The sequence below is a fragment of the Amblyomma mixtum genome, chromosome 3, assembly GCF_055824585.1.
Source record: "Amblyomma mixtum isolate Tamu chromosome 3, ASM5582458v1, whole genome shotgun sequence".
NCBI lineage: Eukaryota > Metazoa > Arthropoda > Arachnida > Ixodida > Ixodidae > Amblyomma > Amblyomma mixtum.
The window spans coordinates 343,446,482-343,590,660 of NC_143014.1; the positions used below are offsets into that span (position 1 = coordinate 343,446,482).

The 144,179-nt window shown below is 47.5% G+C and overlaps 2 protein-coding genes and 1 pseudogene across 2 annotated transcripts; 1 reads left to right on the forward strand and 2 right to left on the reverse strand.

The window, feature by feature from the left end:
• The first annotated feature begins 6,790 nt into the window (after positions 1-6,790).
• Positions 6,791-99,025, forward strand: LOC149356185 (uncharacterized). The gene is made up of 9 exons (XM_089576275.1): positions 6,791-6,898; positions 17,061-17,184; positions 26,316-26,455; positions 27,055-27,164; positions 64,298-64,415; positions 74,774-74,816; positions 84,644-84,745; positions 98,351-98,470; positions 98,943-99,025. Exons 1-9 carry the CDS (start codon positions 6,791-6,793, stop codon positions 99,023-99,025), a joined length of 948 nt encoding a protein of 315 aa, XP_089432401.1.
• LOC149356186 (uncharacterized) lies at positions 39,835-44,474 on the reverse strand. The gene is made up of 4 exons (XM_089577755.1): positions 43,377-44,474; positions 43,065-43,154; positions 41,866-41,977; positions 39,835-39,928 (listed from the first exon to the last, which is right to left on the reverse strand). Exons 1-4 carry the CDS (start codon positions 43,491-43,493, stop codon positions 39,855-39,857), a joined length of 393 nt encoding a protein of 130 aa, XP_089433881.1. The 5' UTR covers positions 43,494-44,474; the 3' UTR covers positions 39,835-39,854.
• Positions 99,026-109,670: 10,645 nt separating the features above from the next.
• LOC149356187 (uncharacterized) lies at positions 109,671-110,270 on the reverse strand (annotated as a pseudogene).
• Between the last annotated feature and the right edge of the window lie 33,909 nt (positions 110,271-144,179).

A 144,179-nucleotide genomic window follows, 5' to 3' on the forward strand; every position in this document is an offset into this window, starting at 1 on the left:
AGCCGACTTTCCAGTCGATGGCGGACTTCAAAGATCGTTTCCGCGCCGAGTTCTTGCCGCCTGATTATGAGCGCCGGATGCTGGATGAGCTCGCGTTGCGCACCCAACACCCAGAGGAAAGCCTCCTCGAATACGTACGCGCAATGCAGGAGCTGTACAAGAGGGCAGATCCGATGGCAACCGACCGAGATCAGGTTGCGCGTGTGATCAGGCAGTGCCATCCACGCTTCAAGCCGTATCTGCGGGGCCGCAGTTTTACAAACCTCGAGGCCCTAACGCAGGAGGCCAAGACCGTGCAGGCGGATTTACTCGCCGAACTGCGCTACCGGCCGCCCCCCAGGCCGGCCGAATCGCTAGAACCGGGATGCGCATGGGATGGAGGCCGAGAATGCGCGATGAGGGCTCGGCGCGCCGAGGTAATGGCCGTGGAAAATCAGGCGGAACCCCCTGTTGTCCCTCGTGCGCTTGACCCGTACGCATTCGAGCAGCGGCGTCGTGCCGGTCTCACAGGCCACGCGCGGAGCGAGCGTCAGGAATGCGCGGAGAAAGGGGAGAGCCGTCCCCAACCGCTTCGTGGAACGAGGGGTCCTCCGTCTACGCGGCGGGTGAATGACCGGCTTTGCTGGAATTGCAACCAGCCCGGCCACGTGGCACGCGAATGCCAAGCTAGGCGTATGCAGGGAAACGCCAGGCGCTGGCGGTGATGTCTGGTGGCACCGACCTTTCACCGTCAGCGGGAGAATTTCATGGTTGTCAAGGCGCTAGTCAGGAAAAGAACTCCCGCGCAGGCGACGGGGAGGCCTTTGTCCCGCTCGCCTGTAGAACTCAGGGAGTCGTTCCGCGCTCAAGCCCTTTTATGCTAGTGCAGTTAGCGGGTCGATGCTACTCTGCACTCGTAGACACGGGCTCAACGCTGTCACTGGTCGGTGACGAGGTGTACGAGGCCTGCCGGATAGGTAACATCCGTGTCAGACCGGCCGAAACCCCGTTAAGCTTAGCAGCTGGGGCGGCAAGGGCAAAGGGAGCAGTGCGTCTTACGATGCGTTTTGACGGCAGAAAGCGGAGACATCGCTTCGTCTATCTGCCTGGCTTGTCAATACCAGTAATTCTGGGAAGGGATTTTCTCTCGAGCGAAGGCATTGTGCTCGACATGGGGGAGAATGGCTATCGTTACAGCCAGCTCGCCCCCTTCATTCCCTTCGAAAGCGCATCCTTGCCCGGCTGTCCTGCACAAAAGGTGGTTGTCCACACCTGTGCGACAGAAAGGCAGGTGAGCTCCCTCGAGACGCTGAGAGACGGTGGCCCGTTAGAAGCGATTATTGCGTCTTTCTCAGGACCCAGTAGTCAGCGCCGAAGGCTCGCGGAAACTTTACTCCCGTTTTCGGATTGCTTCACGGAGAAACCGGGCAGAACCGACCTGCTTCAGCACGAGATTCAGACGGGTGATACGCGCCCTTTCAGGTGTAACCCGAGGCCGTTAAGTGCGCATAAGAGGCAGCTTCTCGACTGTGCCCTTGACGAGATGATTGACACCGGTGCGGTGAGACCCTCACAAAGTCCCTGGGCGTCCCCAGTGGTTCTAGCGCCGAAGAAAGATGGATCGGTCAGGCTGTGTGTTGATTATCGTAAGCTCAACTCACTGACGCCTACGGTTGCGTACCCTTTTCAGTCGATCGAGGCTGTGATGTACGCGTTAGGGAACGCGAGGTTCTTCACAGTCCTAGATGCAAGCAGAGGGTACCTGCAGATTGAGGTGGCCGAAGGTGACATTGAGAAAACCGCATTCACCTGCCACCGCGGGCTCTTCGAATTTACTCGACTCCCGTTTGGTTTGTCTAACGCCCCGAGCACGTTCATGCGACTGATGGACATCGTGCTGGGCGATGCAAGGTTCAACTACGCCATGGCGTACCTCGACGACGTTGTGATATTCTCACAGTCGTTCGAGGAGCACCTCATTCACCTGAATTCCGTTCTCGATAGAATGAGACGTGCCGGTCTAACCATTAATCCAAAGAAAGTGCAGTTGGCATCGAAGAGAGTGAACCTCTTGGGCTTTGTCGTGGATGATGGCACACTGAGACCGAATGATGACAAACTGCAGGCAATTCTGAACTACCCCTGCCCCATGGATGTGAAAAGCTTGCAGAGGTTTTTGGGGATGGTTGCGTTCTACAGGCAATTCATCCCGCGCTGTTCGGAGCTTGCAAGGCCGCTGAACCTGCTGTTGCGTAAAGGCTCGAAGTGGGTCTGGGGCAAGGAACAGAGTGACGCATTTGTTGCCTTGGCTCGCGCGATAGCGAATACCCCTAGTCTGCGCCTCCCCGACCTGAACAAGCAGTTTGTCTTGCAGACAGACGCTAGTGACTACGGTGTTGGAGCTGTTTTGTTGCAGGAACACGAGGGCAAACTGCGCCCTGTCGCGTTCGCTAGTCGCACGCTCACATCGGCGGAGCGGAATTACTCCGTGACCGAAAAAGAATGCCTGGCGATCATGTTCGCATTGTCGAAGTTCGACATGTACCTAGACGGAGCGGTCTTCACTGTGCAGACAGATCATCAGGCATTGTCTTGGTTAAAGAGGCTAAAGAACCCCGCAGGCAGACTCGCGAGATGGGCGCTGACGTTGCAACGTTACGCGTACGCCATCGAGTACCGCCGGGGCAGCTTGAACAAGGTGGCCGATGCTTTATCGCGCGCTCCATGGAATGCTGGCGGAAGCGCTTCAGAGGCGCAGCCCAGCTTTGTAAAAAGCGGCGTCACCGCTGTTGGAGAGGAAGAGAGGGCGGACGGGAGTGTCGCGCCCTGTTTGGAGAGAGAGGAGACGGACAAAGGTCCCGCACGGTGCTGTGACGGAAGGGAAACACAGCAGCTCGTGGCGGCGACCGCTCGCCTGCCTAGGAGCGAGGCAGAAAGAAATCTGTCTTGGGGAGTAGCGGTCAGTAGAGAAGAGCTGATCGAGGCCCAGAAAGCAGACGGTCTTTGCCAGCGGGTGCTGAAAGAGCTTGCGAGCAGCGCAGCTTGCACCGGGAACGCTGAGGGCAAGTACGACGCGTATCTGCTGGGCGATGATGGCTTGCTGCTCCGCTACATCCCCCAACTTGACGAGGAAGCGGCGATAGCATCCCCTTTCCGAGTCGTGGTCCCGAGAAGGTTGCGGAAACGGTTCCTGCAGTACTTCCATGACTCAGCGCTGGCAGGCCATGGCAGCGGCAGTAAGACTTACGACAAGTTATGCCGTGTCGCGACCTGGCCAGGCATGAGAAAGGATGTGCTGGGATACGCCCGTACCTGCCCGGTATGCCAGGTTGCCAAGCCTCGGGCGGGCAAGCCCGCTGGCATGATGAAGGCGGTAGTTAGCAACTACCCGTGGCAAGTGGTCGCGTGCGATATCATGGGACCCCTCCCTCGGTCCGCGCGCGGAAACCAATTCATCCTGGTAATAACGGACCACTATTCCAAGTGGGTTGAGGTTTTCCCCCTTAGGAAGCTTGTGTCGGAACGAATTTGGGAAAAACTGTTGGAGACTTTCACTCGTTTCGGTTTCCCTTCCGACCTGATTACAGACAATGCTTCGTATTTCACAAGCAAAGTCTTTGTAGACTCTTGTCGGGCGCTTCAAATCCGCCACAGGAGAACGAGTCCCTACCACGCTCAGAGCAACATAACCGAGCGGGTGAATCGAAATCTGAAGAGCATGCTGGTCGCGACGACCGAGCAGCACCGAGATTGGGACGCGCGGCTGTCCGAACTGGCGTTCGCTACAAGGACAACCGTGAACAGGTCAGTGGGTATTACACCCGCTTACTTGAATTTTGGGAGAGAGATCGCTTTTCCGCTAGAGAATGCCCTACTCGACGCGGCGGGGCCTGCGCCCCCTCCGCTTTCGCAGTACGCGGCAAGGCTCCGGGAGCGCCTGGAGGCAGCGCAGCGAGCAGCCCGCGAAAACCTCGATGTGGCGCGCATGGAGCAGGCGGATCAGTACAACAAAGGTCGCCGTCACGTCGTTTTCAACACGGGCGACTTAGTACTCAAGAGAACGCACCCACTTAGTAACGCAGCGCGCGGTTTCGCCGCGTCGCTAGCGCACAAGTGGGCTGGGCCGTACGAAGTTACGGCACGGACTACGCCGCTCACCTACCAGTTGCGGTTGTTGACAAACGGCGAAACCGCCGGTCCGGTGCATGTCGCTGATTTGAAGGCTTTCCACCTTCGCAAGGACGATGGCTGCGAAGCGGTGGAAAATCAGCGCGATGCGGCGATCTCACCCCCGGGAGGACGAGCAGGTAGCGGTGCGGTTCGCAACCGACGCTACAACCTGAGGACCAGGTAGCACCCGTGTCTCTCGATCAATTATCACTCGCAGTGCTCTCGCCCTCTCAGTATGTCTTCTAGGAAGCTCCAGCGGACCGACGCCCGTGGCTCGGACTCCAGAAGGCAAGGCAGACCACCGTCGAACGGTGGCCGCCATCAAGGCGCGCCACCCGGCTGGCGGCAGGAGCCGCGCGAGTGGCGCAGGTTCCACGGCCGCGGTGGCCCCCACCGCCCGCCAAACCACATGCCTAACCACTGGAGAGCACCTCCCAGTGGTGCAGGCCAACGCAGGAGGGCCAGTGACGACCAGGCGCAGGGCCCCCCTCAGCACCCAGCCGGCGCTTCGGCCGCCGAGCAGCCGCAACCCAAGCGGCCCAGGGTCCTGCGGCACGTGGCCACCTGGACCACGGTCGCCAACGGAGCAGCCATCTCGTACTGCGCGCGGTCCAGGTGGCGGGACCAGGCGCAGCCCCTTCGCGGCGGAAAGGCGCTTGGCGGCTGCAGCGCCTTCCCCCGCTGCGCCACTGCAGAGGGGCAGCCCGGAGGAGGCGGCCCTTAGCAATCCTCCAGTCCAGCCGCCCAGACCGGCTGTCCCCGGCGGCCGAGGAGCTTTGGAGGGCGCTGCCGGCAGGGCCCCCAGCGGTGCCAGGCGCCTCGCCCCCCCCAGGCGGCTCGTGAGGAGCCCGTCCAGCCAGCGGTGAGCGGCCCCCCGGCGAGCACCCCTCCCCCCTGCGACGACTCTATGGACCCGGACCCGGAGGTCGTCGAACGCCTACTGGCGGACCCCGGGACGGACGTTTGAGGGGGGGGAGATGTAGGGTCTGCTCGCGGGCAAGTCAAATCCCGCGCCGCTCACCGCGGGTAGTCTGGAACCCTTCTTCCCGAGTGGTGGGGCGGGGGGAGAGAGGCGAGGAGAAAGCCTTTATAAGGCGAGACCGGGCAGGCTCGCGGTCTCTTGCTCTTGGACCAGCCCTGCCGAAAGGACCACCTGACCCAGCTGCCACGACGACGACCGGCCTCCCTGATGTGAGAATAAACCCTTTGTACAAAGTCCTGCCTCGAGTGACTGCCTGTGCGTCCCCGCGCAGAGGAATTGCCCACAAGTGTGACGGCATACCAGGGTGAGAGATGGGCTACCAAGTCGAGTCATCGCGCAGCGGCGGCCGGTAGCCACGCGTGACCTGTAGACGCGGCGCACTGCGTTCCTTGTTTATACGCGGCGCGCCGCGTTCCTTCCGTTAGAGGCGCTGCGCTCGCTTTTGCAACCTACCAGGCTTAACAAAGTTAGGCCCCCGCCAATTTTTTTAATTTTTTCTCTCTACACAAATTTAAAAAACCGCGCTAGCACAACACAGAATGAACCTAGCAACATTAGCGAAAACAGTTTCTACCCATTTTCTTGTTAGATATTACTAGCTTGTTGTTTGTGACTCTAGTGCACTTCACTAGCTTTCTGAGGTGGCAACTTTCTCTTTCTCTCTTTTACTACCTCCAATAACTAAGAGGATAGTGGTCTGTGTGAGAAGGAATTGTTTGGTGGCTAGTTATTGAATTCTCTTACATTTTTGCCGTTAAGTGCTTTCCTGTACAAAGAGACTGTGTTTGTTACTGAAGTAGCATATATTAGTTGCTTGAAGTGTTTTTTCCTGATATGGCATGCCGAGGGGGTAGTGTCCTCAATAGTTACTTACTTACAGTTCGGGCTGTTTAGTTTACTGATTTGAATGCTAGTATTTTTGTGCGGAATAAACAACCCTTTCTCCCGTTCGGTGCGGTATCTATAGTGTTTGGAGGTTTAACGTCCCTGAAATAGCATGCGAGTAGCGAGAACCGCTACGATGAATGGCTGCAGGTTAACTTCGACAATCTGCACTTTTAACATCCTCTGACATGTCAGAGCACACGTGTGTATTTTGTTTGCAGTTCATCTCTATTGAAATACGACCGCTGTGCTTCAAAGCTTTGATTTTGCTGCGGAATTCCGTAGGCACTGAGTGATTGCGGCTGTTTCTTCGTTTAACGCACAATAGTCATATGTTTAGAAAATTAGCCCAAATCTATGCGTTCGCTGTGTGACTAAAACAGAATTTTTCTGGGGTTGTGTGCGGCTTCAGCGTCAATGCTGAGGTTGAAAAGAACGCAGCGAAATACCTAGACGCGAGAGGGAATAAATATGGGAGAGTTTTAACAGAAATATTTCCACGGGAGCGTTCATGAAAACAGAAAAATTATACCTTGATGCAGCTTGCGAGGTCTTCGATCTGCACTCATATGTAACAAGATATGAATGTTCATAAGCACATTTTGGAACGAATTTTTCGCTCATGTCTAACCTCTTACAGCTTGTTGCCCAGTATCCACTTCTCCGTCTCGACAATGCTTATCGTATGTGTTCATTTTAAACAAAGTGTTTTGGCTTTAATTCCGCACCAATGAAACCAGTGACGCCCTTTATGCGCTGTTGCAGGTGTCAGCAATGGCCACTTACGCATCGCAACATGAGCCTCTTGTTACCTGCCCCTTTAACCCGGCTCACCGAATGAGGCGTGGAAGGTACCAGATTCACATCTCAAAATGCAAGAAGGTAAGCAGAAGCCTCCAGGGATCGCTGGGGGAGAAGGCGACGGTGTTGGTTTGAGATGCCTTTTGTTCAGCTTAGCGAGATTGAAGACTGAATTAGCCCTAGAATTTGTCTACGCTCCCCCATGTCTGGATCTGCCCGCTGAGGTGAACGTGCAGCAACATGCTGAAGCTAACAGGTGGCACCTCCAGCTTCTTGCTGGATCTTCAGCTTAGATCCCGTGTGGACACTGATGCAGTTTGAACTCCACACGTCTACCTGCCGTAGTCTTGTTGGTTCGTTTATCCAGTATCTTTTCGAATGAAACGGAATATGAGCTTTGACACAACATACGACCAAACAAGCATGCTGCAGTGTATAGTTAAGCAATTGGTTCTTTTCTGCGTTAAAAAAAATTCCTAAGTACGCTTGCCACCATCTGTGGAATTCGAAGTGAAATGATGTGAGACAGTCATATTCTCCTCTTGTCGGGGATTTGGTGAACCCTGCAGTCTTGTCATCTTGCAGCTCAACGTTCGCATCGCCTCCACACGTACAGAATTATCACCGCAAATTTCCTATACGCATGGATTTCAGCCATGCGACAACTGAGGAAAGCAATTATGTTCTTGGAGAGTTTGCTTCGTTAGCAGAGAAAAATGTACCCTTGTTTAGAGCCCGAAGAGGCCGCCATTTGTCTTGTCCACTTACTTTGTCACTTCGATGTACAGGGGCAAGCTGTTCGCAATGTCATTAGTGTGCAGATAAAGGGAGATTGTGCAAGGGAAGACTACGAACGCACAGAAATCACGAACAAAGCTCTTTTCATTCTAACATGGGGATACTCAGGTGCAGCCGCGAGCATATGCAAACAGAGCAAGCTGTTCCATTCTTAGCGCAATCACGCCTTTTGTATCAGAAATGAAGAAACACTGTTGGCCTATCAGAAACCGCCATATATGTACTACTAGCACGCTCACGGCAAAGTTGCCAACTGAAATTAGGCGACAATTCAAAAACGTTAGAAAAGAATTGCATACTGTGTTGTCTTTTGTCCGCACCTGTGCATATTTTCGCGACTGAATTCCAACGGGACGTTAGCAGCTTTGTAGGACGAGAAAGAAGGCTTTACGGCGGCAGCAAAACACAATAAAATTTATTCAGACAAGTTTGAAGTGTTAGTGTCTGGGAGATTGGTGAAATGGCACTAAAATGCCTGACATAGCGCCACCTCCTTGCCTTGCACCAAAAATTGAAACTTGCTCAAAATGGACGGCAAAGCAGCAGGAGTATCAATACAGCACACAGAGCGCAGCTAAACACCTTCAACATGCCACTTCAAAAAGCACTTAATGCAAGCTCGATACACTGCGAATAAAAGAAAAACAAATATGCACCATGAATTTTAACCGTTTTTATAACACTGTGTCAATCTTTACATTTGCAACGACAGTAAATAATAAAAACTTTATTTTACTTTTTATCTATTATCTAAAATATTATCTAAAAAAATTATTTTAGATATTACACTCCCGAAGAAGGGGTTCCACGACGCCCGACAAGAAGTCGTGACCACGATCTCTGTAGAGATTTGTGGGGCGCACCGTGACGCATAATGCTGTTCTGACGTATGAAACTGGCGACGTCAGATGCCGTCGCCGCTGTTAACGGGACAGTTCTCGCATAGCGCGTGAGATGATCAATGGTGGCCGTGATTCAGTGATTTCCTGCGGAAGTGCTGGGAATAGGGCCATAAAGTGGGCCCTCAACATGGTCGAATGGCCGGGCTGTACAGGGTAAAGGCCTCAGAGGGGCACGTTAGTGCGGTGGTGGGATGTTGCTACACAGACATTCCAGACAAGAGTGCCAGTGCTGGCGCAAAAAGCGATACGTGCCAGTATCACTGAAACCACAGGCGGGAGAAAGTTTTCAGCTGGCCGACATGGGCGCAATGGGGTTCGTCGTCATAACTGGTGCCAATGACGGAGCGGAGATGTTGTGGAATTACGAGCAGCCACCATGTCCGACCATCTGGTAGGCAGTTCCGACGGTACGTCTGCTGATCACGTACGACAAGGTTTGGTTTAGTTTATGGGGTTTAACGTCCCAAAGCGACTCAGACTATGAGAGACGCCGTAGTGAAGGGCTCCGGAAATTTCGACCACCTGGGGTTCTTTGACGTGCACTGACATCGCACAGTACACGGGCCTCTAGAATTTATCCTCCAAAGAAATTCCAGCCGCTGCGGCCGGGATCGAACCCGCGTCTTTTGGGTCAGCAGCCGAGCACCATAACCACTGAGCCACCGCGGCGGCAATCACGTACGACAAAGTGCTGCGCTTGACGACGGAGAGCTCTAGAAAGCATATATTCCCGCAGGAATTTGGTTTGAGCTAATTGGTGAAGAGGTACTATCGAGGACAAAAGTGGTATACTCCACGAGGCGGGAGCCGGAGCAACGGAAAATTGCGTTGCAACGCCATCTACAGGGGGCATCTGGGATCGAGACAGCCAATGCGTGACCTTTATTATCAGCAGGTATGTCGCTTGGCTGGTTTCAATGTACCGAGCTTTAGCTAGCCAAAATGGCGCAGTTTTACGTTGTTCCGGCTCCCGCCGCGTGGAGTATACCACTTTTGTCCCCGACAGTATATCTAAAACCATCGTTGTAGCGCAACACACGACAAGGACAAAGAACGAGAGATATGTGGACGGATTTCTGATATTTACTGGCAGTGATCAGGGTTCTTTCGAATCCAGAGTGGTTAGCATACTATGTTGAAACAAATGTTCAACCCGCTAGTGTGGACGTATGGGCTACAATCTGAGAATAAGCTTAGTTTCCTGGACGTTGGCTTGGTTTCTGAACCAGGTAATACCTGCTGGACATATGAACAGCGTAGCAATAAGCCTTTGCTACCCTTCAATTCTGCACATTCCAAACTGGTGAAAAGTGCGATTGCCAACCTCAAAATGCCATTCGTAAGTCTTGTCCTCATGTTATGTACAGTAGTTTCCAGCAGCAGTACAATAGGCTGCCGGTCGCTGGCTACCATGGCTATCTGCAGATAGCTGTTGGAGAATCACTGTTGAGAAAGGTAAGCGTGAATAAGCAAGCTGCTGCTCATGCTGTCGGAGAAGAACGGAAAAAACTTGCTGTTGTATCGTATAGACAAGTTGAAGCGTACTGCTAAGTGCATTGAGGCACGCGTCGTTTTTTCGCCCGTAATAACTTCGATAGGCCATGCAGGGTTAACAAACCAGAAAGTCATGTGCCCAGGATGTGCAAAAAGAAGCACAGAGCTTCCTTTGTTGAATGTAAAGAGAGTGCGGTGTATAGATTCCTCTGTCGTGTGAGAAACAATATGTAATACAGACTAGTTGGTGTTTAAAGTATGGACTCTGAGAGCACCATCGCAATGTAGAGAAAAAAAATGGCCTATGGTAAGACAGTTCTAATTGGTAGAAACAAAGATAAGAGCACGCAGGAATTAATAGAAGCAGACAAGAGAGATCAATTGGGAAGTGCCTGCGTTAGCACCCTCTCTGTTAATCTGTCTAAAAAAATTGGCGGTGGTTTAGCTCTGGTTAAACCTGGAGGATTGCGAAAGCAACATCTGCGCGTAGCCATATATTGTTGCGTGAGCTACATTGCCCACAGTCTCGCCGTTTCGCGTGCTCTTGCACCACCATACTCCGCATACTGCCCGTGTGAAGCACCATCGGGCCACACGGCCAGCGACACCGGGGGCATAGCCAATGGCCGGTTTGTAGCGTGCGCCATCGATTCGCGAGGTGCGGATCGGTGCGAGGCAGAGAATGGTGAACGAGTGGAATTCCGTATATGTCAGCGGAGCATTGACCTTCCACACGACATCGCCGCAATCACCTGCCCATCAACATTTGCGAACTGTTTAGCTGCAACCTTTAACAGCGAATAATATTTGTATCTTACGTTTTTTCTTTGTTTATTCAATCAGATTTTTCAATGTAACCCACCCCTTATGTAATACCCCCAATCCTGGGGGCCTTTAAGGTAATAAAGTGAAGTGAAGTGAAGTGAAGACCAGACGGGCGGATTGCAGTGGCGGGACATCAGCATTCTGCGCCTAGAGGACACGCTGAAGTGAGGGCAATAGGTATGGCGTTGGGCGGGTTGGCATGTAGCCAATGATAACTGGCGGGCGTCCTACTCCTGAGCAAACTGTCGAGTTGCTATAGAAGGGTCGGCTGATCAGGATCAGTGTTGCCTAGAGCTGAGCTCGAAAGTACACATTCCGGTCACTGGTATGAAGGGTGACAAGACGCAGTTTTCAGAGCTCGTCATAGCTCTGTCAAAAAGCGACGACGTCAGAGACGGTTTAGGGATTTTTGAGACTAACATTTTAAACGCGCCATCCTCAATCCTTTTCAGAATGTGCTTGATTTTGTCAGCCTCGATCAAAGATGGATTTAGACGTGTACATAAGTCGACGGCATCTTCGATATAACTTGTCAAGTTTTGGCCTGCCTGCTGTGCCCGACTGCGCAACTTTTGTTAGGCACGAAGTTTCTGGGTAGTGGGGCTGCAGAAGATGTCGGTCAGGCTGATTGTGAGCGCCGCTTTGGTAGAAAAATTTTCTTCGTGGTTTTGGAACGGTAAGTGTTCGCGGCGTCTGTCAAGTAAAAGATGACGTTAGTGAGCTTAACGGCATCATCCCGTTCGTTGAAGGGGCTCACAAGTTTGCAGGAGGCAACCCAGTCTTATATGTCGGTGTCCTCCGTGGAGCTGAAGAGTGCAGGGTCGCGGTGACGCATGGTACAGGAAGAAATCACAGCGGCGGAAACAGGCTGGCCAGGTTGGATCAGGTTGTCGGTCATCGCGTCAAGTAAGGGGCCAGAGCATAGCCCGAGCTCCGTCAGCTTCGTCTTCGCTGTGCGGTTCCTCTTTCGGCTGCACTGTGTGCTGGCGCTTATGCGGAAACTTCCTTAGTTACATAGCAGGTGTCACAGGAAAGTCGACTGGTAACTTTTAAAATAGATGCTGTTGGGTTAAAGGGAAGCTATTGCGGCATATTAGTACCAGTGTTGGCGGACGTCAAAAAATTGGCGAATTACACAAGATACTAATGCGCCGAACTAACTTCTCATAGTGAAGTTTTAGCTATTACACGAATAAGAGATTTGCTGCCAGCCCTTAATAATAGCCATATCAGCTTGCAAAATTTCGAAAACGCGATCACCGTCACCGAAGGGTCTCAACTAACATGTGGCTTTTAACGCTACAGCGTTAAGGCCCCCGTGTCGCAGAAAGCCGGTGACGTCGTTGGCGGTGAGCGAAAAATATCTTCGATGATGATGATGATGATGATCTAGCCTTCCCTCTGTAACGGGCCGGCGCCTACCAAAGGTGCCCTGGTTGGATAAACACACACATAAAAACCCCACTATCAAACGCGAAGCGGCAAACACCCACGCAAATACCGACGAAACAGTGCTGGTCCAATGCCGCACCAGCGTCCACAACTCTGTCAATCGGCGCTTTGTCGCTGCAACTGCCGCATGGTTTGCCGCACCCGTTGTGCAGCCCTCGTTCGAAGAACGGAAACCCAGCGCCTGCGGAAGCGTAGCGCTCTCGTGCGGTGGCGTTGGCAGCTCTCGCAAAGTAGGACAATGTGCTCCGTTGTTTCGTCGTGCTCTCCGCAGGCTCTGCACTGGGTGTATTCGACTCGAAGCGCTTGCGATACACAAGCGTTGGCATGGTACCCGCGCGGGCCTCAAACAACAGGCGGCTGCCTACACTGTTGTCGTAGAAGCTCTCAACGCAGATTTCCTGCTTGTCTGCCCGGTACACTTCCAGCGTCGACTTCCCCTCCATGGCAGCCATCCACGCCTCTCGCTCCTGCGCACGCACTTGGGCATCAACTGCCTTGGCCCATTTCCTCGCGTTGTCGGCTTTTACTTCATTTCTGAAGAAGCCGAACTTGCGACGAAGGTGTTGTAGCCGCTTCTCCCATGTAGTCCGCAGGCAGTTTTGACTTACATAGTCAAAGACTGCGCGCGCGCACGTAGCGCCATCAGACGGCGCCCCCTAAAACCTCCTCCTCGCAATGTACGCCACTGCCCCAACAAATAGCGCGCGACGGCAGCGCCTCCCGCTCGTCTCGTTCGGGCGTAATGGGGCCGTGCGGGCACGCAAAAATCACGCGGCGAGCGGCGAACAACGCAGCGCACATTCAAGGCGTGTTCACCACGCGGCTTGCTGCCCGTTCGTTCGGCGCGGAAGCTATGCTGGCATTCGTGGCATCGGGTTTTTTTGTGAGGCCTGCTAGAGACTCCGAGCAATTTGTCCAACGGGCTAGGCGTCGCGCCGAACGGGCGATGGCGTTCGGCGGGCTCCCTGGCAGGCTGCGACACTCTGTCGCGTTCCACTCCTAAAGGCGAGGCTTAAGCGTCCTTTAACTTTTTGCCGCACTATTCGGAAAAATTCAAGGAGGCACTTAAGACAACTTACGGGAGATAATCGGAAAACATTTGGGCTTGCACTGTGGCGCCATCTGCTGAGCCAGCATTGTACTTTGCGTGAGGGATTTTCCGTGGATGCCGCATGATGGCGCTACAGCACGCCAAGCACGAAGTAAATTTGCTGGAAACGAACTCTTGTACTCCGTAAATTGCGGCATCTGCAACTTATACGCGCATGTACGCTTCTAGGACAACTCTGCATTCAGTAGGCACGCTTTCATTCTTTTGCTAACGTCGAACCACCGTGGCGCAGAACAATCGTCCCCGTCTCGCACCTGGTCGAGTCGCACGCCGCAGGCCCGTGTTCGATTCCTACCTAGACGGAAATTTTCTAATAGGTTTCTTCATTGACAGCTCGTGCCTTTGTGGATTATGGATTGGATTGTGGATTATAGTTTCGCTTCTTGCATTATGAATTACAATAAGGATTGGCTTGTTGGATGGCTATGAATTGATTGTGGAGTCGGTATGGATCGGGTATCTCGCAATGCCACGCTTTACACGCCTCACGGAGTGTGACGTTTTGATAGACGTCGCTCTGCACCCTCCCGCAAGTGCGCGGTTTTCGAATGACGCGAGAAATGGCAGAAATTTGTCTAGCCACAGCGGTGAGAGTAATTGCGTTTTCGAAATTCAAAACTCTGATATGACTATCACTAGTGGCTGGCTACAGATCTCTGATTGCAATTGGGTGTCTATCAGTGATAGTTAACTATTAGGATCTATTTATTCACTTCACTACATAACATGATTCACTTATTTTTTGACGGCCGCCAACACGGGTGTTACTATGCCGAAAAAAAGCTGCTTTTTACCTCAAAAGCCTTGTTTTAAAAACAGTTTAAACTTTATTGGGCATACTACTCAATGACGCAGAAAGGTTTAGAACGTTTAGAGGTTTAGAAACGCGTTTAGAAAGCGTTTGGAATTTTGGTTTCCCGGTGGCTCTGCTTCCTAGGAACCGATGTGGAGTTGCTAACGGACATAATTTTGCCTGCGTAATTTTCTGCTCTCTCAGTGTCTATTGCCTCAATGATTGTAGTGACAGGGTCAGTGGTGACAGAATCCAAGAAGGCGGCTGGAAGCAGTCCATAGCACGCATAACCCATCAGATGGCAGCCGCTCATCTTCAGATGCCATGTGAATTAGACACGCCATTGGAGTGCTTCCTGTCCCCAAAGGGTTCCTTGCCATGGCAACTAAGGGTAGTAAAGCGATGCTAATGCACAACATGATTTTGTTGCCTCTTCGTCTGAGAACGGCGTTCATTTGCATGCAAAGCAAGCAAAAGTCACACGTCAGCTAAAAATGTGGCTTTATTTAGCAATCTCAATCTCAATTTAGCACTGTTCTGGAGTTATGCATGGCTTGAACTAGTGACATAACACACTTGTGTTGGAACGGTGCTTGTAACATGTGTGCTCTTTCCGCAAGTTATGGCATTCTTCAACTGTAAAGGGAAATGGGACAAAAATGCGATGAAACATTACGGTGCGTGTAGCAAGTGCTATGCTCAGGCCGAGAAACCTACAAATGAAACCGAAAACAGCAGTCGTGAACAGCTAACCTGTGGAGAGAGCGCTGCTCTGCCGTATCTGTTCCCACGCGCTGAAATCGAGTCGTTTGTTGTCATACACACAGTGGTGTCGTTTTATGGCTTCGATGAACCTCTCCACCAAGCTATCCGACGCATGTGCAACGTTCGAGCCGCCGGCGCCACTCATGTTCGCACAGGCATCAGCCATTTTTCTCTGTGCGATGTATTGTGGGTCGACGCAGTCAGCTGTTCTGGCACGCGAATGGAGCAAGAGCTAGATCTGCGCCGGGTACTTTGGGGCGCGCTGGCAGCCGCCGGTTACGTTGGCGCTGCAGAGCGTCGGACGATAGGAGCAGTTGTTTTCGCAAACGTAAAGCAGCGTGGGCGAGCGCGTTACGTCGGACTATATTCACTTTTTAAGTTGTCAGTGAACGTCTAGACTATGTTCTCCTACTTACTGAGGAGCTGGTCTAGTCTCTGTTCGGTGCTACTCGCGTTTCTGTCCCTCGGACAACACGGGATGCTTGCCCGAAGTTTCTCAATTCAAACAATCTGAGCAAACTCCCTCGGCCAGTCCAAATTGTTCACCGCCCTCTTCTTCAGGTAGAGTTTGATCTGATAGTTTTGGTCGCGAACAAATACCATTTCAGCAGGCTTAATCGTGTTATGTTGACCTCTCCACGCACTACTTATGAATATGTGCATCAGTGCATGTAACCACAGAATATGTCATTTTAAAACGACAGCAAGCTATTAATATCTTATAAGAGACGGAAAATGGCCGCAGTTGGAAGTTGCCATGAAAGGACAAAGATGAAAAACGAACTGAACGCAAACAGTAGCGCTCCCAACAATTCCTAGCGGAAGAACACTGTGTTTTTGCCTCCAAATATACTCAGAAATACTTAATTGATCATTTTTATCGGTGATATTTTAATTTTTACGAAAAATAAAATATATCTTTTTCTGCCCTAATCTATCTCGGACAAACTGGATGGTGCTGAAATGTACTATGGGGGACAAAATTCTTCAGGACGCGCGCCAAGTGATTTTGGCTAATAGCGGTCATCTTAGTTAGCGAGCACCTGCTATCCATGCCTGCTATCACTATCACACATGACAGCATGCGAGTCCCACTTTCACCTCGACAAGTATGATCTGCAGGCAGCGGCTAATCATAGAGCTATCAGCTTCTGTTCCCGATGACGCGTCCTGACGACATTAGTCCCCGACAGTACGCTTGCATGAGCGCAACTTATCTTTCGGAAGGACGTCTTAAAATTTAGGAAAGCCTGTATTGAAGGCCGTGGGTGGGATTCTTTTATTGGTCAAACCACAAATTCCCTTTGCCATCCTAATAAACTGACTAGAACGGTGTCAGAGGTTTCTCTTATCTATAAGAACGTGTTCGCGGGCTGTCAGTTGTTCTGCGTGAAAGCCAGTTGTCATATCTAGCCACGCCTCATTTCTTTCTTCTGTGTCAATGTTGTTTTGTGCACACATTTTTTTAGTATGTTCTGAAACTTGGATCAGTTAGTTTTGTCACCATATTGAGTGTTTTACAAATAATGAACGCTACTCTGCGAGTCACCACTTGTTGTGTCTGTCCTTTGTGCGTCCGTCGTATTTCTGCGCAGTATGTTTGCAAGATGCTGTACCAACTAGGTCGCATGGTAGTTTTTTCTTCCGAGTCAAGCGAAAAGGGGAGGAGCAGCACACGGTCGACGGGGCATCGCGCTAGCTTGACGCCGAGCTTGCAGTGTGAAGACGGTGGTGGATTGGAAAAGCTGTGAACAGCATAGGCACCAGCGTTATGATCGTCGATGGTCATGCTTACAGGTCCCTACGTCATACCGATGACTTACCTTTAGACAGAAGGCGTGAATGGATTTACATAGGCACGTTACTGGCGCTTGTGTACGATGTATGAACTTTGCGGTGTGGAGATAAGAGCAGTGACAGCGGTGACATCCTGATACGGATACAATTAGCGGTCTAAAGCATCGTCGGCATCAGGGGTAACTGCGTGCTAGCGCTCTCTGTACCGAGCTTTAGCTAACTTTAACTATCTGAGCACGGGTAGCGTAAGCATTGCATTTTTTTTCTTTTGAGGCATGTGTTCCGGCTACCTTTTCTCCTTTGCAGTCGTGCCGTGGGGAAGGCTTGAAGCAATGCCCCTTCTCTCCTGACCACGAGGTGGAGCCGTACATGCTGATGCACCATATTTACACGTGCCCTCTGAACAAAGCCATCAATTACACCGAGCCACGTACGTCGACCAGCTGGTCATTTTGTGTCATTCTTGGGGTTATCCGGAGCTGATGCTTAAAAAAGAGGCTTGAATTCCAGCGTACGAGAAGTGCATTATGACCAAATCGCCATACTGGAGCTTTGAAGCTTCACTCAGGCTGACTAAGTGCCGCTTTAAAAACGGTGCAGCTGAAACACGTAGAATTGCTGAATCTTTGTCATAAGCACACATTTATGTACAGCTCCAGGTGCCTGTATCGCGCATTCTTTTCTTTTCTTTGGGACTAAAGTCTTAAAACTTTTTTTCTGTTTGCCATGTGGTGTCATCGAATAAGGTGTGATAGGAATAATTTACAATGGCTTTCGGTTGCAAATGGTATGCCTGCTTTCATCTGGGAGTGCATCAGATTGGTTTCCACGTGCATGCTTTATCATCCGAACATCAATAACTGTTCCAAGTTTGACTTCCCATGTTTGAGGGAAGCGGCTGTTTTGAACTTAATGTCCCGAATTCTTGTTTACATTCTGGTGCTTCAACTAAGAAAATTGTGGTACCAGAGACCTGTCATTTACGGCAGTGGTCTGCTGCAATAAGCACGAAAAAGTGTGAAATCTGTTTAAGAGTGGGCGAGTAGTGTGAGGTTTGGCACTTCTCCTTTAAACCGTCGAATTACTGAACTACGCTACTATCAATTATCAAACAAACAATTCAGTGCGTTTTTACCTTACGCTAATAAGACTACTTGGTCTTTTGCATGATTTCACTAGAGTGCTGCAGAGGTCGACGAGACCCACTTCAGTGAAAAAAATCCATTTTGAAGAATATTTCAGCTGTTATCTTTTCTCATCAGTCAACTGACTCATAAGAGTTCATTAAGCAGTTTCTAATTGTAAGCCAAGTTGTCTTATACGTAGAAAAGACTCTGGTACAGATAGGTGCCGATGTTGAAATATTTTTTCGAAGGCATGGGTGCAACTGTGCACCGATTTGTGGTCGAATCGGCTTGAAGGTAATGTTCTTCATTTCTTAGAAACGCCCTGATTACAAGTCTTCCATCTGTATGCTTGATAGGCATGAATGCCGGTAAGCAAGATGCAGACAGTGGGCGAGTATCGTCAGTGGTGTAGGAATTGCAAGGTGGAGTAATTCGTAGAGTTCACGGAGAGAAATAATTTATCGATCTTCAAGACCTTCTTCCGGAAACAGAGCACAGGGAAAGTTCTTGAAGCGCCCCAATGGAGAGACTAAACATGAAGTAGACTTTATGCTATGCTTTCACCCTGGCATAATCCAGGATGTCGAGGTACTCGTAACGGGACGTTATGGCGACCACATAATGCGAAAGTTTCGAATCAGGCATGGACAGTATCGAAGATGCATACATCTACATGTTCATCGTCTTCGCGCGTATAGACATAATCAAGATACACGTATCTTCAATACTGTATTTCGATACCTTTTGTTTCTCGATATTAGGCACCTCTTGCCAAAAATGAAAGTATCGGCGTGTCGGTATCGAAAATACATTTTTAGTGCAACGTGTATTTTAATGACAGTCGATACTGGGGTCAAAAGGTCCAAGTGGGCGAGGACAGGTTAGTTAGCGAGGACAACAATGAGGCTGGAGAAAGCGTCCGATGAAATTGCTCACATCACTGGGCAAAAAGGGAGTGGGAACGCCAATTACAGCGCGAGCTAGCTTTGTGGGGATCGGGCTGAACGCTAGTAGTATCAGCCAGGTGGCCTAGAACTTTTAGTTTCTGGTGACAAAAACTGCATTTCTTTAAGTTAATCATAAGCCCAGCGCAGCGGAAGCACGCAAAAAGAGACGAAAATCCAGAAGGGGGCTTTCAAATCTTGGCGAGAAAAAAATGACGCCGTCCAAGTAGTAAATACAAGTTGTCCACTTAAAGGCGCAGAGAAAGAAGTCCATCATGAGTGAAAAGGTGAGGGAACGCTACAAAGCCCAAAAAGCATTCCTTTAAATTGATAGAGAGTGTCTGGGGTAACAAAAGTAGTATTCTGACTGTCCCTTTCGTTGACAGAGATTTGCCAGTAGCCGCTACGAAGGTCAGCGGAGGAAAAGTGGCGAGCTCTACGTAAACAATCCAGGGCATCATCAATTCGTGGAAGAGGAATGACAACTTTCTTGGTGACTTGTTAAGATGGCAATAGTGGGCACAAGCGCCAATTCTGAGCTGTGTTATTAACGATACCAAAGGGGTTTCTGGGGGCTATTGGAAGGTTCAGTAATGACGTTCGCCAGCACACGGAGAGCTCCACAAGGTGGAGCTCTCCGTGTATGATGCAGCTTTCAGAAAGAGATACACATTACTGCCTCCGTGTATAGGACTGGCATCGCCGGTGTAAATTCGGTGAGGCACAGCAGACGTTTCACACAGGTCGAGTTACAAAGTCGAAAATGGTACTGTAGGACATCAATAGGTGGTAAAGATGTTCAGCGTACTCGGAGCTCAGCTGTTGTGCTCTTATGCAGCTCTTGTGCAGATATAAGAGGGTGATCGGAGGTGGATAACGGACGAATGAGAGAAGGCGGAGCAGGTGTTTGAGCTAAAACGATTCAGGCGCCCAATGGCGACAAATAAGCGAGCGAAATGCCTTCGGCACGAACTTGGGACGTCCGGCTGAAGAAAGGACAGGAAGTCAAGCGCTGTTCTGGGTGACTCGAGGACGAAGTGCGGGAGAACGACGTTATGGTGCAAACAGCATCGGCAAGGGGCAATCGACGTAGTCGCCACCAGGAACAGGCGGAAAAGTATGCATAGAGAGGTAGACAGCTGCCAAGAGGCAGGTGAGCGAACTTCGTGGATCGAAGGCGGGTAGAGCTGGAGGGGGAGTTAGAGCATAGGGGCAAGTCCAGTCGAAGAAGGCCGCTTGAGCAGTCGATAAGGGCTCAGTGAGCTGTTAAGAAGTCCACCCTGAGGATCACGTCGTGAGCTCAGTGGTTAAGGACGGTGAGCAGAACCGGGATATAATGTCCGCCAACAGTGCAGGGGCAGTACTCATTCCAGTAACAGCAACAGTACTGCAATCGGCGAGGCGAAGTGTGGGTGAAGCGGCAGGGGTCGTTACTTCCTTAAGGTCGCGGCGAAAAGATTAGCTGCGTACGGATTTTTCGGCACCAGTATCAATGAGGGCATGGACAGGAGCATCATCCACAAGGACGTATAGGAGATGGCAAGGAAAAGTAGTCGCCAGCAGAAGATTTGCACTCCTGGGCATTAATGCTGCGTCACCTCCTGGAGCGGCATCTCCTGGTTTCCCGAGAAGCGGCCGGCGGCAGATGGGGAGGAGCTGCGGCGAGGAAGAGGGGAACGAGAACGGCGGGTTTGCGGGAAAAGTGAGAAGCTCGGCCCAGGAGCAGGTGAAGCGGTCTCGGAGCTGGGTGGCTGACAGCCAGGCAAGAAACGGCGGCGTCCGTAGTCGGCACGACAATCACCGTAAGAGAAGGGCGTGGAGGCGTGCAGCAATAGCTGCCGCAGTGATCAGGGGTGTGACCAACCCGTAAGCACGCGAAACAGATTGGCCGATCGTCAGGGGCATGCCATCCAACAGGATTGCGCGGTACCGGGAGTCTTTCGTGAAGGCATTTGCAGGCGTAGCGGCAGCGGCCACAGAAGGAACGGGTCTTGATACAGGTTGTCCAGTGTGCGGCTAGAGGACATGCTCATGTTTGCAACCTCCTGGCGAATAACGGCCTGAATGAGGGATACAGTAGCCAGCGTGTTGTCCGGCGAAGGCGGTGTGGAGGCAATGGGAGTGAGGGCCTTTATTTCACGGCGCACGACCCGAGTCAAGTTTTCAGAGTTCGAAGGTGCCGCAAGGTCGATAGATCCTCACGCGAAGAGCTGGCAGCTGGTTTGGTAGATAGTCAAAATGGTGCTAAATTTTACGGTGTTTGCCTGCTCAAGGCATCGGCACACCTGTAGAATGGAATAATCTGTGGAGCAGTCTTTATACAGGAGAAGCATGAAGGCGTCGTCAGAAACGCATTTTGCATGTGTCCCACCTTATCTGCCTTCGAATGTTCCTTATCAGCTTTCTGCGCAAGAGCAGGACTTCCTAAATACAGGAAATGCAGGATTCGATAGAAGATTGGACACCAGCAACAAATTCCTCATTAGCGGTGAGCTAATGAGGGTCCCAAATAAGTCTCCGAGAGGCTTCCCAAATAAGTCTCAGAGCTTCTGTTTGCATACATTCCACGATTAAAGATCGTCCTTGGTTTCGAACTATATGCTTGCGGTTCCGGCAAGGTAAATTATAATGTTCGCAAGCATGAGCGTACTGTCCCACCTCTTGTGCTTGCTGAAACGGTCATGAAGCCAGAGGTCCTCGATATCCACGTCGTCAGTGCCGCAGAAGGTGCCCGGATCACGGGGGTCGGCCAGGACGACAGTCGGTGCTGTTGGCATGGACGGAGCCGTTTGGTAGTCGTCGCCACCGTACCAAGGCGACGGCCATTGCGTAGATTAAGCTTGTGGGTGCGCGCGCGGTGGTTGATGGCGTCACCGAGCACCTCCTCTAAATGTTACGGGCAGGTATACTAACAGCTGTGCAGCGCTGACAGGTACTCTACGACCTGAGGCTCAGAAACGCTTACACGCACTCTCTCAGGGATGTCGTCTTCAAGAGCCCCGAAGGTGTCTTTGTTCTCGGCTGATACAAAAATGTTAAGCTTGTGCGCACTCCGTGACAGAAAGATCAAAGAGACAGGCTGACTGTTATGGTAGAAATGATACTCTTCCACAGTGTATTTCAAGTTGTGGTAGTTGCTAACAGAAACGGAACACTTTTGTTATGCTGTGTAACTTACAGAACATTTGTTGATTACACCGCAAGCACGACAACGATCACACACTCATCCACACGTGGTTGATTGGCGCCATCCTTGCCGGCGGCGTCAATTGGATCTGCTGAAGCATTCCTTTCATTAACAGGACTGCAACACTACAACTTGCTGTAGTTTTCATGATACTGTAGTGAAACTTGAGTTTCTTAACTATGCCTCGAGCATCCTCGAGTCGACGTGGCTATGCTTCATCTTTGTCGGCTGATAACAATTTGGGGGGCATTTAAGATCCGCCTGTAGAGTATGACGTCATAGTGTAAACGGGTCCCTTTGACAGCCTGGGGACCTCTTTGCTTATCACTTGGCAGACACGGACACGTTTCTTTATTTTGCTTCATTTTTTGTATTATGCTTACATTATAGTGTTTATTGCTCACAAGACTTCTCTTTAACCAAGTCTAGCGAACGATGAAAAATCCATGACGTAATGAAGGACACAGACTGGGATAATGAAAGTCGATTGTTGTTTCGGTATCTAGCCCCACTAAAAAATCCGATCGTTCATCACTAGCTAAGAGTGCCGCACTTTTGTAACGAATCACCTGAGTTGTACAGTATTTTATTCCCACTTCTTTCGACGCGTTAAGGAAAAAATGGTTCTTCGGTGATTAAGGACCAAGGGGCTACGGTTCGAGTACCGGCTCGACAGTTTTTCTTTTTAGCCCATTTCTGTTTCTTTCTTCAGATGCACTATATAATGGTGGTGAATGACGGCACGACCAGTGAGGAATCCTGTAGTGACGCCATCACTGTTGTACTGTGTGATTGTTACCGGGGTTCTTTACTAGAGCAATTTAATGCGCTTGTGACGCCCCCACGTTCTCCACCAGTCAAGAATTTACTCTAAACGTACATGAACTGAACGGGACCCTTAACGTTATGGCGGTAAAAGCCACCTTCATAAAATAAAGCATGGAAACGTGCTCGTGCGCTGCTGTGTACCTAGGCTTTTTTCATTTGCTTCGCTTAAAGCACGGCTGCATGGCGGGGCTCTTTTAGGAAAAACGGTTTTAGCGAAAGAACTTAGTACCATGAAGTAAAAAAACGTATAAACTAGGGAGATTAGCAAGGTAGGCTTTTCTAATAACAACTTTTACTTTTATCCTTTACCTTTGTACTTTTCGTTCTAGCCTTAAACAAAGAATGTTAACCCTCAAACGTCTGTTGAACACAGTTAAAGGGAAATAACTGTCCAGCTTCGCCAAACCCATGGAGCTTTCATCTTTTAGCACAGGGCAAAAGTAGAGGGAACCGTTAAATATGCGGTATGAAACGAAGAGCATTAGAAATATTTTAGGTTATTGGTGTGTAATAAAACGCTCAGTGACCGATCAGCATGAAGAACGTTAGCCTTAACAAGTTTTGCTGTGCACCTTATGGCAGTGATTGTTTCAATGCACCATGGCTTCATTTGCAATGCTCAAGTGGTGACGCAGTCACATGCTCTGACAGTGGAGCTAAAAAAAAACTGGAGAAATCTTCCCGGCCAGATTCTTTTGCACCCTTTCAAGTGCTCCATACAATGCTCCATGTCGGATACAATAAGAATTCATGAATTTAGCAGATAATAGTGCCAGATTTAAAATAGCTATTTCAGTGCTGCATCGGTGTATTGACGATGCAGTATCGAACATCTGTATTGGAAATCAATTTTCATTCGGTATCTTGTATCGGTATCTGATATACAAGTTTTGAGGGTATCTGTATAGAAGATCTAATTTCAGGTATCGCGCCCATACGTGGCGTTAGCTTTGCTGCTTTTATCTAGTTGCTGTCCTGGTGCAAAGTACCTTTGGACAACGACGAAAATAGCGTTCCTCAGTAGGCGCAAAAATCAAGAAAACGACTGCTAGTCTGCCCTCTTAGGGCCGTTTCACATGCATGCGATTCTCGCCTGCGACGCTGCGAATTCTGCCGGTCTGCGACTGGGGAGGGCCGTCGGTCTAGCCGCAGACGGCCTGCGACCAAGTTCCGTCCGGTTGGAATTCAGTCGCAGCGTCGGTGTGTTCGCTCTGCGACTGACCAATGGGGAGCGCCGAGACGGCTTGCGACGTGGGGTCACGCGGGAGCTGTTGCCGCGGCCACGCGGGTCTCGAGGCGAGCGCGTCGAGACCGGCCGCGACAACAGCTCCCACGTGACGTCACGTCAAGCGCCGTCTCGGCGCGGGGTCACGTGGCAGCTGTTCCCGCGGCGTAAGCAAAACTGTTTATTCTAATGAAAACATACCAAATATTGCCTTCCATCTAAAAACACGCTGGTCATAACGTCAGCAACACATTCCGTGCAGCGTTTCTGTCGCGTTTAATCGTGGGTTGCCCATGCGAACATCAAACAACCTTGCGTGTCTCTTCGACCGTATTCGCTGGGTACGCGTTGCATGTGAAAGCACTGTGCGAAAATCGCACTGCGGCGTCACCGACTAGGCCGACTATTTTCGTTCTAGTCGCAGCATGTGAAACGGCCCTTAGTCTAATTCCGCCCATAGCGCGCGGCCGTTGACGCGGGATTCAAGGACAAATTTAAGACGCCTCTGAGCAGTTCATGTGGGCGGTGCGTAGCCTAAGCGGTCTTTTTTTTTTTTCGGCAGTGAAATGTCTGCGCGGCCGATAGTCCAAGCGGGCACTTAATTAAGCGTGACATTTTTATGCGGTATAAAACGTAAAAAAAGGGAACAAAGTTCACGATTGGTAGCGAGGAGCTGGAACTGGTAAGAGGTATATTGACTGCAGGTCGGGACAACGGCAGCGAAATAACTACAAGGGTAAGAATTGGGTGGAATGCATTTCGCATGTTCGCTCAGATCATGAATGTCAGTTTACCAGTATCCTCAAGATAAAGTGTATAACAGCTGTAGCATACCGGTAATGGCCTATAGTGCAGAAGTGTGGAGGCTAACGAAAAGGATTCGTCTAAATTGAGGTGAACGCGGCGCGCTATCGAAATGAATAGGCGTACGGTTAAGAATTTCGGTACAGATAAGCTTGTTCATTGGAAAAGAAAATTAATCCAGATTATTCCACTCAACACAGCGCCCGTCCTATGTTAAGTATTTTCTCGTGTCCATGTGCAGTCACGCTGGAATAACCCTTTTTTGCAATTAACCAGCTAGCCCAGACCAAAACAGTGCAAATTTGCTCAGTGTTTTCTCGTGTCCTTGTTCTGTCGCACAGGATTACTCTTTTGTTACAATCAACTGCACTAAATTAGACCAGATAGTGCCAGTCCTCTGTTGAGCGTTTTTCGAGTTCTTCTGCGCCGCTAGATTAATTGTTTGGAACGATAAGCGAAATGAAGTGGGCAGACTGGATCACTGAACAAAGAAGAATTGGGCTTAGGAAGGGCATGTAATACGAAGGCAAGGAATCGATGGTCATTAAGGGAACAGAATGAAAAGCAAGAGAAGCCAAGTGTAACAAGGGTGGCAGAAAGGTGGGCGCTAGAGGTTAAGAAGTTTTCGGGGATATAGTGGCTGCAGCTGGCACAGGACAGTGTGATTTGTAGAGATACGGAGGAGGCCTTTGTCATGTGCTGGGCGTAGTGAGGCTGATGGTGATGACTGAGAGACATGCACAGAACTCGTGCTTTAAAAAATGTTTAAGAGGCTCTGTGTGGTTTTTCTGCCCCAAACGGCCGGCGGCCCTCCTCCGCCACCTTTCGCTGCTACTCCTGAGCAGCGGTATTGCGTCTAATTAACTGTTTCAAAGAACTCATTTGAAATGTTCGGTATATCTTATGCAAATAAAATTCAGCCTCCTGCTTCGTGTACTAACGGTTTTTGATGAGTAGTTTTGAAAATAAAGGCCATGTGAGGTCTATTTTAAAGAGCGCGGCTTCCATGCATCCAGGCCTCCTCCGCGTTTCTTCTAGCTATCTCTTGATCTCAATGAAAAGACATGGAATGCTCTTCAGAATGATACATAGTCGCACTAGCGGTTAGTGCGATTACAAACATGTACCGTCTTTGCCAAAAATAACCAAGCAAGCGGATTCGCTTTTCCGCCCTATAGTAGACCTCCCAAATCACTGCTGACAACCAAAATGTCTCTAAAGGTAGGGACAAGGATTCTCCTTACCTCAGATTTAGAGCTTAAGGGGTGCTGCAAGTGCCTCACTACACGCGTCAGCAACAAACAACTTTTCTTGGTTACTTTCGGTGAAAATGGAACATAATGATGATCAAGTGCAGACAAAGTTGATAGTATTGCTCGAAAGAGTGCACGCTCTGCCGCTGGTGAAGTGTGTCCGCCTCACACATTGGATATCTACTCTGCGCAGCCTCCGATGCAGATGTGCCAGTGATGAAGCGGATCGTGACATATGACGGCAGCAAGGATATAGTGACCACAGAGAACTGGGAGAGCGGTACGTACTTTTCCTCGATTGCTGGCAATGTGGCTACCGCTTGGAGGAGAGAGTGTTAGCGCTATGACCTATTAACAGGGGTCAGCACACCTGAGTTCCTGCAGTGGGGTAGTCGACGCGTAGCGTGGGCTAGATCGCTACTTATTTTGCCTCTTTTCAGAAGAGAAGCAGTGCTGTATAGGCACTTGGGCCCTAAAAGACACTCACTACTTCTAACAGGCACTCTGTGTTTAGAGCGCACAAAGAGAATGAAGCGTTTGAAAGGCGGGTTGCGTTTGCGGTCAGTTTCTTTTGTATGCATATTGCACCCATCCCTTCATACTGTTAATGATGTCTCATAAAATCACAAAGAAACTGAAGCATCCATAACAATTTCTCGGCAACATGTTCTTAGTGGCGTATTTTGATAATATCATCATTGTCTAAACTGAATACGTGCCAGTGGTGCGCAGCGGAAGGGTTCATGTATGGTTACCTTTCCTACATTTATTATGCTGTAATGTGTGTCATGTTCCCTTCATTTATATGCGTATCAGTGATATTTTGAAGTTCCACATTCAAAATTACCTCGTAGCCTAACAAGATCTCTTCTTACCCTTCTTTCTCTTTTAAGGTGTTCCTCGTGAAGTAGCATTGGTTGCTATCGTACGTCTTGTCTTCGCATGCAGAGGCCAGCGAGCCAGAACTGCAGTTTCCTGGCACCTCCAACATGCAGTCTGCGACTCGATCGAGGCATCCAGAGGCTTCGCTGTACCACAATGGGTAAGAGCTGTTTTCTTTTGCCTTGGCAGCAACACCCTGTTTTCAAGCTGGATCCGTGATGCCGACAGCGCTCATTTTGTTGAACTTCAACAGGGGTGGCTTGCACAAGGCAAATAAGAACGTCTTATTTCCAGTCTAATCTTAAACCAGGTCTAAGACCTCTCTCGATTTTGGAGAAAAGAAAATCCGCATAGATGGTTCACTTTGTCGGTGAGTGCCTCAAGTGCGCACGAACGCCGACTAAAACATTGAGTTACCGGACTTTCAGTCGGAGCTCGTGGTGCATTTGAGGTGTCCACTGACAAAATGAAACAGCTATGCGCCTTTCCTTTCTTCAAAACCGAGAGAGCTTTTAGACCACGAATAAGATTAGACTGGAAATAAGCCGGTGTTATTTGTTTCGTGCAAGCCGGCCCTGGAAGGTATTCGCAGCGTTGGGATAACTTGAACAGGTTTTTGCGATCAGCTAACATTGGGGTGAGGTGCACTGACCTGAACGGAACTCTTCTCCTAGCGGCGGGGCAAAGTTTACTGCTCAGTGTGGTCCGCCCTGAAAACTTTCTTGTATATGTTCCTTGTGGGACACAGGCAACGTTTCTACGAGCACTGTTGCTCTCCGGTCGCAGCCAAGCCACTCTGGCTCGACAGTTCTCACAGCTGCACATTTGCAGGCGGCTTCCTTGAGACAAGAACTTCTGTTCCTTAATTTGGAACCCACTTTCTTACATATATTAGATGTTACCCATCTTACACCTCACTATTCCTACCTGAGTCAACATGCTTGTCATAAACACAGCATCGATATCAGTTTCGGTCCAATGTAAAATCCACGCTGCTCGCCACTTCGTGAAACAACTGCTAAATGGCTCTTTTTTGTGGTCAGTGGTTGCTGTCTATAACCTTGCAGAAAAGAGCTTACACAAAGTACCTAACTTGAAGCGAAACTGTTTGCCAATAATTTAGTGATTTGGGGAATGTTACATGAATATCCACCCTAGAAACGCTGATAGGTAATAGTGTCATGAATCGCATGTTGGAAAGCGCAAATAGCCGAAATCGAATGTGACCTAGAGGTTTGAAATGATCTCAAATATCTGACACTTTTAGACGGTAGTCCCGAGAAGGCTTCGCATAGTCAAAGCTGGAAAGCAAGGCAGGCATCTCACTCCTTCTTCCTTCATCTCATGAAGCGGCAGGCGCAAGTGTTCAACCCGCTCCGGGCTCTGAGCTGAGTGGCGTTGAAGTGGTTAAAGCAACTGTAATCCTCGCTCTAGTTCTCATCCTTGCTCTTACTGTCCTCGCTAATAGCACTATATTTCCAAAACAGGTTTTGCACACTCTCTTTTCAGTGCTGTGCTTGAAGCCTTGAAACTGGCCTTTTCTCTCTTAAACTCGTCTCCGAGCTCCTTCAAGTTGTTTACCGCTAACGTGGGCGCGCCATCGCATCTCGCTCCTTCTGGAGCGCCTTACTTTCCGTGACTAGCCGAAATAATCGACAGCCTTGGAGCTGCACTTGACTTGCCTATACTCTGCGGCCTGACAAGCGAGTTTCGCGGAGGCACTTTCATCTCACTTTTGACCAAATGTTTAGGGGAATCCCCCAAGGTGGAGTAAATTTGTAATAAGGGAGCAATTACTCATTGGCATCCACCCGAGCGCAGCCATACGGCTACAATTACTCCCTTATTACTCCCTTATTACAAATTTACTCCACCTTGGGGGATTCAAGTAAAACTCTAGTTTGGGCGAGTTGGTTCATGATGAAATAAAAACTGGTATGGCGCAAGAAACGGGGACACAGATGGCGTCAGTCCTGTGTTTGTGTGCCTTCTGTGTCCCCGTTTCTTGTGCCATACCAGTTTTTATTTGGGGGATTCCCCTAAACATTTGGTCAACACTGTTCCCACTTCGAGTTACTGATCAATTCGCTCTCGCCCTACCATAAGGTTGCCGTCCCAGTTAGCGCAGTGGGTAGAGCGACTGCTCCGGTGAAGCGGTGGTCCCGGGTTCGAACCCCGGACCGGGAAGAATTTTTCTTTAACTGCGAGGTTTCTGGGAAAGCTGTATAGCTTTCTTTTGTAGCCGTATGGCTGCGCTTGGGTGGATGCCAATGAGTAATTACTCCCTTATCATAACACTTTTGTCGCGTGAGAACTCCAGCTGTGCTGCTTGTATTCTAAAGTGTACACTCTTCTCTCTTTCAATCTGCTCCATGTGGGAGCTGTGGTGTCTTCCCAGACGCGGCCTAGTTTGAGCAAGAAGCGCTCTTGTTTGCTTTGGAAGAACGTGCTGAGTGTCCCAGATGCGGAAAAGCCGCTTGTACTCAGACGGCAGCGTAGTTATGTCAAGTTGAAGCAGTGGTTTGTCTTTGCCGAAAAATTTTATTCCTGTCACTGAGGCCTGACATCGCGAGCATGCAGTCATCGCTGTGCCAGTGGTGGTTGTGTAATTGCTCGCGAAGTACAGTAGTGAACAATAACGTGCAGCAACTTGCGGTCATTTTGAGCTGACATATTCTGCGGTTCCATATATTACTGGACATTTTTACTAACCGCAGGCTTAGTGTGAGGTTAGCATTACGTCATCTAGACTGTTGAAATGGCAATGATCCGCGGCCACAACTTTGCTATGGAACGCCATCAGCTCTCGCTGAACCTAAGAGTAGGGCATTCCATTCTTCTCAGGTTTTCTTGCAGTATAGGTTTAGAGGAGGTTTGATTTTGCGATCGTCGCAGGAGACACTCCAGAACGACCAACGAAGCTGTCGAGAAAAACATGTTTCGCGCGAGGCTTACGTTATTCGGTTCCATGAACTGAGACGTCCTGTTTCAATGTGCTGAACTAAACAATAGGAGATCCGCTCGAACCCCGCACATCTTTGAAAATAATAGGTTTCAGGGTGATGGAGGTGAAGGAGCACCTGGCTTTGATAGATTAATAAAAAGAGTGATTTCTTTAGACGAACGAAGTGACTGTTGCATAGAAATGATAGGAATCATCGTATATGTTGCCTGAAACTCCACTTCTATGAATATCATTTTTAAAATTCGCACTTTAAACCACACACAAGAGAACCTAACGGCAAGGAGCTGATCCTTTACTCGTGGAGTTTGTCTCCTTCACTGAATTCAAGGTGCCATGAGCGAAAAGGTTGATCAGGCATTCTTGAAAATGTTTCCTTCCATAAGCTGGCGAGAATCTGCGATTTGGATATGTGTTTCAACAGAATTACGACACGAAGTACTCCGCTACGCTTAAAAATTGGATGAGGAAATGAACGGGGAAATTTATGCCGTGCCCAAGCTGGTCTACTTGCTTATTTAAGTTCAATTTCTTTGGAAAACAATTTAACATCGTTCGAAGGATAAAAAAAGCCATGGGCGCCTAGCAGAATGTCGAGAAACTGCTTTAAAAGTCGGCGAACATGAACTACACGCTCACTGACAGATTTCCTGGACGCCGTGATTCTGCGGTGTCAAGCATTGATCGATGGAAACGGGTTGTGCGCGAAAAACTGGCGCATGGAGGTATTGTTAAAAGGCATTATGTAAATTGTTGCTGAATTTAGTATTAAAAACATAATAGCTGCCACCTTCACGCAGCGTAGAAAGCAGCCCTTCGATAAACTGGATGAGGGAACAAATTGTCTTTAATATGATGATGAACACTGGTTGTGGCTGTTTAAAAAGTTCAGTTTTGTCGTCTCACCAACCCCATGTGCACATTTTAGTCCGCAAACGAAAAGTTAAGTTTAAGAAAGTGATATATCTATTTGTTGACCACTGTAAATACTGGTCTCTTGAGGAATACCATTTCTGTGTCAAAAGCGTAAGCAGTTGCCCGATGTCGGAAGCACATAATACGGCAGGCTAACAAGGCTTCCGCAATCTGCCGTTACTCGCACAAGGTCTCGAAGACTTCCTTCGGCACTTGCCCAGAGAGAATATTTGCATATCACTTGTTGCGGTGCAGCTTTGGTTGAGGGTGTAGGTATGGTTGCACGTGGTTTCACTCAGCAAACACCATTCATTACGGTGGGAGTCTTTCGGTCCTTGACGTTTAAATGTGCACTTGAAACATCTGCCGGATTTCGCCAGCCAGCGTTTCTTTTTAAGCACGTCGACGTCAGAGGGGTAGCTTTCTGTGGCGTGCCTAGGTGACCGGCAGATGAAACACTCATGCCTTGTTTGGACGCATTGCTGCGCAAAACAACGCGAGGAGCCTCGAGCTGCAGGGTTTACTTCTATACTTTAATGAGACGTCTTAGAAGCGTGACATTTTGGATGAGTTGGCTATTCTTACTAGAAATGTTGTACTGGATACGCTGCTTAGGGGCACTTATGCATTTCGGGCTGGCGCCTCGTGCTGCGTCTGTGCTGCTCTGGACGAGGTACCATTAAGCTTCGGCACTGACGTGCATCGGCATCTCAGAAGAGCCAATCTTTTTACCCTATCCTGATCATCGACATAAAGGTAGCTGTACTTATCATTAGCAGCTTTCTTTAAACTTTAAAATTAAAACGTAAGCGCCACGCCGAAAGTAACTAGTATTTTTTAAGAAAAAACATGACTCATTTCATTTATCCCAAGAAACTAATTCATTTTTGCAATTCCAGTGATAATCTGATTTTAATTGCCCGTCACACATTATTGCGCTCAATCCTATCAAATAAAATCATGTTTATTTCGGTCACCAATTTTGTTAATGGTCTTCTTGTACTCATGGCCGTTCGTCTGTATTTTGTGCGACAATAATTTTGTTGATTTTCGTTTTGCTATTAGGCAACTTATGTCATGTTTGATAAAAAAATAGAAGAAATGACATATAAAATAAAATATTTCAAGGGTGCCGCAGCAATCTATCAGACTAGGAAACCTCTTGGCATCCGCGGTAGATTTACAGAAGCTAAACTACAAATAAATCCTACCGTGCCGGCTGCCTCATTGTGGTAGCATTGGAACACTATTTCGAAACGGAGTTCGTAGTACCAATGAACATGATTGGTAGCGAAAGATCCCAGGTACTCTTGAATATTTTTCTCCTCCACCCAAATACATATCCTGGAACTAACATCCAAGCGCACACCAGGTGCTGGCCCACACTCACGGCGCTGCCACATGGACACTATAGATCCTTTTTCCCTCATTTTTGAGAGCTTCTCGTAGGGAAAAGTCGAAACAAACCAGCGAAGAAAAGGTCAATTTAGAATATTCTCCTATCTTCATAAACTTTTGAAATGGCTTAATTTAGGCTTCTCTTATTTAAATAAGGTCATGGAGAAAGATTGCAAGTTGCAGGTTCGAATAAAATAATTGATTTCTGCGTTTCCTCACTAGCCAGCCAGCTGATGTTTGTTCCAGAGAACCGAGCATCCAAGTCCTATCATGCTTGTATGCTCTTGATTGACCTCCTTTGCTTCAGGAGGAATGCAAAGTGGAAATGCAGCTCTTTAGGATCAGGTATAAGCAAATCTGTTGAAAGATGACAGAAAGATTGTGCTAGAAAATGTAGCCACCCTCTATGGACAATATCTTATGACCTCGATCATACCGTATTCTCCGAAGAGCGCTAACATCATCGTAATCTGTAAGAAAGGAAACGTCAAGTACCTGGAAAATTATTGACTGATTGGCTTACTGTCCATTGCCTTCAAACTATTTACTGAGGTAACGGCTTTCAATCGACCGAATGATCAGGCAGGCTTTCATAAAGGATACTCGACAATCCTTCGCTTTTAAATTTTCGCGATATTATGATTTACCTCGACCAGACGAGTTTTCGTCCATCTCTCTACTTCGTTGACCGTGTTCAAAATATCATTCAGCTGATAGGAAAATGTAAAGAATATAATCAAACACTACATATAGCCTTCACTGATTAGGAGAAAACATATTACTCAGTGGAACCCTCAGCAGTCATGAAGGTATTTCGCAATTTCTTCGAATAATGGGGTCGCTTAATGATGTAACCATTGTCCAAGCGGACAGCATACTGATTACACTTGACGCCGTCACTTTGCACACAAATACACCCATAATTAAAGGGATCGACGTGCTCTCGATCGCTCTAACTCAAAATCCACAGCCGCATAAATCTGTAGTACTTACCGTGCTACTTCAGTTGGTACGCACGCTTCACTATTTTGAGTTCGAATCATTTTATTACCTCCAAGTATATGAAACACGTATGGACACTCCCTTCGCAACGACTTATGCAGATTTTTATGAGGTTACTGGAGTCTAAACTTCTAAATTCATTTTTCGAAAAACCGCTCATGTAAATGTATTATATAGACGACGTTTATATGATATGGTAAAAAGGGTCTGAGTCTGTAAAAGCCTTCTTGTCATAACTTAATTGAGTCCGCTTTAGCATTAACTTTACCTTCCTGTACCCTTAAACGCAAGTCAAGTTTCCCGACACTGCCGTCCGGTTAGAAGATAGCCTGTTTGAAACCATACACTAAAAGAAGCCTACAGACCAACAGCAACCCAGATGGCCAAGATTGTCGTACGGACGTCCGGCGCCGAATCCAGACATCCGAAGGAAGGACGAATCAGATCCGAAAACTGACATCCGAATCCAGATTTTCAGTGGGCTTACGAGGGGTGTATTTCTTCGCACTAATTTTGAAATACGGGCAGAATAGAAAAATCCCTTTTCCAGTCGGCAGTAAACCAGTATATTTTGTGTCTGGTTGCTGGCGGAGGCGGGGAGGATTAGACAACTTCCCAATGCGGACTCCTATTATTAGAACCTCGAATTATCTCGGCGGCATCTAGTCTATTACTTGTGCTTTGCACCTCTAATTTGCAGTCGAAAAACTTATCTAACTGTAAGCTGCAGGAGCAGTACATGGAATGGTGTCTGCATTGCATTCTTTAGCGCAGTCGCTTGAACACAAACGCCGCGCTCTGTTTGCATTCGGCAGGTCCCCTGTCGTTGCGTCCTCCAATATGTCAGCCAATACCTTACAAGTACTCCTCTTCCCCTTCTATAAACACCCCCGTTTCCAGCAGCTCACCCCCTTTGTCTTGGCCACTCCCCCGTAGTGGGTATGTGCCATCTTTATTTCAGGCCAACCAACCAATCAACGTCCCGGGTGGCGCTGCTTGTTAAGCAGAAGACTTGTTTTCGTGTAAGCAAGCCACCTTTTATATGGAGACACAGACCTTCTAAAAGAGAATCTCTGCGCCGCTACACGCGTTCAATAAATCCACCACGTGGACGTAACCTTCCCGGTGGTCTAACTCACTGGGTGGAGGCTGCACTCAGAATTCAAGTGGGCGCTGTGCTGCATCCTAAACATCATACACCCCTCCACTGACATGCCCTTTCTGCCCCACTCCAGCCATGGAAGCATGGTTAGCTTTTTGACAGCTTACTCCAGACTTCGTGTTGCGCGCGACTGGCATCTACTCAGACACAGATGCCACACAAACCACCCGCAAGATGTGCGCATGTGGACATATGCGTCTCAGCATCGAGCCTTAATGTATACCAATGGGTGAATTCACGCAATAAACAAAAAACGAGCCTCGAACAACGCGAACGATTGATTTTGGTGCAGTGCCCCAGTACTCTAAAGCGCTTTAATTCTGGTCCATCATGTTTTTGTTTTTTTTTTGTGACGGAACAGCGCAAAACACCGGGACAAGAGACAGCGCTTGTCTCTTGTCCCGGTGTTTTGCGCTGTTCCGTCAAAAATGAATAACCAACATACCCAAGCTGCTGCCCTGGCCATCATGTTTGTTTGCTTTTATTGGATTTTCGCTACACTTGACTTGAACCTTGTATCCTGTATTGCTTTTAACTTAACATACATTGCCTTCCAGTGGTTACCAACGTTAAACTATAATAGTAAACGCTTTAAAAGCACTCTTTTAAACTTTATTTGTACTTTTATTCCTAATAGCAGAATGCCCGCGTAAAAGAATAAGACGGCAACGGTGGCGTCACCAATTAGCCAAAACTAGCCAAAGCTGATAGCGAGCTGCGTTGAAGTAAATAACAAATATGGCTGGCGTTCTTTGTGGATGTGTGCTCGTGCGCTCGATTAGCAGGTTTTTTTTTCGTCGCCAAGCGCTGTTCGCCGATTATGTGGCTCTTGAGGTCGACGAATGAGTACCTCGCGCATTTAGAGGTGACATTTAATTTCGGCAAAGAACGTTTGACAGCACGAGGAAGAAGCAATTTGCCATTATGCCTCGCTGTACTCATAAGCAGGGCAGTGGAACATTTCTTGCGAGAGTGGTTACTTAAGGGAAGCAAATGTGTGAAAATGCAGCATGGTGCCGTGAAGTGGTACTTGTAGTTGAAAAAAAAAAACTAAGTTAGAAAAAGTTTGCCTGCGTCGTGTCGTCTGACGTCCGTACACCTAGCCTCCACATCGTAACTCATCTGGAATGCGCGAAGGGTGAGCACAGTTCTCTGGAGCCCTCCGACGGTGCTCTGTGGAGAAAATACAGTGAATTGTCAGAAAAGGTACTGAATTTGGGAAATAATATACACGCTGGACTCCAGACTCATAGCAATTCAACCCAGCGCAGAAACAATCACTACACCCTTATGCTGCATAAATTTCACATTATTAACTCTGCATGCCACCGCTCGAGAATTCTAGAAAAACGTGCTCAACTCTGTACGTGGACAGACCACCGTTGCTGTGTTTGCTGTGGTTATGTAATTTGCCGTAAGTCTATATTGTTTGTACTGTTTGTCGCTTCGGAAGCAGGTTTCTCGTGCAATACATGAATTTTCATTCCACCTCTTGCTAGTTATTTTTGTTCTTACAGTCGCCTGCCGACGTCCTGCGGCAAAAACCGTGCGTAATCGCTTGACCAGCCTGGATATGCACGCTACCCTGCAATGTTCCGAGAAGTGTCCATACGTCCGCGTTCGGACGTCCGTCCTATAAACTGCACATAATCCGCAGTTTTTCATCGGATGGTCCGACGGACGTCCGGGGGTTGACTTTGGGCAAAAAATTGGATTTCCGACGGACATCCGAAAGTCCGAATTGGGATAACCGCCGTACTTCTGTCAGATATTAGTGGTCTTGTGGGAATACTCAGATCTCCCTAGCCATCATCCTAGACACTGTAAGGAAGTCATATTTATAGTACAGGCAAAGCGCCGAAGAAGAATGTGTACCCATGGCGGCGACTATTTGAGACACGTCTACTCAATAAAAACACCCGGGAACTCCCCTAATAATGCTTTTCAACAAGCAACCGCTCTAAAACGATACGATGTACTTAAGAAACAGACAGAAGTTTACAGTCGGTGGCCTGCCGCACTTATAACGAAATACTCGAACGCCCTTCCGAACAAAAACATTATTCTGCGGAAATACCCCACTAACAACGGTCGTCTAGAGAAAGTATTACCTGACGCACCAAGGGTAGCATTCAGGTGGAACAAAAACCTGAAATATAGACTAGGACATGCTAGGTTCGATAAGAAACCCTCGTCGATAGTATGCTCATGCTCTCGACATAGAATCAAGACACGCATGCATTTAAAGAGCGACACTACTATTAAAAGAACGGCAAGCGACTTCAGCTTCGATATTAATACTCGCTTTAACTGCGCGTCGTTTGTTGTGTGCATGCTTCTATGCTCCACTTGTCAGAAACAAGACATCGGAGAAACCGGGCAATCAGTGAGCCACAGAATAATTTACAACCGAGCGGACGCAGCAAAGAATGTAGAGAAGACAGCTTCGGAGCATTTTAATCAACGGGTGATAACTTGGACATACATAAACTGTTCATTCCTAATCCACAGATTTAAACCCTTACAACCATCACGGATCAACATATTCAGAGGAAACCTCGTAGCCCTCAAGCACATTCCTGTACTGGTGACATTCTTCAAGGCGGTCTCGCACGTGGTCAGAGCATTGCTCAGTACTTTATAGCATCACTTTATCATGTCTATTACCCTAACCCTCCACCCCGTCCGATCGTTTCCTTCCTCAGTTCCTCTTTTCCTCCTCTTTTCCTTTTTCCACTTCGTTTATTTGTCGTTCTACTTTTAACTTCTGCCCTGCACCTCCTATCATTTCCCAGGAACCATTAGCTTCAAAATTCCTTCCCACCTTCCTTTCGCACTTTCTCAGAACTCGTATCCATTTTCTGTTTTTTGTTCAATTTATTTTCTTGCTTGGCGTTTGAAGTCGGCGTTTGAAGAGAAAGAAACAGAAACCTGTGCGGCACGAAAAAATCAACTTCGCTGGCCGCTGTATTACATCAGTACACTATCGCCGAAACCTACCATCCTGCATGTTAAACTGCCGGTCCCTCGCGTTATGGTTTCGTAGTCGTCTTCATCATCTTTCATCTGCGCGCAAGTCAGTACAAAAGCAGCAGACGAGCACTTACACTTGCAGGCCAAAATTTGAATGCGTCGCCTCTTTACTGACATGAAGGAACACCATCTTGGAGGCGTGCAGCAAATCTATAATAAGGCTTGTTGTTGGCCTAGTTGGTGCATCCCTTTAAAGGGGTGGAGACACCAAATTTGTGGTTCGCGCGTTCTTAGTTTCAAACGTTTCTTATGGCTCCAGGAAGCATGATACACACTCAAAGATTCATATATTCACAGTGAATAATTTATTGTAGCATTTTTAGGTGAACGATTTTCGGTTTCGGTTTCGGAACGCCGAGTTGTACAGTGACGTCACAGAGGGGGAAGATCAACTGCTTCGCTTGGTCACGTGGGCCCACAAAAGTTGTGGCGCACCTACTGCTGCATCGTCTGCTTTCTCACACGCGGGCTGATCAGCGCATGAAAACAAACTGCATATCTAGTCCCAGCAGCTCTGATTCTGACAGATCTGATTCCAATGAGTGAGGACATCGACTTTTTTTTTGTTCGCACGCTAATATCGCCTTCGCGGGTTCGCGTGAGGATGCGAAACATTTTTCAAAATGCCAGTAAGCATCGCTGCGCCGCTCTACACAAGCTGCGCCCACAACCGGTGTCAGACTTCGCTGCCGTGCAGCAGTACCTGAGCGCTGTTTGGGATGGTGTACAAATATCACAAGAGAAGACAAGATCGCCTTGCTGTCAGAACTGCCAGCTATACTCGATCAGCGACAAAGCATGTCTGCTTATGTTGGGAGCTTTCGGCAACGGCACCGCTCGCGGGCGCTCCGGGCGACGAGCTCTGCTGCTGCCTGGCTGCCGTGGTCGTTGCTAGGCTTATAGCCTGTTTAGCAAGTGGCCGGCACTTCCGAAGTCACCTGCGCTATAATAAACGGCCTACTTTTCACAAACAGCTGTAGTGTTAACAGAATCATCTCACAATAAAATAATAGTATGGTCAATCTCCTCGACTCTTTCGGCAGCGGAGCTAGCGGGCGCCAGGCGAGTCGGACCCCAACGTCGCGCCAACGGCAGCTGCTAGGCGCGGTTGTGGCAAGAAATTTGCTCATATCACAGTTGTTACCTCTACCAGCAGCTCAGTATTGGTCAGCGATCCTCAAAAATGACACTTTTTTCACATTTCTTGTCCCATGGTTTATTATTTACGTCAAGAACACTCTTTAGTTCGCTTTTATGACGTCGGCAGACAGTATCCAGGCTGACCGACCGGCCGGCAGACTCGGCGTACTTCACGTCCGCACAAGAAAATACAAAACAGCCATGCTACCAGAAAGGATGCTTTCTAGATTCGAGATACGACAGCATGACTGTGCTAAAAGTGGATCTTTCGGCAACGACACTGCCTGCGGCAACGCCGGTCGACGACCTGCGCGCTGGTCCCAGACTGCACTAGTCGTCGCTAGGCCTAGCTGCTTTCGTATCGAATCCGCAGCTGAGGGCGCTTCGCGACTGGCCAGCGCTCAGAAACGTGCTCCGCTCGGCACCCCTTTACTGTGAACTCGTCCCATAATAAAAGATATGTTCGATTTCCACGACGTCTTCAGCAACAGAGCTACACTCTAAGAAAAAAAGGTGTGATCTTAGTCTTTTTGGGGGGTAAAACACTTGTCGCTGAGCTGACACCTTTTTGGGGGTAAGGTTACGCTGTTTCTTGGAGACTAAGTATTTATGCTCTCGCACATAGAGTAATGTTACGCTCTAATAGCCTAAACTTGCACTCACATAGGAAGAGTAACTTTAAACTAGTTAGGTATAACATTACGCCTTTCTAAAAGGGGTAAATGTTAGCCTGAGGAAAGCATAAACATATCCTAGCATGCAAGGTGCAAGTTTGCACCTTTAGCAGGTAAATTTATGCTATGTATAGAAGTGCAAAATTACTTTGTCAAAGACTAAACTTATACCGTCATAAACAGAGCAAAGTTTGCACCCCTGTGGTGCATGCTTATACCCTTACATGATGGATAAAGTTACCCTTCTAGTGGTACAAAGTAATGCCCTACTGCAAAGGGTATCTATGCACTACTCGGTGGTGTATTTATACTGTCCACACGAGAGCATTATTACCCTTCTGTAGCGTAAACCTGCCCATTGAATGCAGAACTAAAGTTGACCCATATGGTAGAAGCCCGAGTCTTTCTGGAAGTGCAGGCAGTGTCAAAATGTTGCGACGAATCTTTCATGTGAGATGGTCTGTGTCATTGTGTTCAGGTGCAGGTACTACTGCACAATGTACACAAAGAATTCATAAACGAATCGGAGAAAGAAACATACCGGCATATTTATTTTGTCACATGCTACACCATATTACAGCAATGACCCTGGCAGTCTTCTTCATACAGGTGGAGGCAGTATGTACCATGTATTTGACCTGCACAGAGAAGAAAACATATAATGAATTTTGCAACCACAAAGCTCAGACGACGTGACCATGGGCTTAATTAATTCAGGTCTAAAAGTGTAAACCACACAAAAGGCAGGGATAAAGGGCGATGCATGAAAACAATGCCACAAGTGCAGGCTTCTGTTTATTAATGAGAACCAAAATCAGAAAAGATATGCAGGAAAAACAAAACATGTCCTAAATGGCAGCTACTTAATCACTCACATATGCTGACATTATCACAAGCACACTGGCTTCTCAGGAAAAATCCAGAATATTGTGCCCAGCTGCACGGTTAGGCTCCCGGATGCCAGACTGGCATCCGGGAGTCTTTCGACGGGCCGGGCAAGTCTTAGTATGGCATCCCGGATGCCAGACTAAGAAGAGGGTCATATCAAGAAACAGAAAAACATGTGCATGAAATGGAAGCTACTAAAAGGTGATAAAATGAAATGCCGTTTAACAAACCCTTCCCACCATTCTCGTGTTTTTATTTCTCTGTATCTAGAGTGGTTAAGGTTTCATGCAGCCCTTGCTAACAATATGTCTCTGGTCTCTGATGCCATTATATGTTTTGTTGCCCATACAGTGAATTTTCTTCCTAAAAGGGAAGTGTAGGTGATTATCTGAGCATCAGTGAGTGATACTTCCAACTGTAATTTTCCCTGCACATATTACCTGTGAATTCATTTCCGATTAGCAAACAGCAGGAAGCTTGTGCCTGTGATGGCATTTCTGGGTGCATTCCATTGTCACAGCCTTTCGATACAGTTTAAATACCTGGTGAAAGGCCTATGCACAAAGGCTATGCACTATAAATCTTAGTCTACCACTCCTGGAAAACAAGGAAAAGCTTTTGGCTAAACGTGAAATAATAGCAAGGGCAACTTACACATTTAAAGAGTTGTCTCCATGCATGAGGTAACGTCATACCAAAAAAATTATTTGGACCACATTATAATAAAGATACTTTTTATTCACGTTCATAGCCTGTTTCATACTACACCTCTACATTATGCCTGTGCAAAAAGCTTTGGTTATGGACTGGCCTTCACTGACAGACTACATTAACTACACAAGCAGCATAGAACAGTCTCCCTCTAAAGCACTATTTTTTCTTGAGGAAATTACAAATCTCGTCTTTTTATTTAGACAGTGCTGCTTCATCCAATGCTTGCAGCATATGCAGCAGCAGTAATTCTCATGAATTACATTTTGCTGGCACAACAGAATGTTGTGTTACCTTTACACATCTTTTCAGATGCTTAGCATAATGAAATTGTAAACACTGACCGACAGCATGCAAGAATGGCTATCAAACCAGTTGCCTTCCATATCTGCTGTCACATGCAGGGCACGTGAGCTTAGTTAAATTTTAAGTTCACTCCAATGTGAAATAGAACAAATATGGCTTCACGTGAGTTATTGGAAATTATTCACATCAGTGAATAGCACCTTCCTACTCAAAAAGAAAGTGTGAACAGTGCAAAGAAGATGAACAGCCTCACATACCTTCATATCACATTAAGCTCTACATGCATAAACGATGCTAGTCATATTAGCTTGGTAGCATGCCACCCTGCCAAGCATTACCATAACTCTGCATCATTTTTTTCTGACTTCTCCAGCAACATGAATTGTAGGCAGCGCCTCTCAAACTAATTCAATATGAAATCTTTGCTGAAGTCCAGCCTACTTTTGCAGAAAAAAAACTGCATTTATACTTCATGCCATAAAAAGTGGTCACAATTATTCAAACCATTATTCAGAAATTCTTTCAGAACTAAGTCCTCGAAAACATTGAAAAGCTCTAAAATCTCTGTAATAGAATGGCTGCAGCTGCGCAACATAGCATACTATGTTCACGGATGGACATCAAGTGATGAACTCGCAACAATGTCCCAATTACATAAAAACATACATACCACACACATCTAGTCCCGGCCACTCGTACGGTTTTGAAGAATCCAGGCTGAACTTCGGTGCTAGGAGTGACAATGGTTGTGCACTTTTGCATCCCTCCTTCTCCCAGGTGCACTGCAATAGAGGTGTCATTTATAGCGTTAGTGTAATGGTTAGTGATAACTTATATGTTCATTAAACCACGTAATGGCAGCACACATGCTCAAAAAACGACAGGAATAGTTTGAAAACGAGAAAAAACTTTTTATTCCAAATTTTATCCATTACAGCACTTGCCACATATTTATAACAGGCATAATTGATGCAGTGCACTGGCATAATAAGCGTAGACAAACTTCTACAGCACAATGGCCTATTACCAGTGAATTGTCACTAAGTGCCTAACATAATTAACATATCTTCTAACAGCCACTGCAGAAAAAAGAAAGAACTATACTGTTACTGCTTACGAGATTGACAGCATTCATTACAGAATTTTTTTTTGTTGACAGATTACTGCAGTGCAACCAAAATCCTTATTGTTCTAAACAGAAAAGCTTAGATACTAGCGTATTCTTCTATTCGACCTCTTAGAGCGACATCAAACCTAGAGTCTCACTCTTTCATAAGAGAATACAACAGCACAAAAAGAGGTGACATAGACTGTACGCTTTTGTGAGCTAATGTTTGGCCACCAACTAGCCCCGACCTTTTCACTAGTAAAAAGAACTAAACAAGTTCACTTTTCTCTATTAGTTCTCAGCCTGAGTGAAGAACCAGTTACATATCAACTTAACACCATTAGCAAGCGCATCTTGCCATTCGAAAGCAGTAAAACTGCTGGCATGATAAGTCACATTCTGGGTTAGCAAGAACATTGCAAGGTGTAAGCGAAAACGGCCGCATGCCTGGAAGAGCAGAGCACAAATGAGCTGCTAATTTCTTGCCTATGAATAAATAAATTTCACGTTTACTGTTTTATCGTTTGCTTGCTACTCCGTGGTAAAGAAAAAAAAATTGACGCCGTCCATTCGCAAAAAAAAAAAAGCGGCCTGGCAGAAGGAGTTGCCTTGCAGCGCTAAAATTATAAAGGGATTATTGTCCAATAAAAATCACATACAGCGCTGCAGTAGATGTGAGCACTGCGCGCAGTACGTGCCACAGAAGCGCGCACACTAATTTACTCGCCCATTTCTGAACGGAGACTACGGTTTGGACTTACCTTACTAAATGGTCGTGAGCAGGGACAAATACTTGGCGTTGAACAGACGACCGGCAATGTTCTTTCGCACGGCAGACGAAGGATCAGAGCCTGCAGCGAAAGAAAGCATGAGAAAGACGCCTGCAGATTGCGCCGCTGCGATCGCGTGTTGTACACGATAGGCTCCCTCCGGCCGCACGCGACCGGCTCAAAACAAGAAATAGCAACAAGCAGCGGCTCGCGCACACAATCCATGATAAAAAATCTGTATTGAACACACCATAACTTGATGGCAGGAAACAACCCGTATGACAAAACGAAAATGTCACTTACTTGTACGGTTGAAATTGGGCGCAAAGAATCCGTACGATGAGGGCGCCGCGACGATCTGGCGTGCGCTGTTTCTTTCAGACGTTGACTCTTTCGCGAAGATGTCGCCCACTGCAGCATCACACATCGATGAAGCTTGCACGATGTAGTAATCGCTGAACAGAACCTAAACGCACACAGGCCCGTACTACAAGATGAAAAGAGGAATGCGCGTCGCGACTTGCACGCACGGCACCCAGGCGCGGTAAACAGCGGCTTCGTCTTCGACTCTATGCGAGCGGCCAATCCAAATAGACAGTCACGTGACCTGAAGAGGGAGAAGGGAGAAAACTACAACCCATCGCCAGCCATCGCTTCCAAAGCTTGCTTAGAGGAATTACAGAGGAGGTTTTCCTTCCTCCATGCTTCGTGCCTTTCTTTCGTTCCGCCGGACCCCGCGCTTCCCCTCTTTTCCTTTTCTCCGCTGACTGAAAGAATGTCTGCGTTCCCAGTAGTGTCCCAAGGTCAAGCCGCCCGCGTGCGGGGCAACGACCTTTGGTCCTTGCAATGTGCTGGTAGCTTATTATTTTTGCATGCGCCTCTCTGCCCTTGTGCACGTATTTTTCCGCGCTTTCGGCGTGCGCACAACTCTTCGTTTATCGGAGACAACGAGCGCGGCGAGACTCGTCTTGTCAGTTCTTGCAGTATCCCTTTGAAGCTTTTAATGCAGCCAGCTATTACGCAGTATGAATTACGCAGATGCTGCCGTAAATGTGTGGTGTATGCAACATAATAGTTTTCAGAGCAGCTGCAGCTTAAAGTTACGAGCATCATTCGGAAGTTCTCGTACTACCGCGTACAGGAGGCACTGCGAAATATATATCAATAAACTGCCCTTCCTGTACTTCTAAATCATTCACAGAACCGGCTAAAAAAGCGATGTAAATGCTGCAGCATTATTGATTCAATGTCAGGTACAGTAACAGTTTTAAATACTGATATTGCCGCGTGATATTGCTGCGAGAAATTTCAACTTTCTTTTGTGCTTATGGGGCCGCACGTGTGAGGAGAATCCGAAGAAAGCAAAAAAACCGCTCTGTTCAAAAATAGTTTACCTCAATCGAAATAGATACAGCTGTAGAGATATGGATTTAATAAAGCCGCATCGAGTGATCAGAAGCGTCAGGCAAAAAAAGGGGATTCACAAAATTTGAACATTTGAGGAAGATGGCGCAGAAGAGGGCTTCAAAAGACAGTCGACCACTGCTGATGCAGCAGTTCTCACCTCGCATCGTTCCAGTGTTCGCGAAGTTCTCAAAATATTTTCAAAATGGGTCAACAGAGCAGAAATGGAGCACTGCCAGCGCTATGCCAGCAAGCATCCGTTAAGACGCTTCAACCGACTGGTTATTCGGGCGATTCCGTCTATTTACGCGCTTTCGCCGCCGCGGTGGCTCAGTGGCTATGGTGCTCGGCTGCTGACCCAAAAGACGCGGGTTCGATCCCGGCGGCGGCGGCTGGAATTTCTTTGGAGGAGAAATTCTAGAGGCCCGTGTACTGTGCGATGTCAGTGCACGTTAAAGAACCCCAGGTGGTCGAAATTTCCGGAGCCCTCCACTACGGCGTCTCTCATAGCCTTAGTTGCTTTGGGACGTTAAACCCCATAAACCAAACCTATTTACGCGCTTTCATTTTATTCTATATAGGCAGTTGCCACCGCTGAATTTATGCTTTTGTTAAAGATTGGTTCGTCAGTGCGATACAATGTGTCCTTTAGCTCAGTTTTATTTGTGCGTACAAGACAAAAGTCTCAGTCATCCGAAGCAACTTACGATGATGAAGGAAAACCTGCCGGTTTATACGCCGTAGTTTCATTTATTTTCCAGCTTGGGTCTTCGGGCTGCGTCTATCTAGTGCAATGTACTGTTTAGTGCTTATCATTAGCCTCTAAAAGAAAGAGTTATTTCCTGACGCATGAACCATTCCATAAGAATTCACAATGCACTGCCGCAATATAAGCGCCTTGATTACTGTTTCCTCTGGCTCCCGGTTTGTTGCGGAATTCGATGCTTCCATAGCGCTACAGTTCGAAAAAAAAAAAAAATGGAGGTAGTCAACTTCATTTCTGACTATCAGTACTACTTGACTGCATTAAAGCTGCGCGGAACAACCTAAAAGCTAAAAGTTACGTACACGTACACTGAGTTTAAGCTAATTTCTGCTCTTGTAGGCGTGCAGCACAATTTCATACGCAAGAGAAGTTCGAATAGACTTAAATCGCTTTGGTCCCCTCGCTCCCTGTTTATCAATTTAAAATAAGCTGAAATTGAATTGCTTCTATGTGAAACACTTGTATGCGCCAAAACATGATCAGGAAATGCAGCTATCTCGAAAACTTCTTACTATGGGCTTCGCTATCTTGTGCCGAGAGAAAGGATCCGTACACTTGTTGGAAAGGAAACGTAGAAATGTCTTTTACGCTGCGTTGAGGAGTTTCCGAGCAGATGTACAAATGCTGGTGATCTCATAGTAGACCAACAAAAGTGCTCTATGAAAAGTGCGACTCTGAGGACGGGCTCGTGTCTTGGTAAAAGTGCTCTAAACAAAAAAGTACCTATATATATGGAATGGTCAGGCCACGTTCACAACTCAGTTCAGATGCAGAATTATTCCTTCCCTAGTTTCTTGCATTTTTGTTTTTCAGCGTTGTCAGTATTAGTGGTGAAGATCACGCGGTTATCAGCGAGTAGGGCTCTTTTTTGTTGTTGAAATGGAGCAGAAATATGAGAGTGCAATTTATTCGGGATTTGCGTTACATTGCATCTTCAGCTAACATAAAATTACTGCGTCAACAATCTCGCTCGTTGGTCTGATTTTGATTTATTAACTTGTATGCATGTTAACCTGAACCCTTTCTGCTATTCGTCTGTTATTTGCTCAGGAACATGTGCCACAACGAGGGGTTATTCGAAAACCGGTGCACGTTATTCGAAATTGTACGGAGGGAATTAACCGCCCTGGTATTTATCGTACGCTATTAGAAAATGAAGAACAGCGCTGACTAATAGAGCTTACGCTGGCTGTGAATCAAAACTGTTCCTTTTAAAGCTTTTATTACCGCTTTAATAAAAGCGTAACCACAAGCCGAAATTATAAGCGCAATAATTTTCGTGCCTCTGGTGTGTTGAAGCGCTAAACTGTTGATTTCGTTCAGAGCTGCGATTGGTCAGAAGAGTAACACAGCACCGATCATGCCGTCTGTCTTTGCTGACTTACTTCTTTTTAAAATGATATCCAATCATGAGTATGAAATCACATGCACCGAATATTAATGATTATTTTGGTCGTTAGCAACCAAGAGCATGTTTACATTCGTGATGGTTGTCGTGACTGATCGCGGCCAATGCACCTTTTTTCAGTAACGTTCTGTGCATCCACAAGCCGCCTCCAGGCGGAGATGGGCAGAAGATCGCTGTACGTGTTCTTCCAAGAAATAGCTTCTGGTCCCTTGCAGAAGCGAGGAGGCGCGGTCAGTATCGCCAGCGCGGATGAAAGGATCAATGCAGTGGGGGAGCGTGAGCCAGCGTAGCTTTTAACTATTGTCCTCAAAATAACCCCGCCACCCCGCTTTCGGGAGAGGGCCATCTACGAGAGGGAGGGGAGGCGGTGAGGGCTGCATACTTTGCTGTACAGCGTCTTCGCGCAGAGGGAACACAGCTGGTTTGAAGAGTAAAAAAGGGGGTAAGTTTTCTGAAAGAGACTAACGGCCTCCGCCACCTCCACACGGGTGTAATGATGCACTCTGCAAAGTGCATCGTTAGTCCATGCGCCTTCAGATAGCATAAGTCGTGAAGATACACCCTTCTTACACCCTTTTTTCTTAGAGTGTAGCAGACGGCAGGCGAACCGCACCAGGTAGCAGCAGCACAAAACCGGCTATGGGATGACATTTGCTTGCATCGCAGTCATCACTACTACCAGGAACTCGGTATTTGCCAACGATCGTCAGAAACGATGCATTTTTGATATTATTATATCTCAGTGTTTGCTATGAACGTGAACAAACAATACTATCGCGTTCTTCAGATGCCGGCGTTCGGCACGAAGACAGGCGCAAGCCGCCCGGCTCCAAGGAGTGCGCCCTATGTAATCATGACACTGCCGCTCTCCGCGCTCGCATTGGCTGCCGCTTCCCGTCGTTGTTGTTGCCGCGAGCGGCCCGCCGTTGACATCTAGCAGGCCGGACGCAGGCAACGAGCTGCAATCGGACGCTGCGACGCTGTTCACAACGGCGCGCCGCAAACTGAGCGAGTCGTAGTTAGCAGCAAACGCAGCTCGCTGGTGCGTCGACTGCGCTCACGCGGCTGTGCCCAAAGCCACCTAGACTTTGCTGTGCCCCGCTCATCGTACGTCACTGTATTTTGGCATGACGTCACTAAAACTTTATTTTTCTACTCCCCTTGTGACGTCATGGTTGATGGCGCTAGCGATGGGTCTAGATCGTGATAGTGAGCATTTAGGTAATCTTTGTAACCGAATTAAAATATTTTTTAAACGTTTGTTGCGTCCAACACCGCTGTGATTGCCCTTGCATACAGAGGAATCCCATAGCAGGCTTTTTATAGCTTCAAAATTTGGTGTCTCCACCCCTTTAAAGGGTCCCTGAAAGGGGTGTCTGAGGTTGGCAAAAAATACTTGCATTATGTAGAGCATAGGCTACTGAACGTTCATGCCGCGTACAATACATCAAAAGCGAGTAGATAATTTATAATACATTTTCAAAAACTGCTGCTCCCGAGCCTTGCGGCGACCAGCGGCGGTGAACTTCCGCCCGAATTGGTACTCATTACGTCATTTTAGTACTCTTTACGTCACCAGCGCAGGGCTATCATTGGTTCGCGGTGCCAACGTGAAATCACATATTTAACAAACTAAAAGCTCTAGATACTTCACATTCTTACTCTTTACGGAACCATTTCGCATTTCAGCGAGGAGAGTGGTCGTTTATATGCATGTTTACGCGGTTATTGTGTGTTGGGTGTCAGAAATTAGTACTGCACTTCCGGTTTACAATGTTTTCGTCTGCTCGTGCCGCTTGTGTCACTCCGCCGGCGCCGCCGTCGAACCGAATCGAGAATCGAGGTGCGATTTGGAGTCACCGCACTACTGATTTCTGTCGCGACCTCCGTCGCATTTGCAATCAAAATGGACCGGCCGTGCTGTGTCGTTGGTTGCAAAGCCAGGGTTCGGCAAGATGTTGCCCTTCGGCACTGTCTGCCGAAAGATGGAAGTGAGCGAGCTGTCGTCGTCGTCAGGATTCAGCGCCCGATTTCTGAACGGCGTGTCCTTAAAAACTTGGCCGACGTGCCGCACCGATCGTCGCCTGCGAACTGCCGCCCCACTGCAAGCAGGGACACACGGAGCGGTGAGCATCGCTGCGCCGCTCTACCCCAAGCTCCGCTCACAACCGGTGTCGCACTTCGCCGCCGTGCAGCAATGCGTGAGCGCTGCTTGGGATGGTCTACAAATATCACAAGGCAAGATCGCCTTGTTATCAGAAATACTTCTCGAGCACGCGACAAAGCATGCCTGCTTATGTTGCGAGCTTTCGGCAGCGGCACCGCTCGCGGGCGCTCCGGGCGACGAGCTCTGCTGCTGCCTGGCTGCCGTGGTCGTCGCTAGGCCTGTTGCCTCTTTGGCATCGAAGCTGCAGCGGCCGGCGCTTCGGAAGTCGCCTGAGCTATAATAAAAGGCTTACTCTACACATCGCTTTGCAGTCAACAGCATCATCTCACAATAAAATAATAGTATGGTCACTTTTCGCGACTCCTTCAGCAGCGAAGCGAGCGGGCGCCAGGCGAGCCGGACCCCACGTCGGGCCAGCGGCAGCTGCGAGACGGTTGTGGCAAGAAATTTGCTCGTATCACAGTCGTTACCTTTACCAGCAGCTCAGTATTGGTCAGCGGTTTATTATTTACGTCAAGGACACACTTTAGCTCGTTTTTATGACGCCGGCAGACGGGATCCAGGATGGCCGGCCGGCCGGCCGGCATGCTCGGCGTACATCACGTTCGCAGAAGAAAATGCAAAACAGCCGTGATACCAGACAGGATGCTTCCTAGATTCGAGCAACGCAAATATGTCTGTGCAAAAGTGGATCTTTCGGCAACGACACCGCCTGCGGCAACGCCGCGCGACGAACTGCGCGCTTGTCCCAGGCTGCCCTATAGTCGTCGCTATAGGCCTATCTGGTTTCGCATTGAAACCGCAGCTGACGGCGCTTCGGAAGTCGCCTGGGCTATAATAAAAGGCCTACAATTCACATCGCTTTACTGCGAACTCGTCCCATAATAAAAGATATGTTCGATTTCCACGATGCCTTCAGCAATGGAGCTAGCAGACGGTAGGCGAACCGCACCAAGTAGCAGCAGCACCAAAGCGGCTGTGGGATGAAATTTGCTTGTATCGCAGTCATCACTTTTACCAGCAACTCGGTATTGGCCAACGATCGTCAGAAATTGTGCATTTTTGACATGCATCCATCCAAGGGCTTGATATGGACGAGAACAAAGAATACTAGCGCGTCTTTCAGTCGCCGGCGGCCGGCATCAAGGCTGGCCGGCCGGTCCGGCGTGGCTCGGCCCCGAGCGCCCTGAGCAGCGCGCTGTACGGCATCATGACGCTGCCGCTCCCCGCGCTCGTATTGGCTCCCGCTTCCCGTCGTTGCGTTTTCCGCGCGCGGCTCGTCGTTGACATCCAGCAGGTTGGACGCAGGCGACGAGCTGCGATCGGTCGTTACGACGTCGTTCACAACGGCGCGCCGCAGCGAATCGCACGCACTTTTCGCATATATGTCCCCGCCTTAAGGCTGAAATCTCATTTCGGCATTCATCCGCAAACGTCGTTCCTTCAGCTCGGGGTCCATAGTACGAGAGAAGCCGCAGCGACGGTTGCGAGACACGGGTGAACACAGCAGACAGCGGGAAAGCGAGCGAGCGAGCGAGCGAGCGAGCGAGCGAAAGAGCGCGTCAACCGGAAGTAAACAAACCGATCTCGTCGATGACGTATTTGTGGGCGCAGCATGGTCCCGGCCTTTACGGCCTTTATTTTTTTATGGTTCGCTCCGGTGTACGAGTTGAGAGAGAAAAGGCTGGTGGTCATTTTTAATAGCCATTATCTCTGGTTCCACACAAGGTAGTTCAAAAATTGTTGCGGTAGGATGATGCATCGTTCAATGTCTATCAATACTGCGACTTCTCTTTGCCTACATGGACACCGTTTCAGGGACCCTTTAAGGTGGCGATTCCACTGCCGCCATCTTGCGAGTAGTTTCTGCCACCAGGCTACGACACTGATCCATCACTGAGAGAGTGTCTACCCGCCTTGCCCCCGAGTGACCCGAGACTGGTTTTGGTTGAGATGTTGAGACATGTGTCCGGTCCTTTCTTGACCCGCGCTGTGTGAAGGCTTTTCTTTTGTTGCTGCGCCTGCCTTCAGAGGATTACAAACGAACCATGGCAAACCCGACTTCTAGTCCTCCCCGTCGTGCGTGGGGGGAGGTGCTGGCTTGGGTGGTTTCGCATGCTTCTTCCTCTGCCTGTCCCTTGCCAAAGCCAAAGCGAGTGGGGCTTCCTTTATTCGGTCTATGGTTCCAAAAGGGTGAAGGGACAAATTTGGAGAGCCGGGACAAAGAAGGTACCGTCTTTGTCCAAACGGCGTCAGAGGTGGGGTGATCCTTGTTCGGGATAAGGATTGCCAGTACGGGAACAAAGGACCGTTTCCTTCCCTCTCTCGTTTAGCCTTGGCTGAGTAGCCACAGAAAGCTGTACCGTCGACGTTACTATCTGGAGAGCCTCTTTTGAGAGTATGTGCCGTTTCATTCTTAAGTTTTACCCGACTACAGACTTCCCTGTTTTCAATGCCGTGACATATATTAGTGGGAGCAAAGAAAAAGAAAAAAAATAATGCTGCCCAGCCCGCACCGCAAAAGGCACAACGTCGATACAGTGGAAACTTGGGAGAGCTAGTGATAATTGTCGACAAAATTGCACAGCGCAAATTACTAAGTAAGCGAAAAGAGAAAGCGGACGCCAAACATAAGAAAGGTGCGATATTATGCAAATTATTTATGTGTATGTCCATGTATATATTTCTAGCGTTTTTTTTTTCATTGAACCTTATAGTTGAAATCGGTGCCTTTATTGTGTCCTTCCTTCTGCCCTCGTCTTTTGCGCGTGCAATCACTGCGTCACTGTTTATGCATAGTAATATTAGTAGTAGTCAGAACACTCCTGGTCTATAGTGTAACCTGCCAACTCTAGCGCCCAAAATATATATATATATATATATATATATATATATATATATATATATATATATATATATATATATATTTATCAAATGATATTACATCTATGATTTGAAAACTATAACGAAGACAGCTATACAATTTAGTCAACGCTCGGCGGATGCCTGTGCAACCTTATAAACTATGGTTGGTAAAGAAAATGGTAGAAAGTAGTGGGCAATTATCAATTTCTGTTTACCCTTGAAATGAATCGACATTCCTCAAGAGACTTGAAATTGCTATCTAGAGGGTTAGCACCACACGTTGTCGGAATGTGTTCACCTCAGAAGAAAATATTCGTCGTACATGCGGCGGCACCTTGCAACCAATTCCGATCAGCTTAGACAGAATTTTGCCACGGTTCACAAAAATGCAGTACAGATGCATACCATTCACGAGGCGGACTCAGACTAAACATTGTACGAAGAAAGGGGGGGGGGGAGGTGTGCAGAAACGCTGCCAAAAAAAAGGGGTCGTCTACAAAGCGATAGTTCTGTAGGCACTTAGGGCGACCCCCTCCCCTCTCTCGTTTGGACCCTCAACTGCGCGCTCTTATTTATGTTAGACGTATCTCTTTCTTGCATCCAGTTTGCATCATTATGTCGCTTATTCACTCCAGAACTTTCCATCGCGTGCTGAAATGTATATCTTACTCGCCTTGCGTTGATTTTCCCCGATTTGGGTTGGATCAAAGATGGAAAAAGCGCGCGCGCGTGTGTGTTTATGCGTGCGTGTCCGCGTGCGCGTACCTGGAAACTGAAAGAACAGCAGCTATTTTCACACCGTCTATTGTCAGGCAACTATAGCCTCGTTTACATGATCCCGACTTCGGCGGGTCGAGCCAGGAGATCGAGTTGAGCAAGGTCAGCCCAACTTGACGACTGCGTGTTTACATGAACTCGATTTTTACATGAACCGGTTCAACAGCAGCGGCACCAAGCGTCGAGCGGCGCAGCGGGAAAGGGCAGTGGCAGCCGGGAAGATAGCGGCATGCACGGCTGTCTCGGAGGCGCTACGGTGCAAGCGAATAACAGGTTCGCATTTATCAACTCCCCTTCCACTAGGCCGACTCCTACTCCATCCGGTTTACATGCTATCTGTTGTTGGGGTCGAGTGAGTTAACCCACCACGTGCAGCGGAGTTGACTGGACTCGCTCCCTCGACTCCCGGACTCGTTTGCATGAACCCAGTAACCGGTTTTCTGCTCAAATCCTCAACTCAACACCGTCATGTAAACGTCGCTTATAACATGCTTGTAATCATTTTCCGAGAATTCCGTTTCCTGCGGCGCTGGTCTACCCCGCCTGCAGGAGGGGCGCGCACCTCTTTGCTCAGCTGGAAAGGAAAGGGGACGGTCCTTTGTGCCGGTTCCAGAAGAGGGGACTTCTCAGCAATACAGTCGGTTACAACTAAAGAACGAAGCTGCACATGCAACTCAAAGGGAGCTCTCCAGCCAGTCACGTCGATTTTGTGGCTGTGCATGCAGCCAAGTCTGCGAAAGAGAGGGAAGGAGACGGCGTTTTATCCCCGTGTCGCCGAGAGTAGATGTCCTTTGTTCTGGATAAGGGTAAAAGAATAATAACGCAAAAAGAAAGGAAAAGATATTGCTGGCCCCGCATCTGCCATCGTCTCTAGGAGCACCTGAGCTGGGGCAGCGGAAAGGAAAGGGATAACGATCTGACAGGTAGGAGAGAAATAAAAGTATGAAAAGACAGGGAGAAAGGAGAAGGTACTAGTAGGTGTGGTGCCCCCGTTTATTGTCTCAGCTGCACTGGCCACTACAGGGTGGGGGGGGGGGGGTGCTCACCTTTCTCATATGTCCACGAGAGAGCGTCTTTTGCGCAAAAGCGCTGAATGTTACAGGTGGGGTCATGTTCGGCATCAGACGGTCGTGGCGGCTTCAGTGTCCATCGGTGCTGTCGCGGCGCACCGGTGGGGACCGAACAGAAAACGGTTCGGTCGACGCGCTTGGCTGCGCGGTCTCCTTTGATGGGCATGTGCTGCTTTGTTCTCGAGTTGTACCCGACTTGTATACCACATGGATTCATTTCAGCGGTGGAACATGGCACGCTCTGAACCACTGCATTCGTTTGAAAGAAGTGCGAGTCTAGTTCAGGAAAACTGCACCTTCTCGATGGTTAGTGCTGAAATAGTTCAGCTGCAGCCGCCATGGAAGCAGATGATGGTTTGCGGGTTGTGATAAACGGCGGAGACTCAAGTAACTTTCACTCGTCGACAAGCTAGAACGCTGCTCGAGTTCTCCAAAGAAACGGATCGAGGCTAGTTCATGACAACATGTTAATGTGATGTGCTGTTTGGCATCGCAAAGGCTAGCGACGACCAGGCCTGCACTCGACCAACCGTTTTGGAAGCAGACAGTGCCAAACTGCGCTCAAAGTGCCGGAACTAGCGGTACACACCTGCGGCACCGCCGCTGCCGCATAACTTTGCCGAACTGGTGCAGTGAGTGCAGGCGAATCAAGCGCTCTCCAACTTCCTCTCCACAGCACTAGCCGGAACAACGAACAACCGGCAGCACGAAGCAAAAGCTTGTCTCTTTCCCTTTCCTGTCGTTTTAACAATGTCAAAGCTGTCATCGAGAAATAATACGACGCCCAGAATGCGTTTCGTTGCGTCAGGTGAAAAAAATTGCTTACATGTCGAGCGCGACCGTCTTTTCTCCGCGCACCCTCGTCGCGCATGCGAAGTAGCGCGCGGCGCAACTGTCGTAAACACGGCTCCGGCTAAAGGTCACGCGTCAGAGAGGAGCGCACGCCGGCGGCGCTGGCAGCGACGAGCTCGCACCGGCTGTGGCGAGGAGGCGACGCACCTGCGCCTCTCGTGACGTCACGCGGTTCTCACGTATGCGCATAACACCCTCGCAAAACTCGGCTCTGACCAGCGTAGTGTAGCTTTACGCGACAAAACAACCCAGCAAAGCAATATGGGGGAAATCTGCTGGTATGTTCGACTAGTTCGACACACACTACAGAGGGCAAAATGAAGGGAAACGTGCAAACATCGTAGAGATATCGTTCCCTGTCGTGAACACCTCCTGATTTTAAATGTTTAGCAGCGCCACACTCGTTATTTTTTTGAACTGTGATTATTTAGTGCACGTGCATTGGTATAGATGGCGCTGCTTACTCAATTTATCTAGAGTTACTGTATATGCTACCAAAGGTAGCATATACAGGAACTCTAAATTTATCTACATTTATCGCATGTCGCTGCGTTATTGCTGTTATTTTTTGTGTTATGTGGACTTTGTTGTTGGTAATTGTTACAAAGAAGCCGCGGAACGTTTCAAGAGCATGTGCCCTTCATAAGGAGAACAAAAAAGGTAGCTAAAATCAACTAGACATTGCACATTCCCCAGAAGCCGTAGAATAAAGGCGATGCTTCGCCGAGCAGAGTGAAGTATGAAGTTTCTTCACGCAAAATCTCAGAACTGCCGCGTGCTGGTTACGTGAACAGTATAGCATTCTGTTTTTAACTATTTAGAAAAAACGCTAGCTTTGATCAGGAATAACTTTTAAACTAAACAAGGCAGATTAATGGTAGAGAGAGGGTGTGGTAGGTGGTCCTTGGCGATCACAAAATGAACAAGAGAGGGGAAAACCTCAGGTTGCTTGAGCCAACGTTTCGACAAGGGGACTTGTCTTCGTCGGGGCAAAGCGTTCATAATTGGCAGGGATTAAATAGGGCCTTCGCTCCGAGGAGGAAGGCCCCGGGGGTGGGGAAGGAAAGTGGTGTGAGAGGGGATGCGTGTCAGGAAGGGGAGGGAGGTGAATCTTGATTCGTTAAGCTGCAATAGTGGAAAAACTTATATCCCGGGGGCGTGTAATGAACAAAGGCTTTGAAGGGGCTGCGACGGGAGTGTAGGCGCTGGGTGGACCTGTACAACTCAGATAAGAGGATTAGTCAGCGTGGTACAGGGAAATGAGAACAAGGCAAACAAAATAGGCTGGCACTGGAAGGAGAAAGAAAGGGGGGGGGGCATTTCCAAGGAAGGACAAGGCAGGGGGGGGGGGGGGAATGGCTCGAGTTCAGAGAAAGCCAACAGGTGGGGGCGGAGGGGGTAAAGGAATGTGATGGTTTCCGAGAACTGATAGTAGGAGATTAGGAGAAGAAAAAAAAAGGTGAACAAAGGGAGAGGGTGAGAAGGCCGGAAATGTGGAGGAAGATATGATATGGGAAGGGTGCAAAGAGCGATAATGTACTTATGGGAGGTTCTAGGAAATGGTCTGACCACGTGCAAGACATTTGTTAATTTAAAATTATGCTAATCCTGGAATGTACCTGAGGGATTCCAGGTTTCCTCTGGACATGTTAATCCCTGTTGGTTGCAGTGTTTTAAATTTGTAGATTAGGAATGCTTCTCTGTATTTTCTGTCCCTAGTCGATTTGAAGCCTTACTGAAGAATGAACAATTTGAGTTCGTCGAATTTGTGATGGCGTTGATTAAAATGGGTCGACACTACCTTATGTTTATTCCCTGTTGTGTCAGCCCGGTGCCCGTTTAATCTGGCACTCATTGTTGGCCCGGTTCCTCCGATATATTGTTTCTGGCAGAAGGAGCACTGGAGCATGTTGATAATATTGGACGATGTGCAGTCAAAACTGGTCTTTATATCGAAACTGAAATCGCTTGCCGTACTTTTAACCGTAGTGTCCCTTTGTAAATGTTTGCATGTCTTGCATCTAGGTCGAGAGCATGAAGTTACTGTCAGTGGTGGTTTCTTACCGAGCCTAGCATGCACCAGGATGTCCTTCAAGTTTGTGTTGCGTCTTTATGTTACCCTTGGTGCGTCGGGAAATATTTTCTTGAAACGGTCATTACCAGTTAAAATGGGGTGGCATTTCCGCAAGATATTGTTTATGTTTGGAAGCGCGTTTGAATATTTCGTTATAAGTGGAGGAGGTCGTTGACTGTTAGCTTTTGTTCGTTTTTCAAGAACTACATCTCGTTTCAAAGTGGTTGCTCGTTGCAACGCATTATTAAGGGTTGTCTGTGGATGATTTCTGGTGATTAGTGTGTTTTTTAGCGAGTGGAGGTGTTTCAGGTAGTCGTCGTCGTCGCTACATATTCTTCTTAGTCTCATTGCCTGTCCTACGAATATACCTTGTTTGCAGTGTCTTGGATGATGGCTAGTGAAATGTAAGTATTGTTGTCGGTCAGTAGGCTTCCTGTATACTGTGGTTTTGAGCTTGCTATTTTCTAAATGAACAGTGGTGTCAAGGAAATTGACTTGCGTTTTCGAGGAGTTGAAGGTGAGTTTAATGCTGGAGTGGTATGAATTGAAATGTGTGACGAATGCCTTCAGGGTCTCAGCCCCATGCTCCCATATCATGAAAATGTCGTCTATGTAACGCAGGTATATAAGTTGATTTTTTAGAAATGAATTTAGAAGTTTAGATTCTAGTAGCCCCATAAAAATGTTCGCGTAGGTGGGTGCGAAGGGAGTGCCCATGCTTGTTCCAAATACTTGAAGGTAGTAAGAAGAATCGAATTCAAAGTAGTTGAGTGTTAGTACCAATTCAAGTAGCGTGAGGTACACTTCAGTTTCGTGCGGGTGAGGACTTTGAGTTAGAATTTTGGAGAGTGCGTCGATACCTTCATTTATGGGAATATTTGTGTACAAAGCGGCGACGTCAAGTGTGACAAGTATGCTATCTGCTGGGATAATGGAAGCGTCATTAAGAGACTCTATTATGCGCAGAAAGTGCGGTGTATCCTCGACAAAGGAAGGGAGGTGGGTGGGAATATCTCCAAGATAGTTGTTCAGGAAAATTGATAAGTTCTCTGTGGGTGTGTTATTGTTTGAAACGATAGGCCTGCCGGGGATATCTGCGGTAAACAAGTCTTCTGCGGAAACCTTATGGATTTTGGGAAGTAGGTAAAAGCGTCCTGCCTGTTTGTTTAGCGGCTTTAAGAAGTGGTAGTCGGACTGCGTGATTAGTTCCCTTGATAATAAGTTTTCCAGTTTGTTCAGAACTAATCCTCTTATCTGAGTCTTACAGGTCCACCCAGCGCCTCCCCCCCGTCGCAGCCCCTTCAAAGCCTTTGTTCATTACACACCCCCGGGATATAAGTTTTTCCACTATTGCAGCCTAACGAATCAAGGTTCACCTCCCTCTCCTTCCTGACACGCATCCCCTCTCACACCACTTTCCTTCCCCACCCCCGGGGCCTTCCTCCTCGGAGCGAAGGCCCTATTTAATCCCTACCAATGACGAACGCTTTGTCCAGACGAAGACAAGTCCCCTTGTCGAAACGTTGGCTCAAGCAACCTGAGGTTTTCCCCTCCCTTGTTCAAGGCAGATGAATGATATTTTTGAAAGGAAGAGCAATTAGACGATCTCAAACTGTGCAAAAATTCTCCGCTGTACAATGCATATCCCAAAAGTTATTGCTGATTACATTGTTCTGTTTTCTATGCTTTTCAAACATGCGTGGCTAATAAACTAACCTATACACGTACTTATAAATGCTTACGAACGCTCACTAGCATCAGATCTCAAAGTATCTCTAAAGATTTTTCTCTAGGTGCAAGAGGTTTTTCACAATTTTGCATTTGCTGAGACGAGTTGAGCTCAACTGCCAGTTTTCATATTTGCGTTTTCTTTTACAGTTGAAACAAATTTGCAGCTATCGTTAAACCAAATGCATCTTTTGAAAGCAGAGAAAACTAGCTTTTCGGAGATATCTGAACCATATTTATGAAGTGAACGAGCAAGGTACAGTCGACGTACAAATATCACCAAAAATGGTTCCCGCTCATAGTCAGAGTGGGACCGCCACCTTAAAAGGTGGGAAACAGAGGAAGGAAACGTGGACAACACATGTCTGTATTTTTCATCTTCCCAGTCTTGTATGCTTGCGCTGCTTTCCACCTTTTAAAAAGATGCAGCCAATCACACAAAACAGCGGGACACTTGAACCAAAAAATGTAATTGTCATCGGTGTGGATTAACCGTTTGCTATCGCATTTTGTCCTGCTCCGGGTCCTGAGCATCTGCGAATTTTCATATTTTCTCACGCCTCAGTCCTTTTTGTGTTCGCTCTCATTTCGGTCCGTAATTGTGCACTGGCATTGTATAGTGATTTTTACAACAGATTTCGCTAAAAAGGTAGTAAGCCTGAAGTCATTCTGTAGTGCGCGCCAAATGCACACTAACGCATCCTCATTTCCTACTGATGTCACTCATACACCAATTTTACTAATATCTTTGTACTTATATACCACCCCTCAATATTTGTTTACCTCACGAAGTTTTCTGAAGTATTGAAAGGGGGTTCGCGTACTAGTGACCTCAGCTATACAGTTCACCAAACAGCTGAGCGGACGGCAGCAAAATCACAGTCAGTCTACACAGCCAGAGAGCTGGAGCCGCGCGCCGGCACACTTCGTCGTCAACTTCTTCGTCTGCCATCGAGGCAACCTGAGGCGCATTCATAATAGTTCAGGCGCGTTCATTGTAATTCACTACAATGGCCCCGGGATGGAAGAGGAGCCATCCTGGCGACCTATGGTGCTGGCAAGAGGAGCGGGTCGTAATAAGTCTTGAGGCGACTGACATGGACAAGCTCACGGCCGCGACGACGCAAGTCCGAAGAGGGTGTAAGCGGCTCTACAATATAATTAACAGGGGATGTTGATTCGACGACGCGGTAAGGGCCATGATGTTCTCTGCGAAATTTCGAAGACTGTCCTGGTGTAGTCGAGGGGACCCAAAGCCAAACTAATGAACCTGGAGAGAAAGCGTGCGCGGTTTGATGGGCATCGTGTTCATGCTTTCGGCGACCTTGGGAGTCCGAGGTGAAAGAACGGGCCAGTTGGCGACATTCCTCGGCGTGCTTGGCGAGTTCGGAAAGGGGCGTGCATTCGGAGGCGTCCGGAGTGCACGGCAAAACCGTGTCCATTGTGGAGGACGGCTCACGGCCATACAATAGGTAGAAAGGGGAAAATCCGGTGGTTGGCTGGGTGGCGGTATTGTATGCGTACGTCACAAAAGGCAGCACAGAGTCCCAGTTAGACTGATCTGACGAGACGTACATGGTGAGCATATCGCCGAGAGTGCGATTAAAGCGCTCAGTCAGCCCGTTAGTTTGAGGGTGGTAGGCAGTGGTGGTCCGATGAATGATGCGACACTCTCTAAGGAGGGCTTCCACCACGTCCGAAAGAAAGACACGGCCTCGATCACTGAGCAACTCGCGCGGCGCACCATGGCGGAGAACAAAATTGTGCAGCAGGAAGTGGGCAACATCACGAGCAGTGGCAGCGGGTAGTGCGGCGGTCTCTGCATATCGGGTTAGGTGGTCGACGCCAACAATTATCCAGCGGTTCCCAGATAACGTGTAGGGCAGCGGGCCGTAGAGGTCGACGCCAACACGATCGAATGGGCGAGCCGGGCACGGCAATGGCTGCAAGGGGCCGCTCGTACGGGGCGCGGGAGACTTGCGTCGCTGACAGGCGATGCAGGAGCGGACGTATTGGCGAATGTACCCGTACATGCCCCGCCAATAATAACGCTGAGATATTCTTTGAAACGTCTTCAACACACCGGCGTGGGCACATTGTGGGTCAGCGTGAAACGAGGCACAGATCTCAGAACGTAAATGGCGAGGTATCGCGAGGAGCCACCGTCGACCATCTTGCGTGTAGTTACGGCGGTAGAGCAGGCCATCACGGAACGCAAAATGTGGTGCCTGGCGGCGTAGAGTGCGCGAAGGCACAGCAGTGTGAGCGTTGGTCACGACGTCGATGATCGACGCAAGCCACGGGTCTTTGCGCTGTTCCGCAAGCATATCAGAGGCGGTAAGAGGCGAGAGGACGGGTTCAGGCACGGATGAGCAGGCAGCGGCGGTGGGCAGAGGAGATCGAGATAGAGCGTCGGCGTCCATGTGCCTACGGCCAGAGCGATATACAATGCGGATGTCGAACTCCTGAAGGCGGAGAGCCCACCTGGCGAGGCGGCCGGCCGGGTCTTTTAAGAGACGACAACCAGCAAAGCGCGTGATGGTCCGTGACGACATCAAACTGGCGGCCGTACAGATAGGGTCGAAATTTCATGAGTGCCCAGACGATCGCTAAACATTCCTTCTCCGTAACGGAATAGTTGCATTCAGCCTTGCTGAGCACCCGACTCGCATACGCCACGACGTATTCCTCATAACCATCTTTCCGCTGAGTCAGGACAGCTCCGAGGCCGACGCCACTTGCATCGGTATGCACCTCGGTAGGGGCTCTCGGATCGTAGTGGCGAAGTATGGGCGGCGAGGTAAGAAGACGGCGCAGTGTGGTGAACGCGTCTTCGCATTCGGGGGACCAAGCGGACAGGTGGTTGTCTGTTCCAAGCAGTTTCGTGAGTGGCGCAATGATCGACGCAAAATTGCGGACGAAGCGCCGAAAATAGGAGCACAGACCGATAAAGCTCCGAAGCTGCTTCATTGTTGTCGGCTTGGGAAACTCCGCAACAGCGCGAAGTTTGGCCGGGTCGGGGAGAACGCCTTCCTTAGATACAATGTGACCCAAGATGGTTAGCTGCCGGGCGCCGAAGTGGCACTTTTTCAGATTAAGCTGTAGGCCGGCGTCGGTGAGGCAAGTCAGAACCTGCTGCAGGCGCGTGAGGTGAGTGGAAAAATCTACCGAAAAGACAACGATATCGTCCAAGTAACAGAGGCACGTATGCCACTTCAGCTTCCGTAAGACGTTATCCATCATTCTTTCGAATGTAGCTGGCGCGTTGCACAGGCCGAATGGCATAACGGTGAACTCGTACAGGCCGTCGGGGGTAACGAATGCGGTCTTCTCACGGTCAGCAGCAGCCATCGGGACCTGCCAGTAGCCCGAACGCAAGTCAAGAGAGGAGAAGTATTCGGCGCCTTGGAGACAGTCAAGAGCGTCATCGATGCGGGGAAGCGGATAATTGTCTTTGTGGGTAATTTTGTTCAGTCGCCGGTAATCGACACAAAATCTGATAGAACCGTCTTTCTTCTTGACCAGCACCACCGGAGAAGACCAAGGGCTGTGAGAGGGACGGATGACGCCACGGTGCAGCATGTCTTCAACGTGCTCACTTATCACTTGACGCTCAGCCGCAGACACGCGATAGGGGCGCTGCCGAAAAGGCGGGTGGGAGCCGGTCTCAATGCGATGAGCCACGGTTGATGTACGGCCTAAAGGCTGATGGGCTGCATCGAAAGCGAAGCGGAAAGTGTGGAGAAGGGCTGAAAGCTGCTGACGGTAGGTGGACGGAAGAGTATCGTCGATGGCGGCGCGGAAAAGTTCGTCAGGCCCAGGTTCAGTAGCGAGCTCGGAATGCATGGCGTTTAGGGAGGGACCGCTGGCTGCCTCGTGGACATTAAGGGCAGAGAGAAGGCAGACAGGTTGAATGCAGCCAGGGGACTCACCAGGTAGCAGGGTAAGGGCACAGGAGGATGGATTGTAGAGCAGCATCTTCGTGACACCCCGCCGAACATCGAGGACAGCAGAAGGTAGCGGCAGGTTCTTCCGGCGTACAAAGGAAGCAGACGGCGTAAATAAAACGGTGTCATCCGACGCGGCACGGCACGACAGGGAAACAAGGGCAGATGCTCCCGGCGCTACTTCAACATCTTCAGCGATGGTGACCTTGAGTGGCAAGGGGGCAGAGGTTTCAGGAGTAAGCTCGTCAAACAAAGGAGAAAATTCAACTTCAGCGCGGGCGCAATCGATGACGGCGTTGTTGTGTGACAGAAAGTCCCACCCGAGAATTATGTCATGCGAGCATGAGGACAGCACCAACAATTCGACTGGATACAATATATCGTCAATGATGACTCGCGCTGTGCATGAGGCGAGAGGGGCAATGCACTGTTCACTAGCGGTGCGGAGCGAGATACCCGTAAATGGCGTCGTGACTTTGCGCAAGCGGCGGCAGAGTTTTTCGTGAATCACTGATACTGAGGCACCCGTGTCGATAAGCGCATGTACCGGCAGTCCGTCTACGATGACCTGAAGAACGTTGCGTGGGGAAAACGGAGGCCTTGAGCTTTTCGAACAGCGCGCAGTTCTTGCCTCCGGAACTGCGGATCTTAGTTTCCCTCTTCAGCAGAGGGAGGGCGACGGCGCATTGGTGACAGTGAGCGACGGCGCGGTGATGGAGAACGTCGGGTCTCGTAAGCACGACGGTCGGGGGCGTACGCGTCTAGCGGCGAGGATGGAGAAGCCGAATAAAACATCTGGGATGGATGCACAGGGGTTGAGATGGTTGGCGATGCCACCATGCGACGGCGACAGTGGCGGGCGACATGTCCCGCGTACCCACAGGAGTAACAGATGGGTCGGTTATCCGATGTGCGCCAAGGGTTGTAAAGCCGCTGCGGAGACGGCGAAGAAACCGGGGCTGGTCGTAGAGACGGGGCGGGGCGCGGGACGGGCTGACGAGGTGGAACAGTCAGGGGCACGGAGCGCGCCGCTGCTTCTGCGTAGGTCATCCGGGCGGGTATAGGAGATGGTTGGGGATACTGAGCCTCGGCGTAGGTTAAAGGTTACCCCGCGGGGTAGGTTACCCCGCACCTCCACCAAATGAAAGGGGGTTCGCGTACTAGTGACCTCAGCTATACAGTTCACCAAACAGCTGAGCGGACGGCAGCAAAATCACAGTCAGTCTACACAGCCAGAGAGCTGGAGCCGAGCGCCGGCACACTTCGTCGTCAACTTCGTCTGCCATCGAGGCAACCTGAGGCGCATTCATAATAGTTCAGGCGCGTTCATTGTAATTCACTACAGTATCTGTTTTTCCTGCTGACTGTCATGTTTTTCCCATTTAAGAAGTACTGATGTGTTCTGGGTGTACAAGCTCCGATTCATAGGCCTCGCGTAATCTCTAATGTACTCGGCACAAGGCCATGATGTAAAACTCGGAAGCATTTGTGGTATTTTCGGTAAACTTTCATGCCTGGTTGTTCCTAATATAAGGCTCTGGATACTTCTAAACACGCAGGGAATAAGAATAGTGAGACTCCTCCAAATTACTCCTCCAAGACTTCTCCAAGATGTTCAAAATTATTCTAGGCATGTAGGAAGCTACTCACTTTGCTACATGAAGCGGCAGCTCTGGACATTTCAAAGGTATAACGCAAAACATATTTAAATGGACGTGGAAATGATCATAGTACAAGAAACGATAGCCAACTTGTGCTGCAATTATTTGAAAGTGCCGGAAACTACTCATTTAAAAGGGTATGTGCACCACAGGCGTGCTTTCTATTTCCAGTTTTCAATATCAGTGTGATAATGGATGTTTTTGGCAGAGAATCTAGCCTCGATATTCGCGACATGCTTCCACGAATACCAAAATTGCCATCTCCATAGGCTCATGATCGGGCGGTTATGTCACCGCACTGGCACGGCCGCGGTGCGCGCTGTAGAAGGGGTAGTTAACGAAGGAGCGACCTTTCTTCTGGCACAAGGGTTCAAAAAAGGGCGAGAGGAGCAAGGAAGGAGAGGAGGGTGGTAGGGTAGGTGATGCTGCCTATTTATCGGAAGGAAGGGCAGCTATACTCGCGGCCTGGTTCTCAAAGCCGCTGAACGTCTTCACACCATTGCAGGGATAGTGCCTCGCATGGTGGAGCCCGGCCCAAGACAACACTGCACCAGCACGCTGCTCGGAGGCTATTCAAGCAGGACGGATCTGAAGCGCCACCCCAGCCAACGTCTGAGCCGAAGGTGTGTAGTCTACCTTCAATCGCACAAGATTTATCTATTCAGCTTCACCTTGCCAGAGAGGAAGTGCGCTTTCTGGTCTTGGCTTTTTGCTTTTTTTTATCTGGCACTGTGATGTAGGAATAGTACACAGGAGTGCACGCAAAGAAGGCAGACCTAATGCAAATGTTCCTTCATGCTAGCCGATTTTTGGCAGTGTATTACCTCTTTCATTAATCCTTTCTCTTACTTCAGTCCCTGCACGTTCTGTGCTGGGATGTACGGGGCTTTTCTGAACGAAGAGAGGGCCTCACAGGCGCACCGTGAAGTCAGAAAACTACGTTAAGGATTTCTTAGACACAATTTTATGTGCCGCACAATAACCTGTTAAACCCAGTGGGCGGCAGCAGAGACAAGGCATCTTGCTTCCGCCACAGGTAAGTACTGGCCTGTATAGTGGGTCAGCCAAAGCTTGTAATGCAGGAAGACACTTTACATAATACGTAAGGGCTTCCAGCAACGAACGAAGTTGTTTCTTATTGGCTAGCAATAACATAAGCAAGGTTGTCTGGCAAGGAGACAACCTAGCAAATGCTCTTTACCGACTGTTTACAGGAGGTGTTCAGAGAACTGAATTAGGAAGAGTATGGGATAATAGTAAATGGAGAATAATCTAGTATTCTTCGATTCGCAGACGACCCTGCCTTGCTAAGTCAACCAGGAGATGAACTGCAAAGCATGATCAATTAGTTAGATAGGGAGAGCATAACAGTGGGTCTGAAAATTAATATGCGAAAACCCAAATTAATGTTTAACTTCTCGGAAACTAACAGCAGTTTACGTTCGGTAGTGAGGGGCTGGAAGTAGAAAAGGAATACGTCTAGATAGGGAAGATAGTGACCGCAGATCTGGTTCATGAGAGCGAAATAACTAGCAGAATAAGAATGGGGTGGGAGGCATTTGGCAGGTTCTCTCAGACCATGAATGGCAGTTTACCAACATCCCTCAAGACAAATGCATATGCCAGCTATATCTTGTGGTACTCACCTGTGGGGACGAAACGTGGAGGGTAACGGAAAGGGTTTAACTTAAACAGAGGACCACTCGGCGAGCTACGGAAAGGAAAATGATGAGTGTAACGTTACGAGACAGGAAGAGGGCAGAGTGGGTCAGGGAATATCCTAGTTCAAATCAGGAGATAGAAATGGAGTGGGTACGTCTTGTGGTGCGAAGGCAAGGTAACCGATGGCCCTTAAGACTGCGAAGTGGATTCCAAGAGATGGCAAGCGTAGCAGGAGGCGGCCGAAATTTAGTTGGGTGCATGACATTAGAAGTTTGTAGGGGTAGGATGGCCGCAGCTAGCATAGGACAGGGTTAATTGAAGAGATATGGGAGAGTCCTTGTTTTTGCAGTGTGCGTAGCCAGGATGACGATGACGATGATGATGGCTAGTACTAATGCCGCTTTTGGTGTCTTCGGCTGACGGCACTCGTGGAGTTTTCTACGCACTCGTGCGGTGCCCCAGGTTCGGCTGGATGCCACCCGTGCAGTGCCGTACATTCGGGTGGGACGAGCACGACACGCGTGCGCGCCACCGCGCCGCCGTGGAGACCGACGGTGGAGCGCGGTGCAATCCCGTCGTGCAGCGCGCGCTAGCAGACGACGGTGTTCACGCTCGTTGGTTGACGCAGCATCGACGAAGGCGGAAAGCGTACGAAGCATTGCAAGTGGGCACATTTTAAAGAAATGTTGAATATCATAGCAGCTGCAATGCATTTATTCGCGCTGCAAACACGCAGCCACCACCCGGCGAGCCATGCGCCTTCCGTTATGAGGAAACTAAAGGTTTCTGAATATTGTCAGTCTTCCAAGTTCTGCCTTAGCTCTTGCAGCGAACGGCATATGCTGTTCATCCGGCATGCCTGCACTTTATAACATCGTACTTTTTGCCAATGTATGCACAGGTTAAAGGATATAAAAAAAGCGACAATGTGGGGCGCTTAGTGGATTGAGAATCACCTGCTGATATTTTCGGAAGTTACTCTATCTGAATCTTGAAGGGCGTATGCATCAAAACCGGCAAGCATAACGCCTTGGTGTGGTATCTTACAAACCTGCGCCCCCATAATTAATCGCAGTATCTCACGGGCAGGCTCGTGGGTCCCGCGTGTCCCGCCGATTCTATCAACGCCTGTTACAAGCGCGGTACTGCACTGTTCTGAAGAGGCTGTTGCTAGCTATACAAACTGTTGACTGCGTTCGTTGGCGTCGGCCGCTCGTATGAATAGCCTCTCAGATCATCGAAGGTCTCGGAGGCCTCGGTTAACAGACGGCAGAAAGAGCAACGGCAATCTTCGAGTGTTTCGCGCGTTCAGCTGATGTGCAAGGAGACGTGCCACTCGTGCAGTATTTCACGCCACTTCGTGCACACCGGCACGGAGGCAGTGCGTATTAGCCGAAGACACCTTAAGATAGCCTCTGTGATCATTACTGTAGATTACACTACCTGCGGCCATCCTATCGCCGCAAACTTTTAATGTTATCCGCCCACTTAAATTTTTGTCGCCTCCTGCTACGCTTGCCATCGGGTACCTTGCCTTTGCACTACAAGACCTGCCCACGCCCATTTCTTCCTTTTGATTTCAACTAAGGTGTTCCCTGACCCACTCTGCCCTCTTCCTGTCTCTTAACAGTACACCTGTCATTTTACTTTCCGTAGCTCACAAAGGGCTGCACTGAGTTTGTGCTCTAAGTAGTTCAACACAAGACCAGCTTGCTTGGACACCACTTTTATTTATGAGGCAACTGTGGAGTATTGTTAGGTGCTGTAACGAACATAATGATAGGAGTGGTCTAACGTTCTGACGCATAGCAAAATTTTTCGCGTAAATTTTGCCCTGTGCTCGCACTGAGTAGTTAAGCGTGCCACAGAAGACAAGTTGGGTGCGTTTCGGACAATAGCAGAAAGCTACGAGTGTGCTAAGGGGTATCTGCAGTTATATTCATTGTAGTAGAGCAGTTTTGCTATAAGCGAAAGATGGTATTCTAAAAAGTCTTCCAATTGAAAAATGCGCTTCTCTAGAATTTTTCGTTATGTCTTCCTTACAGAATGTACACTTTTCAGCCTTCACTGTCACGCCTCTTTGAGCCAACAGCTTTACAACTGCTTCCAAGTTTTCCGGATTCTCTGCTCTCGACTTCCTTTTGGTAACATGCGACACCCCGCTGTTCCTTCAACATAGTATTTATTAATGTCTAAAAAAATTAAGTCTTTGATGAAACACCAAAGGAGAAAATGTTCAGTGAACCGCCATTTATGACAATTGACAGCGAGTCTTCGTCGCGAAGACTGCCCTAGTGCAGTCTTATTCTAGGTTTTGCTTCAATCGTCGGAAATTACTGGCCTCCAGAAGTCCGACGGATTTTAAATCTATATGTGGTAGCGTGCATAGGTCCATTCCCAGAAGCAGATATTTTGGTTCATTATAAACACGCATGAGAATATTCATCTTTCTAGATGACCGGCACGACCGATGTCGCAAAATCTCTTCTTGCGGTTAGTTTGACGATGCCAAAAGACCACATTCTTTCCAATTCCTTTTCAAAAGCAGCGTTAGGAGGAAAGTGTACATTTCTCGTCTTTCAGAACCTTGGAAGAGTATTTCCTTTAGAGACACTTCTGCTGTCTCATGTGGTGCCTTGCTCTTTCCTGAAAGGAAGTCGCGCTATTTTTTCAAGACTTCGCACCCCTCGGCGTCTCCTTCGGCGCCAATCACACCATGTGCTTCTTCTTTATTCAGGCTGTAGTTTGTTCTAGTACTTGTTTGTTCACGATTATTAGAAGAGAGCATTCCAGTAGAAGCGAAAGTATTCGAACTACTGCCGACCCAGGAGTGACGAGCAGCTTTGTTCAGTTGCGTGCAAAGAGAAAGGGAAGGCATTTTCCTGAGTTGGGCTGAACATCAATGTGGAGTAATGCAGGCAGCACAAGGCCTGCTCATTATGTGCGCATCCGAATGCGAGTGGCTTGTAGTCTGAGGAGCGGAAAGAGATCACTCGTAGTTGTGACATAGAAGGAGCCTCGTAGATGTCATTGGCACTGATGCTGCCGTATCCAACACTCTATCAACCATGACACTGACCAGTATTGGCTTCAAGCAGGTGACGTCGTTTAGAGCCACGTCTCTGTACTGAGCACTTCCGTACGCTACTGCCCTTGTTCTATTTCTCTTTTGTTTACATATACGCTAAAAATTCTCTTCCTTCCCCCGGCGGTAATACGCTGCGGCACATGCGCGGAGTCTGCGCAACTGTAGTACGAGGAACAACTTCGGAAAAGAACCTCCAGTGTCAGCTTTGCTCCCATAAATCTCGCACAGAAAAAGTCGCCTCTGCCAGAGGTTCTTCGTGTTGTGCATGTCAGAAAGAGCACCTCCATCGTTGTGCACTACCATTGCGTTATTTTTGGTGTTTCTGATCGTTAAGGCTCGTTCAGCAGTGTTCTGAAACGTCAAATTATTACTTTTTGCGGAATCAAAACTTTGGATGTCCGCTCTTTGCAGGCACTAGACGAACATATTTCTTAACGCTTCATTTGAAAATGGTGTGAATTCGCCAATACCAGGATGTGGGGACAAGTGCTTCTAGTTTCCCTGGCTTACTCTATGTAGCAAATTGCTTTCAACGTTCAAAATTAGCGCCTTGACGCCATTCGTGACTCACGAAAGAGACTGAGCGAGTGGCTGCTGAATAGAAAATGATAGGTCGCTATGCTTTTCTGCAGTGGGTGGGCGCTGCCCCGAACCCCTGGTGATGCGATTGAGAAAACGTACGCAATTCGGTAACGAACTCAGTGATAGGCACTTTCAACCCATGGTGGTAAAATTTGGCTCCCGCAAATTCTGTAGGGTCAAGGAACCAGTTGAGTGTCAACTGACCTCCGTCCCTTGACAAAGCTTTTGCTTGGCGGCAGACTGGGTGTGGTCAAGGGCTCAACCACGCTGTAGCTTGTGTTGTCATGAGTCCGATGAAATTCAAGCATGCCACACCTTTATCTTGTTCAGGTTTCTTCTTGAACAGCGAAAATGATTGACACTAACCTTTCATGGTATGAAGTCCAGTTCTCGAGGAGCCGTCAAATGGATCGTCGTGACAATGTCGCCCCATATTCATCACAGGCGGATTTTATTCCCGCAGCACCGACCAGGATATACGCACTGAACTGGCAGTGATTTCCGCAGGCCTCGATCGTATCCTCGTCGTCATGGCTATTTGAATAAAAAACGCAAAATGAAAAAAGGCACGTTGTTGACTACAGCACGGTTTCCTAACGGATCCCATGGGCAGATGAACCGGGCGCTGCGGGCTCGAAAAAGGAGACGGAAAGATCGAACGACCCCTGCCCTTGTCAGGCTTAATCGTGTCTCTGCGATGTCAAGGGCAGTCTGCTTGTGGCCGGCGACTTCAGTCGAAAAGCCACTCTATACGTAGATAATTGCTAACAGAATCAAGAGCTAGCCCAAGTTTCCAGCAGTCAAGAGAGCAGCTTGGTTTCGGAAAGTATACTTTGCACAAGAAGACACTGACACAATTAATCGGATAATACGCGTAGCTAGGGGTGTGGGAATATTCGAAACGTCGAATAGTTTGAGATTAGCACTCACGCCTTGATTCGCTTCACACCACGAGCTCATTATTTGAGCTGTTCGAATCTCTTAAATAGTCAGAAGTCACGTGTTTATTGTTCATCTGTGCTCGCGGCTCAACATCGCAACATTTCCAAACCACAGTATCTTGCACGTATCATGGAATCCAACTTGTTCTTTCCTCATAGAAACTGCTGCGAGCACGTGGCAGAAAACCGCCCGCGGTAATGCTAGGCCTTGCATTAAGTGACGGCAGCTGCGTTCTCGCGGGTGGGAAAGCAGCACCACGCGGCACGTCAATGCGCCATGCCCCAGTGTAGTCGACAGCTGGCTGTGTACCCAACTGGCAGCTATCCTTTCGTTGTAGGCCACTACTACAAAAAGGACAGGGCACGCGGAAACACGTGTGGAGGAAGGGATGACGATGCGGTGTGCGTGCCCTGTAGCGGTTGTTTTGCGCGATCTACATGCTGCTAAAAGCGGGCTTTCTTTGCGATGCTGCACCACAGCTGCGCCCCGACAAGGTTGCGCTAACGCCAGGTTGCGGGCGTTCTTGCCCTGTGTGGAGTTCCAAGGCTGTAAGTGAAGCCGATTAAATTCACTCTGACCGTATTTATTTTACTCTCTTTTGATGGTTGAATGAGTGTGTGAGGCCTATGCACGCTTATATTTGTCTCCGGTCTGTTGTCCCGAATGGCTCCGGTGGTGTGGACAGTTGCAATGTCACCATGGCGTCAAGAGAGGCGCTCTCAAAACTAAATGAAGCTTTGACGTTTTGGTTGCCTTTGCGCATTAACGTTGCCAAAAGCGAAACATAATCAATCAGAAACAAGGAAGGGAATGCTGACGGCTTTAACCCGCATTACCCGTCATTATTTAAAGCCCACTGAAGAGAGTGTTCTGAATTTCTCTCATTAGTGTTTGTAGCAAAGTGTTCATATTCTATCCGTGTGTACCTTACGGTACCAAGCTTATTACTGCTGAAGCGCCGAAAACTCGTGGCGGCCGCGGTATCCACGTGAGGTCACTCACTAGTATCGGGTGGTCGTGTGCAGTTGTACGAAGCATTCCGGTTGCAATAAGTATCTCTAAAGTGTAGAGCAGCTTCGCAGCACGAATTACATAATTTAAATTTCAAGGCAGGTATTATTAAACGGCAGTGGTGGCAAGTCACTGGCGGGCCAATAATAAAGCCCGCAGGTGATCATGCCATTTATTCTCATCAAAATAATGATGTTTGAAGATGTGTGTAGTTATTTCTCCTTGCATATGGTTGTTTGGTAACAAAGAGAGAAAGCGCCGGAAGTACATGTCATGATGGGTGCCTTATTTTAGCTTCACATTGTATAGGCGGCGCTATCGGTGGCATACTGCGGTCGCGACTGTGCTCAAGGAAAGCAGGGAGACACAAGCGGTCGTGTGGTAATTATTAAAATTGCAACTGATATTAAACAGCAGCTTGGCTAGTTAAGTAAATGCGAGTGCGGCGTATGGAAGGGTTTCCGACATACTGGCAGCAAGAATGGCGGGCGCGCGTCGCAGAACAGCACTGCGGGCTTTCCCGCTCGCGCCACTCCTGCAGTAAAGAGGCTCGGACGTCGAAAAAAGGGCCATTAGAAGACGGTTTTCGCGGACTCCAAGCCACTTTTAACGTGGCTTGAAGTCCGCACGCGCACCGCTTCTGCTCCCGTTTTCGAAGTTTGCTGCCTCGGAGAGTTTAGGGTGGACCTAGGAAAGCTAACGGCGGGACTCGAGGCGCAGGGCAATTTGCTATGGCGGGTAAACCTCGGGAGAGGTCACGCGAGGAGAAGTGGCCTCAAACCATCTCCTTTCCTTTCCCTTGGAGTAGGTGCGGTACCAGCGCTCTTGTCGGCCGTTTCGTATGCGCCGCGTCGCTGGACTCATTACTCCAGATTCCTGGCTTGCATAACGAAGTTTTCGCTCATCTTGATCTGTTCCAGATGAAGGAGCCAATGTTTTTTTGCTGACAACTAGTTTGTCACTGATAAGTAGTGGCATTCGTTTTATTTTTGGTATTGCTGTCTCTTCTGTATTGGGTTCGATATTCTGCAGCGCAGAGCAGTCGATTCAAACATTATGTGAACAGTTTACGTTTTTCAATCACGAAAATGTTTTTTTATGCTAGCCATTTTACTTATGTATTTTTCTGTGCCATACACTGTGCGGCAATTTTTTTGGCTGCACAAACGACGTGATTTTAGTGCTGTCTTCTTTCCTTATTAATTTTTATTCGGCCTATTCAGTTTTTCATTTTAATGTTTGTGGTAATTGTGAGGCTTCCACTGTGGATTATAAGAGCAGTTTTCAATAGTCTAGCTGCTACGCCTTGGTTGTGCTGCTAAGCTGTTTTTTTTTGCGTTTTGCATCTTCCATGTGTTCTGTGCCAGGCACTGCAATATTTCTGTCAGCCATGAGAAGGCATGTTCCTATACACTATAATCCTCCAGAGAATTGTCTGTGGAAATTTCAGTTTCATCTGTGGTTGCCTAATGAGGTGTATTTTCTTATTTGTGATACCTATGAGAACCCATTTTTTATTTTTGATAGCTGCGGAAAAACTCCACTGCAGTGGGATAGGATCTAACATCCTCTTTCCTTTGCCTCCAAGGTTTCGAGGCTTCTTTCCGCGCAGGTACATAAAAATAATGTTTTCATTGATGGGTCTCCCAGTGCACAAGATCTTAAGGCGAGGATCATCACAGAATGCGCTGAATTTTAGCCTGAAATGCTAGGGCGGGTGCCTGGTTGGGTACGTGAGCGATACATGATTTGTGTTGCCGCGGAGGGGCAGCATTTCGAGAGTTTCCTGTAAAAGTTGTGAGCTTCTAGTACCGCTTCTTGTTCGCATGCGACTCCACAACTTGTAATTTTCCCAGTAAGGCACAACTTCAATAAAGTGTTTCCTTCATATCTGGGCACGTTGCTTAGCTGCTGGGACTTAAGAATTGAGTTCTCTTTTAAGGCGGAAGCCTTTAATACCTCGTCGTTGTAAGCAGGAGTTGTCGACAGAAATGTCACGGTTTTCAATTGGTCGAAACGGTCGTGACGTCACAGTGCGCGAATTTCAAACGGGGCCAATTGTACTTCGGCTAGTAACCATGCAACCAATTAAAGGGATGTATAGTGATGCTCCAAGTGGGACTGAGTTTAGTTAATTGCTTAAATACCAAATTAGCCTGATTAACCCTTCTAGTCAGGCCAAATAAATAAATGAAAACGAGTAGGAAGTTGGTCGAGTTCGGGAATCGAACCCCGGTCTCCAGAGTGCGAGACGAGCATGCTAACCACTCCGCCATGCCAGCTCGATGGTTTGGAATGAACAAAGGCGCGTCTAGTGAATACGGTGTCTTCGTTCGCTCCCATCTTCCTCCCTTCCCTTACGGCGAGGTCCAGGTGTCCACCGAGATATGCGAGAGAGAGATACGTTTCCTTTCCTCAAAAACCAATTTAACGACGAGCGAGGTGCACAACCGAACGGGCGATGGCGTTCTGTGGACTCCCTGGCAGCGTTGCAAGACGCTGTCGCGTTTCACTCCTAGAGGCGAAGCCCAACATCTTCACAACGCATCAGTGACACAAGCAGCAACACCGCATTAAGGCTTTCGCCTCACCGCACTTTAGGTGAACAAAGTACCCCCCTGAATTTTTTTTGTCGTTCAGAATTTCAAGTTGGTCGTTTTATTTCTTTTTCTTGAAGATATCCAACTCCAAGAGTGCTGCCAATCAACCATGGTAGGAACGTTCGCTTCTATTGTAGTTGTAGGATATTTGTGACGCAGTTTGGTTGGAATGTTTAGACCTTACTTCTACTTCTCATTACCGATATTAGGAAATGGTACTCGCCATACATAGGCTTAACCTAATATTGGGTCCGCTATTTTGGTAAATGTGGGAACCTGATAAATGTAGGACTTTTTCCCAGTGTGCGTTTTGGTACATATCGAGCCCGTATCCCGTAGGGTTTGAATGGATGCTGCTGGCTGTGTCCATCTCAGTTCACTCATAAGCTCTCAGCTTCGTCAACACCTGGCTCGATGTGTTTTCGCATATTGCCGTGACGCGTTGGAGAGCATAGCAGAAAATGTGCGCTAGAACAATCTTGCTTCCTGGGGTATGCCATGTGCTTTGGTCGTAGAGGAGCTATCCAAAATGTCACAGCGCTTTTGTGGAGCAGGACGTTACTCAGAGCGTGTCTTCCGCTTTGGGTGACACAAGCATATATACATTAAAAAGTAAACAGAAGAGCACCTGCGGTAAGTCTCGTTATCGGCATGTTTAAAAAGACTTTTTAGTGCAATTTGTCAAATCCTTATGTTATCCTTATAATGCATAAAAGTTGATATTCCGATTAACTTCCTATCAGTGATGATGCCCGAAACCCTCTCTATGTTTTGCGCTGTTCATGGTGTTTGGGTCCAAAGGCCCATGCTAACGCAACAGATTGTCAGTGGCTTTCGGCCGTGCGGCTGTACAAACCATAGCAGCTGGAGCCTCAATAGCAAAGTAGCGCCTCAATAAACACTTTTGGGGCTCCAAGTGTATGCATGGTTTACATATTTCGTACAGTGTGCTGCCTAATCCAGCCGTGTCCCCCTCAGGTTCTGGGATCACATAGCCCATTATTTTCCCAACGCACGTCTATAGAACGTGGTTGCCGAAAGAAACCGCAGGTGCCTAAAGTTGCGTTTTATTATTTTGTTTGCTTACTGCTTATAGGTTCTTGAGAGCCTGAAGATGAAGCAGCATCAAACACTGGAAGGTAAGTTGGTGAAAAAGAATTCACTAAGGTGCACTTAAAGGTGGTATTGGAACCTACTTTCTCAGCCGGCCTGTAAAATGACCTTGCCTACACTGACCTACGCACTAGAGCGTACTCAAGCCGTCATTGGATTGAGCTGATGGATACCTTTGGAGCACTCTCTGTACGAATTTGAACCTAAACGCCGCCAAATGATAGTTGAAACAAATACTTAAAGCACGAGAGAAAACCAAGTCCGCCGCAAAAATTTACTGTATGCTGCTTTAAATTTCTAATGCCATCTCTCAACATCAAAAATTTTACAGCGGCGTCTGTTAAGATTCCTTTCCTGTGTTTCGCGTCGTAGTAGTAGGTCTTAGTCCATGCGTTGCCATCTGAACCACTCGAAAGGTGGTTACTACGGAAGTAGGAGAATATGATATTTGTGGAGGAAGCCGTAACCGCTGGGTGGTTACCACAGGAACCATCCGGAGGGTGTTTACCGTGGAAGGAGGAGGGTACGACTAGAACGCAAGACGCCGCCGGTTGGTGGTTGCCACGGGAACCAGTATTTACTCTGGAAGGTGGTTACCGTGGTAGGAGAATAGTATGACGCGAGCGGAGGAATCCGAAACCGGCGGTTGGTTATCATGGAAGGAGGAGGTATCCTCGAGAGGGGAGGAAAGCCATAGGATGGTTACCGTCGGAGGAGCCGTAAGCGGTGGGTGGGTGCCACGCTAACCACCCGGTGGGTAGTTACCCTGGAAGAAGGAGGGTATGGCGAGAGGATAAGAAAGCGTAACCGGAAGGTGGTTACCACGGGAATCGTTCACAAGATGGTTACCGCGGAAGACGGAAGGTGTGACGGGAGTGAATGAATCCCCAACGAGACTGTGGTTACAGTAGAAAGTGGAAGGTATGGTGAGACACTACGGCGCATACAGGGCGTGGCTGCTATGAGAGCCTATCTCAGCAAAATGCGCCGCCCTAGGAGATTATCTCTGGTGACGCTTGTGCGCCCGAAGCTTTATCGAAATGTGAAGGTCTTTAGTTAATCACAAGTAGTTTATGTTGCATTCTATGCACATCTATATTAGAAATTATAAAATTCATGGATACATATCTTGCGTCCATAAATTATCCTGGAGCACACATATTCACTTCAATTCAAAAGTATACAACAGCTGTATACTACCGGTACTCACCTATGGGGCAGAAACAGGGAGGCTAACAAAGAGGGTTCAGCTTAAGTTAAGAACAACGCAGCGAGCTATGGAAAGGAAAATGATAGGTGTAACGTTAAGAGATCGAAAGAGGGCGGAGTGGGTGAGGGACGAAACGCGGGTCAATGACATCTTAGTTGAAATCAAGGGGAAGAAATGGGCTTGCGCAGGGCATGTAATGCGAAGGCAAGATAACCGCTGGTCCTTAAGGGTAACGGAGTGGATTCCAAGAGAAAGCAAACGTAGCAGGGTACGGAAGAAAGTTAGGTGGGCGGATGAGATCAAGAAGTTTTCGGGGATACAGTGGCGGCAACTGAGAAAGGACAGGGTTAATTGGAGAGACATGGGAGAGGCCTTTGCCGTGCAGTGGGTGTAGTCGGGCTGCTGCTGATGATGATGATGACTCATCAAGAATGTACAGAGCTGAAAAAATTGTTATGACGGTCAGAAAAAGATTGTACGAATATCTTTTTTTAACTCTGCCAAGGTATTTCGCACGATGTGATTATTCGAAAACATCTGAAAGCGTATTGCACTGCAGCAGTTTTCGGCCTGCATTCCGAGCACAGCGCCTCCCTTTTGCAGAGAGTAGAGCCGGTGTGGTGCACCGTAAGACGAGGCTGCAAATTTCGTGCGGGGGATGGGGGAGACAGTGGGATTACCACATCCCCAAGCATCGCTTAGTATGGCGGGAATATCGCTTTTATTATATGAGGTCTGAAAACTTCTAGGTTCTCCTCGATATATGTTGTCCCCTCTTTTGTGCGCCATAAATGCAAATACCGGCTTAAGCTACGGGAACTGAAGTCTCTGCTTTATTTCACGGTTGTGCTGTTATTCTGCGGATTATGGGGGCTGCATATACTGAATTGCCTGTTCGCGCCCCACTGCAGTGAGCTCTCAGTGGTTGACACGAGTTCATAATGTGGGTTTCTTCACAGCTAGAATGGATTTCGAGCCTTTAAGAAGAGCATTGTTAGAAGTTCAACTACCAGCGAAAATATTGTGCACCTGCTGATGCTGCCAATGAATATTTATACAAGGCTGAAAACCTGAATAGAACGTAATAAAAATATTAACAATTCCGTCCTTTTTAAATAATCAAATTCTTTGTTATTGCAGATTTTCTTGAAATTCGCCATGTTTCACCACTGAGTTTCATATTTTTTAGTAAATACGTGCGGCGTATAGAGCACAACGCAAACTATTTCTAGTTATAGCTTCTGAGTGCAAGAACTCCCCATTAGCACATAAAGTTACCTGTGCACTAACATTCCAAATTTTTTTCAAAAGACGGAAGTTGAGAATTCGTCTTGAAAATAACGGCAAGGTCAAATATCTGATGCCACAGCTCTGCGAGGGCATTTGTATTTACCCTCAATGAATTATTTATGCTTTTACTCTACAAAATGTTTTTACCCTAAGCCAAGGCTTCACGCATGCTACGAAGTTTTCCTAGAGAATGAGGTTTAGCAGGGTAGATAAAAGATTGCGTTGGTGGGTGGCAGCAGGCTGCGTACGGGGGCAGGCGAAGGTGGCTTGAGAGTGACGCTTTTGCAGAGAAGCTGGCATTCTGACTGAACCTTTCAATTCAGTTTCATTGCCGCTTTTTCCTGCTGGTGTTGCGTAGGATGTGGTGGAGGCCTTGTGGAGGGTGCAGGCATGCTCTAAACACGAATTTTCTACATAGCAATAAAGAGGGAGGAGCTGTCGTCTGGCGCAGCCTCTTTTAGAGGCAGGGTAAGCTGCCCAAGCCTTGGTATAGATTTCGTTCAAGAAAAGTATGGAACACTTACGCTTATAAATGAAAATGAATTCTCTCTTCAAAAACATACCAATTTCTAGCTGCTACGAAAATTTTAATCCAGCCCTGCCCCAAAAAGGGTGTGCGGCAGAGGACCGCTTGCTCCGTTTTGACTCGCATAAAGGCTTATTCATGTTTGGTTCAAGGTGGATTGCGGCTCATAGGCGCTTCTAGAGGGCGCAACTTGGTGGATGGGTGACGGAGGGTGAAGCTAGGCATGGGGTGGGTGCCAGATTTAGGGTGGCTGGTGGGTTGTGCCTCTGCAGAGGTGAGAAGGAGGCTCTTCGCTTGGGCTGAAAGCTTTAGTTGTACAGCCATCAGAGCATCAATCAGAAGGTTCTTCTCAACAAGCTAAAATAGTAAGGCATGAGGGGTGCACGGCTCGCGTTCTTATCCTCCTATCTCTGATTTAGGCACTGATTTGTCTAAATAACTGAAGTAAAATTGCAAACCAAAGACATAATGTCTGGTGTACCACAGGAAAGTGCTCTTGGGCCGCTTCTTTTCAGTTTTTACGTCAATGATCAAGTACCTATTTATCAAAAAGCAAAATTTGTATTGTATACAGACCACACAAGTATTTTCTTATCGTTCCACAATAACACACAATTAAAGCGAATAACAAATGAACTTCTTGGCAGGCGTTCTGTTTTGGTCAAAACAAATTGCCTGCAGGTTAACTGCAATAAAACCAATGCCCTAATATGTCGAACTCAAGATAAACAAATCCGATAGCATTACACTCTAATGTTCTAGTCTATGCATATTGAGGCCGTGAACACAATTCAAATTCTTTTGATAACCTTGTCCAGGAAATCACAATGGGATGACCACACAGGCTGAGCCTTCAATAACCTGAGCATAACAGTTCGTAGTTTATGTCGCAATACACACATTTTCCCTACTGCTGTTAAAATACTACTATACAAAGCTTTGTTTGCTGCGCACATTAATTACGGTAATTATGTATGGGGTAAAACCGCACAATCTAATATGAATAACATATTAGTCATGCAGAAAAGGGCGCTGGGTATTATTTTTTTTTTGCTACATTGAACACACTGACCCTCTGCTTGACAAGTGATACATAGGAAATATTCAAGCCCTTTACGCATATAAACAAGTGCGGAGTTTTACTTCAGTACAGAAAAGCTTAACTTTACTGGAAATTCCCATTACACTGAAAAATGTGCCCGCTTACAGTACACGCCGCACAGAAAGGTTCAACTTTATTAGACATAGGACAAAGTGCAGCAAACGTTGATAAACTCCCTAAATGAAATAGGCATTGGCATCCGAAATATGAACCATTCGGAAATGAAACCTTCCCTACAGTCCTATAATTGTTTATGACTGTATGAAATCTGACATATTTTCTCTTCATTATTTTTTCTAAAGAGAGAATTGCTGGTTAGTTGGTAAAGTATACTAGCAAAGGGAACCGGCAAAAAAAAAACACCCAGGACTAGAGGAGACACACACAGTCGCTGGACTTACAACTGATTTATTATTGGCGCAGCCACGCACGTAAAAACCACCTTTCTTTGGAAGCGCACATGAAAAAATGCAAAGTGAGGTCATGATTCAAATACTCGACAAAAAATGGCACTCTTTCTCGGTGATAGCTACGGATCGAATGCAATGCAGGCCAGCTCATTCTTTTTGATTAGAAATGTCTGGAGAAACTCGCGTTCTTGTCTAGTCTTTCCCCATCCAATTATTGTGGTTCGGTGAAACAAAGCTGAACAATAAGTGCAATTTTTTTTACATGCGAGGCAAGGTTGGTTCCTGTACCTAATCGACAGGATTGTCGTGCTCTCTGAGACGTCAATTCAAACATTGGCCAGTTTTTATATCTTTGTTTATATTATGGGCTTATGTTTATGCAGGTTTAAAGTCCGAAAGCGACCCAGCGTATGAGGGACGCTGTAGTGGAGGCCTCCGAAAAGTTCATCCACCTGAGGTCCTTTAACGTGCACAGATATTGCACACGACATGGGCGTCCAGAATTTAGCCTCCATCGAAATCCGACCACCGCGGCGAGGAACGAACCCGCGTCCTTCTGGTCAGCAGCCAAGCGCCATAAGCACTGATGCACCGCGGTGTCTTGCTATATGTTTGTAATATTTTCTTCTAGGAAAGACAATGTGTGCAAATTTCATGTTCACCGTTTGCATATACAGCTTACCATTATCTCGATGTGAAACTTGATTAGTGAAAATGTCACGATGTACTTAGTATGGCATGATTTTCCGAGCTGCTGAATGCAACGCACCCGAGGGCCTTTCGAGCTGCTATCTCGGCCATCTCTAATATTTGCAATGAAAGTCAATAAAGACAGAAATAAAGGAAAAAGATTCCTAGGTAAGGGGTAGTGTAACGGTGCTCTCGCAGTACTAACTAGGCTCCGTGTACAATAATCACAAATGTACCCTCATGATTTTCAAACATGTCCTTGCACGATATTTTACGCTATCCACAACCAAAGTTTTCAAAAAGAATTGTGTGCGCAAAGTGCGGTCACTTTAAAACCACTTGCATATGCTCCACCAGCGATATTAGGCGGGAAATTTTAAAGCGTATGATATTTAAACAGTGTACAGTATGAGGACAAATGACAAAAATAGACAACACCGAACTTCCATTGGCTATTAAAAACTCATAGCGCTTTGTGCTTTATGAAGTTTCTGCAATAATATTTCTGTGTTCGTACTTTATATGTCCGCCAGTTTTACATTGATAAGTAGATAAGTTTCCTTAGAATGCTGAAGGAAAGCTGGCGGTTCTGTGTAATTGTTTTTATGAAGACGTCCAGCGTTACCAAAATAGTTTTCCTTCGCCCAGTGGGCAAAATGTTAGAAAAAGAACAAAATTGTAGAATTGGCGAAAATGACAGGAAGAAATTTACAATGAGCATAAATTGCCACAGAAACTTTGATGTCTATCCTTGGAACATATTTTCAGCTATTCGTAACCCAAATTTGCAAAAATAACAGTTCTGGGAAGCTTCAAAACTGTTTTCTTTGACAAAAATAATGCAGGTAGATCATTTGCAGTTAGCCAACAATGACATTTAAAAATATTAGGTAAATCAAGGGATCCCGCAAAATTTCGCATTCAGTCTCTGGGGCGTCGATGCACACGTGTGCTTGCAAGTCTCTGACGCTGGAAGCTCCTTGCTCCTCTCCTATTCGCCCCCGAGCAGTCTGTCGGGTACCACTGCGCTATTTGTTGCCAGAAATAAATGAAGACATTGATTTTTTATCTCCTCTCATTTTTGTTCTGCTTGATGCCAGCTGCCGTGTGGGTGGAAATGTCTATGCTCCTCGTCGGTCGGTATAGAAAAGCTTGACAAATTAGGGTTCGCTCATTGGTTGCGATTGAAACATCTTGGGTCTCTTTTGTAAACGCTAAGGAACTAAATCAATTGTATGGTGTGTCGCAATGTGTGAGGTACTCCTTACTTTTACCACGCTCTCCTGTTTCCAGAAATAAGCGATGCACTTGAATTTTCTGTATCGCATATGTGTTGCACTTGTCCTGGGAATCGGCGTCAGTAATTCTTGATAGTTGTCTTTATTACGTCCAGCCATTTTGTATAAATCAGTGCTGCAGTGAATTATTTTTCACTACTGAATTGCCGTACTCTTCTGTGGTGTTACAGTGCCGCTCACCCTGAGAGGGTCGTGAATGCTGCCCGGTTAACCCATGTGAGGCCGCGGTTCGTTTGTTGCAGCGTAATTTGTGCGATAGCCCCCCGGAGAGACGCAGTGCTCTCGTGTTTTTTTCAATCTCACTTCAGATGTTTCCTGTAGCCTGCAACATGGGTGGAACTGGTAGAACTCACTCAAAGGGTAGGTCACACGCAACACACTTGAAGTAGATACATGGCCAGCCGTGGCCGTAGCTCAGTCAACAAAAAAAGGCCGTCGTAGCTCAGTTTGGAGAGCAGCTTAGCGACATAGGCAGGTCGAGGTTTCTGTTCCCACCGACGGAGTGTAGCTGTTTTTGTGCTCGTCTTTAATAGATTATCTTTCAGGTAAAAAGTGTGCATTATTTTTTCCTTGAACGCTACCACAAATAAAAAAAAATCATTCTTTCTTGCGTTCCTCGATTTTGATCACTGATGACACCCTTAATTTGAAGCTTTCAGCAGTCACTCTTGCGGGTGTATTTCTAGATTGGCATCGCGTTTGCGTTTTAGATAGTCCCAGTCAAAAAAGACGCGAGAATCAAATCCAAAACACAGCTAAATATTTCAGCTATAATACTGTAGTAAGTTTTCTGTAGTAGTGTCGCTACCACAGGGGGCAGCACAATGCTGTCTACAGAAAATACACAAAAATTTGGCTTTAATTAAAGTTCATGTCTCAGAATTCGACGTAAACCTGTCGTGATGACAGAAAAAAAATGTGCTGTGTATCTAGATAAGGCTGAAGCTTTGTACAGGGAAAGAACAATGCTTTTCAGTTAGTTATAGGCCTCTACTGAAGCATATTGTTTTTCAGAACAGCATTTGATGCCAAAGAATGCTTAAAAATCAAAAGCCGCTCATCGACCGATATGTAGCGCTGTAATCTGTGCTACACCTAGAGAAGCGCAATGCAGGAACATATGCCTGCTGACCCGTAATTTCCGCTTCCGAAGGCGTTCTTGTTCTCGCTCCTCTTCTTTGGTCCACGATCTCGCCGGACGCTTCCTTAGGCGATCGTGCTCTTCTGTGGTGGAGATCTCGCATGTCGCTTCCGAAAGCGACCGCGTTCTCGTCGACCGGCAGCAGTACTCGTGCAAGGTTCTGCCGATGTGGACGCAGTTCTGATAGGTCATAGTAAAGCAGCTGAGGAAAATCAGAGGCCAGTCAAACTGGTCGTTCTGTCTTGAGCGCCGGGTGATAAAAGACTAGCGCTGATAATGCACACCCGCAGATTGGCCCCGACGCATGCGCATGCATGCGCCCACCTCACCGACACGTGGCGATTCTTGTGTACAGATGCGCGGATAGAGCACCGCAGTGCGCACGCGCTGCGGACTCCTCCGGCCTGCCACTGCCTCGTGTTACAACAGTTTTTCTTTACGATGCCTTGAGTGCCTGCCTTCGCAACGTCTTATTGTAGGAGCCGTCGCGGTCGCTCTGTGGTTATGGAGCTCGGCTGCTGACCCGAAAGACGCGGGTTTGATCCCGGACGCACCTGTCCTGATTCGACGGAGGTAAGTTGCTAGAGGCCGCTGTACTGTGCGATGTCAACGCACGTTAAAGACCCCTAGTGCGTCAAAATTGTCCGGAGCTCTTCACTACGGCGTTCTTAATTATCTGGGTCACTTTGGAAGGTTAAACCCGATAAAACCCGCCCTTATTGTTGGGGACAAAATCTAAAACCCTGAGTAGTTGGCGCAGCTGAAATTAACGATGTCCCGAAATAAGTGCAGTATGAATCAGGGTGCGAATATTTAGAACATGCTTTAAACAGTACGGTGTCGCTTACGCAAGCCCTAGACGTGCAGCTTTGGACGGACAAAACCTGCGGACAAACAGCGGCGAGAGTTTACCAATTGAAGCATTCCTGCACTACTAATGACTCCATTCCCTATAGCAGTTATTGATGCAGTTATTCACATTTCTCATCTGTGACAGTCAGTCTTGTCACATACTCCTTCAGACAACTCAGAATATCAGCCTAATTCGAATAGGTCTTGCACGGGAAACCTAAAATCTCGTCCTGCAGTGAATGTGTGAGTGTTGTGCACATTATCCATAGTTTGTCATGTGCGTTTTCATCACTGTTATCTTCACTGAACATACTAAACTTCATGTAGCCGTTTTCTTCCTTTTCGTTTATAAGTAGGTAAGGCTGGCACTTTCAACAGATTTTCTTCTCTGCGACTGGGGCATGCGGAATTTCATAATGCTGTGCAATGCTAGTTTAAACTAGACACAGCATGACTCAGCGCCCGTGCCATTGTAAGGCTAGTTTGTTTTCTCCAGGACGGAGTTAATACATTTGAAAACAGTGATACCCAGACAATGCCAGTTTAAAGAAGGCCTAGGGCCGGATGCATTCACACTCTCGCAATTTGAATGCATCGTAGCAAAATGGTGTCGATGTGTTCTTGTAAGCTGAAGTGTTGTTTGCTTCTCTTGGGGTGAAAGTTCATGCAGGGGCTGTGCATGTTTGAAAACTTATGGATAATGTATTTTCACTTGCCTTCCTTATGAGCTTGTATTCACAAAAAAGCCTTGACTTACTTTAGCTAGCCACAATTTGCTGCATGCATTTCACTGTGAAGGATATCTTAACCCTTGCGGCAACGACGGTCAGCTTTTAGGACACCCCATTTCAAAATTTTTCTCCAGGCTGATAGCTTTAATCCCAAGAAGTCAGTGATGTCGGCTACATTTAAAACACCTGCAGGAGAGAATCGCCGTGCCCCTTCGTGTTTGGAAATTAAGAGTCACTTTACCAAACCAAGAAATACACACGGACTTCGCCTAGTTTAACGGCGCGGTTAGGCAGTTCTGTCTGGTATTCTCCCTTATTCTCTCACGGGGTGGAATGTTTTACCGATGGGATAATACTGCCGTTAATTTTGTGTTGCATAAACAGCTTCGTATGATAAAGTAAATATTTTGGCATAAACAGTTTAAAAATCATACTAAAATTTTGCTTTTCTGGAAGTGTGCGATGCGCGCGAACTCCTAAACTTCATCAGCCATTCACGTTATTCTCGTAATATATGAGGGACAGGGAACGAAACATGGGGGTTTTTCCGGGTAGCAGAAAACAGCGTGTTTGACGCGCCTGTTGATTCTTTTCTGCCTGCAGCATTGGGGGCCACGATGATGGTCAGCAATGATGTGAGCACTGAAGAGGGTGACGAAGTCTACTACATGAGCCTAGGCCGTGCAAGCAATTCCTCCAGAGATGGTAAGTGACGGTAACTTCTTTTACGCCGCTTTATATGCTGTGGCTGAAACCCTCGCGTAGATTACCCCTATATTTCGCAAGCTGTTCTTTTTCTTATTTCAAGTCGTTTGAAAATTGCAGTTCTTTATGCTAAACGCCATCTTGCTGCAAGCATTTGCCGCGTCCATCATGCTATGAAATACCAGCGTCTATTGGCGGGTACCTTTGCGAGGATCGAATCTTCTCTTAAAAAGGCAGCGCAGGCAAGACGACCACAAAATGGAAGGTAGACGACGAAACAAGCATATTTGAAGTATATAATCTCTTAAGAGAACTTCTTGCTGGGCTAGTTGGTAATTCATTGTAAAGTAAAGGCGCCAAAAACTACACGCACAAAAGACAAGAGAACGGGCCAGAGAGCCACTCACAACTAGTTTGTTTTGCAGAACCCAGATACATATACACACAGCAAGCGCCTACCCGAGGAACAAAATTACGCATAAATGTGATAACGAACGCTCAAAAAACTTTTTTCCGCCTGATACAGAGATACAGATGTTACGCTGACACACGAACTGCCTTTCTTACTGACAACAACGCTTCAATCAGTTCTCTGGCTTTGATATTGCTGCTTCTGGCAGGAATTTGCACGGATGAGAAGCATGGCTCACAAGAGCGTGAAGGGCAGGATCTGATATGTTTCGGCAAATTTGGGCCCTCTTTATTTTGTTCATGTTCCCTGATTCGCTCATTAACGCGGCGCCCTGTTTGCTCTATACAGAACGACCGCACGAGAGGGGAATTTCATAAAAAGCCCCTTCGACACAATGCATGAAAGGTCGCCCATGCTTAGTACCACAGCTTCTTTCTTGTTCTTTTTCTTTTCTTTTGTCGTTTCGAGGGCAAATGCTTCCGAGCTTCAGGGGCCTGAAAACACGAGCGGGACACTATGCCTGCTTGCAACCTTCTTGAGGTTGTGGGCCAACTTGTGCACGTGCGGCACCGCCACAGGTCTCACCACTTCACGAGGGACTTCTGCCCCAGCTCTCACTGCCCTCATCTTCAAGTTCCGTAAGAGGCTTTCGGCGACCCCTGTCACGATCGAACCAAGGAATCCGGCTGAAGCCAGCCTAGCTAATATGTTTTCAAAACTCGGTCGCATCTTGTGACGCATGACTTCCTTAGCGCGGACTCAAGGCACAGTGAAGCAATGCCTCTTTTCACTAATTTGGATTGTGAAGAGTCGTATGGCAGAAGCCCTTTTTGCCCGCGGAGCGTATAGGGAACGTGCGCTGCCCAGGTGGCACTGCAGTTATTCCACTGTTCGACTAAAAACTGCTGCCGTCAGTCGCTTGGGCCGCTACAAACGCGAGGGCACATTCTGAACGATTAGAAGCCCGCGTTTGGTTGATAGCACTATCTGCCTCGCTTCTGTAGACATAACCCCGATAACTGACACGCACCACGTGTGGCTTCGACAGCGCGCAGAAGCTCGCGCCAATAAGCTCAGGAAGGTGGCGTGGAATAGCACCAAGAGTGCCCCCAGAACTGCTTGCTCCTCTCGCTATGCTGTGTGTTACGGCGCTGCAATCGACACGGCAAACTTGAGCTGCGGTTCCCTATAAGCCCAACATACATGATCCGTACAGAACTCAATTTTGATATCTAAAAACTGTAAAACATTGTCCACCGCCAGTTCACACTTAATCTCCAAGCCTTTTTCATGTTGTCTGAATAAATATAAAACAATATTGCCACATTCCTGGACATTCTCGTGGCGCCGTCTTCAGTTTTCCCGCCGTGGGGACCTGCCTCTGAATTCGCCAGAGGTCGACGGGCGGCTGGGAGAAGAGAGTCTCCTGGGCGATGGGGATCGAGACTGGCGTCGCGGCACGGTCTGAGCCTGCACGTTGGACGTCAGGTATTGTTCAATCTCCTGGGGTCGCTCGCCGTAGCGTGGTCGAGGAGCGTCTGAAGCGAAACCCCTTAAACCCATCCGACGGTAGGGGCAGTGGCGCAGGATGTGGCCGGGCTCACCGCAGTGGTAGCAGAGTGGCCGGTTCCTCGGCGTTCGCCACATGTCCGCTTTACGCATGGCGGGCCGGAATTCCTGCGGCAAGGTGGTGGGCACAGTTGGACGTGGGTACTGCACAGCCGGCACAGGTGAAAAAGCTTGTGCCACTGCCGCAGGCCGTCGAAGTGCCTCGCTGTAGGTCATGATGTAGGGTTGCGGCTGCGGCTCCGGAACAACTGGTGCTGGCTGCACCACTCGACGGATTTCATCCCGTACCACGTCCGACAGGGCGGCGACGCTGGCCTGTGGAGCTTCGAAGCGGAGTTTCGCGAGTTCTTCGCGAACGATGCTCCTTACAAGGTCTCGAAGATCTTCAGGAGGCAGCGTCGTAGGCGTGCAGGTTTGAGCGGCTGCCATACTAGCCTGCCGGCCGTACTGTGCACCGCGTTCCTGCAAGGAGCGTTCCATGCTCACTGCCTCCTTCGTAAAATCGGCCACTGTCCTTGGAGGGTCGCGGACAAGTCCAGCAAACAGCTGCTCCTTAACGCCCTGCATCAGGTGCCGCACTTTCTTTGCCTCGGCCATAGCAGGGTCGGCTCGACTGAAGAGGCGCATCATGTCCTCAACGAGCATGGTGACGCTCTCATTAGGCTGCTGCGATCTCGAGTGCAGAGTGACTTCCGCCTTCTCTTTTCGTTCACTGCTGCCGAATGTCGCCAGCAGCTCGCGACGAAAAACCTCCCAGGTGGCAAAAGAGGACTCGTGGTTCTCGAACCAGATCTTTGCCGAGTCCTCTAGCGCGAAGTAAACGTTCCTCAGCTTGCGCTCACCGTCCCACTGGTTGAAGGCTGCCACACGGTCGAAACTGGCCAACCAGTCTTCAACATCCTCGAACCTGTCACCGTGGAACGTCGGCGGTGACCTGGGCGCGTGAAGTACGAAGGGAGTGTCAGATCCAAAATGTTGAGTGGTCTGGCTAGCTGTGGTTGATGTCATATCTCTTGCCGGTTTTGTCAGGCCGCTGAACTCTGGCTGTAGGCCTCGCAGGCGGCGGCTCGCTTTGTGGACGGGGGTTGTGTCCACGCACTGAGGGCTGGCTTCAAAGGCGTCTTCAGAGTCAGTGTACATGGGACGTTACCCAGCCGGCTCCACCAAATATGTCACGGCTATACAGTCGGGACAGCCAGGTCACGTTTTACTGAACAGCGCCAGGTAGCAGCGAACTCCCGAGCGGAACCCGAAGAAGAGACGACGAAGAAGACAGCGTCCTCTGGGGGTAGGGCCGCCGCAGCTAGAAAGAAACAAGAGCCTCCACTCGACGATCTGCAGCGACGACGAGACCAACGACCACCTGACCCGACGAGCCCACCGCCGACGAAGAGCCAGCAGTTGGCTTCTACGGAAATTCCAGTAACCGCCGATAACTGTGAAGTAACCGCACTGGTAGATACCGGCGCTGATTTCTCTGTGATAAGCAGCCGGCTAGCCACGACCCTTAGAAAGGTTTTGACACCTTGGACTGGGCCCCAGATCCGCACAGCCGGCGGCCATGTTGTGACGCCGACCGGCGTTTGCACCTTACGAATTCAGATCCGCGGCGTCACTTTCCCCGGCTGCTTTGCTGTGCTTCCTGAGTGTTCTAAAGACCTGATTCTCGGTCTGGATTTCCTACAGGAATATGGGGCTGTCATCGACTTTAAGGAGCTGATCGTCTCGTTTGCCGCACACCGTACTGTTGGCGACGAACCGCAGCAACGCAGGACTAAGTTGCGGGTCTGTGATGATAACGTGGTGATTCCGTCGAGAACCACCATGCTAGTAACTGTGGAGTGCGATGACAGCGCCGGCACTCATGACATCGCTGAAGCCAACATGTCACTGCTCCTGGGTCGGCAAGTGTGTGTAGCTCGCGGGCTTATAGAACTGAACAATAAGCGAGCCGAACTACTGATAACAAATTTCGGTTGTGAACCCCAACGTTTAGCGGCCAACACAACGATTGCTTATTTTGAAGAACTCGGGGAATGTGCCGGAGAGTACGCGTTGACAGGGGCTCCGAAGTCCTTGGAATCAACGAATGCTCCGGTTAAACTCGACGTGAACCCGAATCTCCTGCCTAGTCAAAAACGCAACCTGCAGACTGTCATTGACTCTTTCCAGGACTGCTTTGCGTCAACCTCCAGAGTTAGGCAAACGCCGATAACAAAACATCGAATTATCGTTGATGAAAGCCAGAGACCATTACGCCAGTCGCCGTACCGGATATCTTCAAAGGAACGGGATGCAATTCGAAGGCAAGTTCAAGAAATGCTCCGCGACGACGTGATCCAGCCATCGAAGAGCCCGTGGGCGTCGCCTGTGGTCCTAGTTGCTAAGAAAGATGGGACCCTCCGGTTTTGTGTTGATTACCGACGTCTGAACAAAGTCACTAAGAAAGACGTTTATCCTTTGCCGCGCATTGATGACTCCCTAGACCGTCTGCGCCACGCCAGATACTTTTCATCACTCGATTTACGCAGCGGCTACTGGCAGATAGAGGTGGACGAACGTGACCGGGAGAAGACCGCATTTATTACCCCGGACGGTTTGTACGAATTCAGGGTGCTCCCCTTCGGCCTATGCTCAGCTCCGGCAACTTTCCAACGGATGATGGACACTGTGCTTTCTGATCTCAAATGGCAGTCGTGTCTTGTGTACCTGGATGATGTTGTCATCTTTTCCGACACTTTCGAAGAACACCTCAGCCGCTTACGCGCTGTTTTCGAAGCTATCCGTTCAGCTGGTCTCTCCCTTAAGCCCGAGAAATGTCACTTCGCTTTCCAGGAACTGAAGTTTTTGGGCCACATTGTGAGCGCCAAGGGCGTTAGTCCAGACCCCGACAAGACTGCCGCCGTCGCTTCTTTTCCCATTCCTGCTGACAAGCGAAGTGTGCGCCGTTTTCTGGGTCTCTGCGCCTACTATCGGCGCTTTGTGAAGAACTTCTCCCGAATAGCTGAGCCCCTTACTCGCCTCACCAAAGATAACGAACCGTTCGTCTGGGGTCGGGAGCAACAACATGCCTTTGAAGAGCTACGCACGCGTCTTCAGAATACACCCATACTTGGGCACTTCGATGAGGCCGCTGACACAGAACTGCACACAGACGCGAGTAACGTTGGCCTTGGTGCGGTACTTGTACAGTGGCAGGATGGTGTCGAACGCGCAATCGCTTACGCAAGCCGCACGTTATCACGGTCTGAGGTGAAATATTCCACCACCGAAAAAGAATGTCTAGCTATTGTGTGGGCAGTAACGAAATTTCGACCCTATTTGTATGGCCGCCCTTTCCGAGTGGTGAGCGACCACCACTCGCTGTGTTGGTTGGCAAATCTCAAGGATCCCTCAGGGCGACTCGCACGCTGGAGCCTCCGACTGCAAGAATTTGATGTCACCATCGTGTATAAATCAGGGCAAAAGCACAGTGATGCAGACTGTTTGTCCCGTGCCCCACTTCCTGCCAGTCCCGTGGACCTCGATGACGATTCCCTTTTCCTTGGGGTCATTTCCGCGTCCACCCTGGCTCACCACCAACGAGACGACATTGAATTACGGTCCTTGATTGACTATCTCGAAGGAAGCGCTCAGACTCCACCCCGCATCTTTTCACGCGGCCTGTCATCATTCTGCTTACGGGAGGGTATCCTGTACAAAAAGAACTATAGGTCGACGGAGCCTGCCTATCTGCTCGTTATCCCTAATGCCTTTCGCGATGAAGTCTTGCAGGCGTCCCACGATGATCCTTCCTCTGGTCACCTTGGTTTCTCCCGAACGTTGGCCCGCATACGGCAAAAATATTACTGACCCAAGCTCGCGGAGGTTGTGAAACGCTACGTCCGAACTTGCCGCGAGTGTCAACGTCGCAAGACGTCGTCGACTAAGCCGGCCGGACTTTTGCAGCCTATTGATCCACCACAAGTTCCTTTCTACCAAGTCGGCATGGATTTACTCGGCCCCTTTCCGGAGTCTTCGCTGGGTAACCGGTACATTGTGGTCGCCACCGACTACCTCAGTCGATACTGTGAGACGAAAGCTCTTCCCCGCGGAACAGCTGCGGAAATTGCCACCTTCTTCATGCACAACATCGTGCTTCGTCATGGCGCACCCACGGTCGTCATAACTGACAGAGGAACGGCCTTTACCTCGGCGCTGACACAGGAAGTTATGCGACTCAGCGGCACGAGTCACCGACGAACAACAGCTTATCACCCCCAAACTAATGGACTCACTGAGCGCCTAAATAAGACGATCGCCGACATGATTTCCATGTATGTCGACTACGACCACCGCAACTGGGATGCAGTACTCCCTTACGTTACGTTCGCATATAACACCGCGCTGCAAGAGACTACTCACTTCACACCATTTCGCTTAGTCCATGGTCGCGAGGCCGTGACAATGCTCGACGCCATGCTGCTTCCTGGTAGTGAAAACTCCACTGTCGTGGGGGCCGACCGCTTTGTTCACGAAGCCGAGGCCGCCCGCCAACTTGCTCGGCAGCATATCCGGCATCAACAAGAAAGAGACGCTCGCCGTTACAACCATCGACACAGGGATGTCACTTATCAGCCCGGAGAACATGTTTGGGTGTGGAGCCCAGTCCGTCAACGAGGGCGCTCTGAAAAGCTTCTTCGGCGGTACTTTGGCCCCTATGAAGTGTTACGCCAACTCGGCGAGGTAAACTATGAAGTTCTCCCTCAAGGAACTGTTCGTTCCTCTAGGCGACCAACGTCCGAAGTTGTGCATGTCGCCCGAATGAAGCCTTACCACGCCCGCTAGCAGCTCACTCGTCTCTACCTTCTCTCTCTCCACTCGGCTCTTCACCGTGCGCACCCGTCGAGATGGTGATCGGCCAGAACCGCCTCATGGAATTCGGCAACGTCAACATCCATTCCACACTTGCCGTGCTGTTCAACCACAACACGCTGCAGCTTGAATATTTCGTCGGACGGAGTACCCACGCTTCACTGTCGCGAACGCTGAACGACCGCGTGCTGCTCCCACTGGAAGTAGCCTATGTCCAGACGACTAAGAGCGCAAAGATCATGGCATTCTCCATCCTGACCGTCCATATGCTCCAGCTATCCGCATCTATGATGATTGTCTTAATGCCTCCCTCTCCTCGTGTACGAGATCACGACGGCCGAGAAAGTGGATTCCGCGCCCGTCGCCGATACCTACTATATACACCAGGACTACTGCGCCTCTGCAAGGGCACTCTATGATCAGCGGATGTTCGTGCCCCAAAAGCCTGTGCCCGGGGAAGCGGCTGCCGGACCACACGCCCTCCAGCGCCGCGGGCGGCGCTTTCCAGAGGGGGGGAGCAATGCCACATTCCTGGACATTCTCGTGGCGCCGTCTCCTGGCCGAACTGTCTCAACCGCCATCCTGGCTAGCCTTAGCCATATGGTGGCGGGCGGGGGCTTCTTCGTCGTCTCTTCTTCGGGTTCCGCTCGGGAGTTCGCTGCTACCTGGCGCTGTTCAGTAAAACGTGACCTGGCTGTCCCGACTGTATAGCCGTGACAATATGTGCAGCTTCAGCGAAGCAGCCTGCTAACACCGTTTTTAAAGTTTTTAGATAGGCGGACGATTTTTTTATTGTTTTAACCAAGGTCGCAAGCTTAAACTTCACCGAAGCTGCACATAATGTTTTATTCCTATTCAGAGAACACAGAAAAGGCTTGGATTTTACGTGTGAACTGCTATTGAACCATGTTTTAGTTTTTAGATATCAAAATTGAGTTCTGTACGGATCATGTGTGCTGGGCTGACGCTCCGCGAGCATAAAAAGGGCTTCTGCCATACGACTATTCGCACTCCAAATTAGTGAAAAGTGGTATTGCTTCACTTTGCCTTGAGTCCGCGCTAAGGAAGTCATGCGTTCACAACATGCGACTGAGTTTTGAAAACCAATCGGCTAGGCTGCCTTCAGCCGGATTCCCTGGTTCGCCCGTGACAGGGGTCGCCGAAAGCCTCTGACAGAAGTTGAAGATGAGGGCAGTGAGAGCTGGGTTGAGGTCCCTCGTGAAGAAGTGAGACTTATGACGGCGCCGTACTTGCACATGTTGGCCCACAACCTGAAGGTTGTGAACAGGCCTAGTGTACCGCTCTTCTTTTCAGCCCCCCTGAAGCTCGGAAGCGTTTGCCCTCAAATCGACAAAAGAAAAAAAAAAGAACAAGAAAGAGGCTGCGGTACTAAGCATGGGCGGCCTTTCGTGAATTGTGCCGAAGGAGTTGTTTATGAAATTCCTCTCTCGTGCGGTCGTTCCTATATAGGACAAACAGGGCGCTGCGTTAATGAGCGAATCAGGGAACATGAACGAAACGTAGAACAAAATAAAGAAGGCCCAAATTTGTCGAAACATACCAGATCCTGCCATTCACGCTCTTGTGAGCCATGCTTCTCATCCATGCGGATCCTTGACAGAAGCAGCAATATCACAGCCAGATAACTGACTAAAGCGTTCTAGATTAGTAAGAAAGGCAGTTCGTGTGTCAGCGAAACATCTGTATCTCTGTATCAGGCGGAAAAAAGGTTTTTTGAGCGTTCGTTATCACATTGATGCGTAATTTTGGTCCTCGCGCAGGTGCTGGCTGTGTATATATGTATCTGGGTTCTGCAAAATAAACTAGTTGTGAGTGGCGCTCTGTCCCGTTCTCTTGTTTTGTGAGTGTGTGGTTTTTGGCGCCTTTATTTTACAATATACTTTTTTATTTAAAGAAAGAAGCCACTTTTCATGGAATATAGATACCCAACTTTTGGGTGCACGTTTTTACTTTGTAAAGATGCGTAAGGCCGTGTCATACATAGGTTACGTCGAGGCATTCTCCAACGACCGCTAAATATTTGAGACTCAAATTTCTTTGTCGCGCTGTTTCGGTTTTGGTTTCAACAGACGAACGATGATGCGACGTCAACGTGTCCTTTCAGGTCATGTGACGCATGAAAAATTGTGATATAATTGCTGCTCCGTCGTATTAACTCACTACAATGCCAACGTCAGCCTACAGGCAACGATTGTAGAATCAACGATTGTATTGCAGTTTTTCATGCCTCAGTTGGCTATAAGCACACTTTGACGTCACAGTCATCATTCGGCTTTTGAAGACGAAACCGCAACATAATGACAAAAGCTTGATCACAATTTATTTATTACCCGTAACTGAAAACCACGTCGCGATTAGTGCATACTAATTTCTACTGCATCATCATAAAGAAGAAAACATGCCAGAAAATTTAGATGTCTGTACTCCCCTAGGAGCACGCCAGAGCACCGGCAACCATGAGCTAGCCAACAAGAAAGTCGTTTGGTTCACGCATTCCTTTTGAGATGATTAATGTACTTGGAAATTCATTTTGACTGCATCTGCATGCACTTCAGGAAGGAGGCAAAAAGGCACGATGCCTGGCAAGGGCCTTCACATACGATAGGTGCTGAAAAGCAGCCTAAGATCAACGTACGAAAAAGAAAAACTGCACTGTGCTTGTTACACAAGCTGCAGAGTTCTTAAGCACATGCAAGCTGTAACAAAACATGGAGCTATACATAGAAAAAAAACAGTCTTATTCATAAAACACTCGTTCACTATTCGAAATCTTGCAGTAGATCACACGATTTACCAAGCAATTATGCAGCCAACATTGCAGTCCCTTTTTCGTGCATATTTCTTGATTTTTACAATCGTACAGGAGATCATCAATGCTTCTGATTAATTCAAAAAGCCACTCATTTGGTATTTAAAGGTTTTGAACCCGTAATTTGTTCTTGCTTTTGGTGCTGTAATTGCGATGTGCCCTTGACACAAAGGTAGTACAACTTTCCAACTCGCCACCTTGCTTCTGAATCGAACGTTTTTATTGGCATCAGTTTTGTTAGTAAATCCGAAAGATGTGGAAGATATATTATAGAATGCCACATTTCCAGTGTAACCTTCATTGCTTTTTCAACTATGGTCATTAACTGCAGCTTAATCTCTTTGGATTTCTCGTACGTGCGACTGCGTGTGTGGGGTGCTGTCTCCTTTTAGCCGTATCCCTACAACAACACCAGGTTGCCTGCTGTGGGTGCTGAATAAATCATCACTGCCTGGGTTTTAATGTCGTTGGGAGCAGCGTCTACGAACAAAGCTTTTTTCAGCGTCGACCAGATAAACGTTGCACCTCGAAGGCGACGCGTGCGTGGGAGGCCACGTCTAAGGAAAGCGCTGTCAGCGTGGCTTAGAACTCAGTTGGTCATCTCACTTGGTACTTGATAGATTTCTGACAGAGTCTCTAATCTACTGCGCCTACATGTACCCTGCAGTAAACTCGGTCTGCGAATGATCCTGCAAAGTTTTATCTGCCGCATATCTAAACGAATACTGCGGGGGAAATTTAATGCAATTTATTTGTCTTAGTAAAATCGATTTTTTTCTGATGATTTTTCGGCAGCAGAAGAATATAGCTCCAAAAAATTGAATCTGAAGATATTCGCTCCACTCGAACAAAACCTGCGACATCATGTTCGGAAAGGACTCCGCCATCGCCGTTTACAAGTTAATGACTGTAAAGATTATCCTCAAAGATCAGCAAAAAAACTGTGTTGACGTCAGTCCAGTTATCTTGTCAGAAACACCGGCGGTGACAATACCAGTATTTTATTTTTAGCCTTTTCCAGTGTATAAAAACTCAGTGTTTAGGAAAAGCAGCCTACGTTTCTCTAAGCACGGTTGAGTATCGATACAAGCCATCTTCCATTTGAATTTCTTAGCGTCTCCCAGAGGGTTCCTCCGCAAAATTCTTTGTCAGGCCTTTTAGAGGTGAAATCTCATATACTGCCCATACAGCTTCTAATAGATAGAAGATGAACATCCAGGGGATCAACGCAGATTGGTGGGTAAATTTCTACCTTCGCACTGTCTTGAATAAATTTGAATAGATTTAGCATGCAACTGACGACGAAGCGATAACCCGCAGATGTTCAGCACAAACTTTTCAAACTCTTCTTACTTTGAGTCCCCGTGAAAATTTGAAGAAGTACACCGGGGCGGTCATCGATGATGCCTCTTTGAAAATATTGTATACCGACATCAAACGATACTTTTTATGTTGAACATTTCTTCTAATAAGGTCCACTGCCCAATTAGATGAGGTAGTATTCTACAGTTATTGAGAATAAATGTTTCTTAGTTTCTGTGCTTTGAGCCATCATACTACACGGAACGAATGCACACACACGGGGGGGGGGGGGGGGTATTTTTTTTCCACTTAGTTCACTGTTATCTACGTGAAGATGAAATTCTTGCGCGAGTTCCATGTTAAGGGAGCGCTGGAGAGAGCATAAACTATAATAAAAGATGACGAATACTCCTGGAAGAAAAAAAACACTGCATTTGAAACAAATAAGCGACATTTTAATACATTTACGAGCTTATTCAGACCAGGTGGTCACGGCAGAAATGCACGTTATGACTTTTGCTTCCGTCACTCATCGCTCATTTCTCCCCGGCATGAGCTTGTATCTTGTATATTACCTGTAAGTTTGTAATTCTCTGGCTCATTTTTGAGCTGTCATGGTTTTAGCTTCTGAAATGAAGGCGGCGTTGGTGATTCTTGTGGATTACTCTGTGACAGCATTGTTCTCTCTTTTTTTCAAGAAACTCAAAAGATTTTGCCAAAGAGTCACCCTGAAATGCTAGCTCCATCCTTAAGGGGCTAAGCATAAGCTACAGCCCAGCATCTGAAGAATGGAAAGGGCGCAAAAGTCTGAGGATGGGCTATGTTTTCTGTTTAGTCTAGGTATGATGGAAGCTAACAGCCACCGAAACCAAGATGCATAGGGGATGTCCTTTTTAATTTGTGTATTTTCATCAATTGGAGATTGATACACGCAGAAGAAACAACATGCTGCCGATTGAATCCGAACCAAGGACTTCAGAATTTCGTCTCTGGTGCTATAACAACTGAGCTATGGCGACGGCTGTCCAATCTTCTGCTTTTGGGAGTATTTATGTGTGGTGTAAGCGAACCTTGAGAGTGTTCACCAGCGCCACTCTCGTCCATTGCGGTGGGCGTAGTGCGTCGTGTATTACCGCGAGTGCCATGTAGGAACATGGTCAAATGGCGAGGGCGGAGGCTCTACGAGAGCCCTATTATGCTACTTATGGTATCAAGACTACCAAATTCGAGGCCGTCGTTAAACTATTTAGCAGACAAGGGGATGGAAAGTGATGCTCGTTATCACATATATGACGGAAGCCAACAGCTATCGAAACCAAGAAGCATAAGGGATGTCTTTTTTTAATTTGTAGCTTCTCATCAATGGGAGGAATATTAAAAGCAGAAGGAAAAAAAGAACCATTGGCCGCCTGTGGGATTCGTACCCATGACTTACAAATTTCGCGTCTGATGCACTACCATGAGATTTTACCGAGGGCCTCCAATCTGGCAGACTTGAATCCATAGGTAGCATAAGAGGGTTCTCGCACAGCCTCCACCCTCACTCTTCGATCACGTTCCTGCATGACACTAGCGGTAACACAGGACGCAGTACGTCCGCCGCTATGAACGAGGGTGGTGCTGTTCAACCCTGTCAACACTACACATAAATACTCGCGAAGGCAGAAGAAGGACAGCCGTCACCGTAGCTCTTTAGCTAGAACACAGGACACGAATGTAGGAGGTTGGGGGCTCGAATCCCACCGTAGGCATGTCGCTGTGTTTCTTCTGCTTTTACTATTCTCCCGTTAATGAAAACTACAAATTAAAAAGACATCCCCGACGCTTCTCTTTTTCGGTGGCTTTTGGCTTCCGTCATATATGCTAATTCTATAGTTATTTAAATGCTCCTTATACTGCAATTAGACTCCGTGTGGAGGCTTATATTATCACCTTGTTTAGTCGAGTTCTTCAGCCGTATTTAACAAGTATTTGAGGCATGAATGTATCAATGTTCCTGGTGGCATCTCCTACGTGCACCATTTGACTGACTCCTCACCATCGACTTCGAGGGCTGGTCTTTTTGGCAGTGTGTGGATCGCTCTTTTGCTCTGCGCGTATCACGTGTTGGTGCTCACAGTTATTTGTAGCATGTGGTACTCCTTATGCTTGTGATATGAGAAGGCTTGGATGAAATTGAGCTGGGATATGAGCGGAGAGACGTCGCCACAGTCATCGGCACCTGGGGTGGCAGCCCGGTGCACTTCTCCCACGCATTCACCACCTCAAGATCTGTTCCAGTAGTCCGCTTTCTTTGTACCAGACGACTGAAAGTTCGCTGAAATACCGCGTGGCAGCCGCACTTAGTGAAGGCATTTGACTGTTCGCTTCTGCAAGAAGGAGCAGAAAAAGATGCTCGTGTCATGGTTTCAGGACAATAATGGATGGATGAATATCTGGATTTATATCGTGAAATTGACCGGGGCGAATAAATTTGCAGGATGAGTAAACACAGTCTGAGCATGTAAGAAGGCATGTTTTTATATTCGTGTGTATGGTACGTGTCGATATTTTTTTTTGCTCTGCTATCCTCTCAAATTGCATTGAATTGATAGTCTAGCATTTTTTTATTGCCATCTGCGACATTCCAAACACGCAGGCCGGGGTGACCAGCAGAGCATCGGGGCCATGGCCACGCCCGGCTTGTCTTGCGTTGCGGCTGCACCGCCCTTCAGTGCTGCACACGGCCCGGTCGACAGCCCGTTTGTGACACCACCTGGTGAGGAAATATGCAGAGATAAAGCATGACGCACATCGCTGACGAGTTGAATATATGAAAAATAACAGTGGCATCTCAGCTGTAATAACAGCTCCCTCGTGCGTGACTAAATTTGCTGTTCTACTCTTCGCAGTAGATTTGCGGAAGTATACCTACTGTTTGCCACTTGCATGTAATTGGAATTGTGTGCTATTTGGAAGAAATTGAGTAAACAGGACCATTATATCGTCTCAAGTTTTATTCATGAAACATACAATGCTCGTTAAACAATAGCTGTCACACCAGGAGGCCCCAAAAAGAAACTGCCGTAGAGCATCCTAACAATAAGTATATTGCAAGGTGATACAAAATGCAGCACACAGTGACAATATTTCTAACAAAGGTTGCACATGATTTGCTACCAATGTTCGGGATATTAGTTGCTGTAGTTCGTGACTGTACTGCAAGACCCGCTGCCTGTTATCTTGAGCAGAATCCGATCCGTGGGCCGAGGAAGAGGAGGCCTGTTCCCGGATGCGGCTGCTGGGCATCGGCCGGGGGCAGCGGCTGAGATGACCAGCGGCCACAGTGAGTAAAACTTCCTCGTATTGATGTTGCTTTTTTTTCATGCTGCGTATTATTAAATATTCAGGAAGAGGATGCAAGAGCAGCTTTCCTTTTCAGCGTGAAATATCTTTAGCTCCGATTCTCGACATTTGGTAGACTTAGGGGGACATAATCGTGCAGTCGGACCGCAGTGGACACCTTATCTGATGCTGAAGCCAACTGCCGCAAAAGAACTTTGGTGGGAGTAGTTTCCAAGAGAAGAAAAATTATCTCCCAGGGATCCGAGTAGCTCCGTTTTCACAGGCCTCAGACTACTTGGCCGTCGTCGGTACGACTCGCGCCTTGTGTTGCAATGTGTGTAATTAACAGAGAGAGCGGCAGGTATTATAAACTGAGCCGGAGCGCCTGTACCAGACGGTGCAGAGCTTTAGGGGCCCTAGTGTTCGTTTCGTGACATCACAGGTGCGTCATCTCACAACACTGATGCCAAGAAGTGCATAGATCATCGTCGTCATTTTCCATACTTTCACCAGGCGCTTGAAAATGCTAGGCGACGTAGGGCTGCTGTAGAAACTCAACGCAGCCGGATACGTCCCTTTCTAAGTCTTGAAGATTACACATCATGAAGACAATTTGTTTGTCATCAGGACGTCAACTTCATGAGAGAAGACAATCGGCTGTAAATTATTTACGAGGTGCAAGCGACTCCGATGTGATAATTCATTTTTAAGGACGTCTTGCGCATCATTTTAAAGTAGGAGGATAGCGAAATTTTGCTTCTACCCTTTACGGTACAAGTGTTTGGCAGCTTGCATTGCTTGTCATTAGTTTCGCAAGACCGCTTCTATAAAGGCATCTGTTATACTCCATCTGCCGCCGCTGATTCTTTAGACCCGTACAGTAAAAGAAAAGTGTCCCGTGCAGCACGAGTGTCGGCACATTTTCGTCCACCACCTGAGGCACAAAGAGCTGTTAAGATGTCCTGGCTGTAATTTAACCTGCATCGATAATATTTCTGCAGGGTGGACTTTTGAAGTCATGTCTTTTAATATGATGATGATGACCTCAGGCTTAATGGCACATTTTCTCAATTTATTCTTTTTTTCTTACTGTGCTATTGTTTTCTTCTTCGCAGGAACTATTTCGCACGAGGGCAAGGTCATATGAAGTGGAGGGTTTGCTCACGTGTCCACACCAGCGGACGTCCTCTCGAACCTGATTTATTTCCTTGTTCTTTTCTTCTGATTGTGGCTTTGCGGACTGTTTTCTAGTAGCCACTATTTCTTTGCTGTGATTTAGTTCGTTTCTTCTTTATTCGTGTTCCTTTCTTCGATGTATCCATCAGTCAAATAAAGAAAGTTTTTTGGGGCTGTTTGAAGTACAGAAAACAAGTTTTTTAGCGAAATCAGTGAAAAATTACAGAACAGTATGCGCGCTACGCACGAAAACCACTACAAGCGGAATGCAATTACGGCATGGTTGAGAATTCTTCGCACTAAAAACACAAGAAACAAAAATCAGGATAGGGCATGTCTTTTATACCGTCTCACTAGTTTTGTTGATTTATGCGTGAGAATATAACTATGAGCACCAAAACCGAGCTAACCCAGCTGGTAGTTTTCTTCCTATGCCTTGCACTCTTGGCGCTGCCGCACTCCGTTCTGAAATAAAAAGCTCCGCTCCTCATAAGCTCCCCTCTTGTTAATCAGTGCTGCTCACTTGGGCCTAAGAAACCAAATTCATAGCTTTCTTTGGAGATGTATCTAGGTTTGTAGACCCCCCCCCCCCCCCCACGTTCTCTCTCAGAGGTATGAACATAATTCGGGCTGCAATTTTAGAAGCACGCTTCCAAAGCCCGAGAAAAAAATTATAAGGTCACATGCAGAAGGGCGCCACCCATGTGGACAGTATAGAGAGAGAGAGAGAAAACTTTTATTGCTCTTTCAAGAGATTCGCGGAGATGAAGACTTCTTGGTCGTCCTGCTTGGGCGCTGGCGACTTGAGTCTTCGAGCAAGGGTGGGCCCATTCAGCCGAAGAAACGAAGAAATGTACGCACAATACTTCGTCTTCACCTTTGAATTCAGCATTTTAATGAAATTTGATTTAGATTCGTGAAAAAATTGAGCCCATAGCCGCCGTGTTTTAAGTCCCGACTGCTTGGGCTAGCCTCTTGGCGCTCCAATTCAACCTGTGCGAAATGCGCTGCAAAACATCACCCTTCTCATGACTTCCTAACCCGCGCAACTCCTGGAAGTGCAGGGTGGCTCCTCCACTAGCACTACACAAAAAATTCGAGATCACTGTGGTAACCCGCATTAGAGCAATGCGAACGCAATGACGCCTTCTTATTTCAATTTGTTTTCTTGTTTTTAATTGCTTCCTTAATTATCCACTTAATTCGCAATTATTTATTTTAATTACCCTTATTTCATAATTAGCGAGTAAGTCACTTAACTGACACTTAATTCACAATGATTCATCCTAATTCATGATGAAATCGCATTAATTCACAATTAATGCACCAAAATTCACTCTTGCCACTTTTTATAATAATTAATTATTGTTTGGATTTTTATTAACTACACATTTTCCCTCGTTTCTTCTGAGTGTTCATTCCGGACTTTCAAATTTGGTGTCACGCGTTGGCTCCGCCCACACTTATGGTCACGGGGCCCCACACTTCCGGCTTTTTCAAATTTGGCGCGAGTTTTGCTCTGCCCCCGACCCCCTTAATTTTTCAACAATTTTGGCTATAATTAATTAACTATTCAATCCATTTCGATTTTTTTTCCGCGGCATCCTCACATCATCCACTTTCGATTGAAACCATTCGTTTGACGCTGCCTCTTCAGAGTTGCCCACAACTGCTGCCAACACATTTTGCGGATACGACCCCGCCTACATAGCCCCGTAATACTTTCGAATTAATAACATTGCCGCTTCTGGTAGCGGACATCTCCCACGGATTTGTTAACTGACACACAGCGTGAAGCTACACCTCGACTGCTTCGCTGCTACCCTACATGCTCATCGTGCCACTAAACGTTAAGAACGACTTTTTTAGCGAGAGCTACATTACGCTAGCCGCTTCGCGAGGTCAGCGTGGCTGCGCGCTGAGCCGTGGCACCACGGGCAAGGCGTCACGCCTAACGGGCGATGGCGTTCCTTTATAAAATTGAAAATTACTTTTTGAGGAAAGAGAACATGCAGTAACTGTCTCACATATATCTACGTACACCCGAACCGCGCCATAGAGGAAGGGATAAACAGTGGGTTCAAAGAAATGGTTTATGGTTTTAACGTCCCAAAGCGATTCAGGCTATATGAGGGACGCCGTTGAGCAGGGCTGCGGAAAATTCAACCACCTGGGGTTCTTGAACTTGCACTGACATCGCACAGTACACAGGTGTCTAGAATTTGGCCTCTATCAAAATTCTACGCGCCCGCCTCGTCAGTTGTGCGCATGCGCGGAGTGTCGTCAGAGATGCGGAGCGTATATATCTCGCAACGTACGGAGCCTGTGGTAGAAACGGACAGCTCGGAGGAATCTAATGCTCGTCGTAGGAACGAAGGCAAGAGGAGGCGGCGAGCCGAGGAGACTGAGGAAGAGCGCGCTAAGGGTCTCGATAAGCTACGTAAAGACGACGCGGCTAGACGGGCCCGCTTAGCAGACGATAGTGCATCCACGACGACAGATGACAATGAACCGAGTTCTGCGTCTCTGAAAGAAGCTAGACTCTCGCTACTCTACCAGGTTTAACCAGAGCGAAACCACAGCCAGTTTTTTGTTTAAAAAAAAAGCACGCAAAGAAGATGGCTTTAATTTTTTTTCAAAAATTCGGAGCGTGGAATGAAGGCACAAGAATGGTCACCAGTGTCTTCCTACACCACATGCAGTGAGCTTGCAAGAAGGCCGTCCACGCCCCGGACGGGTGTTGCCAGTCCGTCTCAGCTGTTTCAAAAAATTGCCCTTAAGTGACCAAACCTGTGAAGCAGGCGGCATGATAGGGTAAATGCGTCAACTTGGTTCCAGCTTTATATCTTAACTGCTCTATATTTTATTGGGCAATTCTGCGTGTTGAATACGAATGCTCTTGGCCTTTAATTGGTGTAACTTTTCCACTGTAGCCTTTCGTACTTTTTTGTCAGAGTGAATTATGAGAAGATACTCTTTGTTGACGTCATGCGCCTTGAGCACGGGATGAACGCCTCACTTTTATGTTTGCGCTCTCAAAGTTCACCAATACGGGCCTTGCAAGTGCGGCTTCAAAAGAAACTATAGCGGAATTCAGTGGTTGGCGAAGGCCACCACTGCAGCCCACAATTCTAGGAAAAATCTCTTCAGCACTTGTCGGAAAAGCAAGCACGATCCAATTTCTATCTCAGGACAGATATGGATCCAAAAGCTCGTACGGGCCACGAGTGGGAAAAAAATGCACAGAAATGCTGCGATAATGAAGCATCGGTCACTGTGGAGGTACGATAGGCACATGAAGGGAGGGCCGACAGGTACTTCGACAGATATAATGGTGACAGGACTCCCGTTTGAGTACTATGTGGTATTGTGCCCAAGGTCACAAGTGCAATCTGTATTAGAAATAAACCTGAGGGCTCTTGAAGATATAGAGATGTTCGTGGCAAAACCAAGAACGAGGAAGTTCAGGGGCACGTGAATTGGATCAGGTTTAAGCAGCGGAAACGCACAGTGCAATATTGAACGAACAACGCCTAAGGAAGATAGACCAAAATTGATCGGTTACTTAAGTATTCAATGATAAATGATGCAGAGGATGCGAACTGGACAATTTCGATGTACTGTCCGTTAGTCCGCCCATTAGGTGAGCGAAGTGGCCGAGGCGGCCCGGCAATGGCGTTGCGATGGACTTCAGTGGTCGTGTGGCAGAGGTGATGACCGAAGGCTGCTGCGTGCACGAGTACCGGAGGTGTTTGAGTGTGTTTTGGCTCTTTGCCAGAAGCCTGGGATGATTTACGCTTCAGCAGAATCCCTTGAACGACAATGCCACCATGTGCCTGCCGTTATATGCCAGTGGAACGGGTGCCAGCAGCCATTTTCAATTCTGGCGGCACTTGGCCTGGCTTCACTACAACAGGAGAGACTACAGGTACATCAGGGTATGTGTAGAGTGCGCGTGGCACGGACCCCTTCAAATGCCCACCACCTGCCGCATGACCCCCGCAGTATTCGTCTGCTTCCAGCATTCTCCAACCACGCCGAAGCGTCTAGCTTTTGTGGGCAGCGCGAATTTTTTACGGCTGTTCAGGAAGTTCTATCGCCGCAGTAACGCACGCACGGAAACAAAAGTGTGTCACAAAAAAGCACGCGGACAACGCAGTGCAATAGTTGTGCAGACTATGTATAGGCCTTTTGTTTGTTTCTTCCTTGTGTACTGAGGCTTTAAATGGCGGAGTTTCTAGATTCGACTGGAAGAGATTTGCGCAGGATCAACGCTGACTAAGTGATAACAGCCAGTGGAGTGTATGCATGCCTCAGCTGCATCAGCTCCTCGCGTGTTCCCTCTTCGTTGTTGCCTCCCTTCTACCAACACCTGCCACGGCAGATGGAGAGCCAGCGCAGGATATTCTGCGCAGGAAATAAAAGAATTTGTGGCGTCCATCGAAGAAGAGGGGCTCGTTATGCATACATGTCGCAATCCAACGGTCATTGAAACCAAAAAGCATACGGGATGTTTGTGGTATTCGTAAATACCACAAATAAGGAAATCATGACCCATGCTTCTTGACCTCGCTGATGAACACCACAAATTGAAAAAAAAAAATATGCCCAGGCTTAGCTTGGTTAAGCCAAGAATGCCTTGCATATTGCGCGGTCTTTTAGCGCGAGGTATTGCTTGGCGGCACTCGATTTTCTCAGCAGCTTTTCCTCCGTGACGTATGGATGGATGGATGAATGGATAGGAGTGCCCCCTTTGAAACCGGGCGGTGGCAACCGCCACCATGCTCAGCCGTCCTTTTTATGTTTTTTTCCTGTTTTTTTTTTCTTTTTTTACAATTCTTTCCTTTTCTCTTTTTTTCTTTTTTTAATGCCGTTTGGTGACTTCACGTCACGTGGTTTGGTGGCTGCCCGGCAGCGCACAAGGGCTGAACTGAGTGATTGCAATATGCTACGCATAAAAAATCTGCTATGCTTCGTTGTTTCAGTAACTGCTGGCTTCCCTCACGACTGGCATAACGAGTTCCTGTTTTCCCTTCGCTTGTGGGCTCGATTTGACCAGTGTTTTCGAAGTGCGGCCATTTGATTTTCACTCGGCAGCCTGCTGGATTTTACCACATGCAGCAGTCGTGTCGTGATCTCTTGCACATGTCGCGAAGAACAAGACAGCTTCTTCGCTGTACTTGTGTATGTCTAACTGACGAAAATGACATCTTCTGTCGAGCTCGTGCAGGTAAAATAGTCACGATGCAGAGCGGGGCACGTGGACATGGCATTGAGCTGGGCACTGTAGGGTGTTCAGAACGTCAACGGCATGATCAAGACTGCACCTGAGAGGCAAAGAGGGAGTTTTTCCATCACATCTAATTCACAAAATATTTACAAGGAGGAAGTCTGGGCGGAGCGCCGTGGCTTGCACCTAAAGGAGAGAGCGAAAAAAAACTGTTAATGTGGCGCTAATTCTAGTGAAACTGCGTGATGCATTGTTCAGAACATAGAACAACCTATCATTGTTAGGCATGAAATGATGTCTGATTTTATTTCACAGATTCCACAGACCAGCCTTATAAGCGGTGTCCCCATACAATCACAAAAACACAAGCTCTTAATCTTTTTACAAATACAAAATCCTGAAATGAGTAACATCCAAAATCCCATATTCAAATTATAAAAAAATTCAGTTTGCAAGCTTGTGACCTGCGATATAAAACCTGTGAGCAAACATTTAGGTGTAGCCCTCTATGCTGCTCAGGTGGGAGGAATATTAAGGCGCACTTCAACTACAGCGCCGCCACTCTTATTGATCCGGACGCACATCCGTGTCGCCTTACCTCCGACAAAACTGTTTGCATGGAATATATTAGTCCAATCAGTTCTGCTGCGTGTGAGGTGTACGAGAGCTCTCAGAGTAGTCTGCATGCTGCTGTTTCGTCAGATGTAATTCTGCCAATGCTGGTCTAAACTTCAGAGAGGATGTGGTTTTATGATGTAATTGGCTGCAGTTAAAGGCCATGACTAATATTCCGAAAACAAGTGAGCCGTCCAATTCCCACATGGCTTTAGCAATGCAAACTTCTCGGCTAGTTCGTGTAGATTCATGACAATGGTAGAAAACTGCTTAAACTGGACAAAGCACGAGAGAAAATATTCACAGTACGATCATGAAGCCTGATGAGGCAAAGCGGCAAAAATAGCTGAATTTACCCTCGATGACTGCGTTGATGCTGTTACTGATTTACTCGAGGCACGCGACAAAATTTTTCTTGATTGAAGGTGGGCAAATGTGGGCGGAGCACCTCGAAGGTGGAGAAGGGGGGATGGGCCACGGGTGTCAGCGTTCTAGCTAGAGAGGTGAGATGGACAGGTGGCTTGTACTTCGGGTGGGCAACATGCTTTCGAACTGAGTTTTCGTATTCTATTTCCCCGTAGTTTTTTTCATCCCGCTTTGGAGTGGCCTTCTGGAAGATAGTGGTACTGTGGGGTGTGGATGCGTGGGTTTTGGGGCTAGATAGCGCTAATGGATGGTGACGGCGAGTAAGGGTGCGGTGGGCAGGTTGATCGCATGTGTCGCACTGAAACGAAGGTAACAGGTGCAATCTGTTATCTTCCTCTCTTTTGCTTCTTTCGTCCAGTTAGAGCAGCTTTACTGCGAATGCAGTAGCAGTGTGACACCGCGTAGATGCTGGCGTCTGTTTGCATGTCTGTCTGTAGAATGGGACAGTGAAGCTTCCACCCTCCAGAAGCACCTATCAACAGTCACGACCCTACCACACTCCCCTATGTAAGCGAATGTCCGCGCTCGATTCCCTTTCCACCCGATGCCCTACCACCTTCTCGTTCGAGACGTCACCAACCTCTTCCCACTCACCCAAATATATCCTCCCAAATCGCTTCACACAAAATATCAATCTACCGCTACCCATCATGAGGCCGCCACGCACTAGAAGCACACAGAGCAGCGGAACGAAAAAGTGCCAGCAAAATGGGATTCATAAACGCAGTGCGAAAAAAAGCTGTCTTCTAGGAGCAGCACAAATCATCCACCTTCCCACCCTTACCCCTAGGTATGAAGGCTGCATACGCGCCCAGTAGCTCCATCGACCCTGCCCCTCATACCTTACCTCTCTTTTACTCAAGCATCGCCCACTTCAGCCTACCTTCACTCTCCGCAAAAACTCTATCTGGCGTGTAATGCCTCGGCTAAGAATAGATGTGTCTAAGTAATCATGGAGGAAAAATTCAAAAGGTATTGCAGCTTTCTCACAGTAGGTTTCATTCTCGTATTGTCTGTTTTTTAACACTTGTTAAGCCATACACACTCATCATTCTTTTGCTCCATGATGTGTTTGAAGCGGAGGCCTGTCGGCGGCACAGCTAGCATTTCAGCATCATTGGGTACATTATACGAACATTGCTTTGCCTGAGCTGCTTGTGCTGATGTTACTAAAAAGGCTAACCTGTACGATTTTGAGCATCCATTTCTCACCTGAAGTTCATTCAGTCCCAGCGCTACCTAAATAGCACACCAAAGCGCCGTTAGTTAACTGCAAACACATATTCCTTAAGAACAACAGGCAATTTTCCGTCAGTTTGCGCTGCAATTTAACGGAGAATACTCTAACATCAGTAGCGGATGGATGGAGGGAATAACTACAAAGTAGTCATAGAGCACAGCATGGAACCTGTTTCACGACAGAACCTTTAAGATATTCATACTCGTCATGTGGCGTCACCTGTGCGTTTTTAGGTGGCTTGCTCAAAAAGGTAGAAGTCGTAGATGCGGCAAAAGCATTTGTTGGGCGAGTTGGTGTTTTCGATGATCCATAACTACAGCGCAAACGACAGGACAGAGATGAAGAAGGGACACCACACAGCGCTGTGTGGTGTCCCTCCTTCATCTCTGTCCTGTCGTTTGCGCTGTAGTTATGGATTGTAGATGCGGATCACCGCCAACAGCAGCAGCGAGAACACCAGCAGGCACAGCGCCCTGTGGCATGTACCATCCCCGCTGAAGTTGCGCGGCGGGGTTGTCCGCAACATGAAAGGGAAGCCAGACGAGACCAGGGGAGGTTGCGGGCACCCGATGGCCGCTGTGGATAGCGCCCTGCTGCCACACGAGGCGGACGCGGACGAAATGCGGGTATGACGCGAGAAAAAAATAGCCATCACTATTCATGGAGAAAAACAACCGCTAACCACGGTAAGGAAAGGCAAACCGGTGCAACGCCACCGCTTATGTCGCATGAAATTCACAGTTTATGCGTTCGGTACCTCCGCTGCTGAAACGGATAGCCACTACTCAAGCAAGTGACCTTTAGGTTCACTGCCACCACCATCACCACGATTATCAACGCTATCTTCATATAATATGAGTTATCGGAACAACAACGACCATCCTGCGCTTTGTAATTGCTGGTAGGCACTATCGTCGCAAATTCTTCAGCGTCGACTCCATACGGCAACCGACAACACCGTCCTTTTTTTTTTATACTGACCCTGCCACCCTAACAAACCACGGGTCATGAATGGTTCCTTTCGCGAATGCTACGGATCACATGCCGTTCGCATGTCCATTCACACATTTTAATTTTAGCTAAAATATGTCCAACTCACGTTTGTTCTACATTCCCCGTTGCTAATCTGAATAGCTCATTTACCTTCGCGTAATTCGGAGCTTTGACTTAAACCAATGTCACACATGCGCCGCAAGAAAAAAACCTTTGCCTCTGACAATTTTTAAAATTCAAGGCACCTCCTTAAGGTGTAAGTTTTCGAATTCGAAAGCTTTTTTTTTCGACCAGCTATAAGAGATACGGCGGAGAGATTGCTGCAGGTGACTGCGCCACAAGTAGGACAATATGGAAGTGATGCCGGTCAATAATTAGGGGGTTAATTCTGAAAAATTAGTTAATATACTGTTTACTTAGATTTGACTAGAAAAATATGTATTCCGAAATTGAGGCGGTCAATCTCGAATGTGAGCATAGTTTGAATTATCTTAATTGGCAATGTGGTTCGAAATATCGAACGTCAAAATATGCACTTGAACGCTTGTAAGCTACGTGGCTTTGCCGCTATGAATATTTACAAAATGACGTCACTGTGAGTGGCATTGGCGCCGAAATGCAGCTCTCCTCTTCTGCATCATCAATGCACAAATTGCGTTTGTATTTAACGTATAAGTAATGCGAGTGACGCCAGTTTGTAAACACGTAATGAAGAACAGGTAATAAGCTTTCAAAAGCGTATTTTAATCGTTCGATATTTCAGACTACATTGGCGAGTAAGAAAATTTATAAAGAGGGCTCAACATCGACGTTGACGGCATTCAGTTTCACAGTATATCCGTGCTCCTTAACATCCAAAACAAAAAGTTGATTAGGAAATTGTAATTAACCAGGTATTTTTGCATTCATGTCAGTTACTTATGTTAATCCTGCTGTACGGCCAACCTGTACACACTACACTGATGTAACTCTCGCAAAAATAAAAAGTGCTCGAAGTAAGTCCTGGATTTCCATGTTGCCCACGAGAGCATGCATGTGGCGGAGGAGCTTGGAAGGCTTGCGCTCTGCAAGTTCTGCGGACTGTAGTTGTCGCACCTTCTGGACTTCCGAGAGTGACAGGCGGCGGATGAGTTCACTCTTGAGGTGTTCGTAAGGGTTGGCCGTTGGTGGGTTGGCAAGGATATCCCGGACCTCGTTGGCGTAGCGGGCATCGAGGTGCGCGACATGTTTGTAGCGGGTCCCGTCTTGCATGATGTGTGCGAGGGAGAACTGGGCCTCGACTTGGGCGAACCATACCTCGGGCGAGTCGGCCCAAAGCGGCGGAAGCTTGACAGCGACACGCCAGACGCCGTGCAGGGCAGCGCGTGGAATGCCGTCTGCCGGGGTTCTGACGTCCCTGGCGGAGCCGGCGGGATGCTGCTGCACGGAAGCATTGAGTTGGCCGTGCCGTTCCTGAAGCTGTTGCTCGTGCTTGTCCATAGCGATGCGTTATTGTCAATTGTCCGGGTCACCAGATGTGGGATCTCATTTCTGCTCAAGGACGAATGTCAACATAAAACGTAACAACTGTTTATTCGACCAGCGGTTGCAGCGGACGAGCATACCGACGCTACGCTCGTCTCCGTAGCGGAAGGAAAAAGCCGCCCTTCCAAGCCGTACCGCCTGCTTTTGTAGCCACCGCCGGCGACGCATGCCTCGGGTGACGCAGCGGTGGCGCTGAGTTTTATCGGTGACGCAGTCCAGCGTGTGGCCGTGTTACGCTGGGCCGGATGATAACAATATGCGGATGCTGCGCGCAAATATGCGCACAATGTACAATACGAAGCAACGCTTCCGGACTTGCCAGAGGCTGGATTTATGGAGAACTTTATAATGAAAAGAGGCACATTTAAATACATTTTAAATGTGTGCGACTGAATGAGAAGGCTGGACACAAATATGAGGAAAGGAATACCGCTGCACAAAAGTGTGGGAATTGCCATATATTGCCTTGCGACGTATGACTTACGCGGAAGAAAGAACTGTGGCAAATGGGTTTGGAGTCAGTCACTCCTCATTAACATCATTGTTAAGGAGTTCTGCAATGTTAAATGTTGTGGGTCTTCTCGAACCTCGGTACGTGAGAATGCCGAGGATGCACAAACTGGCTGAATACCTGCGACAGTTTTCTGCAGTTGCAAGCTTCCCCCAAGCCGTTGAAGCACTAAACGGCTGCCACATAGAAGTCTGACCACCTTCCGAGCATGCATTGGACTACCATAACCATAATGGGTGGTATAGTGCAAAACGTTTGGCTGTTGCTACCCACAGGTAAAATTACTTTACACAAACAGGGGATCTCCTGGGAGGAACCATGACGCAGGTGTGTTTGGGGAATCGAAGCTGCCAAAGATTCTGAGCAGTGAATTGTTTAAAATGGAAGCCAAAACCATCGGAGGTGTACACGTTTCACCTCTGCTGATGGCTGAACAAGCCTTCCTACTCCAAAAAACATCATGAAGCCACACTTGCATTTTGGCACCATTGATTCTGCTGCGCAGACATCTAGCTTTCATCTTTCAAGTGCCAGGCGTGTGGTAGGAAATGCCTTCCGGCGGATCAAGGCATGTTTTCGCATTCTGCTTAAGGGCCTTGAATGCGGCATTGTCAATGTGAACAAAGTAATTCGCTGCTGCTGCGTTCCCCACAATATTTGTGGGGAAATCACTGACAGATACGACGCCAATTGGCTGAATGTAGTCCGTCTAGAGGATGGGTGACTTCCACAGCTCTTCTGCACAAGCAGTCAAGAGCAGCCTTTGGGGGTGGCAGTGAGAAATGCCCTGGCAAAGCACCTTGCTTCACTGTGAACAGTCTTGCATGGTCCAGAGTGTCTTGCAGGACATTCTAACAGGTGCGCTTTTGATGTGTGAGTTTTTCTGAGGCAGTCAGATTCAGAAGTTTATAAAGCTGTGCATGTCTATGGCACTCAAGAACACAGTGCAGCTTGCAGGCACAGAAAGGTCTCCGTATTTGAAGAGCTGTTTTAACACTGGCCACATTAGAAATTTAGGGTCAGGTATTTATTGCATTGCATTTACCGGTGTTAGTACAATGTGCTTTATGGATTTATTCCACCTCTCATTATTTACTGTTCTACTGTGTTGTTTAGTTGCGTGCACATTATTTGCACACTTGCCACCTATGGGTTTCGTTTTTTGTTATTTTAATAGAAAAGCCCAGTGGCAGTAAAAAGCCACATCTGTACCACACTGTACCCTACTATTACGGCTGCACAAGTTGTATAGCATGACGAAAAGTAGTGTCTTTTGCAGCAGAGTTTGCCATGGAATTGTGACAGTACACCCGTAAATCAAAGCACCTGCCCACTTTAATATATACCTTCATTACACTGCATAAAATACTGAGAGGTGGCCTCAGCCTAGTGCTTGCAGCATGTATGTGTATCTTTTTTATTCAATGCTACCACTGTATCATGTTCTGCAAAATGGCATTGTAGGGTTCAGGAGGTTTACGACTTGGACCTTGTTCAGTTGCCTACACATTTTATAATTTTGATAGCTTGTCATATAGCATGTTTATTTTATTAACAATATTTTAACAAAACTTCTGTTTGGGCTAGATGGTGCATAGCTTATTTTGAAACGAATTCAAGCGCACAACAACACGCACACAAGAGAGGAAAGACACAGGACAGGCGCTAACTTCATCTGATTTATTTGCAGGTAAGAGAGCAGATTATATACATAAATGGAGACATGCGCAGTAAAGAAACACATCGTCGGGTTCACAATGCGTGCTCAAGATACCTGTACTCTGCGTGCAAAAGATTAACAGACGTGTCACTCACACAGTCATGCCCCCTCTTCCTGATGTGAAAGGCTTCTAATAGTTCACGTGCCGTCTTATCACCGCCTCTGCCAAGTATCTTTATCTCTTTTAGCCGCGGCTCGCACGCTCTGCAGTTTGCACAATGCTCTGCCAAATGTGTCCCTCCGCCCCTTAACGCCCGCAAATGTTCCCCCGCCCGGTCATTGACACACCGCCCGGTCTGGCCTATGTAAGCCTTCCCGCAGGTCAACGGTATCTCGTAAACGACACCGGTACAGCAGTCGATATACTTTTTTGAGTGCTTCTTCCTGCAGCCACTCTTCTTTTCCGCGCACGAAATGCGTGAGCAAAGTTGGGCAAGTTTCTTCGGTGCGGAGAACACCACAGGAACGCCGTGTCGGCCTGCCGCTTTCTTCACATGGTGGGCAACCTTGTGAATATACGGTACCACTACCGTTTTAACCGAGTGCCTTTCCAGTGTTTTCGCTTTGCCGAACATGACCTGCTTGGTTTTCCGGAGTAGGGCCTCGGCCACAGAAACAATGACCGCGCAGGGGAACCCGGCCGTAAGTAGCCGGTGTACTTGCTTATTAAAGCTACACTGCATAGCATGCGGGCACGACTTCGAGAGAGCAGACCCAAGGCATTGGCTGGCTATAGACCTCTTGACAGTTTTCGAGTGAGCGGAATCAAAAGGTAAAAGCTCTTTCTGTGCCCGCGGAGCGTACTCCCAACATGCATGATCAACCCCTAAAGTAAAATTGGCGTCTAAGAACTGCAACGATCCTTGTAAAGGGAGTTCGTGCGTAAACCTCAATCCCCTCCCGTTCTGCTGAAAGCTTTCCAAGACGCTGCCAACCGCTTCGGTGTAAGAAATGTTATCTAGTTTTTTCAAAACAATAAGAAAATCGTCCACGTATCCAAAAACTTTCAGCACTCCCTTCCCATTAAAGCTTTGCTTAAGGGCGCGGTCAATAAAAGCTAAAAACAGGTTACAAAGCACGGGGGCTACGCAGGACCCAATGCAGATCCCTTGTCTCTGACGATAAAATTTATTCTCAAAAGAGATAAAAGTAACACCCAAATAAAACTCAAGAACGCGCATAAAATTGTCCACAGAAAGCCCACATGAGTTCTGAAAATCCACATCTCCGCTTTCTTCAATCGCACTCCTAACAACACTGAACAAATCCTCGTGGGGCACAGAATAAAACAAATCTTCCACATCTACAGAGAACATATAACCAACTGAACAATTACCCTCGAGAAACCGTACAACCTGTAACGAGTTTTTTACAGTGAAGGGGTCATGGACCTGTAGAGAGCCTAGGTGTTTCTGCAGGTACTTACTGAGGACATGCTGCCATGTACCGTTTTCGCTAACTATACACCTAAACGGTGCATCTGCCTTATGGGTTTTAGCTGTAAAAAACACAGTGAGGGCATTAAACTTAGAGTCAAGAATGCTATTCGCTAAGCCGTTCAGCTCTAATTCCCTGCACATGGCCGCCGCCTTACATTTAACTCTAGTCGCGCTAGATTTCACTGTCCTGAAGTTCTTGGCGATAGCCTCTTCCGCTCTCTTCTGGTACTCCTCCTCGGCCAGTACAACAAAGCCTCCCTCCTTGTCCGATTGTTGTACTGGCCGAGGAGGAGTACCAGAAGAGAGCGGAAGAGGCTATCGCCAAGAACTTCAGGACAGTGAAATCTAGCGCGACTAGAGTTAAATGTAAGGCGGCGGCCATGTGCAGGGAATTAGAGCTGAACGGCTTAGCGAATAGCATTCTTGACTCTAAGTTTAATGCCCTCACTGTGTTTTTTACAGCTAAAACCCATAAGGCAGATGCACCGTTTAGGTGTATAGTTAGCGAAAACGGTACATGGCAGCATGTCCTCAGTAAGTACCTGCAGAAACACCTAGGCTCTCTACAGGTCCATGACCCCTTCACTGTAAAAAACTCGTTACAGGTTGTACGGTTTCTCGAGGGTAATTGTTCAGTTGGTTATATGTTCTCTGTAGATGTGGAAGATTTGTTTTATTCTGTGCCCCACGAGGATTTGTTCAGTGTTGTTAGGAGTGCGATTGAAGAAAGCGGAGATGTGGATTTTCAGAACTCATGTGGGCTTTCTGTGGACAATTTTATGCGCGTTCTTGAGTTTTATTTGGGTGTTACTTTTATCTCTTTTGAGAATAAATTTTATCGTCAGAGACAAGGGATCTGCATTGGGTCCTGCGTAGCCCCCGTGCTTTGTAACCTGTTTTTAGCTTTTATTGACCGCGCCCTTGAGCAAAGCTTTAATGGGAAGGGAGTGCTGAAAGTTTTTAGATACGTAGACGATTTTCTTATTGTTTTGAAAAAACTAGATAACATTTCTTACACCGAAGCGGTTGGCAGCGTCTTGGAAAGCTTTCAGCAGAACGGGAGGGGATTGAGGTTTACGCACGAACTCCCTTTACAAGGATCGTTGCAGTTCTTAGACGCCAATTTTACTTTAGGGGTTGATCATGTATGTTGGGAGTACGCTCCGCGGGCACAGAAAGAGCTTTTACCTTTTGATTCCGCTCACTCGAAAACTGTCAAGAGGTCTATAGCCAGCCAATGCCTTGGGTCTGCTCTCTCGAAGTCGTGCCCGCATGCTATGCAGTGTAGCTTTAATAAGCAAGTACACCGGCTACTTACGGCCGGGTTCCCCTGCGCGGTCATTGTTTCTGTGGCCGAGGCCCTACTCCGGAAAACCAAGCAGGTCATGTTCGGCAAAGCGAAAACACTGGAAAGGCACTCGGTTAAAACGGTAGTGGTACCGTATATTCACAAGGTTGCCCACCATGTGAAGAAAGCGGCAGGCCGACACGGCGTTCCTGTGGTGTTCTCCGCACCGAAGAAACTTGCCCATCTTTGCTCACGCATTTCGTGCGCGGAAAAGAAGAGTGGCTGCAGGAAGAAGCACTCAAAAAAGTATATCGACTGCTGTACCGGTGTCGTTTACGAGATACCGTTGACCTGCGGGAAGGCTTACATAGGCCAGACCGGGCGGTGTGTCAATGACCGTGCGGGGGAACATTTGCGGGCGTTAAGGGGCGGAGGGACACATTTGGCAGAGCATTGTGCAAACTGCAGAGCGTGCGAGCCGCGGCTAAAAGAGATAAAGATACTTGGCAGAGGCGGTGATAAGACGGCACGTGAACTATTAGAAGCCTTTCACATCAGGAAGAGGGGGCATGACTGTGTGAGTGACACGTCTGTTAATCTTTTGCACGCAGAGTACAGGTATCTTGAGCACGCATTGTGAACCCGACGATGTGTTTCTTTACTGCGCATGTCTCCATTTATGTATATAATCGGCTCTCTTACCTGCAAATAAATGAGATGAAGTTAGCGCCTGTCCTGTGTCTTTCCTCTCTTGTGTGCGTGTTGTTGTGCGCTTGAATTCGTTTCAAAATTAACAATATTTGCCACAAAATATTTTGTTTTATGTTGGGCAAAGGCTTGTTTAATTGTTTGCAGGATAAAAGGACAGTGATAAGCATTCTTAACTGTAATATATTTAAGTGAGTGCCACATCATTATTGATGTGGACAAAGTAGATGGTAGTAGTTAAACAAGGTTCGGCTTAAGCATTTGGCCATGCTGCACTGTCTGTCGCAGTTGGTAAAATATCACTTATTTCAGAGGGGACAGATTATTTCCTTCCTGATTTTTATTTGGTGTGAAGTACTACTTCATGACATCAAGCATTCCTCTTTGAATTTCGTTGCTTTTCTTCTCCAGTCCCAAGAGCTGGTTTCTCAGTTGGCTACTTTCTCTGGCGGCCTTGGCTGCACGGCCATCGTCTTCCTGCTGCATTGTCAACAGCTCCTGCAAAAGTGAGCTTGCAAGTCTTTTTCGGCATCTTGTGGTGCTGTCACTGCTTTCTCTGGGCTGGGTACTGGCCATAGTGTCTTCAGCTGTATCTTGGTCAGGTTCAAGTGTAAAGGTTGCGAGAACCTTTCCAACTCCATCTTCAGGAGCCTGTGGCACCTGCCAATACTAAGCAAAGGTTAGAAACTATGAATATGTATGCCACATAGCTGTAGGGTATGAAACCTAGCAGCTAGCAAAGGCCCCAAATACAAATTTTTGATAACTTATCAAGAAAGGTTAGCGAAATGAGCAAGATAAAAAAGGTAGAAAAGAGGACTATCAACTCACAAGCTATTCTATGATGGGAAATGCTGTGTGGATTGTTCCTTTCGTGAAATATTTGACCTTATACTTGATTAGAGTGAATTCCTATTAAGGAACAGCTTAGAAGTAATATGTTTTGGAAATACAAATACTGGCGCCTTATTCTTTTAACTGCGCCCAGCTGATGCAAACAGCGGACACAAGGGCAGATTTAGGATTAACCGGGGTGCAGAAGGTGTTGTTCAGTCCCATTATGCAATGCATTTCTTGTACTGCAATTGGTTCGTCTTGGAGAGTATCAGTACAATCTACCGGCAAAGCTATCTCACACTGCACAGTGCAATGTGTTATTGTTGATAACATTCAAACACAACCAAGTCATGTGCTTCTCATTCCCCACTGGTTTTCTTTTCTTGTTGTCTCATGCGCATGTTCAAATTCTGTCATATTCTCTTTTCACTGCCTGCTCTGGAGCAAAGTGCATATGTATTCAGATGAGTTTATTCTGTTGTCTGTAATAAAACAGAAAGTGAATGAGACATGTCGTTTGAAAGTTTTAGTCACTTGCTTTGTGTTGTGTAGTGTTTTCGAACTACATAGCTGTGATGGCTATAACAGGTGATCTTGCAGAGAGAAAAAAACCATTTCCTTCTTGCAACATTCCAAGTCATGATGCATTACAATACTTGTGAAGAAAATATACATGTTTGCAGGCACTGTAAGATTTAGTTTTTCTGAACCAGTGAAACTAGATTACCTCCACACTTTCTTACACCAGGCTACTGTCATTCACTGGCAGCGCTCCAAGAAAAGAGTGAAACATCCAGTAAATAGGCCACTCAACGTCTTTCAATCCAGTGCTTGAATCAGATCTCCTCAGCTTCCTAAAAACAAAGGCAGTTTTATTCCATGAACCTTTGCATCAGAAAAATTAATAGGCGGGTAGTGTTTTTTTAATGATAAATAAAGAAACAAGAAAGAACCGGCTACCCATATGAAAGAAGTACATATCGCGCCTGTCCTTGTATAGACTGAAAGGGTGCAGAGCCAGAGGACACTCATAGAGGGCACATTCAGAAGATAAAGTAGTACATCTCAAGCGCCAACCGTGCTAGCGCAGGTACCTCATTCCACATTGAGATCACTTTGCTCTTGCTACGGTTAATTTGGGGGCAGAAAATATAAAGTGAATACCAGTTCTGTACAGCCCTGGGCATTTACTAATACCGCACGACACTACCATGACCGCCGACAGGCTGCGAAAAACGTAGCAAACTATGCTATCTCGAAGCAGGACCTTCTACTGTCGCGCGAATTCTCACAATTAACCCCGATTATCGTCATTATACGGCGCGTGAAAGCTACGTCAGCGACGTTCGCACTGCCAGGCGGATGCATGCGACGCTACGCGCTTCATAGAGCGTCAAGAACGGAACAGATCTGCGTGCTGCTGGCGCACATCACTTTGGATGTTATACGAGTCAATTCAGGAGACGCTGCCGAAAAATACTGCAGCTGGCACGGTTACCGTTGGTAGACATCCAAGTGGTGAGTAGAACCGAGTCGAGTTCAGCGCAATAACGATCCGCACACATCACAGGTCAGCCAGAAGGCCTTAAAAACAGTAATGTATTCTATTTACAGCGAAGTATTTGTCATGCCGGGCGAAGCACCGTGCAGCATGGCGAATGTTTGTGTGTACGTGCAGCGCAACAGATACCAGTACCTAAAAAGCACTAAAATAGCTTGTAAGCTGCACCATTATATGAAATGGCTTTCGTGCTTACCGGTAGTACTTATTCAGGTTTTCCAGCATCTGCCGGATTTGCTTCGCTGAATACTGCCCTTCGCCTGCCGGCAGGCCTGTGTTCAGGGAGTCTGTCATGGCGCTGTATATTCTCGCATTGCGCGTATTTGACCGCAGAGCTGAGAGATTGCCTTCCCAAACGTGTATCAAAGCTTCTGTTGTGGCAACAAACCAGTTGACACGCTTCTGTTCACTTTATGTGGCAGCGGGTATCGCGGGCTCAGCCGACATGGTGGCAGCCATTTTGTCAGTTAGCCGCTTGACTGAGGTAGCCAACCTCAGTTACCGATAACCATGGTTAGCGGCATAACTGCGGTTAGGCTCTCCATCTAACAGCGCACAACTGTGGTTAGTATTACCTGAGGAAAACTTGACCACGGTTAAGTCGGTCGTGTAACTAGAGTATTGCCACCATATAGCCAAGCATGGGCCAGTCGAGAATTACTGAATCTCCGCATCTGGACCAACTATTATTGCCAACCTAACCAATTTTGAGCCACTGCACAGCCAATCATAGCCCAGTCAATAACTGATGCATGGCCTATGCCATGCCAATTATTTTGAATAGTATGCATTTTTGTGTTGATAGCTGTTGTACTAAGCAAATGAAGTGAAACGTGACATACTATTGCACACAAATTGTAACCATTTAATCAGAAAGGTCGAGTACAACTATTACCACTCACTGCATGGTTCACTTTACAACAGCAGTTACAGAGCTTGCATTGTAAAAATATAAGCGAAATTTGAACACTGCTTTGTCATATGTCAAGAATGTAGAAGGAAATACTGTTATGCCAAGATAATGTGGATTAGAATGAGACAAGCACGTTAACTTGGGTATCATGGCTTGTGCTGTGGAAACAGTATAAGTAAGGTTGTAAAACGAAAATGTGACTACCGCTTCAACATACGCACAATGCACGTATCTGTGTAAAACTACACCAAATACCAAAGCACTGCATACGAAGTTTAGATTGCACATAAAATAAACTTAAAAAGGCTTCATGCTACCTGGAACAAGTGCCAGAAAAGAACGGCCACCTCTGCACATACACTGCACTGAAGACTATAAGAAAACAGTTCAAGTGAACATGAATAGCAAAGCTACTCTCTCAGCGTTTTCCACTGCATATGTGTAACGACGAATACTTCAAAGCTTTTTATACCACATGAAAGGAGCAAGGAAAAAAAGTGAGTGGTTTTTAAGGCGGAAGCCTTTAATGTTTCATCGTTGTAAGCAGCACTTGTCGACAGAAATGTCACGCTTTTCATTTGGTCGAAACGGCCTTGACGTCACAGTGCGGGAATTTCAAACGGGGCCAATTGTACTTTGGCTAGTAACCATGCAACCAATTGAAAGGATCGTATACTGATGCTCGAAGTAAGTGGGACTGAGCTTAGTTAATTGCTTAATTACCCAATTAGCATAATTAACTTTTCTAGTCAGGCCATAGAAATAAATAAAACAGAGTAGGAAATTGGTCGAGCTCGGGAATCGAACCCCGGTCTTCGGCGTGCGAGACGCGCATGCTATCCCCCCCGCAATGCCTGCTCCATGGGTTACAATGAACAAAGGCGCGTCTAGTGAATACGGTGTCTTCGCTCACTCCCATCCTCCTCCCTTCCTTCCGGTGAGGTTTAGGTGTCCACCGAGATATGAGAGACAGATACATTTCCTTTCCTCAAAAATCAATCTACCGACGAGGGAAGGCGTAGAACCGAATGGGCGATGGCGTTCTATTTCAGATATGTGTCGTACAAACACTAGAAAAACTGGCAACAGCTAAAACATTGCATGTGCAATTTGTTACGCAAGTGTAAGAACAAACAATACTTCAAAACTCACTGTGCCAAATGAAAGAAGCACACAATGAAAAATGAGCATATTTACATATGTGTTGTGCAAACTAACAATTGTATAAAGCCAAAACAGCAGACCGAAAAAATCACTCTCTTCGAATGTTGCCTTGCCGCCTGAGGTTGCGTCCACCTTCACGGTCTTGTGCACCGATCAGCCGCCACTTTATGACGGCACTAAATGTTTCAGCAGCACCTGCCCGCCACGGTTTGCTTTCATGCACGCTGTAAACAAAGAGAAGAACAAATGAGAGCGAGCCAAGCGTATGGATAGGGGTGATAACACTGCAATAAACTAAGAACAAAACAAACAGCAGCAAATTGATGTTTTATCTTTGTTCAGGCGCTAGGGTAGCAACGGCAAATTAGTAACTTCGTAGTATATATGGAACAAAAACATATGCCTAAGTGCCCGAAATATGTGCACGTCGAATGTACATCAATGTTCTTGAATTGTGAGGTATCCTATTGATGTGTATCTGCAGAAAGAATCCAGCCTTTTGTTGAACAAAAGGCTGGATACACATCCAGCCTTTTGTTCAACTCTGTTTGTGTTATCATATTAGATTCATGTTAGGTAGAAAATGGTGAAAATGCACTTAAAACAAGTGAATTTTGTTTGAAATTTTGGTCTGTTTCGTTAAGAATTGGTGTTTGTAGTACAGATTGCGTCAAAAATCTCTAAGCAATGAGTGAGGCATATTATATGCCTTTCCAGTGTAGTATTATCCTTCTTCTAGTTCAGTCCCTGTACTCGAGAAAGAAAATGCTCAGAGAGAAATCATGTTTTACAGCTGAGTACATGACGCTACAGATACACGCAATTTTTCGGCAGTCTCTCAAAAACTTGTCGCACCTCTGACAATGCACCTATGTAGTGCAAGTTCAGTGCCATGGTTCAGCTTTAGCCAAAATAATTAATGTGCAATTAAATGATGCATGATTTAAGTCAAAGTATCGCAAAAGACCACAAAAAGTTGCTTTGGCTACACAACAGTAAATAACTGCACCTACTGAGTTAAAAAAGATCATTTTAATATTTAACACGGACAAAAATGCCTCTGCGATAATCACTAAAGGTATGGTTGTTGATTGCTTGCGAGCAAACCATGAACACAGGCTTTTAAGGTCACAGCTGGATCTGGTGGTCACAGCTGCAACTGCTGTAATGTTAGAAAATGGAGCACACATAAGTTTGTATATGAAGCTTGTCTACATGAAAACCAGTAAATTTTTAGTGGTTAATAATTTCAAGCAGAATATACAGTGTATGAAAAAATAGTTGGCTAACAAGCCTTAAATTACTTAGGGATATGCTTTATATAGCAGGGCACACTGAACATCTAATATAAGATGGGCATTCATTCCAGCTGTTGATGAAGTATGCTTCAATAATAATGCTTGTAAAGAATTCTGTTCGCTTGTTCCTTGTGCACTCATGCTGACACACCATGAGCAAATGATAAATAGAAAAGGGCGCTGTCGTCTAGGTTATGTCCACGGGAGCAAGGCCTCTCTCACTGACCTCCAAATGTCTTCTCTTGCATCAGCCATGACTATCCAGACCCAGAAAAGTTTCTTGTTTCATCTGCATATCTGTCTCTACAAACTGCACAACATTTTCTTTCCCGTGATCCACTGTTGGACTGTCAGTTATCAGTTCAAAGCAGTGCCAGTAAAGTTTATAAATTTAGCTGTGTAAGCACTTCTGTTAAGCAGTCAGTGTGTTCTCTCGACTGCTGAAAAGAAAATATGGTCAGTAAAATCAGCAGACTGGCCTTTCAAGTGCACAGTGGGTGCAGTGTGACAAGTTTTGTAGAGCGGTAGGAAAGTTTATACTGCTCAAACGGTCAACAAATCAGTGCTTGCTTCAAAACAGGATTACCTCAAAAAAGTGCTGCTTTGTATTTCCAAAGCCACTGTAAATTTTTTGTGCCCCTTATTTCCGCAGCAAGAATTTGGAGCTTCAAGCCGCACTTCCTTTCAAGCATGTAAAGAGTTCTTTTTGGCAAAAATGCCACCGAGCACAATTGTGTATTATACATAATGTGCTACTGGACTAGCCAAGTAGAGCTTCGGGTCCCTTTTGCACAAATAAAATGACAGTAAATAGCACTCAATGCATTTTCATCCCCTTCCCACATTTTTCCTGTCCCATATGCATTGCATTCTCATTAATCTATAAATGATGACTATTTTGTGAACACTCTTGCATTTTCTTTCTCTGCACAAGCAGAGTACCAGGCAAGAGAAACACACCTGGCTGAGGCGGCCTTCCAGACCTTAGAGTCATTATGGCTTTACTTTCTCCACTACTTTTCCTTCCACTCTCAGATACCATCCTTACAGTTAGCAACTTTTGCTGCATGCCTATCAGTATGCCAAAAGTTCCTGTTAGGATGACCCTTGCGGGTCATTCTATGTCAACGGGTCCAAAATTTGTGACAACCTTCAATATCCTTTAAAACATGGTTTACGGCGTTGTTATGAAAATATGGTCAATAAAATCAGTAGACTGGCCATTAAAGTGCACAGTGGGTGTAGCGTGACAAATTTTGCTTAACAAAGGCAGTTAACAAGAGCTTAATTTGGTTAAGAGCTTAATTTGGTTAATCACGACATCCTGAAAATCCGTCGTCGCGATTTGCTGCAGAGGGGCCCTTTGAGAAGAAATTTCTATTTTTTCTTCAGTTTTATCTGGCTATAGTAGTTCAATAAACAATGAATTCTTTTATAGATAATGGAAGATGACCGAGCACAAAGTCTGGATCAGTTGGCATGGAATGACCCTTGTTGGAAGTCCGATAATGTGTGCATAGAATGGTTGTCCTACCTTGTAGGCGACGCTGAGGAGGTTGTACCAAATCCACTGTGCTTCTCTCACTAATAGCTGCTTTGTGACCTATTAAAATAAACTGCAGATTAGCACTAAAGAAGTGCCGTGAGCCAAACTCTTTAACAACATGTCAGTAGGATTTAGGTGCACCGTTGTGAAACGCTCACAGTTGATGAATGAGCTAGATGAGGAACTTTCTTCAATGCTGTCTTCACTGTCTGATAGAATGACTCTTTTCCGTTTGCGCCTTGACCTCTTTTCATTAGCTGAACCTTCAGACTCAAGGTGGGAAGTGACAAGCGCGTTTGACAGGCATTCTTTTGCTCGCTCATATGTTCCTGTACAGAAGAATAATTTCACACATAAAGGCCTTGTATAACTTATTTGCTGTAAATGAAAAGCATTAAAAAAAAGCTGGCTTATTTTTCCAGTACACATTCATGGTTAATTTGTTGCACTGCACATCATGTACCATTCTACTCAAGCATAATTGCATTAAAAGTGTTCTGCCAAATTTATTTAGGTGAACTTAGTGTTACCACAGCATAAAATAAAAGTAGAAATTACTTTTATGACTTTTCAGGCCAGTATGAAAACTCCGTTAGAGATATCTTTGCATTATGTTGATGCACTCTCACTGAATCTGTATAGGTCAAGAGCCGGACAAAAAGCTTAAATTCAGCTTCACTTAGTCTCTCCTGAATGAGACATATTCTCAAGGTGGTACGAGGAAATGAGTGACTGGGTGGTGTTATTTGCAGGGAAAACGTATGCATAAATTAAGCAGAAAGCCATGAAGGGATGAGATATTTTGTGGTGCTAACCTTTAGTAGCAAGGATTCTTACTGGGTAATAGGACCAACTGGGCTCAACAGGCCCATTTCTGATCATTCGGTTGACTTCACTTTTGCTACTTGATGTTGGCCACGGGCATGTTGCATTTTCTTCATCAGCATCAACCCAGCTGCTGGGCACAACGTAAGTGCTCCCTTCATGAAGGAATTCCACAATGTGAAATCTGCCAACAAAACAAATGATCACAGCATTCCAGGTTTGCATCTTCAGTGCAATGATATGCCAAAAACAATATAAGGTTGAAAAAATTGCACACTATGGTCGATAGACATGCCTGAAACTTGCAGCGCAATTGAACTTAGAACCAAAGTAACTATAAATTTCATCAGTCCATCGGCCTTCTGCAGCACATGCATGAAAATGATGGCATGTGCTAAGTAAGCGCTTTATCTTTTTTACTTTTATCTGGTCAACAATGCTTTAAGTTAAGAAATACAGCCAAGTACTCAAAGCCCCAAAGACCACTAAGAAATGTCACAACAACTAGCAGCAGTAACCAAATGCATATATATTTTCCCGCCTACTCACCACAAAGTGTTACCTCCGAGCAACAATGGGCACAGCGATAAGAACAGGAAGTGCTTGAATTATATTGCTGTCATACTGAGGGGGGGGGGGGGGTGGAGGCACTGTGCGTACATTTTTTTGTGCTGAAGGTGTCTTTGTGGCTTGTGACGTGATTCACTCTCACAAGCACATGCTGCAGCTACATAGTTCTTATGAGAGTGGGGTGTTAAGTGGCAGAAAATGGATACCGAGATAACACAAAAAGGGTGCTGACGAAAAAGGACCAAAGCCTAAAACAGATGAAACAGAGGAAAGAAAACACATTTCTCTTTCCACGGCAGAAGTAGCCCTTTGCAAATAATGTCAGAAAACAAAAATTTTTCAAAATTTCTTGCTCCAATTGATACTCTGAATATCGACAGTAATGAAGATCGACCAGGCTGCACATAGAAGTCACCCTCAATTTTACACAAGCTTCTAATTATTACAATGTTTGAGTCAGACTGCAGGAAGTTGAACAGAAGGACAACCCTGTTTTGGTCAGCAACACACAATTGTCAGGCGTTCTTGAGGTTATCACACTGTACTTCCACACAACTGTGTGATACTGGCTCCATGCTGAATATGAAAGAGTAGGACCATTTGAAGGATGAGAGGATGGAATCAGACCGAACTCTGAAGACTCGACATTCGATCTGCTGCCGTCAACAAATACAGCACGTTGCTCAGTGATTCGATTGTACAGCTGTTCCAAGGGTTTGTTTCCTGATCGCACAAGAAATTTGAGATCTTTGAGATAGTCAAAGGGAAAACAACTGAATGAATCAAGCGAACCGAACTTGCGACAGTCATTAGCCAAGTGAATTAAAACATGTGCATTGTAGGCTACTGATTCTTCTCCATATATTAAGGGACTCTGCCGAACAAAAGCTTCCAACAAACTCTCAACCAAGCCAAAAAAAACACTTCATTGAAGGACGTCAAACTTAACGCAAAATTCCAAGAGCATCTTCGCGACTTCTTTCATGGTTGATGGTTGTTCCTCTCCCCTCTCAATTCAAGAAAAACCCGCATGGCAGTTCAGGCACGCTTACAAGAAATGTACAAAGCTCGTACCTGCGCAGAGCAATTGGCTCGGTCAACGGTGTACGACGTCGAAGCGCACGTGCCTGAGCTGCCCGCAGTAGTGGTGACGTCCTGGAAACCAGGGGCCCGATTCTCAATATTCACATTCGCCTGTCGGCGCCATATTGCCTCTCTGATTGGCTGTCAGAAGTGTCAATCGCCGTCAATGGGCGTGTCAATCAGGCTCGGTTACAGCAGCACTTTTCGTGGGGACGTCGATTTGACGTGGCATTGAAAATGCATTTTCGCAGCGCTATTCTTGGTGCCCGGCTGGTACATATATGTGATTGTGAAGGAAAAAGAAGCTACACGTGGTCCGTGCGACAGCACTTGCGCTCGACTTGCCAATTTGGAGAAAATAGCTGCACACCGGAAATGGCAACTTCCTAAAATCTGATTGGTTGGAACAATATCACGTAAAGCACGTGATAGGCACACATTTTGAAGTGATGTCAGAATGACGTTTCATCACGTTTACGTTGTGCCGCCATTGCAAAAAATGGCTGAAATTCGCCGCCATCATTTCGCCCGGCGAAAGGTACCCCAATCATGCAAATGAGTCAGTGAAATGCTGATTTATACGGCGTTAGGTAGCCGCATTTTAACGGGTATTTATTTCAACACAAAACTAAGCTTACAAAAGTCTTGTTTTGAATGCGCAATGTAATGATATGGCGTTATAAGAGCACATCTGAAATAAGCAACCCTTGAGAGCGTTAATAGTGAAGGCTTAAGCGTACAGCCGCATAGGGGCGCTAACTGCTCTCCCGTTGCAAACCCTTCGCTCGCAGTGAGAAATCATCCGTCCGTGCGGTTACTGAAGCGCGAAAATTGTTCGAATGGCGGTGCCGGCGCTGCGATTTGCTGCTCCTTGCCTTCATGCCTTCATTCGTCGTATGTTAAATCCTAGAAGTGGGAAAGGTGAACGACTTTCGAGGTCATCGCGATGCTTTCGAGTTGTCTCGGACTAGACAGCTCGTCTGTGCAATCACCTGACGAGGTATATGGTGTGTTGGCTATGCAAGGATGCATTGCGGCGAGAAGCACTGCCGAACTGTCGAGCTCTGAGGGGCGATCGCCAGCTGTGAAACGTCGCTGAACGGATGGGCTTTGCGCGCGTGATGAGCGGAGGACACGACAGGTGTTCGCGCGGCCGAGCGTCATTCTCATTCCTTTTGCATGCATGTTGGAAATGACTTTAAAACAAGTGCAGGATGCATGCTGCGGATCCGAAATTTTTATTCGCCATTTCGCGTTGCTTTTTAAGGCGGAAGCCTTTAATGCCTCATCGTTGTAAGCAGGAGTTGTCGACAGAAAATGTCACGCTTTTCAATTGGTCGAAATGCTCGTGACGTCACAGTGCGCGAATTTCAAATGGGGCCAATTGTACTTTGGCTAGTAACCATGCAACCAATCAAAGGGATCGTATAGTGATGCTCCAACTAAGTGGGACTGAGTTTAGTTAATTGCTTACTTAATCAATTAGCTTAATTAAGATAGAGGAGAATGAAGAGGTCAGAAGAGGAAAAGAAAAGACGCGCGTCGCAGCGACAACAGCGTACGCGGAAGGACACGCTGCTGAAAATAACAGATAAGTACGAAGCCGCGTTCGCTCCACCACCACGCACTTCCCCACTCAGTTTGACGTTGCTCGTTTCATATACGTTGTGTCGAACATCCTAGACAGTTCCAACATTTGACAGGTGAATGACAGAACACGATAGATATAAATGCAATAATATAAATATGAAATAGCCTAATTAACCTTTCTAGTGAGACCGCATAAATCAGTAAAACCGAGAACGAAATTGGTCGAGTTGGGGAATCGAACCAGGGTATCCGGAGTGCGATACGAGCACGCTAGCCACTCCGTAATGCCAGCTGAATGGTTTTGGAATGAACAAAGGCGCGTCTAGCTAATACGGCGTCTTCGTTCACTCCCATCTTCCCCCTTTCCCTTACGGTGAGGTGCAGGTGTCCACCCAGATATGCGAGAGAGATACATTTCCTTTCCTCAAAAAATAAATTTACCGTCCAGCAAGGCGTACAGCCGAATTGGCGATGGCGTTCTGTGGACTCCCTGGCAGCGTTGCAAGACGCTGTCGCGTTCCACTCTTACAGGCGAAGCTTAACATGTTAACCACACATCAGTAACACACGCAGACAGCCAATGGACGCGTCATTCGCTGGCAGCACTTGAATCATCATTCACAACCACATTCGTGGCAGAATGCTGTACTCAGGCTTTCGCCTTGCACCACTTTAGTCGCCAAAGTGACTCCTAATTTTTTTTTTCATCATACTGTTTTCAGTTTTTGCACACGGCTCAAGTTGAGAAAACAAAGCCTAGCATGCTAGTACGTTGGTCGATTTCTTTGTTTTTGGTGTTGGTGAATGTGAAAGGCAGCATAGGTGAAATCAGCTGGAAGGCGTCGTTTCCTTAAGTGTAGAAAAAAAATTGTGTGAAACTCTAAAAGAATAATATGCCCTGGCTTAAGCATTATTAGTGAAGCATAAAAGTGATTTTGCTATTCAAGGTAAAATTTTCATAACAGTGTTACATCATCAGTTACACAGCAGTCCGTGGAAATGACAGTAGGAGGGGGAAAAAACATTTCTCTTAGGGCGCGCGAAAAACAAACATGTATGACTGTTGTACATTTTATTTACAGGTGTGTTCCTGGCGGTGAAGGTTCCAGCTCACACGAAGTCTGTGCGGTATCCATCCGTGACCCGTTTGTGTGCAATCTCTCTTCATGTGCTGCCCGCATGGAAATCGTCAAACTGATGAGCACGTGCTTAGTGTGTTGGGGCAAGCATTAAGGGATAACATGTTTGCCTTTTGTAAGATTGCGTACGGCTAATGATATCTGATTGCATTTATATATTTATATATAGTTTATTCACCAAGCAAGAACAGTGTAAATAGAACCACATATGAAAATAATGTAAATTAATCATGTCTGTACTTTTCAGGTGACAGCGGAGATAGGTGTGCGTGACACGCAGTGTTCTTCTGTGGCTTTCAATTTCTCTCAGTGACCACAATGCCAAGGTAGCCTCATTTCGATTGGTGCAAAATGCAAAAGCACGCATATACTAAAAAACTCAAGGTAGTCATAAACAGTCAAACTTGTGCCCTTCCTTGCAGTGCATTCTGTAGCGGTTTTCTTGAGTATAAAAAGACTGTAGTAATTATTTCTTTGCATCAGTTTGGGAAATCTGCCATCAAGTACCTCTAGCTAAATAGAAACAGTTTGTTGTGATACTAACGATTGGTTTCGCAGTGAGAGTATTTTACATTTGTAGTAAAACTAGACTACAGTTGAACTTGCGGCTTCAACAATTTCACATATTTGGAAACACAGTGTCTAGCTCGTTGGGAGATTTCAGTGCACAGCGTTGATTAGTGTGCAGGTGATGGTGTGCATCTTATGCAGACGTGACGGACCACCCTCACCATGGGGTCTCATGTGCTCTGGAGCCGGGATGCCAGATTCATGTTTTCTCACCTCCCAGCTGGACTGGTTACCCAGCTGGGTGGCCATACCGGGCTCCAGAGGTGTCTGCAAAGGCCATGGTACAGCATGATCAAGAGTTCTTTGCGAAGGTCACCACAGCTTGCACTGTTAAACCCAACATATTCATCCACACTCAGCTGCAGGACCGTGACACCACTGGCAAGTGGTGATAATAGTAGGAGCACCAACATCTGCAACAAGGAGGAGGACAGAGCACCATTTGGATTCTGCCTGACAGACCGGAAGTGCATAATCAGTAGCTGTGTGCGGGAATTGCACTCACTGCCGCGGTTTTCATGTGTAGCTATGCCACAAGTAATCAGTGTACATTTGCTCTGCTTCAAGTTTTATGGCATACTGCTAGGAAGCTGGTGAAGTCTTTATCACTTTGGTGTTCCTCTTTAAACTGGACCATATTGGTGGTATCCACGACAGTAGAAATCAGTTTTGTCTGGTGCTGCAGTTTTTTGTGAGTCAGGAAGTGTCCCAAGTGTTTTCAGTGTGCCGTCTGCCAACTTTCTGAGTGCGTGCTTCAACACATGCTTTGGTGATTGTGAAGAAGTGCCGTTCCTTCGTGTGGTGCCTCCCTATGTGTTCTGCTTGCACACAATGCGCATTTTATTTGGTGCTTAAGTTCAGTGAAAGAGAGGAGGGCACCAAAATATTTTCCTTCCAGCACCAGGGTGTTGACTGGACATGCTTTCACCAGTGCTTTTCTGTTTGCTTTGGTGTTTGTTGAGAGCCAGCAGTCCAGAACATGCCCAACATACAGCATGGTGGCTGTGTCTCTAGTCATTTGCAACATCTCTTCTTCAGGGTGCAAGATGCCTTGTGTGGCACTGTTTGTGTGATAAGATAGCAACATGCTTTGCCTCATGGCATTTGGTTGCCTCTGTGTGCTTGCTTTCGACTGCCTCTTTCACATGCTGCTTGTAGTTATACAGCAGTGAACTATTTTTGCTGAAGAAAAAGTCCCGTAATTGTTTCATGGTCATTTTCCAAGATGAAAATGCAAGGTCTGGCAAGCGTTTTCACACGTGTAGCCATTCCCATCTTCTAGCTGAATTTTTTACCCGTGGCGAAAACCTACAAATTGTACATTAATTCAGTTGAAGGTAAATGGAGGTATAAATTATGCAGCTGGACGTAAGTTATGTTTCAATAATAAAGCTCCAAATGGCATTTTGTAGCTGGAAGAGCATGATCCGGTAATGTAATGCCCTCGGGTCCTTAAGGAGGAAATAAATGAATGAAATGAATGAAAAAAATAATTCAACTGGAAATGGATCATAATAGTAGTAGTAGTAGTAGTAGTAGTAGTAAACTTTGTTGATCTTTTTGGGTTACTCAGGCAGTCTTCCCAGGTCCGGTATCTTTTTCTCGTTCCATGATCTGTGGTCTGGGTTCTTTTTCTATGCTGGGCCATCAACCTTGAATGCATGGATTCGAAGATCACTGCCCACCTGTCCTCTGAGTGAAACTCTGTTAGATCCCATTTTCATTGCCTTGTACCCTTGCATTTCGCTTCATGCAAATTGTGGATCCTGTTTGGTCATTTTGTGAAAAATCCTAGACAACCTGTTTACCGTCTGAACCCTTAGTGTGACTGGACCATATCAGTGTACGTGCTGGCATTTTTCTGTTTAGCAAAGGCGACTGTTGGCTACTTCAGTCTGCAAGCTAGGCAACAATAATGTGCATGTACATCTCTCAAACGTTTATGTAAGACTGGTTTGTCCCGAAAAAATTCTTATCTTTGTAGACGAGACATATTCGTCAATATGTAATGTTGCACTAGGTAATGATTCGCAGTTAGGCTGCATAATGAATTTAGGATGCATGAAGGTCAGTGATGAAAATAAATTATTTTGCCAATAATGGCTTCCACAAACTTTTCCCTGTGCATGTAAAAGACACCTCACTTTTTTTAAGCAAATTGCAACACCTAAGAGGCAATGCAACTTGTCTCGCTCCCCAAAAATGTAGGGGCACACTTAAGCTCAGCATTCATGGCTGTGACACGACAGTGTTTATGGCTCCCTTCAGCGGTTTCTCTTCACACACACAGTCACTGTTCTTCATTCGTGTTCACACATTTATCACAGTTGCCTCAACGCAGGTTCCCAATTCTTGTCTTTGAACTCTTCCACACTGCAGTTCACCTACGTAATGTTACTGTAATTAGTTTCTCACTACTAGGCACATCTCTAGTTCACTGCAGTAATTACATTGCTAGGCTTGAAATTAAACCAATAGCACCCACACATCACTCCCCCCCCCCCCCGCGCTTTGTACCTCAGCAAAGTCAATGTGCCTACACGGCCTAGTTGGTAGCGTGCCTGGCTGGCGATCCAGGGTTCATGCGTTTCAAGGCAGACAGAAATTTATTAATTTTCTGTAGGTAAAATCTATTACTTTATAACTTGAAGTAGTTTCAGACATGTGCTGACGTTTGATTCAGATTACAAATCCTCATCTCAGTGTCTTTCCCTGCAGACATACACGCGTGAAGCACGTTTTTTGACACAATGACGGCTGGATAACACTGGGTTTTCTGCTGAATGGCAGCCTCTCTCCTTGACAGTGGTGTGTGCCGGATTTCCATACCTCTCTTTTCTGGTCGCACATGGCACGCAATAACTTCTTAGCACCAATTGCGGTGCCATCACACACCATACAGCACTAAGATATTAATTACTTGGTGGTAGTCAGAAAAAAATTATTCTTATAGTGTGAAGAAAGAATAGCAGCCTGTTTCCACCTGACTTAGTTTGGTTTCATACTTCTGCTAGAACTTTAAGAGAAATTAGCCAGCAAAGCTGTACAAGACAGTAATTTTTCAGCCCTTACAAAAATGACTTTTGAGCTTCAGTTGACGCCTTGTTGAGCTCCTGTTGAATCAACTGGAAACCAACATGAACTCAATGTATGTTGAGCCTACTCAACACCTGCTACACGGAATTTTTGTTGAGCGTAGTCAAGAGATTTACTGTTGAGCAATTTCTGTTGGATTTAAGTTGAATCATCTCAAGGCAGCCGTTTCTAAGCCTAACTAAATGAAATCATTTCGACATCCATCGTGTAAACAGAACCTGATCACATTACACACATTAAGAACGCATGCAGCACCCGTTAAAACTCTCATAAACCGCTCAAAGTCATTTTCTTGCATAGAAAAAAGTGCACTATGCTCATTCAGGCATACCTACTTTGGAGGATTCGTATGTGCTCTCATAAAAAGGGCGCTTAATTAATGCTTTAATTAAGTTGTTTACGAATAAATCAAGGTTGCCAAATAATAGACCGTTGCATATGAACTTCATTACTTCTACTACACATAAAATAAATAAATATTAAGAGTAATAACTGACATAACTTTGCTGATCGGCAGGCCATAACCTGCGCAGGTCCGGACACCCCTGAGTAGGACTATATAAGGGCGAAGCCGAGGTTGCACTAAAGATCAAGATGAACTCCAGCTGTCAGTTCTTCCTATAGCCTCGTGTGCAGTACTGTCTCATGCTCTTTATCTGATGGATGTGTAGGATGTGTATGTATATGTATGGATGTGTATGTATATATATATTTATATACATAAGTGTTTGTGCGTATGTGTGGAGCGCTACGTCACAGAGGGTGATTGCTTCACGTTAACGAGAAATCGCAGCAATATGAATATACCGCCGAAAATTGCATTGGTAGTCGGTCCATCTGGCGCAATACGAATGCATTCCCAGGATTTTTTGCTGTTTTACCCCAGCCAAGGTTCAGAATGGCTTGTTGATTCACTTCCGTAATTCCAACATGAATTCAACATGAACGCAAAGCAGAAATTTCATTGAGAATGCTTAACTCTAGCACAGTGGCCACTTTTCCAATGAGTTTCAACTCGGCCTCAACAATTCACCAACACTAGCCAATCCTGGTCACAACAAAAATTCAACATGGCGTGTTGAGTCTGCTCATGAGAACTTCAACACTGTCTCAAGAAGCATTTTTGTAAGGGAGGGGGCTTAAATTTTATGCACAGGCACTTGCAATGACTCCAATTTCATCAAAATTTTGCAACCTGTTCTATCATTATGTGGGTGATGAATAGCTTCTGTTCATTAATTTAACACTCTCCTCGTGGAAACTCTGAGTCAGACTTGCTTACCATTTTTCAAGCTGCCTTATCATGCTCAAAAAAACAATTTACCCTCCATGTGCACACAACACTAGGCATTTTAAGTGCTCTATTTGTTTGTTTTTTTCATGCAGCGGAGTGTAATACATAGAGGGGAGAAATCTCCAACCTGTCACTTATGCTCGAGCACCAGAGCGGATTTTAAACGCACCTATCAGGCTCGCCCAAACAAACCGAAACCTCCTTTCCAAGGGATGGAATCATAGGAGTGATGGGAGGCTGCTCTGCGCAGCTCACAGGCAGACCTACGGCTTCGCATCATGGTCTGGGCCTTGAAGGTCGCCGCAGCCAAACAGTGCCTGGTCACCTAGAGTGGCCTGAGGGCCCGTCGCCGACCTGTTCAACACCCCTTCACCCACCCTCACCTGATCCACTGAAGTGGGACTAATAAAGTTATTACCAACCAAGGGCTGTAATAGCCGCCTTCCTGCCAATGCACTTCACCACGGTAATTTTGAACTGCTTCTTTGAACAAATAATCTGTGAGCTGTATGCAAGCTTTGTTCTCAGTACAGGTAGGCCCTTTGTTACTGGAATGTGGTAATCTACTGTTGCAGAGCAACTTCAATTAGTCCTCAGTGTACTTTCAGACATTTGCCAACATTTCAGCACCTACATCTCGTATGGTGCCCTTCACTGAACTGTAGATGTCATATTTTGAGTGTACATAGAGGGTTGTCTATTTTAGTGCACAGTAAAGGAAAGTACTTTGAGAGTGAACACATTTCATTGAGCATTACTCTCCTGCAGTGCACAATAGTGCCATCACAGGGTCTTTATTGCATCAGTGTATGGTGTAAATGTTGCCTAATGGCATTGAGATCCACCGCTCAAAGAGAACCAACAATGGCCCTGATATGTTTGTGGTCAGGAGTGTGCACAGAGGGAAAGTCATGCGGCGCTTGCACATCAGGCTAGAAACATGACTGAGGCGTAGTAGATTGCTCGTGGAGTGCACAAGGCTTGCCAAAACCAATCCACATCATCCAGTGTTATCATGCTGCATTAATGGACCTTTTGCCAGAATACCACTGCTTGTCTGTGATGCTGCCTCCCTCAAATACAGTGGGTCATGTTAGCCTTGCATTTCTGCCCCCTTTGTGTGTTATCTTGCTGCTGTGCATGCTTGTGCTTTTCTTGTTGTGTTGCTGTTCGACCTTCTTAACTTCACCGTTGTTTTTATTATTCTTCAGCTCCTTGACTTGACCCTGAGACATGTTCAGGCTTGATATGACATGTGCACTAGATAATACACGTGTATGTGCATGCTATAATAATAACTTGCATGCCCGTTAAAGAACCCCAGGTGGTCGAAATTTCTGGAGGCCTTCACTACGGCGTCCCTCATAGCCTAAGTCGCTTTGGGACATTAAACCCCAATAAACCAAACCAATAACTTGCATTAAGCAAATAAAGCAAGTGTCTTGCACACTGGATTAGCTGTTTGTAATGTGGCATCACCCTCCACCTTCACTATCCCCCTCTATATTTGTCCCATTCCCCAGTATTGAGTAGCATATCTTTTTCCAGCCGACTTCACCTCTCTTGACATCACACATCGCCCTCTTACAAGGAATGTTGCTGCATTGAAAGGAGCTGCCTGGTGCTGCTGTAGATGCATTACTGTTGTCCTACAGCAAAGGAATTGTAGGGATGGGCATGACAAATTTTGTTTCACCTCTCACATATTGGTGCCTACTTGCATCACACGAGTGGTGTAGCTGCCTATACGCCCTTGGTAAGTGCTCTGTGCTTATTGTTAGACAGAATTAACGAGATTGAGGGCCTTTTCAAGCATTGAAATTAAATAGCATTATTGACAGCCTTGTTTTATTTGAATGAAATAATGTAGCTGCCACTCTACGCCATGCATTCGTGAGGTGCTTTTATATAAAGTCTGTGAAGTCTGCTTGCAGGCAGACTTAGTTAATGTTCACAAAGCAAAAGATGAATTCCATGTCCTATTCAGATTAAGTGAAACGCCAACACTGTGAAATACATGCTTCTGTTGACAGTGAACTTTTAGCTGTGTCTGTTTTCCTTTAAGTACTGGCGGGAAACAATATCTCCCTATTTTGCTTTCGCATTTGATGCTTTTGGTAATTACGCGCTCATAGCGTTGCACTTGACGCGCTTCGCAGTCGCGTTTCGTGCGCGGCCGCTTGCAAACGTAACCAAAGGTAGCGTTAAGTTCTATGTACCTGAAGAAGTGACACGGTGAGGTAAAGCTTTCCAACGCCACTGACGCGTTGAGGTTACGATCGAGAGCCAGCCGTTTCTCCGCCAATTCCTCTCCCCGTGACGCTGATCGCATCTCACAAGTACGGAGACGCGACACGCTGCGCGATGGCTTCGGGCAATAAGCGGTCGCTTCATGCAGTACAATTACCGCTAAACTCTTATTTCCGTGACGACCGGCCACAGGGTCTTTAGCGTCGCATTCAGCACCATCACTCAGCTAATGTGTGCGGCGAGTACGCCGAGACCGCCGCCGCAACGCTTTTCAGCGTCCATCTCTACGGCGCTACTGTGCTAATTTACCTTCGCGCCGCAACTCGGCGGTGTTTTTTGTACTTGGCGCCAAGTAGCAGACGACACTGTTTATTTTTTCGACATACTTTTTTCTTTATTCTTCAATGTCGTCATTCTATTCTGCTGTTACGCATTTTCGCACCGCCCCGATTCACACGTCACGGGTACGCCCCGCTCATGGCGGATTGGCGAATATTGAGAATCAGGCCCCAGCTTGCGTGTATGAGCCCATTCCGGAAGACCACGGCCACTTGTTCTGTCGTAGTTCCATCCTGTGCTGCCTTCTTGGTGACGTCTTTCAGTCAGCTGATGTCATCGCAGTCCGAGTTCGAAGCAAAGACGGTTATCGCCACGCCATCCACGCTGGACATTCGCATCCACCAGTGAGCGGCAATCAAACTATCTCGCACGATAAGGTACGGCTCGGCCGTTGATTGCGGCCGCCGTCACCAGCCAAGAGGGTCCGCCCCAAGAGGTGAATCACGCTACAACCATGTGGACAGCGTCGTAATTGGCAGAACTCGAAGACACGCCAAAGCTTGGCGCGCCGCGACTAGCAACTGCGCCAACTCCAATGTGAGACGAGTGCCCTCGCGTGTGCTTACAGCAATATTCCCTGGATTCCCAAAGTTCAATTCTTCATAGAGACCCTTCGCTCTCTTGGCACACTCGTCCAGGCTCTTGCTGCACGCTCGCGTTGCTGCCGGTTTCGGGTTCAGTTTTTGATTCGGGTAGTCCTGATAGGTCTTTTTATGAGGGCCTCTATGCGACACTCCCAGATTTGCGAAAATATCGTTTAGAGCTGCTTGTGCCAGTCCGGTGCTTTGGACAGCATGCGCCGCGAGCAAATTTATTTCAAAATCCTTGCAATTTGCCCCCGACTGCCCTACGACCCGAGGCGAGCTGCATTCAGCACCATCACCGTAGTTGACGCATTTCACTCTTAGCTTTGCAGCTAGTCCATACTCGAGATCGTTCTTCGTGATTTTAAAGGTCCCGCAACACGTCCGGCACGCAATAGAATGTAGCAAACTGTTCACTGCATCGAAGTCGAGGATCGTGAATGTCGTCAACGAAACGCCCCGTGCACTAGACGTCGTTTCTAGAAGTTTCGGTTTTCGCGTCGTCGCCGAAACCGATGCCAACTCAGCCGTTCTCTCCGTCGCTGGCTGCGTCAGAACTTCGCACTCTTCGCTTGACAAGAAGTGCGCGTCCACTCTTGTGCGTTCCGGTTGCAAGCTGAAGCTAGCCGAAACCGGCACTTCGGGAACTGAGGAGGCGGCCACGACACTTGCTCAACCGCGTTCAGGCGTTCGCGGCGGGTCCGAGGCCGCCGCACTTGCCGAACCGAGTTCCGCTGTTGCTGTGCCCTCCGACGTTCGCGAAGGGTTCCCGGTGGTTGCCGCTGAAGACAGAGGCACTTTGCGATGCTTTGCGGCACGTTTCCTCCGTTTGTTTTTTTTTTCAAATTTGTGCACGGTGTGGAACTTCCGAGGCATCGCGATGACCCACGCCTTGTCAAAATGACGCCGCCCGTGTTTCGGCATGAAGCAGCCGGAAATAGCCGTCGACCAATCAGATGCGGCCATTTGAATTGGCGCCAAGCATGGACCAATGTGGTAGCTCTATGCCGCTTTTCTTTTTTGCTCCTTTCCTGGGCAGTCGGAATGCCTTTGCATGGAGGAATTACGTAACAGCCAGCGGAATGCAGTCACTGCGTCGTTGTTGTTGCCTTAATAACATGGCAGACACCCACGACGGGGAATATGCCATGGTTCGGCGAGGAGCGTGCCGCGGTCGCATGGAACGCTTTTGTTATCTTCTTTTATCGCACTTAGTTCTTTAGAAGGGCGAGCTAGCGGACTTATTTGCAGTATCAGTGCAAGTACTGCCTTGGTCAGAGCCGACGGGGTTCGCTTCCGAGCCACACCGCGCAGCTCGTAATGCATTTTAAGGGTTTCATATCTACTGAAGGTAAGCTTTTTGGTCCCGTTACCTATAATGGGCTGAACGCCCACAAGTGCTACAGGAGCCCCACTATACGGCCTAGAAGTAAACCCCGTGAGCTATGAGCTCTTGACAAAGGCTGTACCTAGTAAAAGTGCAGTTCTAGTTCACGTATCTAATACGAACTTTCCACGAACTTGAGAGAAGCGCCAATAATAGGTCAGGCAAACTTCGTGCACCGCAACCCAGTCTTAAATTAAGGCAGCGGTAGCCGTCACCCCCCCCCCCCCCCCCGCTTAACAACTGTAGAAGCGCTGTCAGTTAGTGCGTGAAAAAGGGCTTTATACGGAGTACGTGTACTATTTCAGGCTGGGGTTGACGGCGCGCACTCTGCACAGAACCGTAGGGCAGAACTTCATAAGTCACATCCGTGATGCGACGCAACACTCTGTAGGGGCCATAGTAGCGGCATAAGAGTTTTCCCGACAAGCCTGGGCGACGGACAGGGGTCCACACCCAACAAACCCAAAACCTCCTCAAAATCTCCCAAAAATAACCCATCGGGACATTTGGAATCTCCCCAGGAGGTGCTTATTTTTCCCGAACACATCCAAAAAACGTCCCCACAACTAGCAATGTCCAAAAAGTTGTGCGTCCCATGGAAAGGCCCAAAAGGTTAATGCTCGATTTCTCGGCTCTGGTTCAATAAAATTATTCCTCCTTTTTCATGCAGCCTGCAGGCATCCAAGCGCACATATGTGCCTAATTTCAGGCGCATACATAGGTTACAGGTGGTGTAATACACCTTTCCACTCGTGTGAATGCGTGCTGGCTAAGCCATTCTGCACTTATCCGTTTACGTTTAATGTCCTAGCATTTTACACACAAAGGAAATATGAATTCAAAAAGTCACCCGATCTTGCCCCATATGAGAGCAAATAGCAGCGCCATACAGAAGACACTTCAGTTTGCTAGCTGTGCTCTTAGCACGAATTGCATCCTGTCGTTCATACAGGCGACCGCACCATACACCACCACAATCAAAATGCAGTCGTGTTTCAGTCAAAGAAAAACGATACAGAACGAATTGAAAGTCCGTGCCGAAGAAAACGCACGTTCAATGGCGCAAATTTGAATGAATACAAAGAGCAGACCCAAACGTATGCACTATTTAATACACAGTGTACATAGCACTACGGCGCTATGCATATAATGATGACCATTTTTTTATCCAGCTCTAAGAGATCCGCAAAATGTAGCAAGTAAAAGAGAATACAGGCTGAAAGTTGATGCAACTTAAACCAGTAATTCAAAGGCGACAGATATGCGCACGCAAAAGCAAACGCATGTAGAGCAACTTAGGTGACAAAAGAAAAGACGAGATGGGCCTACGCTGCAGACATGCAGTTTCAGGTCACCGATTTTCTTTAAGTTGAAACCCCCGTCTCGCTTAGAGACTCGGAGCACGCCTCAGCGACGTGTTATCAAAACAGAAAAAAAGTTCAACTAGGCGAAAATAAAAAAGTGCGAAAATGGCCTGCAGTATGCTTAAATAAATAGATAAATAAAATAAACCAGCATACATTGACGACGTTGCCTACGGAAACCCAGGGAGGAAATAGAAGGCTGCAACAGCTGAAACCATGAATTAAACGCAGCCTTCTGTCCTGCGCCTTCTCAAAGCACAGCGAACGCTCAAACATACGCGTTACACCTTCGTAACGATCCTGGGAGTTTTATTTTCTTGTGACTAAGTGTGGGGGTAAGACTGCTTGGAGCCAGGCGGGAAGGTGAACGTGTTGAGGTACGTGCGGTGGCGCGCTGCAACCATGGGGCGGCAGACCGCGCATGCGGCACAGTCCAGCGTGGGAGTCGAGATCAAGGCACGATTAATCCGGTGGGATAGAGTCAATATAGCTACGCGAACACTGCACAAACTATACCGCTGCGACAGGATGGCTGGGCGGTGGCGAAGCAGGCAGAGCAGGCTAATCCATGGGCACTCGCAGAAAGAGAGTGGTGGGCCTCCGAAGGTCCTTCCCGCCTCAGACCGTAGTAGGCGGCCACGCTGCCACCACCAACGCACTGCAGTCGTCGGAGGCGCTGAGGAAGGCAGAGAGCGTGCGAGGAGTGGCCTATTACCACGAACTCCGCCGCCGCGAACGCCGCCTCGAACAGCGGCATCAGTAGGGCCGTGGAGCTGCGAAAAGGACTTGCGATGCGCCGCCGCTGCATCAGTTCCAAAAGGAATGGTATGGGCACGCCGAGGTGCGCGGGAAAACTGTCGTGAATCCGTTGCTACGAAGTCTACGACAGCCCAGTTGGCGCAGTGACGAGAGCAAGAACTTCCGCGCTCTGGGGCTTGTGCTCGAACGTCTGGGGCAGCGTGAATAAGAGCGCGCAAAATGGCTTCCGTCCAGCGAGGAGGCCGGGCGAGCGACGGGAGGCCATTACTGCACTTCTGCTAGACAGCGGCGCAGCGAGGAGTGCCGATAGCCGGAGACGCCTGGAGGGACGACTACACAATGTTGAAGTTGGGCGGAAGCAAGGAAAACGCTAGAAGACGGGAACCGGTGACCGCCGCTGCCGGTGGCGCGATTTAAATGCTGACCGCCGTCGCCTGCCTGCAGCATGGAGCCGACGGCCCACGTGCGTGAAACGCATGCGCCGAGAGAGATGTCGGGTTAACCAACGTTTATAGTATCTATAAACGTTATAACGTTTATAGTATCTATAAACGTTTGTAATATCTATAAACGGTCTATAACGTTTATAGTATCTATAAACGTCAGGGTTAACCGCTTCCTTCGCCTGTTCAAATGAAACTGCTGCTTCATCTCTCAAAACGACGAGTGCAAGAGCAAAACCTTCTCTCCCCGCAGCTTGTGGCGTGAGGGAGAGAGAAAAGAGAGCGAGCAGTCGATTTTTATTTCTTGTTGAAAACCATTGGTCCCGAAAACGTTATACCCAGTTACTTTTCTGGGATCAAAATGCATTAATTCATTTTTGTTGCTGCTTATAGGCTGAACTCCATGTAAGTGAAAACTCACGCGAACGCGACAGCGGCAAGCGACGAGCGACGCCGTCGCGCGAAGCGAAATGCCGTGTCGCTTGTCGTGTCGCTCGGATCTGCTACAGAGGCTAGAAGGTTTTCCTAGTGTCGCGACCGGGCCGGCGCAGCTGGAATAACTTGCTATGCTCAAGGCAGATGGCGCTGCCGCCCGCTGGCGTGCGGGCGGGCGCAAGAAGCCCCTATGGGTAGTGCTCGCTGGTTCAGTCGGTTGATCGTGTGTGGGTTGCTATCACTGCTTTGACAAGGCGTTAAAGTGTGAAAGACGGTGCAAACACTGGCATAGGTTCTCATTTAGATTCGACACGGACTTGCTGTAACACCGACAGTGTGCCGCGGCAGGAGCAAATGCAAGCGTCACGTCGGGCCTCACCTACTGCGCCGTAAAGAAGCGTAAAAACGCATTTTCTACATGATACCAAAATGAGAAAAGGAAGCGGCACAAATTGCAGGGTGGAACGTCTTTATTACACAAGGCTCCATGACAACAATGTACGAATGCCTTTTTTTGTGCGAATTCAGTGCCTTGTGCGAGGCTACTGACAGCGCCTCATTTTCAGCAACTTTTTCTTTTCTCGCTGCGCGCCGCGCTCTTTGTTTACCGACTTTACAAGGAAATGCATCCTAGTCAAGGCGTAAAACTTGACAACTTCTGTCGTAATTCGACGTCCATGCTCCACTCAGCCCACACCTTGAAGCTCACGTCCCTGAAGAAAATGCAGAAAGCTGACCATGCTATCTGCGTGTAGCTCAATGCGGCTGAAAAACACCGTAAATGCGTCCTCAAGCTTAGCTATGAGCTGTTCAATTGGCCTTGATGGATAAACTAAGCCTCCATGGTCAAAATTTCGAGTAAGTGAGGCATTGTTGTTTGACTCGGCTTGCAAAGGCGAAGTGCTGAAACAAGTTGCACATTCGGGGCAAGGAAATCTTTTAAGGATTTTTCTTACAACATACCCAGCTACATAAAAAAATTAGTCTGCTGTCACTTTTTTTGTCTACACAGCCCTGATGATCGCTCAGGCTGCTGTGCTCCTCGAGCAGCTGTGCAGCAGTAGCCAAGTTTCCGCCATCCAGTAAATTATCGACAAGTTCAGTTATTCGTTCATTTTTTTCTTTGGGAACATCGGATGGTTGCAATAGGGCAGTCACAACTTCTGCAGGTACGTTTGCTCCTTTTGGGGGCTTTGCGAGGCTGTAGAAAGAAAGGTTGTTGATAATTATCAAAAACTGCCCCACAGTTGGATGATCATTGCAACCGAAGCACTGGCGCACAATCCCAAATACATTCTCCATCCTGTCTTGGCTTAGGCTTGCAGTCAACAAGTACTTGTATTGCAGCGACATGGTCAGGTATTTTACAAGCGACAGTGTGCTTTGCAGCGTTACACGCAGCCCAAGGGCAGTTCCTGCACTTAAAAAGCTGCCACCATACTGTGCAGCATGTTCCTCCCATTCCTTGAGAAAAACAATGAACTCATTCAAAAACTGTGCACTTCTTGAATCAGCACGAAGGCCTTTTGATGGGATTCTAGATGACATTATAAAAATTAGTTTTTCCATTAGTTTTACAAACCGTTCTGTCGGTTCGATGTTTCTGACGTTGTCCCTTTGCAAATGGTCCCGGTAAAAGAAAATACCCTTTAGTACCTCCTGACTGAACAGCTGAAATGCAAGGTTTACTCGCATTTTTTCGAATGCGTTTGGATGCACATGTGATTGCGTGATGTGTGGCATCACCTTCAATGTCACAAATCGCCCGCGCGCACTTGTCAACTGGCTGGGCGAACGGCGCGGCTTGCATAGCGCGCCAAAAGCCGCACGCCTGGCAGCTGCAGCGCCACGTACGCTGTGCATCCAAACCGGTTTCACAGGGGCCCCTTGAAACGGCGGCCGTTCACGACACTAGGAAAACCTTCTAGCCTCTGTAGATCTGCACTTACAAAAAATTTCGCTCGTCGCCCGGAAGTTACTAACGCGATTAGCCAATAGCAGCCAATCCGGCAGCGTACGTCACTACTGGAGCCTCTTGCCGGGCCTCTTGCTTCACCACCGATTCGTCGTTGTCGCTACGCTGTGCCCCACGTTCACGGCAAACTAAATGCACACTAATCTTTCGCTTTGTCTGAACTTGCCTCAACCACAAACTTTTTGCGATAAAACACCCCAGACTTTCAGATTGCTTCTGTGTTTACAATGCTGCTAGGCTTGTGCGCCCCACCTTCCCCACGGCACCCCACGGCCGGTGCGCCGCACAGGTGTGCGCCCCACGTTCAGGCAACATGGCGGCGCCCGTGACAATGACATGCAATGACAAAGCTGTAAACACATTTTATTTGGCATTTTTCTGCACAAAATTTGAATCCTTGCAAATAATGTGACTCTTGTTATAGGCGCGAACAGCTTTGCGGTGTATTATGCCAGCAACACTGATCGTCGTCTCCATTTCGCGTTCGCGTTGTCGCAACGCATGGAGCTTGGCCGGTGGGCGACGGAGCGACAGCCAGCCGTCGTCGTCGCGCCGCCTCGTCGCGTCGCTTACATTTTCGCGTAAATGGAGCTCAGTCTTAAAATTCTCGAAAAAACGTTTCTAGACCTTCAGTGGGAGCACTTCCTGTTTTCTTGTGTTTCTATGTCTTGGCTCTATGGTCTGGAAACGTTTGATAAATGCTGTACTGGGATTGGGACATTAAACCTTTTTGGGTGCACATGGGGAGGCACGTTGCTTGCTGGGCACCCACACTTGGTCGTCCGGTTGGTACTCGACGTGGCGGTGTCGCTGGTTGTAGCGGCGTGCACCTGTGCCCTGTTGTCTCCTGATGTGCACGCCTGCCAGTTGGCGGGCTTCCCCGTGTTTTGGACAAATTCTGCGTCGTGTGGCGTGAGCGCCCGGTCGTCGGCAGTGCATGGAAACATGGCAGCCAACATTGTGTGTACATCACGCCCATAAACAAGGCGAAATGGCGTAAAGTGAGTGGTTTCTTGTATGGCCATATTGTACGCGAAAGTCACGTATGGAAGGATCTCGTCCCAAGTCTTATGCTGGACGTCTACGTACATTGCGAGCATGTCTGCTATAGTTTTGTTGAGTCGCTCGGTAGGCCCATTTGACTGCGGGTGGTAGTAGTCTTGCGATGGCTGGTATGACTCAACTTGAATACCCCGTACATGAGCTGCGCTTTGAAAGCCGTTCCGCGATCGATGATGACGCTGGACGGGG

What these genes read in the sequence shown, in the direction of transcription:
- LOC149356185 (XM_089576275.1), top strand. Translation starts at nt 6,791, where the DNA reads ATGGCCACTTACGCATCGCAACATGAGCCTCTTGTTACCTGCCCCTTT. An exon ending in GCTTCGCTGTACCACAATGG is followed by an intron (nt 27,165 to 64,297) that starts GTAAGAGCTGTT and finishes ACACCATTGCAG; the next exon opens with GGATAGTGCCTCGCATGGTG. An exon ending in GCAGCATCAAACACTGGAAG is followed by an intron (nt 74,817 to 84,643) that starts GTAAGTTGGTGA and finishes TTCTGCCTGCAG; the next exon opens with CATTGGGGGCCACGATGATG.
- LOC149356186 (XM_089577755.1), bottom strand. Translation starts at nt 43,493, where the DNA reads ATGCTGCAGTGGGCGACATCTTCGCGAAAGAGTCAACGTCTGAAAGAA. An exon ending in GCTCACGACCATTTAGTAAG is followed by an intron (nt 41,978 to 43,064) that starts GTAAGTCCAAAC and finishes CCTCTATTGCAG; the next exon opens with TGCACCTGGGAGAAGGAGGG. An exon ending in GCCGGGACTAGATGTGTGTG is followed by an intron (nt 39,929 to 41,865) that starts GTATGTATGTTT and finishes TTCTCTGTGCAG; the next exon opens with GTCAAATACATGGTACATAC.